General features: G+C 38.6%; 1 protein-coding gene and 1 pseudogene across 2 annotated transcripts; one reads left to right on the top strand and one right to left on the bottom strand.

The window, feature by feature from the left end:
• Nucleotides 1-3,831: 3,831 nt before the first annotated feature.
• On the bottom strand, nucleotides 3,832-70,102 carry LOC104613172 (branched-chain amino acid aminotransferase 2, chloroplastic-like). The gene is made up of 10 exons (XM_010280923.2): nucleotides 69,827-70,102; nucleotides 69,586-69,665; nucleotides 64,850-65,024; nucleotides 45,000-45,176; nucleotides 44,779-44,910; nucleotides 42,138-42,236; nucleotides 41,663-41,779; nucleotides 25,940-26,035; nucleotides 5,860-5,972; nucleotides 3,832-4,154 (listed from the first exon to the last, which is right to left on the bottom strand). Exons 1-10 carry the CDS (start codon nucleotides 69,959-69,961, stop codon nucleotides 4,037-4,039), a joined length of 1,242 nt encoding a protein of 413 aa, XP_010279225.1. The 5' UTR covers nucleotides 69,962-70,102; the 3' UTR covers nucleotides 3,832-4,036.
• A 17,634-nt stretch (nucleotides 70,103-87,736) lies between these two features.
• LOC104613093 (U-box domain-containing protein 21 pseudogene) lies at nucleotides 87,737-89,308 on the top strand (annotated as a pseudogene). Its single transcript, XR_016083523.1, has one exon. The product of XR_016083523.1 is annotated as a U-box domain-containing protein 21 pseudogene (transcript).
• Nucleotides 89,309-103,616: the final 14,308 nt, after the last annotated feature.

Below are 103,616 nucleotides of genomic sequence, written 5' to 3'. Positions count from 1 at the left end.
ATATAACTGATGGTTCCAAAATAGGCAATAAATGCTTGAACATTGCTCTTATATAGATCATAGTTGATACATAAGCTCCGATGCAATGCTCGGGATTGGAGTTGGGGATGTTAATAAAGATGCATGGCTCTCCTTAGGAGATGGCTTTAGAGATATGGACTTTGACCATTAGGCTCAGTTTGGAAAGAATATAAATACAAACATGTATAATATAAATATATACAAAATAATGTAAAATATAATGTTTTGCACTCCATATATTTGTATTTGTATTCCTTTTAAACTGAACCTAAGGCTGTGTTTGGTTGCAATGCAAATAAATTTGTACTGATGCAAAATTATGACAGTGCAAATGATTTGAGTGTAAATTCTGATCTATTTTTCTTTCAAATTTCAACTTATTTTGTTTGATTGTAGCACAAATGAAGTAAGTTAAGATATGAAGCAGAATAAAGTAAAACCCAAATCAAAGCGAAACCATAATTTGCATTTTTTTTCATTTGCACTCCCATGCATTTGTGCTAGTGCAAATAAAATTGCACTGCAACCAAACACAGCCTAAGGAGTACAAATACAAACATGTACACTGCAAAGCCTTGTATTTTGTATTTTAAGGTTTGGTTTAGAAAGAGTACAAATACAAATATACATAGAGCAAGTGCATACAAAATAACACAAAGTACAAGGTTTTTCACTCCACATATTTGTATTTGTACTCGTTCCAAACTTAACACTAGCATGAAATATGGGAGAGATGTGAATGGTTGGAATGGTAATCGCCGTTTAGAACATTTTTAAGTCCTCTAATCCTTGGAAAAGTGGGAAATGGATTAAGTTCTGAATTGACCTCTAGTGGGAAGACTGAATAGGCCTCTCACTAAATCCTTTCCCCATTTTTTGTGCCTCTTTTTAAAACAAGAACACCCCAATTTTCTCTTGTCTCATCTTACCCTCTCACTATAAGGGATCACATGGAGTTTGTTTCTTAAAAGACCTCTAAAGGAATCTAAGATTTCTAAAGTTGTACCATATTGGGTTCTATTAGGGGGGTTTATGTGTTCCTTCCGGCTTGTAACCATAGAATATGGAAAATCCACTCATCAGGTAGGGGTGCAAGTCGGGCGGGTTGGGCCGTGTTTATGGTTAACCGAGGCCCAACACTAAAATTTGTGCTTAAGGCCCAAGCCCGAGGTCAAGCCCGATTTTTTCCAACCCGAGCCCAACCTGGACTGTAATTTGATGCACTCGGGTTGGGCTCAGGCCTGGGCTGGGCTTGGGTTGGTCAATTAACCCACTCTAAAATTATACATATATAATTGTATTTATGCAAATATATATACATATATTTATGTATGTATGTAAATATGTATGCAAAATATCTATAAAAATGTTATATATACAAATATGTATGTATATATTATACATATATATGCATGTAAATATGTATGCAACATTTACATATATACACATATATATGTATAAATGTATATAATTGGGCCGGGCTCGGGCTACCTAAGGGCTAGGCCCGAGCCCGGCCTAAAAAATAAAAAAACCCAACTTCTTGAGCCCGAGCCCAGCCCGAGGAACAAAAATCCAAGCCCAGCCCGTGTAAAATTCCGGGTTGGGCCGGTTCGGACTCGGGTTGGGCCTGCCCAAGTTGCACCCCTACCGTCAGGTAGGTTTTTTACTAATTCTTTCTTTAAGGCCCTTGTTTTAGAGCCCTAAAACAACAAATTTCTAGCTAAGAAGGTGTGGAATCCCATCATTAGTTTCTCCTTTTGTATGGAAGGTGCGTTTGGCTAGAATCAACACATGGTATTTTGCAAAGGAAGAAAGATGGAAGATTGTGGATTTCTCTCCATATGTGTATTATGTGCCTTCGAGAGGGAGAATCAGCCGACCACCTCTTACTCCATTGTCCATGAGCAAAGAAGTTTGTGGTATTCTTTTTAAAACTTGGTTATAGTTGAGTTGTTCTAGAGCATATTCAAGATTAGCTATATCAGTGGAATGCATAATGTTTAAGTGGTACAGAGAAAATTTACTAAGGCTGCATTTGGTTGCAATGCAAATTTATTTGCACTGATGCAAAATTATGATAGTGCAAATGGCTTGGGTTCAAATTCTGACTTATTTTTGTTTCAAATTTTACCTTATTTTGTTTGATTTCAATATAAATGAAGTAAAATAAGACCTGAAGCTGAGTAAAGTAAAACCCAAACACAGCCTGAAGTACAAATACACATGCAACTATGTTGACTATGTCCAACATAGGAGGTATATGATCTTGAAGAGGGATGGTAGCATTTGCTAGACCTTTAGTGGGGCTAATTGGGGTTGGTAATTCTACAAAAGCTTTAGTATTACCTACGTTAACAGGTTGTGAATAGCCAAACAGCTGGATTTGTCTGTCTTTATCTGTTGAAGGTGGCTTGGGAAACACTATACATAGCAACATTTTTTGATTGCAGCCAAGGATATATCAGCGTTGATGCAATTTAGGCTAAGATGTATCCTTAAGCAGATTAACATGGCTGATAAAAAAACATAAAAAAAAAGCAGATTAACATGGCTGATGGGTTGGCTAAGACGGGTGTACAAAGGGAAAATCTTTATAGTGATGGTATTCTACCTGTATAAACATTTTTTGGGAGGGCTCATTTATTTATTTTTTGTTTTATATATCTATTTGTACAATTTGCCTTTCGTTAGTATAATTATATTATAATTATAAAAAAACTAGATATCATGTACATAGAACAAATTGATCCAATAATCATTATTATTTTTAATATTTTTATTATTATTTGCAAAATTTTAATATAATAAGAGTTTGTTACTAATAAATAATGAATAAAATGTGTGAAAGGCATTTTGGAGACAAAAAATAAAGAACAGTTTGTTAGTCTGAAAAAGTTTTGCTTTTAAAACATCAGAGGTTGAAAATAGACCCAAAAAAATAAGGCCTTAATGTCGGTATTTTCCTGTTTTTTGGAAGAAAATGCTGTATTCATATGTTGATATTATTGTATATGATGATGTTTATCATTCTTTGGAGAAGCCATACGGTGCTGTCTCATTGTCTTGGTTCAATTCTTTTGCTATCTTATTCTTTGTCACCGACCGTGGTGCTCATGCAGTTTTCTCTACGGCTTAGGGTTACAGTGTGTTCCACCACAACATGATTGGTTTGTTTTTTGTAAGCAAAATTATATTGTTTTTGCTGTGACAGTAGTTTTTGTTTTCAAAAACAAAACCAACCATATTGTCAAACACCCCCTCAGTTTCTACTTCTGGTTTCTTGGTTTTATGGTGGATGAACACTTATTGTGATAGGCAAATAATTATATTAACAAAAATCTGAAACAAACGGTTCAATACAAGATGGAGAACTGCCCTACCAAATACAGTCCAAATCAAATAGCTTTCGGAATTATAGTATGGGCAGCCATATTAGAAGTTCTAGAGGTATATTTACATGAATCAGAAACCAAAAAAGCTCTTAGTAGTCTGAATTTTGTCTATCCAAATATGATATTTCCAGGGAAGAACTGATTGATCTTCCAAAGCAGCAGTAACATTCTTAGCATCAGATAGGACAAGGACTGAATTCCACCGACTATCCTTAGCAAAACAAACTTACTACAGCAACCTTAGGCTGTGTTTGGAATGTCACAACAAAGCAACATTTTTTGTTGCCTTGGAGGTATTAAAAAAAAATACACCGATATCAACAGCTTAAGCCACTTTGGTAACCACTAGAGAAGAGCGGTTTGATGTCCTACATGTATGTGGCTGTCAGCTCATTTGACTAAGGTATAAAGACATGTAACTGAGAATAACGAATCAATCTGAGGATCCATGTCCTTTCCATTCACTATTTTATTCATGTTTTAGTAACAGAAATACTGTTTTGGGAACAAGGGTATATTCACACATGGGAGGAGAAAGGCCAACTGGAAAATCTTTACCATCCATGAAAGATAGCTTGAGATTACATGACACACTTCACATAAGTTAGAATGCAATACTGTGACTACATTAGCTCTACAGTCCAGCCCATCTTGTCCTCTGAAAGCCCCATCTGTAGACTTGTAAGTGAAGAATAGAGTTGCTGTGACACAGCACCAACGCCAGTCTTCCCATAGGACACCCTGACAAAACCAAAAAAAAAAGTGTCAATTAAACTATCAATCCGTGGTTCAGATCCTATCTTGTCCTCACGTACAAGGAAAAGATTTCCTACTCATGTCAAGAAGGGAATCTTGCTAGACATCCCCACCTATTGCTGCCACATGATTCTTCTTAAGATCCTCACCTGAAATTTATCTCTTAGAAGAAGAATCATGTCAAATTGAATATACCTTCTCCAACTTACGGATTTTATACGCCCATCTTTAAAGACTTGATGGAAGTTAAGAAGGATCAATATAATCAGAAGGAATTTCTCTATGGAGCCATGGAACACAAAAAGATAATCTCATCAATCAGAGGACAATACACATATCAATGGAGGGGATCGGATTTAGATATATTGACCATAAGGAATTTGTGTCTTCTTAGAAAGTAGGTCTTCACTCCCCTTTCAGAGACTGCAATCAGTTAATCATTAAAGTATGTTTAATACTCCAATGTATGGGAATGCTGCAAAACTCTTGTGTACCTTTTTTTGACCTCAGTAATCTATTAGAGGTATCTTTCCTCTCTTTTCCTATCAGGTTCCAAGTTAGTCTAGTGAAAGAACATGCCTTCCTTGCTTGTCACCGATTCCTTGAAGATGGTGTAAATTTCTCTCATGACTGTGAAAGCTGAAATCCCTTGGCTTCCATTTGCAGTTTTTCCACCCAATCATTATTTCTGGCTCTATGAATTCCTATGAAATGCTGAACTTTTTTCCCTTCCAAAGTTAATTCAAAATCCCTTGGTCACGTCTCAATTTAAAGCCTTCCGATGGGAGGTTGCCCACAGGAAGGTCAATTTTGACTTGCTTTGCGGAAGGCAAAATGATTAGTGGCTTTCTCATTCATGCACGATTTATGAAGCAATGTGGAATGTAAAACCACCATACATTCATTGAATGGTTGCCTCACCATTTGATGCCATTTCAAGGAGCTTTTTGTTGTCTACTGGGTATCACCAATGAAAATTCCAATAATGGAGGTGGCATCTAACTCTATTGTGATGGAAGGATAAGTTGTGGAGATGCAATCTCCTGGTTTCCTTTCAAGGAATCTGAACCCAAGGTCTCCTTTCCCAAGACAAGAAAACTAATAAGGCATTGTTAATTGGATTTCAATGCATTTCAACATAGGCAGGCATCTCTTCAAAAAGACATCTGTATGGGTGGGAGTTGTTCTCATTCTCCAAGCCTGAAATAATTAAGTTCTGTGTTGATGGATGCCCATTGGGAACCAATAGACCTATTGGCATCAGAGAGTTACTCAAAGACAATCATGATATGTTCATCCTTGGGTTCCAGCAGTGTAGGCTAGGTGACTCTATCAACATAGGTTTTCCACTTTTTTTAATTCTTTTGTGGTCAATAATAGGTGAAATTTCATCAAGAGGGAGAATTAAATACAAGGGCCTCATTTCTGAAAAATAAAGAAAGCAGCCAGGATTTTTTCAGTTTCTTGTGTAGCATTGAAGTTATTATCTTTTTGAAGTAAAATAGTAAATTTATTTTGCTACAGTTTCCTCATTTAGAATATTAAGTTTCAATAAAGTTTCAAAAACTCAGCTAATGGCTGCCAGTTCACCAATAAACAAATTTCTAAATCATGTTAGAATTAACTAGTAGACCATCAGATCTTAAAAAAGAAAAAGAAAAAAAAAACAACAAAGATAGAAGGAAATTACCTTTCACCTAGGTAAGTTATGCTTCCTACAGGCGACACAACCACTGCTGTTCCTGTACAGAAAACTTCATCAGCATCAAGCAACTCTTCTACTGATACAAGGCGCTCCTCAACCTGCATATTATCATCGAGTGTCAAGAAAGGAAATAAAAGATTAGAGGAGGAGAAAATGTGAGAAAGAGGACACACTTGAAGAAAGGAAGATCTTGGGTTGTCTTTGACCCCCTTCACTACTATTAATATGAATCTCAAAAATACACAGAATTACAATTTTTTTTGATAGATAATACACAGAATTACAATTCTACTCCTGCCTACCAATAATAGAAAACAAGCAACAAATAATAACTGAAATTAGTTTAAACCATCTCTACTTTAAATCTCTCTAACACTCCACCTTAATTTGAGCATAGAAATCTTTTTTTTTTTATCAATAACAGTGAATTTTATTAAATATTGAGAAATTACATAGCTAAGGAGCTAAAAAATCTTAACTCCCTAATACATCAATGTACACCCAAACCGTAAATCAATTACAAAACAGCCCACAAAATAGAGTTTCTGTTCACCCCTTGCCTAGCTAAACCATCTGCAGATCTGCCAATGAGTTTGCACTTCTCTTTACCCATGTACAACTAACTTCAATGTCCTAGTCAGCCACTTCTATGCCAATGAGCATAGAAATCTGTTGAGATGTTAAAGTTGCCACGTTAAGGACAATGTCTTATTTGGTTTATAGGGTTAAATGTAATTTACCTGTATTAGTATAAATCTCAATGAAAAATACACACACCAAATACTTTTTGCTCTTCTTTCAATCTCTTCTCCTTTTTCTTTCTTTCTTTCTTTTTTCTCTTCTTTTTTTTTTTTTTTTTGATAAAGTCTTCTTTCTTCTCTTTTCCATGACAAAACAATCTTGTACACTGCTTCAATCAACTACTTGCTATTAGAGCAACTCTCCAATCAGGGACTTATTGCTGCATGGATGTTCGGGCTGCTGATGTCAGCAGGACATACAGTTTGCATAACCTCCCTATAATGAAAACCCTAGTTCCTAACCAAACATGATTCTATACAGTTTTCAATACGAGTATCAAACTATATGGTTGCTGTGTTGGCATTCTAAAGGTTTTTTCTTTGAGAAAATCAGGAAAAAAAAACAGAACTAAAGGTTGAATTGGTTTTGCAATGTTTAGGTGTTTTGGGGTGACTGACTGACTGATGAGTTGACTCAAGTTGGACTGATATTTGTGAACTACCTAAAACTTGTTGATGGGGATCTGTTTTGGATAAGTAATGATGTTTTTGCTACAAAATATTTACCACCGGGCCTGATATATGTTTGCTTCATTGCCAGTATGAGATGAATAAATTATACCTGCTAGTGATGTTTGGTTGACCTTGTTTACATCTATATCTGCTTTGATTAATATTTGGAGTGTTGCTTCTGTTCAGGACTCTGTTTTGAGGTTCGTAGTTTGTTGGTTCCAATGGTAAGTGGTTAGGAACTGAAGAAGGGGACTGCTGGATATTATTTGAGGGCAAGTGATAGCCCAAATATCCAAATTACTGTAGTGAAATTTGAAGGTAGCAACTTCCTAAATGGTCTTAGTTCACGAAGATGTACATTCGAGGTCATGGAAAGAAAGAATACATTACAAGAATGGAGGAGAAACCCAAACCAATGATCCTAGTTATTGTAGATGGGAGCAGAACCTGATAATTATATCATGGCTGACTGCTAAGGACATTTAGGATAGGGGGAGAAAACTCCAGCTATGTACTTTTCTTCCCTATAATACCTGTAGGAAGAAATAGATCATTGGAATTTGGAAGGCCCTAGAGTAGAAGGATCCATTGGAATATGGTGAGCAGTACAAGAAGCATATGGAGAAACTCAGTCTGAGTTTTTGGATAGGCTTGGAGTTTACGAGGCAACGTATATTGAGTAACAAGCTGTGAGTTTCTCGTTCTCCACTGTATATTCCCTTGTTCAAGGGGAAGAGTCACCACGCTGTTTTGGTGCCTACAGCCTACTCATATGACTAAGCACTCCGCTATGATATCTACTAAACCTAAGTAAAGCAGTGGTTTTGGAGAAACTTAGGTGGTAGAAGGGGAAGATATAGTGTGTGACTATTATAAGAAACCAAAGCACACAAGAGACAAGTTTTGCAAGCTGCACCAAACTTAAAATTATCAAATCAAGGTTTAAGAGAATAAAGAAGAGTAATATGCTTATGGCTACTACTTTTGAGACTCTCACACCTCAAGGTTCTAGCAATGAGAAAACGGTTTCCAAGGCTGAAATTAACAAACTTAGCTAGAAATCAATATTAATATGAGTGATCTTGGGTCTTCGTGGTCCATCTATATCCTTTGTTACGTCAAGTAATCCCATAGCTATCATGCTTCTCTACCCACCTTTTGGCTTATTAGTAAGTGTGCATGTGCTTTGCACGTGGCAATTCTAGATGATGATAATTATAGTAATAATATATCCAAAATTTTCTATAAACTTTATGTATTTTTTATTTTTTTATTTTTTTTATTGTTAATCAAATGCAGATTGCAAAATCCCAATCTGATTACATAAACACCTCATCCAAATATGTGATAATCATATTGAATTGTGAAGTTTTTAGTATCATTGACAGGCTTACCTACTTGGCTAAACTCTTCTTTTTGTAGTGTTTTATCTTTTTGGTGTATCTTTTTTCTTTTGCTCATTTATTAAAAAAAATGTAAGATTTAAATAGAGGGAATTGAATGAGGTGAAAAGTAGTAGTTCAATTTACATACAGACTAGACTAGACGATCGAACCATTTGGCCCGGGAACCAATCAGGTCACTGGTTCCATTTTGGTCCCAAACTGCTATTTTACAAAAAAAAATATTGAAATGGTCAGAGAATCATTGACCCAGATGGTTTAATCGTTAAAATGTTCAACCTGTTAACGGTTCTCAGGTTGCTTTCGAACTAATTCCAATTTTTTTATTTATTTTAAAATGGAAATTAGAAAATAAAAAATTGAAAAAATAAACTTTCATATCTCATAATCTTGTCCAGTTATTCCCAATGGCCAAATTTAGTTAGGGTTTTTAGTTTTTCCATTTTGGTTTTGAGCTTCTCATTTTTGTGATTCTTTTGAAATTGTATCAGCAAAAATAATTGCAACTCCAATGAAGAAATTAAAAAATTGATGCAAGAGATGAGAGATTAAACGATGATCATATATTAAAAATCTGAGATACACCAATGAAGCAAACGATTTTGGGATCTAAGAGAGATTTAGAGAGATGTAAGAAGAGGGAAAACACCAAAACGGTGTTGTAGTGACGGTGATTATGAACATGGACATAGCTGCCGGTAGCTCCTTTCATTTTTCTCACTTCTCAACTTTAACTAGCCACCTCCTTTTCGAAGTTTCACACTCCCCTCTCATAATAATGTATATATATGGTGGACTTTGACCTAATCCAAATCTAATGGTCAAAATAAAAAGTTAGATTATATTTTACATCTTACCAGTTTGACCCACTCAAACTAGACAGTTGAACTACAGACTCGAAAACCGAAAGCCAAAAGCGATTCCGTTTCCAGGTCGGTTTTTAAAACCTTGATTTTAGTCAAAAGAAAGTTCTACAATCTTATTCATATTTTTAATAGTATTGTAAATATAGAATTATAGATGTGTCCAATTTTTTCTATAATTTTTTTTTTGTATTTTTGTGTAAAAATAATTCTGATATGTCACACTTACTTTTTGTTTAATATGATAAACATATGATATTATACATGTGCCTGAATGCTTTTTTTGCAAAATTTATGTATTTTTATATTTTATTAATTTTTATTATTCATTTATGACATTAAAGGTTAACACATTTAACCCAAAATATGAACTATTTATTATTAATTTTTATATTTCATTTGTTGTCAGTTCTAAATTGTGTATTTCATTTTCATTATCAGTAAAAATAATTCTTGTTTATTACACTTTTTTTTTTTAATTTGATTGATAAAAATATCAAAAATGTGCCTAATGTTTTCTACATTTTTACAACTTTCTATATTTATTTCCATTTTAAAAATTTTACTACTTAACCATGACTTCATAGGCTAATCAATTTGATTCAGATGGTTGAATTGCTTAGCCACCACTTGGATAAAGAATGGTTTTGTTTTTTAGTCAACTTTAAAATATATGGGTTAATACTATAAAAATATTGACATAGATCTAATTAGTAGCATTTATTAGTGAAAAATAACTTAAAAATATAGGACTTAATAAGAGAAAATGGGATTTAATACCTTAAGATAAGACTTAATGAGAGGGGATTAAATGAGGTGGCAAGTAATAATTGAAATTACATTTTCAATCCTTACAATTAGAGATGGATTAAATAAACAAATATGGCCGTTTTAGTAGCCATTAAAGCAGACATTAAATCTATAATAAAATGACTTTTATACCCTTTTTCAAACAAAGAAATAGAGGATAATTTTAGTCCAAAAAAAGTTTCAAACTGCATCCATATATATTATATATGAACTCAAATACCTCTTATCACATGATAGGTATGTTGTCTTGTATCATTTCATATCGTCTATCCTTGAGAAGAGATTAAATTGCTATAGATGATGGACCCATACTCCTATACAATGAAGTTCAATTAAGTAATAAAATTTCTCTAGAGTTTGTTCTACATGTTCCTCAATAATATACTAGCCTATCATCTATGAGTTCCTTCACAATGTCCTTGGAAGTGAAAGCGAAGTATGTAGGAAAGAAGGAAAGTCTATTTATGAGTTGAAATAGTTTCAATATGCTTGATTTGACAGATTCAAAGGAGCAATATAGAAGGTCGGGTTTGCTCGGTCCCATATTGACCAACTCTCTTCATTAAGAGGGATGGTATCTTAGTAACTATTCTGCTTGTCTACATGGGTTACATTGTTATCACATGGAGCAATATGGCAGAAATCTCCAAATAGAAATAGTATTTGGCTATATAATTTAAGATCAAGGACGTGAACTTAAGTGCTTTTTGGGGATAGAAGTTGCTAGATCAATGGGCATTTTCATTTCTCAAAGGGAAGTACACTCTTGATTTATTGAAAGAGAAGCAAATTTAGTGTTAAACTACTTGATATTTCCATAGATCTTAATCACAAGATCTGTATCAACGATGGTTGTATGCTGCTTGACAAGGGGATGTATCAACGATTGGTTGGCAGATTTGTACACCTTTGTCTGACTCAACCAAACATCTCTTATGCTATTAGTGTGGTTAATCAGCTAGGTGATAAACAAGGATCAAAATACATCCATAAGCAAGATAAAAACATCTAAGAAATATACAAGAGCAAAATACACATCATGGCAGCTAAATATGATACACAGACATCAAGAGCAGGTAATCTTGTCCAACAAATCATTTTGCAAATGTCATATCCATCTGGCTTCTAATACCAAACAAGCCATATATCACACAAAATAATAGACCTGAAAACTTGTACTTCAAAGTAGTTATTCTTGTAAAGTTTGTAGAGATGTAGAGCAATAATGTGTGCTGTTATATTGCTATCAGTTATTTATTGTGGTCCCCACTCCTGCTGTTACTTCTTCTTCTTCTTTTTCTTCTTCTTTTCTGTTACTTTTTCTCATTAAATTCACATCAAGAATTGGACTGATTACAGTCCTCATTAGGCAACTTGGTATCAGAGCCAATCTAGGGTTTCTCATGTGTGTCTGACCCAGCAGACTGCATGAGAACTTCCTAGGGTTGGAAATTTAGCAAGATCTACCCATCGGCTGATTCTTGGAGGTTACTGGAAGGGTTTAGCAGTTGTCCAAGGATTTGTAGAGTCTTGGAGAGTGTCTGGTAATCAGGAAGAATCAGAGAAGAACAGGAAAGTTCAAGATTAGGGTTCAGACTGGGATTGGAAGTGGCGATCAGGTTTTTCTGGGTAAGTTTTTATTTTTCCTTGAGATCAATACCAATCAGAGATAGATCAGACCTATTTGGAAGGAGCGGATGAGAGTTTTTTGTTTTCTTAGAGAGTTTTTATTTTTGTTTTCTTAACCCTACGACCAGACCTGACTGTTAACAATTTTCTGGGTGATTTCTAGACTAGTTTCAGCATTCCAAACTGTTTTTTCTAGGGAACATAACCTTTTCTGGGTGATTACCAGATTTGTTCCAGCATAAAAGTTTCTCTTTGGGGGCGGGGGGTCTTGCAGAGAACTGGTTTCTTCTGACAAACCTCTTATAGAAATGGCAGGAACTGAGTTTAAGACTCAAGGGGAAGGTCTTTTGGGGGCTGGAAACATGGCATAAAACAATTTTCAGATTACAACTATTAAATTTGATGGTTCTAATTACTTGGAATGGGCTCAGTCCGCCATGATGGCAATTGGGGGGCAGAGGGAAGTTAGGCTATGTGAATGGGGATGCAAGGAAACTAGCCAAGGAGGACCCTCATATGTCAAATGGGTTCAGGAGAACTATTTGGTCATGACTTGGCTGTGTAACTTTATGCCGCCTCATATTAAGTGAAATTACTTGTGGGCAAAAATAGCTAAGGAGATTTGGGAAGTGATGAAGGAGACCTACTCTCATCCACTCAATGTTGCTAGGGCCTATGAACTAAAATGTTTAGTAAATAATCATAAGCAAGGGGAGAAGCCAATCTCAGTTTGCTTCTCCACTTTGAAATCTTTATTGCATGAAATTGATCACTTAGAAACCATTGAGTGGGAAAGTTAGAAAGATTCAAAAACCTATAGAAAACAAGTTGAGACCAATAGGGTTTTTGAATTCCTAGCTGGTTTGAATTCAGAGTATGATATTGTGAGACAACAACTACTCACCAGGGAGAGTGTTACCTTATCTCAGGCCTATTCTGAAGGGATGGGAGATCCATCATATGGATGGCCGAACCCTGCAGGAAGGTTGGGCGAAATTTCAAAAATTTCTTTACTCCCACCTGGGAATCCTATTCCCAATTTAGAAAACTGCATTTTCAAGGTTTGTTCTTGTAACCAAACCAGACCAAATCTGAAACCAAAATAAGGGAGGGATATACCTGATATGGAATCCACGCAAGAATGCTCCTCCCAATGTAGGTGTTCACACCCAAAGACGGTACCAAATCCTCCCTCCGCTGAAGATGACACAACTTAGGGTGAGGCAGGATCAGCAGGTAGTTCTTCACCAAGAACTAGTGATTCTTCAACAAGAATCGAATAGGACAGTGAGCACATCTTCTAGATTGTTTCTTCTGGCAAGAAACAATATCGAGATCCAATCTTGATCAAATCCAAGAACTAGAGATCAAATAGGGTGGGGCGGCAAGAGTAGGAAGAAATAGAGCAGAAGGCAATAAAAGTCTAATTGTGTTATCTTCCCTTTGTATTCAGTGAATGTGTCTTTGGAGGTTCGCCCTGCTCTCTTATTTATAGACTTAAAGAGAAAATTTCTTAATCCCATTAGGAGTTTCCTAATCCAAATCTTTTATTTGGATCTGGACTCTTTAAGTGATAAGGATAATCCCTTATCTTATATGCAGATAAAGATCAGCCTTCCTAATCAAATTAGGAGTTCCTTTGATCCAAATCTTTATTTGGATCTGGACTCTTTAAGTGGATAAGGATAATCCCTTATCTTATCCGCTGATCCAGATCCCAGATCCACCCCTATTTAATTAATCTAATTAACCTAGTTCGAAATGGGCTTTTAGGCCCATTAAGCTTTCAGGCTCACTTCCACTTTAATGCTGGCTAGCTTGGCTCTCTTTGTATGGTGTGGGATCCTATCATTGATCTACACATCAGCCACATGGGTTCAGCCTAGCCTCTGTTACAAGGCCTGACCGAATTCACTGTTGAATGCAGTGAACCCCTGAGTCCATCACTATGGGCTCTTAATGGGCCCAACATTTACACTAAATGGTCCTTGGGTCCAGCCATCTTATGAAGGCCCAAGGACTGTGGGCAGATGCAAGATTAGCCCATTAGGTATAATCCTCAATGGTCTTACACTTAACCTCTTAGCCCATAATGATCAAACACTGCCCGACAAGAGAGGACCTCTCCCTCGGCTGCAAGGTGCAGTGCTGCACTCTCTACTCACATGGATCCCGGGAATTAAAACCTTTTGTAAACATTTTGAAACCATAATATATATATGTATATCTCTATATAAATATATTTTGCAAAACAAATTTCAACGGTTGAAATCAACTACCGGCAGTTTAGGTTTCCATCAGAGAGAGTGCATCCCCGATCATTCACTTTGTCCAATAAAGGGGCTGATCCTGTCACTATGATCACCCACTTAGGTGAACTCTCGGACTGTCCCAACACACCCAAGTTTTGACCCCCTCTAAGGATCTCACTAATTGGCATATCAAAGACAGCCCGATCCGACACCTACTGTAGTACCATAATCGAGTCTAGGGGTCAGGTGTAACATTCTAGTTTTGCCCATCTATCTCCAAGGTCCAGGGCAATACTGGAATTTGGTCCGATTCAGGGTTTCAAGAAAACCCACACTGCATGTACCTCAGGTATCACCCTGGCAGTTGAGACAAGCCACCCCAACCAACTTGGCGGCACACCAGTGTTAGCCTTGGGAGGATAAATCTCCGCAGATCTATCCAATGGCTGTGAAGATTCTAAACTAACACGAGTCTCATATGTGTCCAGTTTAAGGGTATTACATAAAAACACACCATAACAACATGAATCAAATATGTACTTTATTCATTTACAATAAATGTCATAATGTACATCATGCTGATTGAAGCTAAGGGCATACACTGTGTAACATATTCTCTAGTGCACAGTGAAGAAAGTAGGAGAAAGGTTATGTTGCGGTTTCAGCCTATGGAATCAGCTCTAGTAGTAGTGAAACAAAAAGCCAAAGCATACAAGGAAAGGGGCATAAAGAAGGAGGATAAGAGCGAGTTAGTTTGTGGCCATTGTAAGAAGCCGAAGCACACCAGTGACACTTGTTGGAAGTTATATCCACATCTAATTCTAGCAAAGCTCAAAAACAAAAAGGGGAATGCCAACATGACTATCACTACTGATGGTGCATTCTCAGCCAGCACAAGAGCCACATCCCTAGACACTTTAGTTGCTGTCCTAGCTGCCTTGACTCAATTGGATAGTGAAATTGGCACTTCAGCCCCCTCATCTCAGCCACTGTTACATCTTCTACTCCTACTTCAGCATTTGCTCATTCGGGTACAAGAGCATCAACATATCATGTTTTAGGCCCAGGTAACAATGGACCTTGTTGGGTCATAGATTCATGTGCATCTGACCATATGACAAGCTGATCTTCTTTATTTACCACTTATTGTTTATCCTCTGGCAAAGATAGAGTATCCACTGCTAATGGATCCTTTGTTCCCATCTTTGGGAAGAAAGACATTAGACTGTTTGATGCCATCTCCTTGTCCTCAGTTTTGCATGTTCTGTTCCTAAACTTAGTACTAATATGTTGTCAGTTAGTAGCATCACTAAAAATCAAAACTGTTCAGTGACTTTTTTCCCTAATCGGTGTGTTTTTCAGGATCTGGAGACAAGAAAGGTGATTGGGATCGGCCATCAGACGAATGGAATCTACCTAATTGGAGGGTATCTACATGGGGAAGATAAAGAAGTTGGAAGGTCTCTTGTTTCTTAGTCTGTGAGTCAGATTATGCTTTGGCGTAATCGGTTAGGTCATTTGTCTTTAAGTCTTTAAGGAGTTTGTTTCCCAATTTGTTTGAGTTAGTTTAAAAGGAATAAAAGAAGTACTATTCCTTTTGAAATTGTGCATACTGATGTTTGGAGACCATATCATATCACTACTATGGGGGGATACAGATACTTTCTGTTGTTTGTTGACGACTATACTCATTTCTCATGGGTTTATCTTATGCACTATTGAGATGAGGTCCTTACCTTGATTTGGAATTTCCATCAAATGGTTCTGACCTAGTTTGGAGTCAAAATCAAAATTTTTAGATCAGATAATGCCAAAGAGTATTTTGCAAAACCTTTGGCCTCATATTTCCTTGACCATGGGGTTATTCATCAGAGCACTTGTCCCTGTACACCTCAACAAAATGGAGTTGTTGAGAGGAAAAACAGGCATATATTGGAGGTAGCTATAAGCATTATGCTAAACTTTAATTCTCCTATACAGTTTTTGGGGGATGCTATCCATATAGCTATGTATCTCATCAACCGGGTTCCTTCATGGGTCCTAGATATGAAAATTCCATTCAACCTTTTATATCTCGATAAGGACATGTTCACTATTCCCCTTAAAACTTTTGGATGTGCTTGTTTTGTTATATTCTTGAGCCTCATCGTTCCAAGTTTGATCCTAAAGCTTTCAAATGTGTTTTTCTTGGGTATGCACAAAATCAAAAGGGATATTGTTGTTTTGAACCTATTTCTGAGAAACGGTTCATTTCTATAGATGTCACATTCTTTGAGGATGTTCCCTATTATCATAGAGTTTCTTCTCAGGGGGAGAGTAGTGAGATGGGTTCACCAACATAAAAAATTCCATTATCCGTCCCAATCACTAAAGGGGAGTGTAGTGACGAGTGTTGTCAAAAGTGTAGGGATTTGAGGGTGTTTCACAAGCGGTGGAAACAAGTTGATTTCGGTCCTCAGCAGTCTAGGCCAACTCCAGTTTCCTCTGCGGCTCTAGATCCATGTACCACAGCTCCTTTGCATGCCACTACATATGAGATACCTCCCATTCACAGTTGTCAAGGTGACACCTAGGCGGGCGCCTAGGCAACTAGGCGGTTTTCCAGTTTCGCCTCGCCCAAACGCCCATAGTTTTGTATACTAGGCGACACCCAGAGACTTAGGCAGGTGCCTAAATCCAGCTTCAGTGCTTTTTTTTTTTGAAAAAACAGGGGCTCCGCCCCTATACACCTCCTCCTTCTTCCAGGCCAGATTCAATGCTTTTTTTTTTTCGAAAAAACAGGGGCTCCGCTCCTATTCTCCTCCCTTCTTCTTCTTCTTCTTCTTCTCCTTCCTAGCTTCAGTTCTTTTTTTCTTCAAAAAAACAGGGGCTCCGCACCTATACTCCTCCCTTCTTCTTCTTCTTCTTCTTCGAAAAAAATAGGGGCTACAGATATCAGGTATGTATGTTTTTCTGCAGCAGTGTGGCTAAGAAAACAGGGGCTCCACCCCATTTTTTTGAGCAGTTACAACAACTCAGAAAATAGGGGCTCCACCCCATTCTTCTTCTTCTTCTTCTTCTTCTTCCTCCTCCTCCCTTCCTAGTTCCTGGCTTCCTGCACTTATTATTTTTAACAGCCGAACCAACTCCCTTCCTAGTTCCTAAACTTATAAAATAGTTTAGGTCAAAGTATAGAAATCTATAGATTCCATCGCCTAGGAGCCTAGGCACCTAGATGCCTGGGCGCCCCATGGTTGCCTAGCCTAGCCTAGTCGCCTTGATAGCTATGCTCCCATTACTGAGCTTAATGAGATGCCTTCCATTATTGAGCCTTCTCCTTTGGATGATCTTGATCTTCCAATTGCAGTCCGCAAAGGGAAGCACCATTGTACTTCATCTATAACACATTCTATTTCTCAATTTTTGACTTATGATCATTTGTCTCCATCCTATAAGTTCTTTTTGGCATCTATTTCTACTATTCCCATTCCCAGGATAGTGCAAGGGGCCTTGTCAATACTTGAGTGGAAGGATTCTATGAAGGTAGAAATGGATGCCCTTCTCAAAAACAAACATGGGAGTTAGTTAATCAACCAAAAGGGAAGAAACCGGTTGGGTGTAGATGGGTGTTTACAATGAAACATAATGCTAATGGCTCTGTTGAGAGGTATAAGGACAGATTAGTTGCAAAGGGGTTTACAAGACTTGTGACATAGACCATTGGGAGAATTTTGCACCGGTAGCCAAGATGAACACTATCAAAGTCTTATTGTCTATTGCAGCAAATTTCTCGTGGCCATTGTTCCAAATGGATGTTAAAAATGCCTTCCTCAATGGTGATTTGCAAGAAGAGGTGTACATTGAATTACCTCTTGGGTTCTACAGTACAAAAGCAAGGAAGAAAGTTTGTCGGTTGTATAAAGCCTTATATGGATTGAAACAATCTCCAAGAGCCTGGTTTGATAAATTTAGATTGGCTCTTGGAAAATTTGGCTATGTTGAAGCCCAATCAGATCACACTCTTTTCATTAAGAAAATAAACTCCTCTTTGACTCTACTTGTTGTATATGTAGATGATATTGTGGTGACAAGGAGTGGTACTCGTGAGATTGACTCTCTTAAGCAACTGCTTCACTAAGAATTTGAAGTCAAAGACTTGGGAGAACTATGTTATTTCTTGGGTATTGAAGTAGCTTGGTCCAAACATGGGATTTTTGTCTCCCAAAGGAAGTATGTTCTTAATCTTTTGGAAGAAATTGGGAAGCTAGGTGTTAAACCTACTAATACACCCATTGAACAAAACCACAAGATAAGGGCCGAAGGTGGAGAGCTCCTTGAAGACAAGGTTATGTTTCAACAGTTGGTTGGAAAACTTCTTTATCTTTGCCTCACATGACTAGACATTTCTTATGCAGTCATTGTAGTTGGCCAGTATATGCATTCCCCCAGAACCACTCACCTTCTTGCAATCGAGAGGATTCTTGCTTACCTGAAGAGGTGTCCAGGTAGAGGCATACTCTTCAGAAATAATGGTGACTTGAAAATAGAAGTTTACAACAAATGCTGATTGGGCTGAGTGTATTGATGACAAGAGGTCTACTTTTAGGTATTGTGCTTTTGTAGGAGGAAACCTTGTCTCTTGGAGGAGTAAGAAATAAAATGTTGTAACTTGTTCCAGTGCTGAAGCAGAATAAAGATCTATGGCACATGGTGTGGCTGAAGTATTATGGTTGAGGTCCTTGTTTGAGGAATTGGGAATTGCTTATGAGAAGCCCCTGATGCTGTATTGTGATAATCAAGTTGCAATTAACATTGCCCATAATCCGGCACAATATGACATAACTAAACATATTGAGGCGGATCAACACTTTATCAGAGAGAGAGAGAGAGTTACCTCTCAAGAAATGTTCTTCCATATATTGCCTCTGATATGCAACATCACTCTTCACCAAGGCAGTTACAAGGACCAAGTTGGAAATAGATTTATGCAAGTTGGGAATGATAAATATCTATTCCCAACTTGAGGGGGAGTGTAGAGATGTAGAGCAATAATGTGTGTTGTTATATTGATGTCAGTTATTTATTGTGGTCCCCACTGCTGTTGCTACTTGTTTGTTGTTTCATATTTTCTGTTAGGTTGCTGTTAGTGATGTTAGTTATTTGCTTATGTAAGCAGTAGGGGCATTAGTGTAATTGTTGCCTTATTTATGATGTTACTATAAATAGTTGAGTGGAGCGTCAACTGTATTCTCTTCTTCTTTTCTGTTATTTTTTCTCATTAAATTCACATCAAGAATTGGACTGATTACAGTCATTATCCAACTAAGTTATATGGATACCTCCTTTATAGCTGAATTAAATAACTACATGTAGAAATATAAATGAAATCCCTATGTGGGGAAAAATAAAACTGAATTTAAGCACAATGAACTTGGTTACTTAAGGAAAAAAGAAAAGGAATACACAACCACTACTTTCAAATCTATACTACAAAAATAACCAAAGAGAAATATTTGTTAGGATATGAGAACAGAAGAAGGCTGTTACTTCTGTCTTTGCATGTAGCACAATAAGGGCTAGGATGCTATCTGTTAACTGTTGCATTGCATTTTGGAGATTGAAGATATGAAATGGACCTGACCTAAGGATCTGTAGAGGAGATGGGCCGAATGGCCCATAGACTGTCATTTCATGTTATGTTATGTTTCTCTTTGTTATGGGCCTTATTATGGGCCCATACTCTGTAATGTTCTGTTTTTTGTATTTTTCTGCCCATTCAAGGGCCTCTCTGTAATTTATCAAAGATTAACACCTTAATAAAATGTTTAGAGTGTTAGAGTGAGGTTAAGTTCAAAACTCTCACTCTCTAACACTCATTGCCGCCAGCTCTCTCTCTTCCCTTCCTCTCTTGTTTGTTTAGTTTCTGTTTTGCATCTAATCTCAAACAGTTCCATACATCAAGTGAACTGTTTTCAACTTGGTATCAGAGCGGGTCATTGCTTGGCGTGTCCCTCATGAGGTTCTAGTTCAGCCAACTGCATGAGGAGGTTCTAGGGCTGAATGTTTACAGTCATTCGCCTGGTTCTTGGAGGTCATTGGAGTGTGCCCAAGTTTCTATACACTTGGAGAAGGGTTCGGTGACCAGGAAGAATCAGAGAGCAAGTTTTCCAGCCTGATTTGAAATCAGAAAAAGGGGATTTCGAAGCTAGCTCAGAGAGCAAAGTGTTCGGCCTGGTTTGAAGTTCAAACCAGAGATATTGTAAGTTGTTTTCTCAGTTCTTTGCTGAGTTATTTTGTTATTTGGGAGGACTGTTAAAGCATTCAAAGCACACCTCCATTCGGCCCATTGTTGCTGGACTGATTCTACTCAGAAATTTCTGGGTTATTCTGGAAGTGTGGTTCGGCTGTTATTGGACTTCCAAAACTGCTGAAAACTGAGTGTTCTTGAAGTGATTTCTGCTGGGTTAACAGTGAAGTGTTGACTGTTGCATACATAGTGTTTGTAAAAAGTCCTCTTAGGTACTGTGGACTGTATTTTTTGTTCTCCTTGGGAAATTATTGTTGGGAACCAAGGATACATATTGTTTGGAGGCCGGCTGGTTGTTCCTTGAAGGCTGAATCAGGGTTTCTTCTCCTTGAAAGTGCTGCCACTGAACTTGGTTCTCACGGCTGTCAGATCTGAACTGAGTTTGTGTGTTGCTGTGTTTGCTATTGTTTAAACCCAATCTGAGTTCTTTGAAATCAGGTCACTTTTGGAAGGCTTGCCGAAACCCTAATTGAAGCTGTTACATAATGGACTTCTCAGAATTTGAGAACAAGAGCACTGTTGAATATGGACATAATTTGGGAACTACAACTGATTCCTTGTTGGCTGTAACAACAGTTAAATTGGATGGAACCAATTATTTGGCCTGGTCACAATCCGTAAAAATTCATATTTGCAGTAGAGGAAAGTGGGGGTTTATCTCTAGGAGCAAGAAAGCTCCCCCAGAGGAGGATCCCTCTTATGAGAAATGGGTGCAGGAGAATTACACAGTGATTGGGTGGCTTGTGAACTCAATGCAGCCACAGATTAGCCAACATTATCTGTGGATGAACTCGGCTAAAGAAATCTAGGATAGTGTTGCAGAAACTTACTCCCAGAAGTTGAATGTTGCCAGAGCCTACAAATTGAGAAGTGATGTGAAGAATCTAAGGCAGGGGGAGAAGTCACTTGCAACATACTTCTCAGCCCTGAAATCTCTATGGCAAGAGATTGATTTGATAGAGGCTGTGACATGGGATACCCTCAAGGATGCTGAAACATACAGGAAATTGGTTGAAAGGAATAGGGTCTTTGGGTTCTTGACAGGGCTGAACTCTGAATATGACATTACAAAGCAAAACATCTTGTCCAAGGAAGATGTTTCATTGTCACAAGCATATGCTTTGGTCAGCAGTGAAGAAAGTAGGAGGCAAGTGCAGGTTCAAGGAGTCGGTATCAATGATCATTTTGCAAATATGGGAATTAAACCCAAAGGGGTTACAGGAGCTCACAGTGGCACAGGAAAGAAGGAGGTGGTGTGTGAATATTGTAAGAAGCCGAAACACACAAAGGACAAGTGCTGGAAATTGCATCCCAATCTTGTTCCTATCAGATTTCAGAAGAAGAATGATAGTAGAAAGACAGGAAGTGCACATGCAGCCATAAGCACAGATACAGAGGTTGAGTCTACCAGTGCACAGTTGGCAGCCATGAAAGTTGAATATGAGAAGTTTGGAAAGATGATCAGCCAGCTTGAAGGTGTAACTTCATCATCCAACCCTTCTGGAAGTCCAGCCACCACCGCATTTGCTCACTCAGGTAATCTCAAAACCCCATGGATCATAAACTCAGGTGCTTCTGATCACATGACCAACCTTTCCACTTTGTTTGTTTCATATGATTTACTTCCTGGTCGTGACAAAATCACCTTAGCTGATGGTTCTCTTGCCCCTATTTCTGGCAAGGGAACTGTCAAGGCTATAGACTCCTTACTCTTATCTTCCACTCTTCATGTACCTAAATTAAATACCAACTTATTATCTGTAAGTAGCTTGACCAAGTCATTGAATTGTTGTGTAACCTTTTTCCCTTCTCACTGTGTGTTTCAGGACCTGAAGTCTCAGAAGGTGATTGGGAGTGGCCATGAAGCGAATGGAATATACTTGCTCGACACCCCTGGCCAATGCTTTGATCATCCCAAGAATGTTGCTTTTGGTTCTACTTTTCCAGAGTCTGTCAGTCAAATTATGTTGAGTCATTGTCGGTTGGGTCATTTACCTTTTTCTGCTTTAAGTCATTTGTTTCCCAAACTGTTTAAGGGAGTCAGTGTGTCCAGTCTCAATTGTGAGTCCTATCAGTTGTCAAAGCATTGTAGAAAAAATTATCCTGTGAGCAATAAAAGATCATCTTTTCCTTTTCATATTGTGCACTCTGATGTGTGGGGGCCTTACCACTTATCCTCTATGGGGGGTTACAGATATTTTATCCTGTTTATTGATGACTTTTCTAGATTCACTTGGATATATTTAATGAAATCCCGGGATGAAGTCCCAAGACTTGTGAGGCAATTTCATGAGCTTGTTTTAACTCAATTTGATACCAGAATTAAGGTTTTCAGATCTAACAATGCAAAAGAGTATTTTGAGAAGAGTTTATCCTTGTATCTCTCTGACATGGGGGTTATTCATCAAAGCTCCTGTGTTAGAACCCCTGAACAAAATGGAGTTGCTGAGAGGAAAAATAGACATATTGTTGAAGTTGCAAGGAGCCTTTTGTTTGCCTCACATGTTCCCACAAGATTTTGGGGTGATGCTGTACTTACTGCTACCTATCTCATAAACCGTATGCCATCCAAGGTTTTAGGGTTTAAATCCCCCTTCTGTCTTCTTCATCCAGACAAGGATCTCTTCCCAATTCCTCTTCGTGTGTTTGGCTGTACCTGCTATGTTCACATTCCAAGTGTGCAGAGACATAAGTTTGAATCGAAAGCCCACAAATGTATCTTCCTTGGTTACTCCCCCACACAAAAGGGTTATTGTTGTTTTGATCCAAAGACTGGCACCCGACATGTTTCTATGGATGTTACCTTTGATGAACTTTCTCCTTTTTATGGTTCCTCTCAGGAAGGACATTGTCCACAGGGGGAGAGTCTGTCACAAATTTTTGCTCTTCCTCTTCCTGTCCTAGTTGACCCTCTTGACAAACCTGTATCCTCACCAAATGAATCAAAGGATGATCAATCACTTCATACCTCTTGTCCTAGTGCCCCTATTTCTTTACCTCATCGTCCTACCCATAATCCCAAAGTGTATCAAAGGCAGAGATACAGGAATTAGCAAGTAGTTTCCCTTACAACAGATGAGGCTCATACATTCCCAATCACAGATGAGATAACAGGTACTGCTTCAGCTCCTTTGGAATCATCCTTCCCAGACCTTGATGTCCCCATTGCTGTTAGGAAAGGGAAGCGGAAGTGTACTGCACACTGCATTTCCAAACACCTTTCTTATGACCTGCTTTCTCCTTCATACTTTGCCTACCTCTTTTCTGTTGCTTCTAACCCCATTCCTAGGTCTGTCTCAGAAGCTCTTGGGATTCCAGAATGGAGAGATGCCATGAAGACTGAAATGGATGCTCTACATGCAAATGGTACTTGGGAGGTGGTGGATTTGCCTGAAGGGAAGGATCCAGTTGGGTGTAAGTGGGTCTTTACCATTAAATACAGGGCTGATGGAACTATTGAGAGGTACAAGGCCAGACTTGTTGCAAAAGGCTACACATAGACATATGGGATTGACTACCTGGAGACTTTTGCCCCTGTTGCCAAGATGACATCTGTGAGGGTTCTTTTATCTCTGGCAGTTCACTTTGATTGGCCTCTCTATCAGTTAGATGTAAAGAATGCATTTCTGAATGGTGACTTACATGAGGAGGTCTACATGTGTCTTCCTCTAGGAATGTATGGGAAAGATATGCAAGGAAAGGTATGTAAATTGAAGAAATCACTTTATGGTCTCAAACAATCTCCTAGAGCCTGGTTTGAGAGATTTAGAGCTGCACTTGTTAAATTCGGCTATGTTCAGACACAGTCAGATCATACTCTGTTTGTAAAGAAAAGTGGATCTCTAGTAGTGTATCTCATTGTGCATGTTGATGACATTATAGTGACTGGTGATGATGCCTCAGGCATTCTGGCTCTTAAGTCTTTCCTCCGTACAGAATTTGAGATTAAGGATCTGGGGGAGTTGAGATACTTCCTTGGCATAGAAGTTGCCAGATCCAAGGATGGGATTCTTATTTCCCAAAGGAAATATGTTCTTGATTTGTTGTCTGAAACTGGAAAACTGGGTGCAAGACCAGCTGCAACTCCCATTGATATGAGTTACAAACTTTCAGCTTCGGATGGAACTTTGTTGGAAGACAAAGGGGTCTTTCAGAGACTTCTTGGGAAGCTTCTGTATCTGTGCATGACTAGGCCAGATATTGCGTATGTTGTCAGTTGCACTAGCCAGTTCATGCGAGCTCCTAGAGATACTCATATGGCAGTAGCAGAACGGATTTTGTGCTATCTGAAAGGCTCTCCAGGAAAAGGAATTCTATTTACCAAGCATGGTCATCTGAAACTTGAAGCCTATACTGATGCTGATTGGGCTGAAAATATTGATGATAGAAGATCTACTTTAGGGTATTGCAGTCTGGTGGCTGGTAATGTTGTCTCTTGGAGGAGTAAGAAACAATCTGTTGTGGCCCGATCCTCCGCAAAAGCAGAGTATAGAGCCATGGCACATGGAGTCTCGGAATTGTTGTGGCTAAGGTCCTTAATGAAAGAACTTGGGATTGATCACGACAAACCCATGATGTTGTACTATGATAATCAGGCTGCCATCAACATTGCTCACAACCCGGTACAACATGATCGAACCAAACATATTGAGGTTGATCGACACTTTATTCGAGAAAGAGTCTCCTCCGGTGAAGTGTGTCTTCCATTCATTACTTCTGAAGGACAATTGGCAGATTTTCTCATCAAGGGCATTTCCAAGGCAAGGCTTCAACATGATACTGGCAAGCTGGGCATGATTAACATCTATGCTCAGCTTGAGGGGGAGTGTAGAGAAGATGGGCCATTTCATGTTATGTTATGTTTCTCTTTGTTATGGGCCTTATTCTGGGCCCATACTCTGTAATGTTCTATTTTTTTGTATTTTTCTGCCCACTCAAGGGCTTCTCTGTAATTTATCAAAGATTAACACCTTAATAAAATGTTTAGAGTGTTAGAGTGAGGTTAAGTTCGAAACTCTCACTCTCTAACACTCATTGCCGCCAGCTCTCTCTCTTCCCTTCCTCTCTTGTTTGTTTAGTTTCTGTTTTGCATCTAATCTCAAACAGTTCCATACATCAAGTGAACTGTTTTCAACTGGATCCTACCCACTTAAAGTATTACATTTGTTTTGGAGAACCAGGAAGGAGGAAAGAACCACTGATCCAAAATACTTCCAAAGTTTTTGAATTAATTCAACCTTTTTGTGTAAAATTCTGAAGACAAAGGATTCAATCCAGCTGGTACAAGTACTGTTCTTGATCAAATCCCATTGGATGTAAATGATAATAAGAAAGTTGCTATCGAAAGATATCAAAGGATAATACATCCTTGAATTTGTCTTCAAGAGTATATATTCAGTTTCAAGGGGAATTAAAACATAAGCCAAACAACAAGCAGCATAAAAGGCCTACATCCCATCATTTTTGCAAAATCACTGAATGAAATAAAAAAAAAATACCATGATTTGGTAGAACACCTAGGACTATAGTTCAACCACAGAGAATAATACTATGGCTACAAAATAAATACCTGGAACCCTAGACTATGAGCAACATCAATTATACTTTTTCGGGTAATGCCAGGCAGAATGGTTCCCTTAATTGCTGGAGTAGAAATAGTTGTACGCTGGGAAAGTACAAGCAATGAAAAGAAATCAGCAATAGATGCAGCAATGTTCATAATAAGCATTTCAATGTTTGATTAAGAACCTTACTCCAGAAACATGTACTTTTATTTTATTGTTTATTTATTTATTTGGAGAACCTCAGCCCAATGATCATATTAAAAATGCTGTTTTAGGGCAGTACATATCAACACAAAAAAAGAAAGGGATTTTTTTTATCAATAACAATAAAAAAGGAATTCATTCGTTAAATAATTAAAACAGTTACGACACGAGGTTGTGAATTCATTCATAATCACTTGCTGTCTATTGACCCCTTCTTTAGCCAGACAATCAGCCAAACAGTTTGCAGACCCCCATACCTGCCTAATTTGTATCTGCATGTCTTTTGAAAACCATTTGAACCATCTTAATTCATTTATGAAGCTCCACACCACATTCTTTACCTTCATTAACCAACTACCACCTTCTAATCATGTTGAATCATCAATCCCAAAACTGCCATTACTTCAGCTTTCTCACCCCAGATACTACTGCCAAAATTTCTGCCCTTACCAAATCTCCTCCTTTTGGACTAGAATACATTGCACATGTGGTTTTGTTCTTGTTAGAGTTGGTCGAGTAAGGGTAATTTAGTCTTTTCATTATAGTTTAAGTAGTGTAGTGATGTGGCAATTCTGTTTTGTTTTTTATTTTTCTTGTCCCATACTTAAGTAGGGGTATATTTGACTTTGTACCCTTATTTTAATATAATAGAAATTATGGTCGACTAGGATGTTTCAGACTCTCTAGTTCGACAGCTTTCTTCCTTCTTCTTTTTCTTCTTTCTCTTTGAACAGGACTTATCTGAACCACTAAAACATGGTATCAGAGCACTAAATAAAAGAGAGGAAGGCTGTGATCTCAAGTTCCTGGACCTGCGATCTCTTCTCTTCTTCTTTTCTCCTTTTCTCTGAGGTGCGATCTCAGTTACACAGGTAGAAGGCTGCGGCACACCCAGTAGAATGCTGCAGCAACCCTTTTTTGGTGATCCAGGACTGCCTCAATCCCATTACAGGTTTTAGGAAGGTGTGGCAGCCCTAGGTGAGTAGCTCTCAGATTGCTGTCACCATGAGTGACAGCCCTAGTGGTTGTATGGTGGTGTTTGTTGTGTTACAGACCCTCTACTGAGCAGTTTCAAGAGGGGTATTTTCTTTATTTGTGTTTGAATGGTGATGTGAGAAATAATGTGGTTAACAGTAGTGGTGTGAGAAATCAGATTTTTTTTTTTTTTTTTTTTTATGGTGGCTGGTGGAGAAAGTGCCATAAGGTGATGTGCAAATTGCAGCAGTGTTGATTGAATAGCAGAAATCCTTTTTGTTGGTTGATAATTCAGAACTAGGAGAAATCTAGTGTATTGAGAACATAATTGCAGCAACCAGAGATGGTGGTGGTGATCAGAAATCTAATGTGGTGGTCCCCTCAGACTATTTAGGTGTGCAAATAACATCAATTAAACTTAATGGTGAAAATTATGTGCCATGGGCCAAGTTGCTGGAGGTTTTTCTCAAGGCCAAGAGGAAGGTGGAACATGTGAAGGAGGATAAACCATCAGTTGACTCCCCAAGGTTTGATGATTGGGAACAAGAGGATGCCCAAATCATGACATGGCTATGGATCACAGTATGAAACCCAAGATAAGTGTAAACTTTATGTTCTTAGATATAGCCAAGGAAATATGGGAACATGCCAAAAAGCTCTATTCAAGACAGGATAATACTACGAGAGTTTATCAGTTCTATCAAGAGTATTTTAATTTGCAGCAAGGAAATCAAACCCTTGAAGAGTATTATGCAAGTATGAGGAACCTCAGAAATGAACTCAGTGTCTATCATCCCCTAACTTCAGATGTTAAAATTCAGCAACAGCAAATGGAGAAACTTGAGGTAACCAGGTTCTTAGTGGGGCTGAAATCAGAATACGAACTAGTTAGAGCAAAAATATTGGGAGATTCTGCTCTTCCTACACTTGAGGAGGTCATTCCTCGGCTTCATAGGATTTCCTTGGGACCCACAGAGAGTAGCACAACGTCTGACAGATCAGTGTTTGTTGTAGCAAGAGGAGGTGGACGTGGCAATAGAGGGGGAGGACATACATTTCGAGGAGAAGGCCGTGGTAGTCCCATGTTTGGTCGTGGTGGTGGAAGTGGTGGGGGTCGTGATTCAAGGGGAGGTCATGGTAGAGGAAGAGGGCACACTACTAGAAAGTGTACATATTGTGGCAAAGACGGACATACGATTAATTTTTGTTATGATCTACATGGCCCACCCTCTACATGGGCTAATCATGTAGTTGCTGGTGGTGGTGATGTGAGTGTACCACGAGATGAGTATGAGAGGTTCCTTCAGGCCACTTCACAACATAACTGCTACTCTTGCACACTTAGGTCTATCTGGCATCCAAACCTTCTCACTGGATTATTGATTCTGGAGCCTCTGATCACATGACCGGGACTCCAGGTGTGTTTTCTTCCCTCTCTAAAACTTCCACATCACAAACTGTTACCTAGGCCAATGGTTCTTCTTCACCCATGTGTGGTTGGTAATGTTGACACTACATCATTTTCTTTATCATCTGTTCTATATGTGCCTAAATTTCCATTCAACCTAATGTTTGTTAGTAAATTAACCAAGGCCCTTAATTGCTCTATCACTTTTTACCCTTCATCTTGTGTTTTTCAGGATCTCAAGATGGGGAAGATTGGTGGAGGGCATGAAACCGGTGGATTGTATTATCTTGACGGTGGTGGATCTTTAGTTGCACTTCAAACTTCCTTGACTCCACTTCAATGGCATTGTCAGCTGGGACATCCATCTTTCAAGGCTCTCAAGCTACTAGTTCCTTCTTTGAGTCATTTGTCTTCTTTCTAGTGTGAGTCGTGTCAGTATCGGAAACACCATCGGGTTTCCTTCAATCCTAGGGTTGATAGCCGTATGTTGAGTCCTTTTTCTTTAGTCCATTCAGATGTTTAGGGTCCGATAATGGTCACAAGTATTTTGTCATTTTTATTGATGATTGTTCAAGGATTACATTGATTTATTTAATGAAAGAAAGGAGTGAATTGTTTTCTATTTTTCAAAAATTCCATGCAGAAATGCATACGCAATTTGGTGTTCCAATAAAAGTTCTTCGTTCCGATAATGGTTGTGCATACTTTCGTCCTTTCAACAATATTTGGATCAACATGGCATCATTTATCAGACTTCGTGTGCATCCACCAATCAACAAAATGGGGTGGTTGAACGAAAGAACCGTCATCTTCTTGAGACTGCTTGGTCTATCCTTCATCAGATGAATGTCCCTAAACATTTTTGGAGTGACGCAATGCTTACGACTTGTTTTCTCATTAATTGAATGCCCTCCTTCATTCTTCATGGTCGATCTCCCTTTTCTATTTTGTTTCCCACTTTGTCTTCCTTTCCATTAACTCCCCAGTCTTTGGGTGTATGTGCTTTGTTCATAATCTGGGCCCTGGTTTAGACAAGCTGGATACATTCTCTATTAAGTGTATCTTTCTTGGCTATTCTCGAACCCAGAATAGGGGTGTCAACGGTATTCGAAAATCCAATTTCGAATTCAAGATTCGATATAATTGAATCGAATTTAGATAATTCGAATATCTAACCGATCGAATTCGGATATCCTATTCATACCGAATAGCTAATCGGATTCGAATTCGGATATGACCTTATTCGATTCGATAAATATCCGAATTCGACTGATTATTTAATTCTTATATATAGTATATAAAATTTTTAAATGTTTTATATAATTTATATATATAATAATAAAGTTATATAAATAATTTATATATTGATATACTTTATATAAATAAAATATTTATTTTATATATTTATTAATTACCTAAAATAATTAATTAGCCAAATTCGAATCGAATATTTAAATATTTAATCAGATTCGAATTAAAATATTAATTTTCAATATTCGTCGGATATCGAATCGAATTCGAATATTGCCTGATCCGTTTCAAATTCGATCCGTTTACACCCCTACCTAGAAAGGGTATAAGTGTTACAGTCCTATCACTCAGAAATCATTTGTTTGCCCTGATGTCACATTTTTGGAGTCCGTGCTGTTGTTCTTAGGTCTCGATGTACCGCCCTCTTGACCATTGATCCCTTTTTCTCTTCTAGTTGGTGATCTCATTCTGGTTGTTCCTGTTATGTCTGACCCTTCACCTCCTCTAGTGCAGATTCCTACTGAACGACCACCGACCCGACACGTGTATACTCATCGGTAGGCATCGGCACCTCCTCCGACTTCTACCTCGTTTACGGATCCTGTAGTTGCTTCTGTCCCAAAGTTGCCTACCTCTTCTGAACTTGATCCTCCCATTGCATTACGAAAAGGTAAAACATAGTTGTACCTTACATCCCACTTCCAATTATGTTTCTGTCCCTCATCTTTCCACTTCACATTGCCAGTTTGTTTCTTTGTTGTCCTCTATATTTATACCCAAGGATGTCCAGGAGGCTCATACTTCACCATGGTGGCATCAAGATATGGAGGAGGAACTCTCTGCTCTTCAACACAATCACATGTTGGAGCTCACCACTCTTCCTCCTGGTAAGCATGCTATAGGTTGTAAATGGGTGTATACTGTTAAATATTTACTAGATCGCAGTATGGAACTGTTAAAGGCCTGATTGGTTGCTAAAGGTTATTCTCAGTTATATGGGGTGGATTATATGGAAACCTTCTCCCCTGTGGCTAAGATTGGTTCAATTTGTGTCTTGATTTCCTTGGCAGTTATGTATGATTGGCCTTTGTTTCAGCTTGACATTAAAAATGTCTTCCTCCATGGTGACCTTTTGGAAGAGATCTATATGGAGCAACCACCAAGGTTTGTTGCTCAAGGAGAGGATGGTAAAGTGTGTAGGCTTAAGAAGGCAATTTATGGGCTAAAACAATCTCCTTGTGCTTGGTTTGGGAAGTATAGTGAAGTGGTGAAAAATTTTGAAATGAAACAATGTCAGGTCGACCACTCAGTGTTCAGTTATGATTCTAAAGCCGGGAAGATTTTATTAGTGGTTTATATGGATGATATAGTCATAACTCGTAGTGACAGATTAGGGATTGACAAACTAAAGGCCTTCTTATAAGAACATTTCCAAACAAAAGATCTTGGGAAGTTGAAGTACTTCTTGGGTATAGAAGTTGCCAGGTCGAAACAAGATATAAATTTGTGCCAAAGAAACGGGATTGTTAGGTATGAAACCAACTAAAATACCCATAGAACCAAATGCTAAATTGAGCAGTGATGCAAGTGAAATATTTGATGATCCTAGAATATAATAAACAATTAGTGGGGAAGTTGAACTACCTAACCATTACAAGACCAGACATCTCCTTTGTTGTTAGTGTGGTGAGCCAATTTATGCAAAACCCTCGAGTACCTCACTGAGATGTAGCTCTTAGAATTGTACAATACTTGAAGGGAGCTCCAAGTCGCGGGTTGTTGTACAAACCAGGGGGAAGACTTGAGATAGTTGGGTATACAAATGCAAATTGGGCAGGCTCGGTGTCTGACAGGAGATCTGCTACAGGTTATTGCACGTTTCTTGGAGGAAATCTGGTGACGTGGAAGAGTAAGAAGCAAACTATTGTGGCAAGGAGTAGTGCTGAAGCTGAATACAGGGTCATGGCACACACCACATGTGAGATTATACTGTCCCTAAACTATTCTACAAGAAGTTGGATTCTCAATGAGCAAACCTATGAGATTATACTGTGACAACCAAGCTGCAATCCACATCTCACCTAATCCGGTTTTCCATGAAAGGACAAAACACATAGAGGTTGATTGCCATTTTGTAAGGGAGAAAGTCCTTACTGGAGAGATAAGGACAGAACACGTGAGCTCAGGTGATCAATGGGCAGACTTATTCACAAAATGTTTGAGTTGAGGAAGAGTGAACTATATATGTAACAAGCTGGGATTATATGACATATATTCTCTAGCTTGAGGGGGAGTGTTAGAGTTGGTCGAGTAAGGGTAACTTAGTCTTTTCATTATAGTTTAAGTAGTGTAGTCATGTGGCAATTCTGTTTTGTTTTTTATTTTTCTTGTCCCATACTTAAGTAGGGGTATACTTGACTTTGTACCCCTATTTTAATATAATAGAGATTATGGTCGACTAGGAGGTTTTAAGACTCTCTAGTTCGACGGCTTTCTTCCTTCTTCTTTCTCTTTCTCTTTGAACCGGACTTATCTGAACCACTAAAACAGTTCTCATACCTTACCACTCACCCAATTCTAAAAGGCCCACTATTACCCATGCCACTTCCATCAAAGTTCAGATTCAATCACCTCTATCTAGAGGTGTCCAATCCTTTGCTATTAGTTTTTTAGAAGAAGACCCTGGTACTGCCCCCCAATTCCTAAAAATATCATCCACTATGAAGTCCAAAAATAGTACAAATGTTTTCACCCAATGTGCTACACTTAGAGTGATGATTTCAATTAATACCTCCCTACTTCTCTCTTTCTCCTAAAAAATTATTGCATTTGTTTCTTCCCAAAGTGCCCAAATCACAATTGTCCTTGCACATTTCCACATAATTCTGACCCTTTTTGAACATTTCATCACAAACATATCAAACAATTTGTCCAAGATAACAGGGTTGTTCCATCTGCACCCGAAAAGAGCAAAAATTCATTCCCAAATAAATCAAAAAAATGGACAAAGGATTAAGAGGTGGTAAGCAGTTTCACCATTCAATCTACACATGATACACCAGCTAGGGGACACACTGCAACATATCACAAGTATTACTGCTTCCATGGAAGACTTTCCAACAAAAACCATTGACTTTTGGAGAAGAGGGATTGTTCAACAAGGAATTAAAGAAGGATTTACAAGAGAAGCTACCATCAGGATTAGGAATGCACCAACAGACATCTCCAGCAAATTCATCAAGGACCACCCCATCCAACAAGTTCAAAAGGTTAGACACAAGGGAAATTTCAGATTCAGATTCTCTAAGATTCCTAAGGCCCAAGTTCCAGTTCAACCCAGTGAAGAGATGGGAGATCCATCATATGGATGGCCGAACCCTGCAGGAAGGTTGGGCGAAATTTCAAAAATTTCTTTTCTCCCATCTGGGAATCGCATTCCCTAATTTAGAAAACTGCATTTTCAAGGTTCGTTCTTGAATCCAAAACCAGACCAGATCTGAAACCAAAAGGAAGGAGAGGGATATACTTGATACGAAGTAGCAGTAACTCCCAATGAAGGTGTTCACGCCCAAGGAGAAGACCAAAACCCGCTTCCACTGAAGATGACACATTGTGTGATGAAGCAAGATCAGCAGGATGGCTCTTTAACAAGAACCAGGATTCTAAGGCAAGAATTGAACAGGGGCTGGTGAGCACGACTTTAGATTGTTTCTTCAACCAAGAAACAATATCAAGAACCTTTTTTTATCAATTCCACAAGTGGAAATCGAACTAGGTAGGGATGGCAAGAATATAGGAGAATTCTACAGATTGCTGTGTGTAAAACTGAGGAATTCGCCCCTATTTATAGTCTTCTTTGGATTAGCCGCCTCCTAATCTAATTAGGAGAGCGTTTCTTGATCCAAATCTGATATTTGGATCTGGACTCTTAAATGGATAAGACTTATCTTATCCTTCAGCTAATCCTAATCAGATTATAAATCAGATCTTGCCCTTTTTAATTAACTAACTTAAGCCCAGTTCGAATTGGGCTTTAGGCCCATTAAGCTTATGTGCTCACTTACTCCTTAACCTGTTGCCCAGTTGGTTCTCTTTGTATGGCGTGGGACCCTTACATCGATCTACACATCAGCCACATGGGTTCAACCCAGCCTTTGTTACAAGGCTTGGCCGAATTCACTCTAGGAGACAGTGAACCCCTGAGTCCATCACCATGGGCTCTTAATGGGCCCAACATTTTACACTAAATGGTTCTTGGATCCAGCCACCTTATAAAAACCCAAGAACTGTGGGCAGATGCAAGATTAGCCCATCATTTATTACCCTCAATGTTCTTACACTTAACCCCTTAGCCCATAATGATCAAACACCGCCCGACAAGAGAGGACCTCTCCCTCGGCTACAAGGTACAATTCTGCACTCTCTACTCACATGGATCCCGAGAATTAAAACCTTTTGCAAACATTTTTGAAACCATAATATATATATATATATATTTTGCAAAAAACAAATTTCAACGTTTGAAATCAACTGCCGACAGTTTGAGTTTCCATTAGAGAGTGCATTCCCCGATCATTCACTTTGTTCGACAAAGGGGCTGATCCTGTCACTATGATCACCCACTTAGGTGAACTCTCGGACTGTCCCAACACACCTAGGTTTAGACCCCCTCTAAGGATCTCACTGATTGGCATATCAAAGACAGCCCAATCCGACACCTAGTGCAGTACCATAATCGAGTCTAGGGGTCAGGTGTAACATTCCAGTTTTGCCCATCTATCTCCAAGGTCCAAGGCAATACTAGAATTTGGTCCGGTTCAGGGTTTCAAGAAAACCCACACTACATGTACCTCAGGTCTCACCCTAGCAGCTAAGACAAGCCACCCCAACCAACTTGGTGACGCATCAGTGTCAGCCTTGGTAGGATAAATCTCCGCAAATCTATCCAACGGCTGTGAAGATTCTAAACTAATACGAGTCTCATAAGTGTTCAGTTTAAGGGTATTACATAGAAACACACCACAATGACATGAATCAATTATGTACTTTATTCATTTACAATAAATGTCAAAAGATACATCAATCTGATTGGAGCTAAGGGCATAATTGTCTAACACCCAAAGGGTGAAGAATGTAGAAGAAAATTAGATAGTTCCCACAATGAAGACTACCAGCACTATGTGGAGTACAAGATAGTTTCCACAACATATTTCCATTTCCAGTTCCATGGGTAGTGACATGAAATTTTATTGGAGCCAACATATTCCCTAGTGAGCACTATTAGTAATATACAGAGTACAAGATATAGTATTATAAGATAAGTTGATGACAATATTGTAGATGCGTTGAGTTATAGTGTTATTGCCTGCCTAATTTACATGATTACCACTTTGAGCTATCTCAATATTCATTTCAAACATGAAGTTAAATATTAGTTTTTTGTGTAATAGATTATTTGATTCTATTACAACCATTTACATTTTTTATGAGTCCACGGTTTGCTTTAACTCATTCTATCATGAAGTTTTGGATCTTAAGGTTTAGAGGACAACTTCAAAGTGTATTCTTTTGTTACAACCTTAGTTTCTTAGCTTTGTTTACTGATTTGAAACAAGATAACAATTTAAAAAGATGTTTCTATGCTTCTTTTATCATTTCATAAAACATCATTCTATTTTTTGCATCTTTTACAATGTTTCCACCATTCTATAATTTTCACAATATTTCTGACATTTCTGACATGTTTCCTATATTTGGATGACCAACATTTCCACCAACACCAACATTTTAAACTTTTCTTTGAGAAGATTATTGTGCTTTTTTATCAATAAAATTCCTCCCTTATTTATCTTCAAAAAAAAGAGAACAATTCTTACAGAGGTTTGGGTGGACTTTGAAGGCCCTATTAAGCTCTTTTGTGACAAGCAAGTCATAATAAGCATAACAAATAATCCTATTTAGTATGATTGTAAAGCATATAGAAGTCAATCGACACTTTATACATGAAAAGTTTGCTAGTAGAGAGGTTTGTCTACCTTTTCTCAAGTTGGGTGATCAACTGACTGATTACTTAATAACCAAAGGAGTCTCTCGGTTTGAAATTAGAAGGCGACTTATGCAAGCTAGGGGTGTCAGATGTAAATCAGTCCTCTAATATCAAAGTTTAAATTCAGTGATTAGCAGAATAAAACAGATCTGAATAACTATATAAGAGAAGAAGATGGCGAAGAGAAGAGGTAAGAGAAGGAGTCGAATTAATTCTCCATTCTCCTCTAACCCTATTTTATTAAGATCTAAAAAATTAATGATAAGTATGCCCTTAAGTGGGCGGCCAGCTTGGTAGTTACATAAAGGAAATAAACAAGAATAAATAATAGGCCCATTAAGTGTGGCCCATCAACATAAAATAAAAGATATTACAAGAGAGGCTGTTAGGGCCCATTCGGCCCAGTCTCTTTACACTCCCCCTCAAGCTAAAGCATAGATGTCAATCATGCCCAGCTTGCTTATATAGTGTGTCAATTTCCCCCTTGAAACTCCCTTGGTCAAGATATCAGCCAGTTGCTCTTCTGATGTGATGAATGGTAAACAAACTTCTCCTGAAAAGACTCTTTCTCTTATGAAATGCCTATCAACCTCAATGTGCTTAGTTCTATCATGTTGAACAGGATTATGTGCAATGTTGATAGCAGCTTGGTTGTCACAATAGAGCATCATTGGTTTCTCATAGTCCATCCCCAATTCCTCTAGAAGGGATCGTAGCCATAGTAATTCTGACACACCATGAGCCATTGCCCTGTATTCTTCTTCAGCTGAGGATCTAGCAACTACTGATTGTTTCTTACTCCTCCAAAACACAATATTCCCAGCAACCAGAGCACAATAACCAGAGGTGGATCTTCTGTCATCAATACATCCTGCCCAATCTACATCAGTAAAGGCTTCCAGCTTCATGTGACCATGCTTAGCAAACAAAATACCTTTCCCTGGAGTACCTTTCAAGTAGCACAAAACCCTTTCTACAGCAGCTAGATGAGTATCTCTAGGAGAATGCATAAACTGACTAATAACACTTACTGCATAGGAAATATCTGGCCGAGTCATGCAAAGGTATAACAACTTCCCAAGCAGTCTCTGAAACACTCCCTTATCAGGCAAAGGTTCACCATCTGTGGCAGAAAGCTTATGATTAGGATCAATGGGAGTGGAGATGGGTTTAGCGCCAAGTTTACCAGTTTTAGCGAGAAGATCAAGGACATATTTGCGCTGAGATATGAAGATACCATCCTTAGATCGAGCAACTTCAATGCCCAAGAAATACCGAAGATCTCCCAAGTCTTTGATTTCAAATTCAGAGTTGAGAAATCCTTTTAGTTTGCTGGCCTCTTCAATGTCATTACCCGTGACCACAATGCCATCAACATAAACAATCAAGAAGGTCACCAGAGAGTCATTTTTCTTCAAGAATAGTGTATGATCAGATTGTGTTTGAATGTAGCCAAATGAGACAAGAGCAGCCCGAAATCTCTCAAACCAAGCCCGAGGAGATTGTTTGAGACCATAAATAGATCTGTGTAGTTTACACACTTTGCCTTTCATTTCTTTCCCGTACACTCCTGAAGGTAGAGACATATAGACCTCTTCATGTAGGTCTCCATTCAGGAAGGCATTTTTAACATCAAACTGGTGTAGGGGCCAGTCAAAAGTAGCTGCTAGAGAAAGTAAAACCCTGACTGAAGTCATCTTAGCAATAGGAGCAAATGTCTCAAGATAGTCAATGCCATACATTTGGGTGTAACCCTTAGCAACCAACCGAGCCGTAAATCTCTCAACAGAGCCATCAGAGTGATACTTAATGGTAAACACCCATTTACAACCCACTGGTTCCTTCTCTTCTGGCAAGTCCACAATATCCCAGGTATGGTTCTTATGCAATGCATCAAGTTCAGTTATCATAGCATCCCTCCATTCAGCTTGAGATAATGCTTTCGGTACAGACCTGGGTATCACATGGGAAGACACAGAGGCAAGAAAGGAGTAGTAGGAAGGGGAGAGAAGACTGTAAGATAAGTGTTTGGAGATACAATGGGCTGTACACTTCCTCTTGCCCTTGCGAAGAGCAATAGGAAGGTCAAGGTCTGGGACAGTCACAGATGGGTCAGTAGAGGGCTGACCTGTTTCCTCAGGAATGATGGGAGTGGCAAGACGCTCTTCTGAAGGAGTGGAAACAACCTGTACATGTCTGAATCTCTGCCTTTGGTACCACCTTTGGAGAGCAGGAGCAAAAGGAGGAGATGGGATATCAGAGGTAGGTCCAGTGGAAGAGGTGGACACCCCATGATCGGACTCACAAGGGATGGGAAAATGAACGGTTGGAGACACAGCAAAGGGCTCATCAGATTTCTCCCCCTTAGGAGGAATACTAAAGAAGGGAGTCAACTTGGCAAAGGTGACATCCGAGATACAAAGCGGGTGCCACGAACTGGATCAAAACAACAATAACCCTTCTGTGTGGAGGCATATCCCAGAAACACACACTTATGAGCCTTAGGTTCAAACTTGTGCCTTTGGTGACTATGAATATGCACATAGCAAGTACACCCAAACACACGGAGATGAAGAGAAAAGAGATCATCATCCGGGAAGAGAAGACTAAAAGGAGTTTTAAAGCCAAGGACCCGGGAAGGCATACGGTTGATCAGAAAGGTAGCAGTAAGAACAATATCTCCCCAAAACTTTACAAGAACATGGGATGCAAACAAGAGGGATCTGGCAACCTCAACCACATGCCTGTTCTTTCTTTCTACCACCCCGTTTTGTTGTGTAGTGTAGGAACAAGAACTTTGATGAATAACCCCAAAAGTTTCAAGATAGGTGGAGAGGGTTCTCTCAAAATACTCCTTAGCATTGTCAGAGCGGAATATTTTGATACGAGTATTAAACTGGGTGAGGATGAGTTCATGAAAATTTTTCACAATAGCTGGTACTTCATCCCTGGATTTCATGAGATAAATCCAAGTGTAACGTGAATAATCATCAATAAAAAGGATAAAGTACCTGTAACCCCCCATGGTTGGCATGTGATATGGCCCCCACACATCAGAGTGAACAATATGGAAAGGAAAAAGTGATCTTTTATTGCTAATTGAATAGGAATGTCTACAATGCTTTGCCAGCTCACATGATTCACAATGAAGACTCAATAAAGACACTCCTTTAAACATATCTGGGAACAGATGACTCAAAGCAGAAAAAGACAAGTGACCAAACCGAAAATGACATAATAAAATTTTGTTAACAGACTCTGACACGACTGATTCTAAGGCAACTTCATGAGGTGGTCCCAAAGCTTGATCTGGTGTGTCCAACAAGTATATTCCGTTCGCCTCATGGCCACTCCCAATCATCCTTTGAGACTGCAGGTCCTGAAAAACACAATGAGTGGGAAAGAAAGTTATGCTGCAATTCATTGACTTTGTTAAGCTACTAACAGATAAGAGGTTTGTGTTAAGCTTAGGGACATGAAAAACAAAAGATAAGAACAGGGTGTCAGAGGTCTTTATATCACCTTTACCAGAGATGGGGGCAAGGGACCCATCGGCAAGGGATATTTTCTCTTTCCCAGAGAGAAGGTAATATGAGCAAAATAGGTTAGATAGACTGGTCATATGGTCTGATGCACCGAAATCGATAATCCAAGGGATTTTATGATTACCTTAAGCTGAAGCATGATTTGCAGAAGCACGAGTACCTGAGTGAGCAAAAGCCGATGAGGATGATATATTGTTGGAAGGGTGAGTTGAAGAAACTGTAGCTTCCAGGTGATTTAGGAGTCTTCCATACTTCTCAAAATCCAGCTTCATTGCAACCAACTGTTCAATGGTTGATTTCTCTTCACTCTCCTTGCTTCCCTCTTCAGGTACTATAGCAGCATTAGCAGTCTTGGGTTTTCCCACCTGACTGCCCTTCTTAGGGTTATTATTGTTCTTAAACCTATCAGGGAGAAGTCCAGGATGAAGCTTCCAGCAGGTGTCCTTTGTATGTCGTGGTTTCTTGCAATATTCACACACCTGTTCTCTCTTCTCAGTAGGGCCCTTTGGTTTCATTCCCGCATGTGCAAAATGTTCTGTAGGTGGACTCTGCAACTGAACCTGCCGCCTACTCTCCTCACTACTTATCATAGCATATGCCTGTGAAAGAGTAACCTCATCCCTGGTCAAAATATTCTGTCTGATAATATCAAACTCAGGGTTGAGTCTAGTGAGATACTCAAACACCCTATTTCTCTCCACCAGCTTTCTATACATTTCAGCATCCTTTTTACTCTCCCATACCACTGTCTCCATAACATCAATTTCCTGCCATAGGGATTTTAGTATAGAGTAGTAGATTGCCACACTCTTCTCCCCCTATCTCAGGTTTTTCACATCACTTTTCAATTTGTACGCTCTGGCTACATTCAATTTCTGTGAGTAGGTCTCAGTTACATTGTCCCATATCTCCTTGGCCGAAGACATCCAGAGATAGTGCTGGCTTATATGGGGTTGCATAGAGTTAACCAACCATCCTATAACAGTGTAGTTCTCTTGCATCCATTTTTCAAATTCAGGGTCTATCTCTTCGAGTTTCACCTTACTGCCTGTGAGATACCCGAGTTAACATAGATTTTTATAGACTGTGCCCAAGCAAGATAGTTCGTCCCATCTAGCTTAATTGTGGTCATACCAGTCAAAACGGAATCTACTGAGGCAGGTCCAGAAACCGGCACCTGCTTGAACTCACTTCCGTATGTCTCCATTAATCAAACGGAAATCAAAGAACAAAAAATTTTGACTATGTAAACTTACTTGAAGCCAAACCAGAACTTGGGTGCTTGAAAAACTAGGGTTTTGCTCCGTCCAGCAGATGGGAGGAAGAGAGAAGAGGCTGCCGCACCTACCAAACTCTTCCAAACCTGAACCGCCCTCCTTTAGCAGTCACAAGACACCTTCCAAGCATAGAGCGCCACACCCGAGCTTCACCTTTCCTGGTAACCTCGAAAATCTCTAGTCGGCTAGGGTTTCGGGCAACAACAGAACAACACTTATTGGCAAAATCTAGCCAGAACTAAACTCTCCAAACCCTTCTACCAACTAGGCAAGTGATTCTCTATACTATAGAGAACCTATCTCTCCATACACTCTCTTGATTTTAGAGTGTACAGGAACGAAGAGAAAGAAGGAAGAGGTACTAAACCTGCTCTGATACAAAGATGTAAATCAGTCCTCTAATATCAAGTTTAAATTCAGTGATTAGCAAAATAAAACAGATTTGAATAACTGTATAAGAGAAGAAGATGGCGAAGAGAAGAGGTAAGAGAAGAAGGAGTCGAATTAATTCTCCATTCTCCTCAAACCCTATTTTATTAAGATCTAAAAAATTAATGATGACAAGTATGCCCTTAAGTGGGCGGCCAGCTTGGCAGTTACATAAAGGAAATAAACAAGAATAAATAACAGGCCCATTAAGTGTGGCCCATCAACATAAAATAAAAGATATTACAAGAGAGGCTGTTAGGGCCCATTCGGCCCAGTCTCTTTACAGTGTCGAACAATTTCACCTAGCTTGAAGGATAGTGTTAAGAAGCGCTTGGCTATGGGCATTTTTGTCTATTTTATGCTTTATACTAATCAGGGGTATTTACGTAATCTTCTACATTAGAAATAAAAACAAATGAAGTAAGTAGTACTTCAATTTCTTTCCCAAATTCCAACAGTTTATAACACTTTCAATTCCCCTAATTTGAAAGGGTTCTCAGATATGAATTCAAGTGAATCATCAATATCACAAACTTGCATGCATCTCAATAATAAACAGAGAAAATGAACAGCTGACCCATAATCTAGTATACCTTCACAACAAAAACGTTACAGGAGGAAACCTCCTCCAAATATTTTTTGTGGACGGAATCAAGGTACAAAACATCAGAAAAGCCTTTGGCCTTGGCCAAACTTTGTGCCTTCAAAACCTATATACAACAAAAACTAAAGTATCAAAAAACATGAATATACTAGAAACAGATGCAAACATGGACATGAAAAGAACTGAATGTCTGCAAGCAGTATTTGCTTTTGAGTCAAGGACTTTTCATGGTTCTAAAGGAGACACCTATGCATTAAGGGGCTTTCTGGATGCACCTTATTGTCATACCTTTTGTTGTATATACATGTTTGGTGCCTTCTTAGTCAAGTGAAAAAGGCAAGATTGAAAAGGCCATTACCCAAAGTTGGTCCCAGCTATCTGGGGTCTTGGGAGGGATAGGCTGGGTAAGATCCTAAAATAGTTGTTTACTTGGTTGGGAAGACAACCTGTAAGTAAGAGCTTACCGAAGCATAGTTTCCTATAGTCTTTACACCTCCAGTTCCACCAGGAGTTGCACGATGAAATTCATTCTCAACCACCAAATTTATTGGTGCCAAACCTTCCTGTCAGCAATTACATACACATTGTTCATAATGACCAAGAAATGAGTATATGTCAGGCAAAATTATATGATGAAACTATGAAAATGAAAACAAAATGAAAAAGAAATAAAAGAAAACAAGTGTCAAATGTCAAGGAAGGAAAAGCATTCCAAGAAAAATGCTAAAAACATAAGAGTGATAATACCTATAGACTTGGGTTAGACTGTATAGTCCTAAAAAATAAATTTGCAGAACTATGGGTCCATTTGGTTCGCAGTTGGAATCGGAATCAGAACCAAAATCCTTCGTAATTGGAACTGGAATGGTCTATACCAATATAGTCTGTTTGGTTCAGACAGGAATCTGGAATTGGAATTGAAATCAGCTGGAATGGGATTTCATTCCCAAGGGAGGGGGAGGGAATGGCCCAATGTTTTAAAAGCACAAGGCGCAAAAAAAGCGCAAGGACCGATTTGCACATGAGGCACTAGGCACAAGGTGAGGCATGCGCCTTTTTGAAGCAAGGCGCAAAATTACAAAAAAATGCTAAAAATTAAAAAAATGTCAGAAAATTCAAAAAAGATGCCAAAAAATCGAAAATATTAAACATAATGTTAATAAAAAATACAAACTTAAATTTTAAAATAAATGTTTTAAAAAACCTATTATCTAAAATTAAAATATATAAACATAACATGTAAAGTGTAATCAAATGAAAATTTAAAAATAAAAGCAAACATATAAAGAATTTTCAATCATGTGAAACCCACAATCTCTTTTTTCCTCAATTGCATTACTTCAAGTAGCTAATGTGATGTAAAACATATTGCATTCTTGATTTTGTGAGTTACCTTTGTACCACACCCCTCGAGGCAAGCCCGAACAAGTCCATGTTAGGGTCTTAAATTCTTATTTCTCACATAAAAATAATGATTTTATAACTTTAATTGCCTTTTAAGAAGATATTTTATTGGAATGAATGAATGAACAACATTAGAAAATAGGGGGGTCTCGAAGCTATGGTGAGCGAGCGAAGCGAGCGAAAAGGCCTTCCCCTGATGCCTTTTGGCTGGTTGCAGCTACAAGCTTACACCTCAGATCAGTGTTTTAAAAGGCATGGGAGGCGTACGCGTGGAGGCGCGCCTCCAGGCGGCGCTCCCAAAATGCCCTGAGGCGTATGCCAGAGGCGCTGACACCTCTGAGGCGTACGCCTCTTGCGCTTTTTTCATGAGGCATGCTAGAGGCGTATGCCTCATGCGCCTCATGCACCTCATGCACATCTAATATAAAAAGACAGAAAAAAAAAGAAAAAAAAAGAAAAAAGGAAAGGAAAGGAAAGGAAAAGAAAGGGAAGGGAAAGAAAAAGAAAGAGAAGAAAAAAAAAGAGAAAAGTAAAGGAAAGGGAAGGGAAGAAAAGATAAGGGGAAAGAAAGTGGTTTGCCCCTTTCCCCTTCGACTAGGGGGCTTCGCCCCCCAGACCCCCCGCTCCCTTTTCAATGCAGCCCTATTTGTTTTTTTTTTTGAGTTAGGGGGGTCTTGCTCCGCTTTGGTGAGTGATCGAAGTGAGCTTGCCTCCACTTTGACAAGACCCCCCCTTTGAACTAATGTTATGCATCTTTATTCTTCTTAATATAAAGGACTTTTATTAAAAATAAAGAAAAAATGAGATCCCCCCTTCCTCTTCATCCTCCTCCTAACCGCCCCCCCCCCCCCCCCCCCTCCTCTCAAGGACGCTATGCCTCCTTGTGTTCGGGAGGCTTACGCCTCTTGCGTTCTGAACTACGCCTCACGCCTCTAGGTAGTGGAACGCCTCGCAGTCACGCCTCCACGTTTTAAAACATTGCCTCAGATTTGGTAAGGTGTATACCTCATCTAGACATCACTAAAATTCTGAAAAAGAAATTAAAAATAAAAAATATATATTGGTATGTGATATTCCTTATTGTTCAAAAAGAATGTTTTTGGTTGGTTACGATTAAAAAATTATAATTTAAATTAAACAATCTCTCATAGTCGTAATATCTTTTTTAACCCATAACAATCTATAATTTGCTTTTCATTTACCAAATATAATAATCCTAATGTGACAGTCTATGTTATAATGTACCATATGTTAGAATACCATCTTCATTTATATATACACCCATTATAATTCAATGTCTTAAATATCTCATAATATCTATTTTTTTAATTACCAAACTTCCATTGTACAGATTTGCTGGCTTGCTGGAGCGAAAGCTCCCACACCCCTGACCAGGGGTAAATGCCCCTTAGAAGACCATAATAGAAAAATATGGTAAATGCACCCAGCCACATAAGACCATAATAGCAAAATACAATATTCTACACAGTAGTTATAAATGTAAAATAAAATATAAAATAATTTGTTTATGAAAGGCATAAATTGTATCCTGAAATGTATAAACACTATAAGTATATACTTAAATATATGTATTGTATATTGTATATACACACATTATTTCTGAAAGGAAATGAAGGCATCCTGAACTTAATCTACATTTTGATAACAGGCAAGCAAAAGAAAGCAAGTTAATCAGCAAACCTTGAAATAGTTCCCAACAGGAGAAACATAAATTAGAAAGGTGTATTCAGGAGCAGGCGCCAAACCAAGAACAGCTCCACTTCCCATGAGCAGTGGCCGGATATACAAGGAGCCTTTACCCGGAGGAGGAACCTGTAGCAAAGTATTCAAGCTTGTAAGATGACCAATGCAATACAAGTTGTGACGAATATCTTGAACTACCAAAAGAAATGGCAAGTTACCCAACGTTTATTTGCCAACACAGTCATCTTTGTGGCCTCCACAAACTGTTCAGTGGTTGGAGCAGGCATGCACATTCGCTCTGCACCCATCCTCATCCGTAATGCATTTTCATCCGGACGAAATAGTAAAATAGAACCATCTAGTTTCCTGTATGCTTTCAAACCTTCAAATAATCCCTAAAGGCAAATAAAAAACTAATACTCTTAGAGATTTCACTGAACTCTGAAGTAATGCTACTTGACGAAGCTAATATATGTAGTATTAACATAGATACAAAGTAAACATTGTGTGGATACCAAAGTTACTCAGGAAAAGCCACTAGAGGGTGTTGTTCCTGGTCAATACGTGGGCTTTGACATAGTTCAAAGGAACATCCATAAACACCACCCTGAGGAATCTTTTTGAGGTGTTACATTCATCCCCCTTAAACCCCCAGCCAAAGGGACCCTATTGTGTGGGTTGCTGAACAGATTTTTCTAGATTTTGATGGAAGTGCACATGGAAACCAAGGACCAGCAGGCATCAGAGGTGTTTTTACTGACCATAAAGGTCCAACTCAGGATTTCAGGGGGCCAATTGCTGACATTGATGCCTCTAAAGTTGGAGTGGTAGCCTTCCTCACAATTTCAAGAATTTCCATGCAAATAAGACTGCAGTCCTTGTTAGTTTTTGGAGATTTGACAAAAGCCATCATGTGGTCCAAAAAGAGCTGGGGTGGGTTCATGGAGATTGAAATATCACCTAAATGAGGTAAGAAATATCCTAAGTTCCCAACTAAGCTCCAGAGGAACACATTGATGATGAATCTGGTTGCTGATGGGCTAGCTTGGGCAAGGGTACAAAGGTTCTTTCTGTACAGCGACAGCTCTATTGTCCAACTTTTTATTTCAGGATGCAGCTGCCATAGTACATCTTGTATAATCCTCCAGAACACTTTCTCTTTTCAACTAATTAGATATTATAGTTACCTTCCTATAAAGTGGATTCTTATAAGATATGGCATCCCAACAATATTTTATCATAAGCACATAGCAATTGACATCCTAATAATCAGAAGCCATTGTTAGTAAAAATACATGACAGTCTGAAATCACCTACAGTAGAAGAAACAATGGAGAATTCTGACCTTCTCCATATCTACTTTACACAGCAAACCAGCCCTTCAACTTCTTTTCCTTGAATCGATTAGTTCATTAGCAATGAGAACCCCATCTACAATCAATTAGTTCAACTCAGGCCTTCTAATGTACTTGTCTCATGTCATAACCATAGTTGTCAAGGCGCCCTGAGGATCACCTTGTCCAAACATCTACATATTTATATATAAGACACCACATAATATTTTTATATTTTTATTTTGTGTTATAATAATTTTTTTTTGTTGATAAGCAACAAGGAATTTTATTAAATGATATAAATAGCAATATACAAAGAGTGACAATCCCTTTACACTTACAAGTACAAAAGAGCCCATGAGAGCATAGCCCCTGCTATCTCTCACCAATTACATTATAAAATTGTTGCATCACATCGTACCCAAAAAAAAACATGATTCCTGTTAACTCCTTGCTTTGCAACAAAATCAGCCAAGGAGTTTGCAGACCTCTATATTCATCTAATTTTCAATTGCATGTTTCTTTACAGCCATTTGAATTGTTTAATCTCATTCTTAAAGATCCAAAAATTTTCTCCTTATTCACAACCAACTTATCACCACCTTTGAGTCCCATTCAATGATTAGTTTCTCCCCTTTCGTATCAACAGCTTTTTGCACTCCATAATCCCTAAAGGTCCCTCCTATCCCTTAAGGCCCTTTCTTATTTTGATAAATACCTGAAGGCCCAGGGCCCCATATTCCCAAAACTGATGCCATCAAAATTACGTTTAACAAATGCCCTTTCTGGAACAACCCAATTTCTCATATATATCAAAAAAAAAAAAAAACAACCCAATTTCTCATCACCATTGCCTTCTTCATACTAGAGCACCCACTTTATCCCACTTCCTAATCACTTCAGCAAAAGAGAAATGTGAAAACAACTCCATAGTCTTCACCCAATTAACCACCTTGAACAGAATGCTCTGTATAATATTCTCTTACTCCTCTCCTTTCTTCAAATACTCTAGCATTCCTCCCCTCCCAAATAGTCCAAATCAAGGCAGCCTATGTACACTTCCACATTATTCACCCCCTTCTTTCAGAACATCTAAAAGTAGTTGGATGAAACGACCTGCCCATGAATGACAGAAAATTCCACCTACACTCAGAGAGAGAGAGAGAGAACCTTTCCTAAATGTGTAGGACAAATGGACAAGAGATTAGTTAGTGAAAGAAAAGACTTGATATAGTAGATATTAGTACACTAAATTGTTCATTTTGTGGGTTTATAGTTTGTTTTTATTATTTCATTCTTTATTTGTCTTCAATTGATACACAAGCAATGATATAGTCTTGAACCCTTTAAGACTTTAAAACCTGAACTGATAAGAAAGAATGAATTTGAAGAATGAAGATTTTATCCCCTCCAGGGGCTAAGATGGGCCAAGCAATTGGGTTTTCAACAGTTAGAAGTGGAGGGAGATTCAAATTTAGTAGTAGGTTGGCTGCAATTAGACCTGTTCATGGGCCGGGTGGCCCGACGGGCCGGGCCGGGCCGGGCTGGCCCCCGGACGGGCTTGAACAGGTATATGGGCCCGCGGGCTTGACCTCGGGCCAAAAAGCCCGGCCCGCAATAAATTCGAGCCGGGCTCAGGATTTGCCAAAATAGCCCGGCCCGAGCCCGGCCCGGCCCGATTTATAACTGAACCTAAGTAAAAACCCTAGTCCCTAGTTGAGTACCCTCTTTTTTTCTCCTCTTTGCCTCTTTCTCTTCTCTTTTCCAGCCGAACCCTTCTTCTCCAATCTCCACATCCTCCACAGTCCACACTCCACAGTTCTCAGGCAGCCACAACCGGCGAGGCGGCGAACGATCACCGGCGCAACAACTCCGGCGGCGGCGGTGAGCTCTCTTTCTCTCTCTCTCTCTCTCTCTCTCTCTCTTTCTCAGACACGAACTAATCATTGTCAAAATCACAGGTCAGGCTCGCAGCTCACAGACCACAGTCATCGATTCACTGCGAACTCTCCGACGAATACAATCACCGGCGGCGGCGGTGAGTCCTCTTTACCATTTTATTCTATTACAATATTTAGTGTTTACTGTTTACAATGTTTAGTGTTTACTCTTTACCATTTTATGCTATTGTTTGTCTTACTGTTTACAATGCTATTGTTCTATTACTGTTTACAAATTACAACAGAATTTGCGACAACAATAGAATCTTAACTATTTGCTCAAGATACAAGCATTAACAGGTGCTTCTTCCAAACAATTTTCACATAGTACCATCACTGACCATTCCAATTGTCACCTTCCACACTTGACACTTCCTCGTGTGGTGTATAAATATATACCGGATTAAATAACTTGTTGCCAACCGTCCAAGTATAAATGGTGAAGGTTGATCATTTCAATAAGTAATACACTATAACACTAATACGTAGACAAAACAACTTGATATAAGATAGAGAAACTCACTGTCAAGTGTCAAAGTGTCAAGCAACATCACCCATGATCATCATATATCATTCTCACTGTGCAAACAACTAGCCATCCTTTATATTAGAATTAGAAGGTCTTCCAATGTTGAATTGCCGGTTGCCACTCCAGTTCTTTCAGCAGATCATCAATAGCCATTCGGTCTTGATGAATCAACGCCTCCTCCCACCAACTTTCTTTTCTTGCAAACCTTCACTTTATTTATTTAGAAGTTAGGACGAACGAGAAGAACTTCAGCAATGCAATTAATATCCAACTGTGCTATATGTTGTCACAACTTCTATTAGAACTCTGAGAGTTGGGAACTCGGGTTTCTCCAGTTTTGGATCCATTCATAATTTCATCTTTCCCATCATCTTTTGGGTCCAGATCTTGAGTGGTAGGAGAAGACAGCAACTCATGGTATGGTGCTGCTAACATGGAAAGTTACTCGATTAATCTGATGGAAATCATGATAGGAGGGTTTCCGGATACACAGGTGACAGGACAATTCAGTGGACATTGGAAAGAGGGTTTGCATGTGGAACCCATTCTCACTCTGCCAAGGGTGCCTCTTTCCTTGTCAGTGGATAAAGTTTTCTGTAGATTTTCAGTGGGGTTTTGAAAGTAAGCCTACAGTTCTGTTTTCCAAATTTACTTACTGCTGAAAATAAGGCAATGGCGGCAAGATACGCTTGGAGATCATGCACGAGGTGGAAGTGTCTGAAGACATCATTGCGTCTAGTGTTTCATGTAGCTAAAGTTGGTCTGTTGGTGCTGCTTGAAGAATTGGTGGGTATTAGCATCAATCTAATCTTGATAGAGACTCTTTTGGCGGTGCAGTCAGAGGGTTCATCTTTTCTTTTCTTTTCATTCATTCATTTTTTTTTTTTTTTTGCTATTTTTTGAGGGAGGTTGCATTGAGGTTGTTGGGGGTTGGGGTCCATGTGTGCTGTATCTGACTGTAACCTGAATCTGGGCCACAGGGAGTTATCACTTCAGAGAGCTAACTTACTTTTGGTGCTACAAGTCCTAGAGGCTCCATGGAAGAGTGTGGCTTATGCAGCTGTGAAATGTCACATTCTCAGAAGGTGGATTTGTTTCAGGTTTTGATGGGCAGATGGTTGTAGCAAAGGAAGGGGAGTTGTTTAGGTAAGAAGGCCCTCTGTTGGTTGATGTGCTTTTCTGATGCTGATAACGATCTAAGCATCAATACAAGGCTTCTTCTTTAGAAGAAGAGGGGAGATTCTTAGATTATTGGAGGTGGTGTCACTGATGAATCTGAAATTGGGGTTGCTAGAGGAAGCGAAAGAACCACAAGTACATCAAGCATTCAAGGTTGAAAAACTATTACCAATTAAGGGAATCATTACATAAATGAATGTTGTAAAGTCATTGGGTTTTTTCTTTTTAGGTGGCAAAGAACTACTAAAGTTATGTTCAGAAGGTTGGGACTTGGGAGATGAAGAAGATAGAATAAGTGAAACTAGGGAGGCTGGCTTAGCTAAGGAAAGGACAAGTACAGAGGCTTTGGAACCTGAAAATGTTGATGAAGTTGAGGGGCTACTCAAGGTTGTTGGGGGTTGGGTCCTTGGTACATGTTGTAACCGAGATCATTTTTCCCCCAAGCATTAAGGTTGAACTCAGCTCTTTTATATTGAATTTATATTCTTTTTTAATGTAAATAAATTATGATTTATATTGATTACTGAATTTAGAATTTATATTCCTTTTTTAATGTAAATAAATTTTGATTTATATTGATTATTGAATTTAGAATTTATACTGAATTTATATTCTTTTTTAATGTAAATAAATTCTGAATTATTATTGATTATTGAATTTAGAATTTATACTGAATTTATATTCATTTTTAATGTAAATAAATTCTTATTTATATTGATTATTGAATTCAGAATTTATATTGGATAATCTGCAATTGTTTTTTTTTTGCAGATTCAGAAATTATATTCTTTTTTAATGTAAACAAATGATTATTTTTCTTTTAGTTTTTTATTTAATATATGCTTGTCTTATTGATAAAATTAGAATTCATTATGCAGGTTATTTCATATTTAATAATTACTATCATGTCAATGGCAAGTGAAAATGCGGCTGTTGGAGTAGATATAGTTGATGATGACTATCAAGAGTTTGACCAGACTTCCACTAAGAAAAGATTGACATCTAAGGTGTGGGAAGAAATGGAAAAGATTAATCGGAGAAGGCACGATGTAAGCACTGCATGAAAATATTACAAGGTAAGTCAAGTAAGGGAACTATTCACTTGAAGCGTCATTTAGAGCGTTGCCCTAGACGTAGAATTCAGGACATTAGATAGTACAAAGTAATTACTCAATCAAACACTGATGGGAGTACTTCTTTGAAAAACTACAAGTTTGATCAACAAGAATCTCGTAGGGCATTATCAATTTTTCTTGTATGTGGAAAACACCCTTTTACTACTGTTAAAGAACCTGGATTTAGATTCTTTATTCAATCTATAAATCCTGAATTTAAAAATGTGAGTAGGCATACTGCTAAAAGAGATATCATGTCTAGTTATGTGAAAGAGAGAGAGGGTGTGAAAAGTGATTTGTCTAATATACTTGGTCGGATTTGTTTAACTTCTGATAATTGGAGATCTGAGCACACTGATGATGAATTCATGTGTATAACTGCTCATTGGATTGACAACAATTGGAAGTTACAGAAAAGAATTATTCGCTTTAAAGCTTTGGCACCTCCTTTTGATGGACTATCTTTAGTAGATGAGGTGGCCATGTGCTTAAGCGAATGGAATATCGATCAGAAAATTTTTAGCATCACATTAGATAATGCCAGTTACAATGATGTGATAGCTAACTCTTTGAAATTGAGATCTTCAATACATAAATCTTTGGTGTGTGGTGGTGATTTTTTCAAAGTTCGTTGTTGTAGCCATATTTTGAATCTTATTGTGCAAGCTGGTTTGAATATTGTTGATGATGTTGTTTCTAAGATTCGGGATGGTGTGAAAAATATAAAGAAATCAGCTGCCCGGAAGCATAGATTTTATGAACTTGCTGAAAAAAGTTTTCACTTAAACACAACTAGAAGATTGAGGTTAGATATGTGTGTGAGATGGAATTCAACTTATTTGATGCTTGAACATGCCATTTATTATAAGCAAGTCTTACAACATTGGGGGCAAAGGGATAATATTTTTAAAATGTTTATGCTTTCGGAAGAAGAATGGGGAAAAGTGGATAAACTTCACAAGTTCTTAAAGGTTTTTTATGATGTTACTTGCATGTTTTCTGCCACTAAGTACCCTACTTCAAACATTTACTTCAAGGGAGTGTGGATGATTCATAGACATTTGATGTTAGTGAGTAAGGAACCTCAGAATTTTATGACTGACATGGTTAGAAAAATGAAGGAGAAATTTGATAAATATTGGGCTGAATATAGTATGATTTTGTCTTGTGCTGCTGTGTTGGATCCTCGTTGCAAGATTAGGTTAGTGGAGTATTGTTTTGATAAACTTTATGGGGATGAAGCTGAGGAGCATGTTAATGCTATAATTAAAATTCTCCATGATTTGTTTAATGAATACAAAGAAAATTTTTCCTCCACCTCCTTTGTTGGATCTTCTAGTCAATTTGACATGAGTGAGAGAAATGATGATGGTGATGGGTTTGAGGATTATGAACAATTTTTGAATTCAAAAAGAAAGATTCAAAGTGAAAAAACTCAGTTAGACCTTTACTTGGAGGAACAAAACCTTGATATCAAAGCAGATGTTGATGTTTTGGAGTATTGGAATAAGAGTTCACTTAGGTATCCTGAATTGGCATCAATGGCTCGAGATATTTTGGCTATTCCTATTTCCACAGTTGCATCCGAATCTGCATTTAGCATTGGAAAGAAGGTGATCAATCCTTGGAGAAGTTCACTTAAGTCCAAGACAATTCAAGCTTTGGTTTGTCTTGAAGATTGGCTTCGTAAACAAGGCCTTGTATTAGGTAATTTTTTTTATTTATTGTTTATTAAAATATATGATTCATTGAATTTTTTCTAATAGATTTTCCAATTGTATGCAGGGGGATCAAGCTTGTTAAGGGCTTCTTCAAGATCAAGCTTGTTAGAAGAGGATGGAGAATCAAATAGTAGTGATGATGATGATGAAAATGTTGAACTTGATGATATGTTTTAGGTATTATAATAACATATATTTCCATTATTTATTTGTCATTTGACATGATAACAAATTACATATGTGACATGGGTACTGAATTTATCTCTTATTTTCTTTTGTAGGATGGCTTGGAACTTGGAAGTTGGAATGTTCAATCTTGTTGGTGAATTCAAGAATGAATGGAGATGGCTAGAAGCCTAGAACATGTTTTATTTGATATGGTCATATGGGCAATGAAGTCTTTTATTTTATTTTTTAGAATAGCTTAGAACTTGAGAGTTGGAATATTCCATCTTGTTGGTGAATTCAAGAATGGATGGAGAATATGTTTTATGGATTTTGTTTGTTTTATTCAGATTATTTTTTTATGACTTTGGAGGAACATGAACTTGAAGTTATATGAATTTAGTTTTAGTGTGTGATGCTATTTGTAGGAAATATGAACCTATATGATTTTCTCTTATGTGTTTTATTTCAGGTTTGCCTTGGTTGTATAGAAACAACCAAACAACAGGGAGGATATTAAACAACCTTAAAGAAGGTTGTTGATTGAATTGATTCACTTGATTGTAAGAAAAAAATAATGAAATTAAAATGGGTTATGTGATGCCCATTTGAATAAATTTTTTGATTTAAGAATGTAAAACTGTGTCTATTTAAATAGGGGAAAAATATCTGAATTAAAATAGATAATGTAGGAAAAAATTTAAATTTCTTTTATTAGGTTGGGCCCGGGCTCGGGCTTGGGCTTCGGGCTTTTTGTCAGGGCCGGGCTCGGGCCCAAGTTCTAGGCCCGTTGGTCGGGCCGGGCTCAGGCTCGGGCCTATCATTTTTTCGTTAATGAAGACTAAAAGCCCGGCCCGAGCCCGGCCCATGAACAGGTCTAGCTGCAATCAAATTGTTTGGGAACATGGTCCCTTAGACAACCTGTAAGGGAATTATTGAGCCTCACAAGGGAGCTGGGTGCACAAGTTTATTGGTCTAGGAGGTCAGCAAATGCTTTAGCTGACAACCTAGCAAAACAAGGGGTGAATCGGGAGGCTTTGTTTTGGGCAGTGTTGTAAGTTATTTTTTAGGGTAAATTACAAAGACCCCCTGTACCATGGGGTTTTATGACAAAGACCCCCCTGTACTATGACCGTGAGACAAAGACCCCCTTCTGTTAGCCTTCCATTGAAGTCCGCCATTGCAATATTTTTTAACCCCCATACTACCCTTGTAATAAACAATTGGGAGAAAAACACTGTTCATCTTCCCCAACCTCACAATACACGAACAGCAGTGGCTGTAATCCCCTCTACCTCCCCTCTACTTCAGATTCCTTCACATTTTTCTCTCTCTCCCCCGATCTCTCTTCTTCCCCTTCCCCTTTCTCTCCTACCCTTTTTTCTTCCCACTTTCCTCTGTTTTTCGTTCCTCTCGACCATAGCCACAACTCGTTGCAGAACCAACCAAATAGCTAGGCAAGATGGAAGGATGCAAATTGAAAATTAGTGGGGGATGCGGCATGAAAACATGTCTCTGGGGAGTGAGTGATGGAATACTACTACAAATTGGATTTTCATGAAATGGTTTCTGTGTTTCTGTAAGGGTATTTTAGACCAAACAAGAGTTGAAAATTAGAGGGGGATGCGGCAATACTGAATGAATGAATGATCAATGATGATACATGAAGAGACAGCGTATAGTGGCCTGACCTCCTCCCTTTCACTCTTCCCTAACCAGAGAAGAAGAATTCAAACAAAATTCCCATTTTAAGAATTGCTTAGATGATGGTTGGTAGTTGGTACAACTCCCTTCCCATGAATCAACGAATGAAACAGATTCCATAAAATTGGTTGAAGGAAGCTCTCTCTCTCTCTCTCTCTCTCTCTCTCTCTAAATCCATCCCAAAGCTCAAAAAGAGTTCCGCTTTATTGCCTTCTATTCCTGGAACTACAGCTGAAGAAACGTACTTGCATACCCTGTATCAATATTGCTAATCAGATCAAGTACGGAACAAAGTCCCATCCTTTTTTTCTCCCTGGGAGAAGTGTTAATTCATGATCCATACTCACGAACAAAACAGAAAGGAATTAATAAAGGGATGAAATGCTGTTCCGTGTTGATATTTACAGAGTTCCATTCCAAACCCAAAGAAAAGAGAGGAAATGAAACAAACCCACATGGTACAGAGCACACCGAACACAGTGAAACAGAGGATCTAACCCAGTTTCGTAAGGGGGAGGGAAAAAAGAAACAAGAAAGTAGAGTGACAGGACTCAGGAGATCATCAAAATGGCACAGAGATATATTAAACTGTCTTATTTGATAGATTTTTCTACCGAAAAGGTGTAGATCTCTTGCAGGACGACAGGCTAATTTGGGGGACTGTAAAACCACCGTCGTCTCTCCACCGTTTGTTTGCAGCAGTCTTTTGATTGCTTGCCTCCTTTAGCTCCTTAAATCCATTTTCAAATCTGATTTCGTTGGGTAGGCAGTAAGGAGTGGTTGAGGCTTGTGGCACTTGACGTACCCAGATCATCATATCTTGAGCAGCAAAGCTCCAATTGTTTTCAAGATCCATATCCTGAATTTGAAATGGAGATAGATCATCACCCTGAAATGAAACTGACAGTAGATTTCATTTATTTTCTCTTTTACCCAGTTGGGTCTTCTGGAGGTAGAGGGGATTACAGCCGCTGCTGTTCGTGAGGTTGGGAAGATGAACAGTGTTTTTTCCCAATTGTTTATTACAAGGGTAGTATGGAGATTAAAAAATATTGCAACGATGGACTTCAACGGAAGGCTAACAGAAGGGGGTCTTTGTCTCACAGTCATAGTACAGGGGGGTCTTTGTCACAGACCCCATAGTACAGGGGGGGGTCTTTGTAATTTACCCTATTCTTTATTCAGGGGTCACCTTTCACTTTAGAAGGTGACAGTTCTTCTGGTTTTATCTAATGAAAGTTACCGTTTCCTATCAAAAAAAAATGGATGAAGATTTTATCCAATTGACACATAAGAGCAACCAATAAGACTTCTACAGATTATTACTATGAAACCTAGGGAACTACCCTAGGATTTATATTTTTTTATAATAAGATAAGAAACTCGTCAATGCCTAGGCAGTAAGCACTCACCTAGGTGACTAGGCAACAAGGTCCCCCCCTTTCACTTAGCTTCTCCATGAAACAATGTCAGATAATGACATATAAAAATAGAAAAAAGGCATAAAAAATAAGGTACTAGAGGACTTATGTAGTTCTGTAAAGTTTTCTTCCAGTTAGTGGTTAGTGGTATGCTGGTACAGTGTTGCCACAAACAAAAAGCATATCTTGCACTCTGTTTTTGGAAAACAATGGCTGTGATTTTTTTTTAATAAGTAACAATAAAAATTTATTAAAAATAAAAACAGGATACAATCCTAAAGGCAGGTGTTAAGAGAACACCCCCAAGCCCAATAACGATCCAACTACTCTCCTAAACCAACACAAAAAATAAAAACAGAAAGAGAAGCCACACATGCACAGCCAATACACCATCACCAAGCAATGACTACTGGGAGCAGATCAATCCTCCTCCTAACCGAATTCTTCTACACCTCCCTCCTCATCCCAGATTTCTCCCCCTAAGGCTTCAGGAAACTTTCTCATATTCTCCTCCTTTCTCTTTCTTTCGAGCTGTTCACAAGCTCTCCTGGCAAAACATTCACCTCCTAGGAAGAACAGGCCCAAAGTCTTGCTGACTTCCACCTCCCTATCAACAAGAGTCTTCAAGTCTACACTTCCTATCTTCATTTCCTTTTCCTCTGGTACCAGCTTACCAGAGGCCTTGTCTACATCAGCTTCAACCCTGCAAATAGTCCCTGAACAATCATCCTTTTTCAACTTCTCCCGTTTAGGAGCCCCCAGATAAATCAAATTATCATCCCTTCTGGATGACAGAGGAAGCTCCAAGCTAGGATTCACAGGACTCTGGATTTTAATTTTTTTTTTTTTGATAAATACTCTGGATTTTAAATTTTACTCCCCTTCTTTTATAGATTCTTTTATACTTGTTGGTCGGCCCTGCTCCCCCACTAGACCATCTTTCAGCCTTGAAAAAACCTTTGTAACATGAATTACATTGAGCTTGCTTGACACTATAGGTTTCTTAGGAAACCCCAGGGCATCACCACTGTTGGCCAAATTAGGCTCTTTTCCCTTTCTGCCCAGGTCAACTCCCAATCTTCCAACAATCACTTCGGAAACCAAATAATTGGAACCATTCACCTTCTCACCCTCACCTTCTTCAAAGCTGCCTCCTTTTTCCTCATCACCTTTTACCTCCCAATTCTTGATCTCTTTGTTTGTCTCCTTTTCCTCTGCCTCCACCCTAATCTCACTTTCATTCTCTTCTTCTGGCTCCCTTATCGAAGGTCTGTCCGGGTACTCAACAGCGGTGACCCTGTTCTCCTGTCCCAACTCTGAGAAAGTAAAACCAAGATTTCGGTCTTGCATAGCATATCCAGCCTTTTTTTTTTTTGCTTGCAAAACAAAGGCTGTAAACTATTTTTATTGGTAATTGATAAATTGTATTAAATCAGAGAAAAATATTTAAATATTTAATTAGTAATAAACAGCTCTCACCCAGAGCGAAGACCAAGAAACAGCTTATGATTACAATATAGCCCCAAATAAATGTTCCCTTGACACCCATTGCATTGCTAAAGCATCTGCCAATGCATTTGCTGATTAGTTGATCCACCCAAATGTAGCTTCAACTTCTCTTGTTAACTTTCTAGTTTCCCTCAGTACTTGTCTTTACACGGTTACACCCACGAATCCTCATTGTTATTCATCATCCAACAAAGACTGTAAACTTAATATTCAATATCATTATTTTCTTCCATAGTTGTGGCATATACTAACTTATGAGATCACATCAATATCTTATATTTAGAATTTGTTTTTTATCTAGTCAGTAGTCATTGCATCGACTAGTGAAGTCAAAATGACTAGTCATCGCTTCATCACATTGTTAACACTGATCCCTATTAGTTCTCAACAATGCTTTAAATAACTGCTTGGGACCCTCCACACAACCTAAGTTCTAACTTTTTTTTTTTGATAAATGAACCTAAGTTCTAACTTTTCTTTGCCCATTTTCTTAGTTTCAATTTTTCTTGACCCTTTTCTCCTTGAAACATTTTCCTCTTTTGTGCAAGATCAATTCAGCTCCTTACCAATTTAGTCCTCCCTTATTTTTGTCCATTATTATTCACCCTACCAAGTTTCAATCCAAAATTCCAAGCAAAATCCTAATTTTCAGAATTTTTTGGGTTCTCTCTGATGAAGACTTTCATGTGCTTGAACTACCTAGAACCTCTTTTTTTGAAGAATAAATAAATAGCTTTCCTTAAAATAGAAAGAGAAACATTACAGATTGATTGGTTGTCAAGATGACACACCCATACATATCAAATACAAGTAGTCAAACTGAAAATGGCTCTACATTGCACAGTTAAAATTCAAGGCTACTCTAAAAATTTTCTAGCAAATCAGATCTGTTGACTTGGTTGAAATCTGGAGTGACTAACACCCAATCTATGACCAGTTTACCCACAAAGCTACAATTACTTCCAAGCACCCGACCATAATCCCTTAGAGCCCCAACACTTTAAGATCCACCCACTCTCCCTCTTCTTCCCCCCAAATTTCAATTTTTATTCTTAACTCAAAAATTCTCCAAACTTTGTTTTGCAGAACTACTTCTGTTTTAAGATTTCTGATCAGGTTCCTTATCTGGACCCTTCTTTTTCCTTCCCTCAGTCCTCTTACAATCTGGCCTAATAACTTCATGCTTATTTTTTTTTATCAATAACACAATGCATTAGATAATCTCAATAATAATTACAAAGAGGAAGACAAACTTTCTTATCTCCCAACTACAGTTTGAGCCCCAAGAAAGGAAAAAAAGAGAAAAAAGAGAAAGAGAAGGAGAAATAGAAAAATAAAATTACAACTGTGCCCAAAACATTGACTCCCTCTCCACCCCTTGTTTAGCTAACCCATCAGCAAAAGAATTAGACGATCTTTTTACCCAACTTATTTTAACTTCCCTTTCTCGAACCATCCATCTAAATTTCCTCCTCACATTGCTGTAATTCCATAAGCCACTGTTGTCTTTATTCAGCCATCCTACCACCACCTCCGAATCCCCTTCAATTATGAGTTTTTTGATATTCATCTCCCTAGCTTTCTGGATTCCTTTCATAACTGCATGGATCTCGGCTCTGAGAGAGTCACCCACTCCAATTGGGCCTGAGAACATGGCAAAAACAACCCCATTCTCATCCCTGAAAACACCCCCAATCCCTGATTGTCCAGGATTCCCTCTACAACTCCCATCAAAGTTTAGTTTTATGAAACCCGCAGGTGGGGGGTCCAAGACATACTCATCATTGTTTTGGTCTGGGTATAGTTAGCAATCTCATCCACTGTATAATCTGTGAATAGCTATAGGGATTTCATCCACTGTACGACCCTTATAAGGATCAGAGCCCTCAGTTCTTCAGCACCTCTTTCTACTTCAGAGAATATCCTGGAGTTTCTTTCTTCCCATAACGACCAACATACCACAGCCCTTAGTCCTCTCCACATAGTCCTTCCCCTTTTCATACACCACTTGAAAAAATAAGGGGAAAAAAGATTTTGCAAATTTGATGGAGGGTTCCAACTACACCCAAAGAGGGAGAAAGCCCACTCCCAAATAGACTTTGCAAATTGGCAAAACACCAGTAGATGAAAACCAACCTCCCCATCAGCTTTACAAAGAACACACCAGTGAGGGGACAAACAAGCATTGGGCCTCTTCTTTTGGAACGGATCACCAATGTTGATTCTTTCCAGAAAGGCTTCCCAGCAAAAAATGCCAACCCTAGGAGGAATTGGTCTGCACCGAACCTCATTAGCACGAAAAGGGAGGGCTATAGGACTGGTGGACTGGCTTAAAACTTTGAAGAAAGAGGCACAGGAGAATGAACCAAATTTTCATTGAAATTGAATCACTCGATATAACTCTATATTTTAAGTCTTTACACAAATTTTCATTGAAAAATTCCATTTTTAGACCCACTTAACCCTATTGAATCATTCCTTCGAATCTTCAAACTACCTAGCTCCCATAAGACTATTTGTATTACATCAGGTCTTTAGACAAAAGTGACTTGAAAAAAATAGAGAAAAAAGAAATGACAAGATATTGGATTGGGATCTAGTCAATTTGTTCCAAATCATGTGAATCATGTAGATCATACGACTAATAAATTGAACATTAGGATCAAAACAAATAATATATTGATTTCCTCATAAAAGGATTTATGGTAAAAATTCATTTGGATTCATGATCCAAACCATAAATCTAATCATAAGTTTTTTTAAGATAAATGAAAAACAAAATTTATTAATGATAGAAAGGTACAGATGTCTTAGGTGACAAGATGTCACCACCCAGCAATACAAGACAGAAATTCCAACAAAAACATACTACACTCAAATCCCATACAAAATTAAACCAACAAAGTAGACCAAAAAGTCAAACCAAAATTGTTTTTTTACTGCCTTCAAATTCAAGGAGAATTAAAGTCCAAAATCTTTTTTTTGCAGATAAAAAAAGGTAAGCCCTGGAGTTAATGCTACTTTCTTAGCCCTAATCCCAAAGAAGATAGATGCAAAGGACCCTAAGGATTATAGGCCGATTAGTCTGGTGACAAGCATCTATAAAATCCTAGCTAAAGTGTTGCCTATGAGAATTCGAGTAGTACTACCATCCATCATTAGTCAAGCACAAGGTGCTTTCGTGCAAGGAAAGCAAATAACAGATCGGATCTTAATAGCAAATGAGTGTGTGGAGGACATGAGAAAGTCGGGGAATCAAGGTTTTGCATGTAAGCTAGACTTAGAGAAGGCTTATGATCTTGTGGATTGGAGTTTTTTACTAGAGGTCCTTGGGTGTTGTGGTTTTGGAGATTGATGGTGCAACTGGGTAAAGGGCTGTATTAGCTCCTGCCATTACTCAGTCTTGGTTAATGGGGTGGTTAAAGACTTTTTCCTAGCTTGTAGAGACCCTAGACAAGGTGACTCGCTCTCTCCGTTTCTTTTCACCTTTAGTTGCAGATGTTTTTAGTAGATTAATCTCTAAGGAAGATAAGGAAGAGGAAGTGAGTGGTTAGAAGATAGGAAGGAACAATGTCCAGGTAACCCATCTACAGTTTGCTGACGATATCATAATATTTTGTGAAGGGGGTGGCAGGCAAAAAGTGAGGAACCTTAGAGCATTGTTACAACACTTTGAGAAGGTCTCCAATTTGAAGATAAACCTAGATAAGAGTTGTGTGGTAGGTGTCTATATGAATGAGGGGATTATTCATTCTGTGGCAGACTGTCTAGGTTGTCCTGTTTCTTCTTGGCCCTTGTAGTACCAAGGTCTCCCTCTGGGGGCTAACCCAAAAGAGAGTAGTTTTTGGACCCCAATTTTGGAAAAGTTTGAGAAAAGATTAGCTTCCTGGAAAAGAAACTATATCTCTATAGGGGGTAGAGTGACATTATTGAGAGCCACCCTAGCAAACCTACCGATCTATTTTTTATCCATTTTTAGGATTCCTAAGAGGAAGGCTAAGAAGCTAGAGAGATTAATGAGAACTTTTCTTGCTAGCGAGTTTCATGTCGACTAGTTCACATATGATAAAGAGATAGGGGAGGAAAAGAAAGATCATCTAATCAAATGGAAATAGTTTGTAGGAGCAAAGAGGAAGGTGGATTGGGGTTAGGAAGGTTAACTCTCAAGAATAAAACCCTCTTAGGAAAATGGTTGTGGAGGTGGCCTAGAGAAAGGGAGAGGTTGTGGCATGAAGTGATAGCTAGTATACATGGCAGACTGGAAAATGGTTGGGATGCGGGTGTATCACGTCAAGCAACGTTGGCATCTCCTTGGAAAGCAATCCAGATTATCCTCCCTCAATTTCTCAACTTTGTTAGGTATGATGTCAATTCTGATAACTCTTTTATTTTGGGAAGACACTTGGGTGGGTATTGTTGCTTTTAAGGACCAATTCCCGTCTCTTTATTCTATTTCCCTTTACAAGAGAAAAGCTATTCTCATTTTTTCTCATCTCCTAATTCACCCTCGACCTTAAGTTGGGACTTTGGCTTTCAGAGAGGTTTGAGGGATGATGAACTTAACAGTGTTTCCCGTCTCTTTATTCTATTTCCCTTTACAAGAGAAAAGCTATCTCTTATTTTCTCTCATCTCCTAATTCACCCTCGTCCTTAAGTTGGGACTTTGGCTTTCAGAGAGGTTTGAGGGATGATGAACTTAACAGTGTTTCAGATCTGTTGTCTCTTCTTGGCAGTGTCTTTATTCTCAACTTTGTGAGGTATGATGTCAATTCTAATAACTCTGTTTTATTTTGGGAAGACACTTGGGTGGGTATTGTTGCTCTTAAGGACCAATTCCCGTCTCTTTATTCTATTTCCCTTTACAAGAAAAAAGCTATCTCTCATTTTCTCCCATCTCCTAATTCACCCTCGTCCTTAAGTTGGGACTTTGGCTTTCGGAGAGGTTTGAGGGATGATGAACTTAACAGTGTTTCAGATATGTAGTCTCTTCTTGGCAGTGTCTTTTTGGACCCTCTTAGTGTGGATGTGAGATTATGGTCCCCTCATCCAAAAGGTTTCTTCTCTTGTGCTTCCTTTTTTAAGTCCCTTTGCTCTTCCCTGAGATAGTGGGGTTTTCCAACCAAGGAGATTTGGTCTAGACCTGTTCCACCTAAAATTGTTATTTTCTGCTGGGAAGTATTTTATAGAAAGATTAACACCTTGGATTGCTTGCAGAAGAAAAGGTCTTTCATGTGTTTGTCCCCTAACTGGTGTGTACTTTGCAGGGCTAGTGGTGAGGATTTTTCCCACTTTCTTGTATCTTGTTCCTTTTCTAGTGTTATTTGGAATTGGATTTTTTCTTTGTTTGGGTGCAAGTGGAATCTATCCACAGACTTAAGTCAGCTATTCGATCCTTCCTTTTTTGTGTGGCCTATAAAAAAAGGAAAATTGATGTGGAGATGTATTAGAGCAGCCGAGGAAGAAAGGAATGCAACGATATTCAAGGAAAAGGAAAGAAGCATTCAGGCTGTTGAGGATTGTATCTTGACTAGGGCCATTCATTGGTTGAGAATTATGGACTTCTTTCGTACTTTTTCCTTTGATGATATTTGGAGAAATTGGATAGTAGTGGCTAACAGCCATACAAGGAAGGACAAGGAATCTGCAGTGTGGATCCCTCCACCTGAAGGATGGGTAAAGCTGAACTTTGATGGCAGCAGCCAAGGAAACCCAGGCCCATCGGGGATAGGAAGGGTGCTGAGAGATATGGAGAGCAACATCTTAGCCTTGTTTTCAGGCCCCGTGGGAATAGGAGACTCTAATAGAGCTGAGATTTTAGCGGCGGTACAAGGTATTCAGATTGCAGAACAATTAGGAGTTCAGCACTTGGTAGTTGAAGGAAACTCTCAGATTGTTGTGGGATGGCTGACAGACCCAGCTTCAGCCATGTGGCAACACAGAGACTTATTGAGGAAAGTCAACTGGCTTACAAGAAACATGGCTGTTACCTCTCTTTGGGTGGGAAAATCAAAAAATACCTTAGCGGATGGGTTAGCTAAGCAGGGAGCTTCAAGGGAACATTTATTTTGGGCTGCTCTGTAATTTTACTTATGGCTATTTCTGTTTTTAATTTGATGTAATACTTTTTTGAAGAGGTAACAGTTCGTGCCTCTTTTTGGGTTTCCTATATTGCCTTATTTTTTTCTGAATTAATAAATTATCTTCATTCATCAAAAAAAAAATTAAAGCCCAATCATAAATCTAATCACAATCTACATTAAAAGAAAAAAAAAAAGAACCACCAGGTTAGACTTCTGGGATTTTGGTGTTTCTTGGGGAGGGTCGGCTACTTTAGTTCAGCCCATCCTCTTAAGGAGGTATCCTTCGCATCACTTGCCTTTTCTTTTATTCATCATTAGTAATATTTTCTCTAGATCTGGTCCCTTGCTGATCAAAAAAAGGTTAAAGAAAAGATAGAGGAACATATAGAAGGATTATATGGGAAGATTCCACAAGAAAGATCATAAAAACAACTGCCAACAAACTTGTGCCCTCAAACTTCCTTTTCAGCCTTCCACACACACACACACACACACACACATATATAGGCTATCAGATAATAAACCTAAAAGAATCCTTATGTTGTACATTTTCCCAAGTTAGCAGATTTTAGAGAAAAAATTCATAAGTACCTACCAAAATTTCACTTATGTATATTTGTAGAACCTTGTGGCAGTTGAGCTCAAACCAAGTTTCTTGGATTTCAAGATTCTTAAGCTTGGAGACTGAGTTAAATAATCATATTGCAGAACAAACATAAACTACAAAGAATTTGAGTTCAAGGTCCCTCATCCCTGTGACTGGAAGAGAATATATAGTTAAGCATATGATTGTAAGAATATTGGCGAACTCCCTTACATGTTTCACTTCTAGAGTCCACAAGAATATACAAATGAAATTATGTTACTCAGATATGGCAAGCACACAGCTGGACACATAGGTAATGTTTGGCGTCAATGATGATTTCTTGAAAATCACAGCCATGTTGGAGCCACGTCAGCGTTAGAGGAATCGGCATTGAAATTTCTGTTTGGTTCACCGATTTTGGTGATTTTCAGGAAATCGACCAAAAATCGATTCTTGAAATCATCCCTTTCCAGGGATCACCTTTTTTTTGGTGATTTCCTGATTTCTAGCTGATTCCGATTTTTTGAGGATGACATGGCATCCAACATGGCACTGAATAATAACTCATACAAAAATATCCAGCCCTAGAGAATCAGTACCAAATAGACTCAAAGCCGATTTCTCAATAATCAGCTGACATAGCAGAAGTGATACCAAATAGCAAAATTTATCGATTTTTGAAAATCAATAGGGAAGAATCATCAGCGATGCCAAACATCACCATAGTCTAGAAGTTGAAAATAAAGAAGCAAATACATAACAATAAAAAGACTCAGATAACTAACCTGCCCATAGTTTAAGACACCAGATGATGGGTTCATTTCGATGTTCCCAAAACATTGTAAATCACCTTTTGAAAAATTCCCATCTTTGGAACATTTTGCTACATACATATAATCAGTTGGCACGAGACCAAATCCGAGGTCATCCCAATCTATATCATCCAATTCGAATGTTTCACTGTTTTTTGATGAACAAAAGTTAATGTTTGCAAAAAGTAAACATGTAAGCATAAGAGGCATCACTTTTGGAATTCAAGTATCACAAGCTTTGAAACTCATTTAACCATTTAAATGCTTTTGACAAAATAACCAGTTCATGTTATATGACTAATGTCCTTGAACCCCAACAATAATTGAAGGAGTGGTTTAAAAGGTGCCCCTAGGCACAAAGGTGAGGTGCATATTATAAGTGCTGGCCCTAGGTGTGGCACTTTCAAAAGACATGCCCCTTGCACTTCAGCCCAGACATGCGCATTTTTCTGTTTTTTTATGCCTAGCAGCTGGCCCAGGGGCTCTGCCCCCAAACCCCCAGGCCCCAACCAAGCCCCTTGAGGCAAACCCAAACAAGTTCATATTAAGGTCTTAAATTCTTAACCCCTACAAAAACAAGAATTTATAATTTTAATTGTCTTTTAAAAACTATATTTTATTAGGATGAATGAATGAATTCTACATGCCTACATTCAACCCTCCATTGTCCCCTTGATAACCTACACAACCACCAACAAGACCATCAAGATCTCCCAACATCAATGCCCAATTAATAAGCTTTTCTGGAATCTTGAATGCAAACCTCTCTACTTCTCTTATTCATTTTCTTCACTTTGTTAATGGGCCTGACCCAACATAACCCCATCTTCAATCTGGAAAAAACTTTCAACACGAAAGTGCATTGATTTCTTTGAGATCTGAACCTTCTTATGGCATTAGGAATCTTCTCAATATTCTTCAGGTCCAAAGTACCACATTCTTTTCAAAGATCTGATCTGTTACCATCTCACCATTCCTTTCAGGCCCATCCCCTTCAACTCCAGTTGCTCTCGTTCTATCTTGGATCTCATTATTCCTTTCATTACTGCAAGCCACCTCATGAACCAACCAATTCTTTTTCTTTACCATTTAAAGGTCCACAAATTTTTTCTTCCAATTCCATAAAAGCTTTCCTTGCAAGTCCCCCCCCCCTCCTATAAAGAACAAGCCCAAAGATTTACTAACCTCCACTTCAGTATTCACCATTGTTGGTAGTGTGATTATTCTCTTTCTTCTACCTCCAAAAATACCTTTCTAGAGAAATCCTCTCACCCAAGAAAGAGCAAACCCAATTTTTTTACCAACTTGTACCTCTCTATCAAGTCTCAACCAAATTGATTAGTCCATTTTCTCCTTCTCGTTCCTTGCTTGGAAAGCTACACATTTATGAGTATTCTCTGTCCTATCACCCTTTTCCTCTTCTGAGTAATCTTTATCTTCAAAATTCTTCACTTCTGAATTTTCAATAGTTGGCTGACCTACATTCCAAGTTCCATCTCTCATCTCTTACCACGTTTTCAAGTTCAAGCATCAGCATCTTTCCTTCACAACCCATAGGATCTGACCCTTTGCAATCAAAGAGCAAGAACCATCCAATTAGGTCCACCCCTTCTGTATTGTCCTTTAAGTTGGTATAGTCAAGATTTTATCACATATATGCTCCCTTGTTTCATCTCCTTCGCATCTTTGGATGTATGCGTTTTGTTCATTAATTATCACCAAACAAAGATTAACTTGATCCCAAAGCTGTCAAATGTGTATTGTTGGACTACTCTTGTACACAAAAAAGGTTATAAACATTGCTGCATTGTCATTTTATCTTTGTTGATATAACTTTCTTTGAATCCGTTCCATACTTTTCTGATGAAGGTTCAGTTGTTGCTGATGTGTTGACAGATAATCCAACTTCTTATGGGCCCTATTGTCTGTTAGTTTGTTTTATTTTTTAGGGTAAATCCCTTAAACCTCCCCTCAACTTTGACCTGCCCTTAAACCTCCCCTGACTTTAGGGGATCAAGGGACTTACAAACCCCTTCTGTTACTTTTTAAGTGGACAGAGACATTAAATATCCATTATGCCCATACTAATTCCTCCTATCAAGTTAATAGATTTTTCCTAATTCCAACTTTGCCCTTCAACTGTTAATACAAGTAAATATGTTTTAGTATTTCATTTTTTATGGCATAAATAAACCTGCTTTTGGGTGAAGAGAGTCTTAAAGGTATTTTATTTTTTATTAAAGATTAAGGGTATTTTTTGTTAAAGGTTTAAGGGTACTTCAGCCATCAAACATTTGATGATTTGACATAAGGGCAAAATTGGCATTATGATATGTTTATATCCATGACATCAACAATTGCTGTTAGACTTCTAATGGCAAAGTAACAGAAGGGAGTATAAGTCCCTTAATCCCCAAAGGTCAGGGGATGTTTAAGGGCAGGTCAAAGTTGAGCCATTGAGGGGAGGTTTAAGACCTTTTCAGAAGACCCAAGGAGGTTAAAGGGATTTACACTATTTCTTTTTATATTCTTTATGTTTGTTTATTGTTTGGTTTTCTTTTGTAGTGTAGTGGTCCATGAGCCTTACTTAAGTTTTATGGCTTTCTTATTGCATGCCGCCCAAGCAGGGGTATAATTGTATTATTCTTATTCGGTTATACCTGTTAATGACAAAACATGTGAGGACTCACATTGGCTCCCACAATTGGGTGTTTGTTCTTGTCATTCTCTTGCTCTCTCTCTCTCTCTCTTATCCTGTTATCCTCTTTTCGTCTACTTTCTCCTTCTTTCTCTATCAATTTTCTGTTTTAGTTAATGTTTTTCATTGCTGCAAGAGACAAGTTGGTACCAATGCAGGGTTTCCTACTCTTTTTTCCAGATGTGAAGCCCATACACAACTAGGATTAGCAGTGTGCATGGAGAATTGAAGTGGCTGATCACTTCTAATGTTCTTACCTGATTTTTTTTTTTTTTGAAGATTTAAGGAGAACAAGTCAATCAGTTTGATGCCTAGAAGTGATCCCTAGATAGTGCAGCCTAAAAATCAAGAAAAAAGAATCAGAGATTTTGAAGCTTGTATGATTGAAGGCTATAGAGCTAACCAGAAATTGGTACTCAGATATTAATCAATCAACATTTTGTTATTGTTGAGATCAATAGCCATTTGAGTGGATGAAAGCTATGCAAGATGAAATAGAGGCCTTGATAAAAATTGGACATAGGACATAGTGAATTTTACTAACAGGAAGGAAACAATGGGTTGTCAGTGGATGTTCATAATAAAGTACAGAGCAGATGGATTACTTGAGAGCTACAAGGTGAGAGTCGTGAGACCAGTGACTAAAGGTTATACACAAACTTATGGAGTTGACTGTTTGGAGACTTTTGCACTGGTAGCTAAATGAACTTAGTGTAAGCTCTTTTATCTTTGGCAGCATCATATTCTTGGCTATTATATCAGCTAGACATGAAGAATGCATTTCTGAATGGAGATTTACATGAGGAGGAATATATGGAACTTCCTCTTATGGTGGTTAGAAGCATGATCAAGTTTGTAAGCTTAGAAAGTCCTTGAGCAATTTCCTAGAGCCTAGTTTGACAAATTTTTCAATGCATTAGTCAAGGACGGTTTCTTGTAGGTCCAATCAGATCATAATTTATTTATTAAAATAAAATGTTCCTTTCTAAGGACATAGGAGAGTTAAGATACTAGGTATTGAAGTGGTTGGATCCAAACAGGGTATATTCATCTCTCAAGGTAAGCATGTTTTGAACTTATTGGAAAATATAGGGAAGCTAGAAATTAAGCCTGCAAATACACCTATTGATCCTAACCACAGGCTAGGGTCAATAGCCTGTCGTTATTGATCCTCCCCATCCTACAGTATTCTTCTTTGTTTCCCTTAGTTGATTGGATCAAATAAGAATACTTGAAATCCTTCCTTCTCATTGGCACATTACAAGAATTGGATATTTGGATTTATCAAGAAAGAAAACAGATAAATTTTCATAAATAAGCACAATAATATAGATGTAAATGTTTAAGCATGAAACAGAGAAACCCGTTTCACGGAAATTCTTTTAATGCAATGTGAAGCTAACCTAAACATGGAATTATTCTGAGTGTGTTACACAGGACAACCCATTTCATGGAAATGCTTACACTCAATTCGGTTAATATGCAATGTTTTCTTGAAGCCAATCCAAGCACATCATTATTATGGCCATTTCCTGCTTTAATGCAATGTGAAGCTAACCTAAACATGGAACTGGCAAACATTTCATGAAAATGCTTACACTCAATTTGATTAATATGCAGTTCTTTCTTGAAGCCAATCCAAACACATCATTATTATGACTATTTCCTGCTTGTTGACACCTTACATGTTAGCTGATGAATTTAAACTAGCTACCTAAAAGAAAACTCCAAATACATGAATAGAATTTGTTATGCATCCAAAAAAGGGTACAATGTCACGTAATCATGTAGAAGTATATTCTCATGCACACGTTTGATAAGCATTGTTCCAGCACAAACATGGCCAAGCAAGAACCGAAGAAATACATCGATAATGTATTCCATATTTGAAAGAAACAAGTAATCAAAAGCCAAAAGAAATCTAGACAGGGACGATGCACTTGATGTCTTAAGTGCAAAGAGATAGAATAGTTTCTAGATTGTCGAAGAAATACAGACCCACAGCAGTTACCTGTTAGATACTGCAGTTCCTCGACATATAGTACAAGCCACTTGAGGGCGAGATGAGATGAGAGAGCGTTGGTTCTGGAGCTGCAAAGGTGGACAAATTAATAAGCCAAAGTCACAATGAGAGAGAAGAACATGACCAAAACAAGACTACCCTCCATGAAATTGGCCTTTTACTCAAACCCACTTCGTCAATCATGACCAATAATCAGAAAATGAGAAAAAAAAAAGTAAGAAAGAGGAACCTTGAGATATGAGAGCGGCAAGTGTCGCCTGTCTGTGAAGAAGTTAGCGGGGAGGAGAGTAGAGGCCCTGCGTGACGGGCAGGGGAGATAGCTCGGTTGAAGTTGAAGTCCTACGAGAGCGAGGCTGGTCTCCATTGAAAACCGTTTCTGAGTTTCTGCGTGAGCTAAGGGAGAAATGGGGAACTCGAAAGAAGCGTGGAAATTGAGCTTTGCCGGATCTGCTCCGAGACGAATTCGAAGGCGACAGACTGAACGTCCAGGGGATTTAGTCAAAAACCTCTGTATGACCTTATATCTAAGATCAATACCGTTGGATTGGCATATCTTCTCTTTATATAAAAGCTAAGGTGACTTCATCGTTCCACGTCAGTGGGCCGTTATTTTTATCAAAAAGTGAGAACAGAGAACACATCCTACCAACTCAACGCTCCCAACTTCTGACAAAACTGCAGCCGCACATAACGCTCACATGTGAATGGGAGGCACACTGCGTGGGGCGCACATGTGAATTCCTGTATTGGTAATGGCATATTGGGACAGTATTTAGAAGCATATCTGAACTTTAGACTGCATTTGTATTTTGGTTGCGGTTGCGATACATATATATAATTTGCATAAATACCCTCTTTTGGGTTCAAGAATGCAAAGTGAGTTTACAGTGTAATCCGTTTTTATACTGTTCTTGTTTGAAATCTGTACAAATTGTGGGAACAAACACTAAATGCTCCAACTACCTAACGCTTCACTACCTTGAACTTTTGGTCAAACATGCCAATCTAGTTGTTTGCATTGATTATCAAAAGAGCACAGGTTTATATCCAAAAAAAGCGGGTAAAGTAATGTGCTCTCCTCACCGTACAAAGAAGTCAGAAAAAACATTTTTGGCCTCTTAATTATTGCATTTTTGTATGGAAACAAATGCAGCCTTAATTCCTTGGGCCAAATTCAACTCGGTGCCTATAGAGTGCACCCCATAATGCATCCCAATTATGTAATGGTACATCTCCACATGATAAGTATAAGAGATGTTCCCAATGCATGATAAATGTGCATGTGGGGTGCGTTAGGGTGGCAATTGGATTAGATTTGGTCTAATCTGATCCAGTCCAATGTGATTCCAATATAATCCAATGAATATTTTGGATCATTTTGGACCAGTCTAATTCAATGCCTGGACTGTCAAATCTATTCAAATTCGTTTTGTTTTAGATTGGTTTCAACCCAAACCTGATCCATTGACACCTATATTCTTATCTTATATCAATGGACCAGACATTGGCTTAATCCAACCCAATCCAATATAAATTTATTATGGATGGACCAGGTCCAATCTAATCTAATAAATATTTTGAACCGAATTAGTCCAATCCAATATGTCTTGTTGGTTTATCCAATCCGTCCAAATTGATTTTGGATTGGATAGGGTCCAATCCAAACCGGTCCATTGACACCCTTAGGCGCATGTGGGGTGCCAATTTGAATTCTCATGGGCCCCGATTATGAAATAAATCCCCATCCCTGACCCTAATCTCCGTTGGGGTTAAAAGTTGTCCTCTATCCTTGATCCCCGACGAACATATGGGGACTCAAATCCCCAAATTTTTAATTAACAACATTTTTTGAAAAATAAATTTATTTAAAACAAAAATAATATATATATATATATATATATATATATAGGATTGGGTGGGGTTGGGACTTCATTCCCCATCCCCAACCCGATGGGGTCAGGGAAGTCAAGTGGAAGGCTTTTTATTGATAATTAGGATTTGCTCCTCAAAAAAGCGTGCCTCACATCAACTTCACGGAATATCTCCCCATGAATGGCAATGTACAAATGTTGGAGATATTCCCAAACAGTATTTGGATTTGCTCCTCATATAGCACACCTTACACTGACCTTACAGCTCTATCCCATTGTGTATTGAAACATCTCCCCATGGAGTTCAGATCTGCTCCTCACAAAGCACACCTCACACCATCCTCTTAGTGCATTGCAAACGTGCATTGGGAACACCTTCCCATGAATGATAACATGATGAACGGGAGATGTTCTCAATGCACAGTTGTGATGCACTATGAAATACGCTCTATGAGGTGCAAATCCAATCTCCTCCCTATGAATAACACGGAATGGGATCTGCTCCTCAAACATGGGCGCTTCACAGGCACATCCACCATGCATTGGGAACATCTCTTGTGAATAATAATTTATAAGTACAGGAGATGTTCCCAATGCATGGTAGGATGTGCGTGTGAGGCCAGCGTGAGGCGCCTTGTGTGAGGAGCAGATCTGGTCTCAAATAACACTACAAAGTATGGGAGATGTTTTAGATATATGGATGAGAGGCATTGTGATGTTGGTGTGAGGAGAGTTGGTAGATCCGAACTCTCCCAAACATGGGAAGATTTTCCCAATGTATAGCTAGATGCCATATTCGTAGCGTGTTCCACGTTTTTTTTTTATTTGCCATGTTTTATAAGATGGTACTTTTTAAGTAAAGAACTTTTCTTTTGCACATGGTGCTTTTGTTTTTAAGGGAAAATTCTTATTAGTACCTATACTTTGGGCCTAGTTTTATTTTGATCCCCGAATTTTAAAATGTGATAATTTAATACCCAAATTTTTAAAAACGTGTCAATTTAGTACTTGTCGTTAACCAGTTGTTAAGTCAAGGTTTTTAAAATCGACCCGGACACCGAACTGGTTAGGGGTTTGGTTCCTAGGTCGAACGGTCCAACCGTTCGAACCAAACAGACGACCCATTTTGACAAAAAATAAAAAATAAATAAAAAATAAAAACCAACCAAACCATTGAACGGTTTGAATAGTCCGACCGCCCGGGTCAACGGTTTGCTGACCAAATCAACGGTTTTGGGGAAATAACGGTTCTAGGGTAAAACAAAACTGGTCACCTGACCGGTTCCTGGTTTTTTCGGACCGACCGTCCGATCCGGTCCAGTTTTGAAAACGATGCATTAAGTGGCATTTGAAAAGATACGAATGCCCTTCGATCAAGTGTCATCTAATTCTCTTTATGAACCATCCAAACATTGATAAAAAATGAACAGTCCCAAATTCTTGCCTTTTGTATTTAATAAAGTTGAGGTCATGTTTTGTGGGTATTCAAGAAGAGGCAAGAATTTGGGATTGTTCATCTTTTATCAATGTTTGGATGGTTCATAAAGAGAATTAGATGACACTTGAAGAACATTTGTCTTTTCAAATGCCACTTAACAGCTGATTAACAGATTGATTAAGGACATGTACTAAATTGATACGATTTAAAAGTTTAGATACTGAATTACAGCATTTTAAAGTTTGGGGACCAAAATGATACTAAGCCCCAAAGTACAGTCACTAATTAGGAGTTTTCCTTGTTTTTAATTGCTACTTTAATTATAAAACTAATTAATTAAGGAATAAGATGGCGTTATAAGTGGGTAACTTTTCTTTTGCTTAACTAAGCATATTGAAGCAAACAAAAAAACTAAGCAAAGAATATTTCCATATTTAATGCATAATCTCCTCGTTTAAAAATTAAAAAATTAAACTAAGCAAAGAATATTCCCATATTTAATGCAATCTCTTTGTATAAAAGTTAAAAAACTAAGCAAAGAATATTGATGCTGCTCAATCTGAGGTAGTGCACGAACCGAGGATGGCAATCAGATAGTCATTGCTGGCAGGTCAGGTTGAGCTTTAAGGATGAGGCCGCGCTTCAAGATCTGCAATCAAGGAAGAAGTCAAAGGCCCGAGGAATTACCCCCGTGTAAGTACTCCGACGCTCAAGTCAGTAAGAGGTGGTGGATGGCCGAGCCGAGCTATAGGGATGCTGGTCTGGGCTAATTAGCAGTGTGGGTGTTAGAAGTCAAGAGTTCCTTACCTTGAGCATGGAGTACCTTTTTATAGTCAAAGGGTCCATATCCTGATTGGAGTAGGTTTCCAGGGAAGTTGGGGAAGAGATCCCCGCCGAGGTTACAGGGGGTAGAGTCCTATTCCTCGGCGGAGTTGTCTTCCCATCCCTATCCGCTAGGCGGGCTTATCCGTGAGGGGTGTAGCTGACGTGGTCGACGGGATCATGGCGATGTCGTAGCCCAGCCGGGCTGTGCTGACGTAGCCGAGCTGTGATAGATGGCCAAGGGCCTCATGGCCAGCTCAGCCATGTCCCCAACACCACTCCCCCAGTTCCGAAGCCAAGGGATGAGGTTTTCTAGGTTCGTTGCCCGGTTGAGGAACTTCCGAGCATGCGTATCGTCCGCGTCGTGTTGGTCATTTCTGAGGAGTCCTTTGATCGTCGGCTGTAGAACTTAAATAAGAACCGAAATTTCTAGGTTCGTTGCCCGGTTGAGGAACTTCCGAGCATGCATATCGTCCGCGTCGTGTTGGTCATTTCTGAGGAGTCCTCTGATCGTCGGCTGTAGAACTTAAATAAGAACCGAAATTTCGGTTCTTGAACCACTCCCCCAGTTCTGCTGTTGAGGAGGGGGAGTGCTCGGCCAGACTACTGCGCGACCTGGTGGTCGTAAGCTACCTAGCCGAGGATTTGAGTGGCCCATCCAAGGATCCGTGTCGAAGGCTAGACTGGTACTGCGGGTCTCCGCGTCGAAGGTTGGACTGGTACTGTAGTTGAACCGGTGCAATTAATGGGTACAACCGCTGCCTGCCAAGGGTGTCGCTTCGATTTCTGAGGCTTCCTGTCATACGTTATTGGTTGCGTTGTTTGGCCTTTCGAGGTGTTGTCAGCGGTGCTTCATCTGCACCGTTGCTCTCCTCGGTCTGTGCCCCTGATGGTTATAAAAGGGAAGAGGGGGGCCCCCCTATCCTCAGTATTGCTTGCAAGAGTGTTTGGCATTCACTGTTCGACAGATTCATCGGTCACACAGTTTGGCAGATAGCTCGGCGGATAGCTCGGTAGCTTTAACTCTTCAACTCCACAAACTGTCTGGTATGTCCTCTTCATCTCGTCGGTCCTCTTCCTCATCCGGATCCTCCAGTAGTTCTGGTTCCAGCTCTTCTCGCGGCTTGACCTACGAGCTTGAACTGAGATATTTTGTGGCTGCCGAAGTTGAGGAAGCCGAGGCTGGTCCCTCCGGAATGAAGATGGAGCTCCCTCTTCAGGCAGGTCACCAGTTCAGTACCACGCCCAGGGATATGGCTTGAATCCGAGCCACGTACACCATTCTCGCGAAATACCAAATGAGGTGTCCACTGCCCGGGGAGATGGCCACTGATGCTCAGCCTGGTGAGCTATGTGTTTATGAGCACAGCTTGGAGGCTAGGCTGAGGTTCTCATTGAGCGAGGGGTTCGCCGAGGTGCTAAATTGGTACAGGGTGTTGTCGGTGCAACTGATGCTGAACTCCTTTAGGTTTTTGCTCAGCCTTATGTCCTACTGTGTCGTCCGCGATATCAAACTAACCCTGGGGATATGAGTTTTATGCTCCAACTGAAACACCACCAGCAGGGGTACTATTACTTCTCCACCCGACAGAATATTTGATTGTTGGTCGGGGCCCCTTCTTCTGTGAAGCACTAGAAGGAGTTTTTCTTCTTTGTGCATATCCCCGGGGGTCTCCCTTTTCCTGCCGAGCTGCGAGGGCCGAGGATGACTCTGTCGCAGCCCCAATGGTCGGCGCTTACTTGGGAGGAGAGGTCGGCCCTGAGCAAGATCCACGAAATCGATGTTATCGCGTACACATGCTCAGAGATGTTGATGCTCGTCGGGCTGATGGAAAGGGTGGTCGGTTTGTTTCCTTTACTTTTGTTTGTCGATTTAAGAGTTCGACAACGAGAGGTCGAGGAGGAAGAAGTTGTCGTGGTTGACCCCGAAGGGGTCCGTCATCTCGCTGGTGTGTCGGTAACTGAAGCAGGCAACAGCTCAGGTTTGCACGTGCCGAGGTGGTCGGTTTGGTAGATGATAATCTGGAGACACCCGGGGTTCCCGAGCAATTACTGCGGGGAATCATGACAATGTCCACAGCTCAGGAATCGGTCGGGGTCGATAGCGGAACCTTGGAGTGTGTGCTGCTGCGGTCTACTGCTCAGGTAAATTCTCTTCTTCTTATTCCTTGTGTTTTTCTCTCATTTTCGGTATACTTATCATATTCGTCTGCAGAATGCTTGTGCGGCAGTCACGCTTGTTGATCATCTCTGAGACGTTCGATCATCGTACGAGCGGGAACACTTCGAGTATCTGCAACAGAAGGCCCAGTTGGCCGAGCTCCAGGCTGCTGAACCGCAGTCGACCGCGCTGGAGAGGGAGGTGGCCAAGGTGCAGCTGGCTGAGCAGGCTAGTTTTGTCCGGGAGCTGAAGTGGGAGATTTCCGAGCTTAAGGCTGAGCGAGACAGGTTGAGGCAGGAGGCCGCTGAGGAAGCCGTCAATGAGTACAAGGCACCGGAGGAGATGTAACTGCATATGGACGAGTACACCGAGGCTTCCTTCGCGGCTGGGTTCAATCTTTTCCGATGAAGGATCCTTCGTCGTCACCCAGAGTTGGCCATTGAGTCCCAAGGCTGGGATGCCTTTGATCCAAATTCTCCGCAAGGGTCCGCCGAATGAGCTGAAGATGAGGTCGAAGTCATTGCCGGTGCTGCTGATTCTGCCATCGGGGATTGTTCGGCTGCCTCCTATGTTTATTTTTTTCTGTGTTTGTTTTTTTTGGGCTTGGCATGCCGAGCCTTAAACGATGTAATGAACAGTTTAGTTAAATGTTAACGTTTCTTTATCTGATCATGTGTTGCTACACTTGTGCCTCTTTTTCCGGCCGAAGCCCATTTGGCCGGATTGTTGTGTGTGCCAGGCTGGGCTATGCCTCTATCTTGTGTGATTCTGTTGGTCGGAGTGTGGCTGGTCGTGCCATTGCGTGGGCCGGGGTCAGTTGTGCCTTGGGCGACCTCTTTGTACTTTACAATTTTAGTTCGTCAACCGAGGTATGGTTGGCCGAGGCATGGCCGGCCGGGCTATACCTCGGCATCCCCAGTCTTGTGCTGACCGAGGTGTCGTTGGCCGAGGTGTAGCTGGCCGGGCTATGCCTTGGCGTCCCCAATCTTGTGCTGACCGAGGTGTAGCCGACTGGGCTATGCCTTGGCGTCCCCAATCTTGTGCTGACTGAGGTGTCATTGGCCAAGGTGTAGCTGGCCGGGTTATGCCCCGGTGTCCCCAATCTTGTGCTAACCGAGGTGTCGTTGTTCGAGGTGTAGCCGGCCGGGCTATGCTCCGACATCCCCAATCTTGTGCTGATCGAGGTGTTGTTGTCCTTGATCTTTCGGTTCCCGAGCTCTCAGCCATGGGGCGCTCAATTTCTGGTCTCGGGAGCCTTTAGGGCCCTTCAAGGGCTAGCCATTTCCTAGCTAGCTCAGTCGTTAAGCCAGTGGTAGTGCGGAGTTCCTCGACCTCCCTTAGGCCTTGGTGGGCGGGGGCGTTCTTCCTCCACATTTAGGCTCAACCGTTGGCAGCTGAGTCGGGTAGATTGCTCGGCAATGTGTTGCGGAGCTGGGCGTAAGGGCTTAGTCGTTTGGGGATCGGTGGAGTCAGCTCAGTTGGTAGCGCGACTTAGCATGTGCGTATGTGGTGTGTGCGGTGATCATGGGTGCGCCTCTAGGTTAAAGAAGTAGTTTAAGAGGAGACTTTTATTGCTTGTAGGTCTACTGATAGTACATCCTGAGGTTTCCCGAGTTCCAACTCCTCGGTATTGGTCGGCTTTCGAGGTCTTTAAGTCTATAAGTACTTGGTCTAAGTACTTTGGTGACCCTATACGACCCTTCCCAGTTCAGCCCAAGCTTTCCTTCTCCTAGTGTGGGGACTATGACTTTGTGTAGAACGAAGTCACCTGTCTTGAATTCGCGTCTTCTTACCTTAGAATTGTAATGCCCTGCCATCTTTTGCTGTTGTGCAACCATCTTCACATGTGCTCGGTCCTGAGCTTCTTCTAGTAGGTCCAACTCCGTGCGTAGATCTTTGTCATTTTGCCCCTCGTCAAAGAGCTCGGTCCGAAGGGTTGGGGAACCTATTTCTACGGGGATCATGGCTTAGGCCCTGTAGGTCAGACTGAAAGGGGTATCTCCAGTGGCAGTTTGCGGGGTCATCCTGTAAGCCCAGAGAATGCTCGGTAGCTCCTCAACCCACCTTCCCTTGGCCTGATTTAGGCGTGTTTTTAGCCCGTGTAGTAGAATGCGGTTGGTTACCTCGGTCTACCCGTTGCTATGAAGTCGGTGTACTGCGGTAGTCCGGTGATCGATCCTTAGGTCGGCATAGAGGGCCTCAAACTTCTTATCGGTGAACTGTGTTCCGTTGTCTATGATGAGCACGCGCGGGATACCAAAGCGGTAGATGATTCCCTGCCAAAGGAAGTTTTGGGCATTGTGGACGATGATGCGTGCCAGAGCTTTGGCTTCTACCCACTTCGTGATGTAGTCCACTGCTACGAGAAGGAACTTCTTCTGCGCAACCGCGGTGGGGAAGGGGCCGAGGATGTCCCTTCCCCATTGGGCAAACGACCATGGGCTGACGATCGGCCTCAAAGGAGCTACAGGCTGGTGATGGAGATTAGAGTGATGCTGGCAAATATCGCACTTCCGGACTAACTGGGCGGCATCCTGCTTCATCGTCGGCCAGACATACCCATGTCGAAGAGCCTTATGGGCTAGTGTGCGCATGTTGGGGTGATCTTCGCAAATTCCCTCATGTATTTCCCTAAGGACGTAGTCTGCCTCGGTTGGGGGGAGGCACTTCAAGTATGGAAGCGTGTGGGAAGGGCAGTAGAGTTGACCCTGTATTAGGCAATACCTGGCTGCTCTGTGTTGGAGTCTTTTCGCTTTTGCTTGATCCACCGGGGAAGTGCCCTCTCGAAGATACTTGATTATGGGGTCCATCCAAGATGAGCCTTGTTGCACTAGAAGGATGAGGACGGCTGATGGTGCGATGCTCGGCTGGGCCAACGTGTCTAACTGGACAGTTGAGTCAAGGTCGGTCTACGGTGAGCTAATGAGCTTTGAAAGGGCGTCGGCTCGAGCGTTCTAGGCTTGAGGGATCTACTGGATGTTGAAATGCTCGAGCAACTGAATAAGCTCCTGTACCTTTTGTAGGTAGCTTGCTATAGAGGGAGTCCGAGCCTCAAACTGACTGTGGATTTGGTTGACCACGAGTTGAGAGCCGCTGAAGGCTTCGACTCATCGTGCCCCGAGGTCTAAAGCAAGGTGAAGCCCAGCAATCAGGGCCTCATACTCAAACTCATTGTTGGATGCTTTGAACTTGAACCTGAGGGCATGTTCCAACACTACATCGTCCGGGCCGAGGAGGATAAGGCTGGCGCCGCTGCTGGGGGCAGGGACGCCGGTTCCTCAACGGTAAATGTACATTCTGCGATGAAATCTGCCAAGGCCTGGGCTTTGATCGCCGACCGGGGTGCATACTCGATGTCGAATTCACTCAACTCCATGCTCCACTTGACTAGGCGGCCTGACACTTCTGGTATTTGTAGCACCTACTTAAGGGGATGGCTGGTGAGTACTTGAACGCTATGGGCTTGAAAGTAGGGTCTGAGTTTTCTGGCTGCGGTGATGAGGGCCAGAGCCAACTTTTCAAGATTGGAGTATCGGGTCTCTACGCCGCTGAGGACCTTGCTAGTGTAGTAGATCGGCCTCTGTACCTGGTCCTCTTCTTTGACCAGTACTGAGATGACGACCTCATCCCCGACCAAAAGATAGAGCAATAGCTCGTCTCTTGCGGACTCAACTCGAAACTCCGAGCTCTTAGATAATATATGCTTAAGTTGTTAATGTTCCACGCACGGGGAACTTTCCTCCCCTCTAGCGTTTCGAACTTGTACGTACCACCATCAATCACCTTAATAATTTTGTAGGGGCCTTCCTAGTTTGGACCTAACTTTCCCATGCCATAACCTTCCTGAGTACCAAGTTGCCAAGTCGAAATTAGCGTTTCTTAACTCGAGCGTTATAACATCAAGCTACTCATTGCTAGTATGTCATGGTCCGAATATAGGTTAAGTCACAAACTTCTTCTAGCAGGTCAAGGCTAGTCTGCAACTCATCCTCGTTAGCCTCCTCATCGTACGTCTTAGACTGCAAGGTTGGCACATCGATCTCGGTTGGGATGACAACCTCTACCCTGTATGTTAGGTTGAAAGGAGTCTCGCCGGTCGTTGTCTTGATTGTAGTTCGGTAAGCCCAAAGGACATTGAGCAACTCGTCCATCCACAAACCCTTAGATTGGGAGAGTCGAGCTTCGAGTCCGCGGAGTATCGCCTTGTTTGCCACTTTGGCCTGACCGTTTGCCTGAGGGTGATCCACCGTAGTGAAATTTTGTTGGATTTCCATCTCAATGTACCAATTTTGAAATTTTATGTCTTTGAACTTCTTCCCGTTGTCCGATATCAGCACCTTGGGGAGTTTGAATCTTCAGACAATGTTCTTCCAAAAAAAGTTCTGCATGTTTTAAGTTGTGATGGACACCAGTGGCTCGGCTTCCACCCACTTCGTAAAATAGTCAACCGCAATGACCAAGAACCTCCTCTACCCGGTTAGAGGTGGGAAATGACCGAGGATATCTATCCCCACTATGCGAATGGCCACGACTTGGTAAGGTAGCTCAAGTTGGCAACGGGCTGGTGTGGTATGTAGCATGCCGCTAGCACTTGTCGTACTTCCGAACTAATTTCAGTGCATCCGCCTTCATCGTAGGCAGTAGTAGCTCTATCGTAGCGCTTTCTAGGCGAGCGCCCTGCCCCCAAGTGTCCTCCGTAGAGACCTTCGTGGATCTTGCATAGCACCTGGCTTGCTAGTTGGGCGCAAGAAACACATGAAGGGGAGCATGAATGACCTGCGATACAGTTGCTCGTCAATGATTACATAGCAAGCTGACTGTTGCTCTACCCTCTAAGCTACATCGTGTTCTGCAGGTAGGGTCAACAAGCGGATCCATCTAGCTCGGCTTTGCAGCCAAAACAAGAACAACCTCTTTTGCCACCTTCTTTATGCTAGGTTGTGATAGGTCTTCATTGTAGACTATCCTCTTTGTAGTATTCGTCACACCAGCCAACTTCGAGAGCACATCAGCTTCGGTGTTTTTGGACCTTGGCACTTGCTGGATGTACCAAGAGTGGAAGTTGGGTAGGAGCTCTCTAACCTTAGCCAAATAGGCCAACATGGTGGGCTCCCGGGCCTTATATTGCCCATTCACTTGGTTCAACACTAGCTGCGAGTTGCTCGACACCACGAGGTGTTTTGTGCCAACCACCTTAGCTAGCGATAGCCCAACTATCAGTGCCTCATACTCAGCTTCATTATCCGGCGCTCGGAATGCGAACCAGAGAGCGTACTCCAGTTTCACCTCGCTAGGTCCATAGAGGATCAGTCCAACTCCGCTTCCGTGTTGGTTGGATGAGTCGTCCACATGGAGGATCCAAGACTCGTCGTCCCATGTTGGGGCGGGTGTCTCATTGGTTGATGCCTACGAGGTGGTCATGGGCTCAACAACTTCAAGGGTCGGCGTGAACGTGCACTCGACGATGAAGTCAGCTAGGACCTGCGTCTTGATTGTTGGGTGTGACTCAAACTGGATGTTGTATTCACTGAGCTTAATGACCCATTTTGTCAGCCTACCCGAGACCTTAGGCTTTTGGAGGACTTGCCTCAGGGGTCGATCAGTTAAGACCACGATGGTATGGACCTAAAAGTAAGAGTGCAACTTACGGGCTGTTAGCACTAGCAAGAAGACCAACTTTTCGATGTTCGGGTACCTAGTCTCCTCACCATGCAGGACTTTACTCACGTAGTAGACAAGTTGTTACACTCTGTCCACCTCACAAATTAAGACCGAGATGACTACCTCGTCACTCGCAGAGAGGTACAGTTTGAGCTCGTCCTCGAGTTGCAGCCTAGTTAACAAATGTGGCGAACTGAGGTATCTCTTGAGCTCATCAAACGCAAGCTGGAACTCTTCAGTCCACTCAAAGTCTTGGTTCTTTTTTTTGGCCTTAAAGAATGGAAGACATTGCCCAGCCGACTTAGACATAAACCAGTTCAGGGCGGCTATCCAATTTGTTAGCCTTTGAACTTTTCTAATCGTCCTAGGGGGTCTCATATCTAGGACGGCCTAGATTTTATCCGGGTTGGCTTCGATGCCACATCGGTTCACTATGTACCCAAGGAACTTGTTCGACGTGACCCCGAAGACGCACTTGTTTTGGTTGAGTTTCATGTTTTATTTTCTTAGAATGTCAAAATCACACTTGTTCGGGTTGAGTTTCCCATAGACAATGCCAAGTGATGGTGCACAATCTGGTGTTCCTTGTTGGCAGATAGCTTGGACATTAGACTGAGTAGGTCACCTGGTTGAGTTGCAAGAAAGTGATGATTAGAGTGTTTGGGTTGCTTCACTTTGGGTGGGCACTCCGATGCTTAAGTCAGCGAAGAGCTATGAGAGAGCTAAAAGCGAGAGAACTAGAGAACTAGTGAATTGTGAGAGCTAAATTGGGCGTACCTTTCTGTGAATGGGGATGCCTTTATATAGGCTAGCTACCGTGAGGCTCACGAAACGTGGCTGAGATCTCTGGCTCGTCTGGTTCAGAGATAGTTTCACAACCAGATATGGACTCCTCATAAGTGGATAGTGTCTATTCAGTTGCGTCTAAAGTGGGCAAGGTGATAACCGACTCTTCCGACATGGCGTCGTGATCCCAAGGAAGTCATAGATGATAATCTACTGAATGAGGAGGTCACTCGGCACGTCAGGCAGGTCGCTAGCTGAACTCGGGCCAACTTGGCGAAAGTAGGTCACCTCTTACACGGACCTAAAATCTTGCTGAGCCATTCACAGTTCGATCTATCAAGATGGTGCCGAGGTCATCAGGATGGATACGAAGTGTTCAAAACGCTCCCAAAGTCTGCTTACGTGATACTAAGATGTCATCTGACTTTTTTGAGGTACCACATACACGTCATTGGAGGGCCAAATTAATCGCCTCTCATCAGATTTCATGCCTCTAGAATTGCTAGATCTCCATATGTTAATCTATGTATAATAATGAGCCAATCATAAAAAATATTTATTTTTAAATCTGACCATTGGATGAGAAATGGTGGTGTCAAATTGAATATAAACATTTCATTTAAAGGCACTAACTAACATAATATTGCTCAAACCACTTATTCAATGCCTATTAAACAAAAATAAATAACTTTCATGCTGGTGCTTTGACGTGAAATGCCATTGGGTCTCTAAATGTTTTAGCCTCAAATGACAATATGGTACCAAATACTATCTTAATTCCGAAAAAAAATCATAAAAAGAGTGCATCACAATGGTACCAAAGTGAAGGCGGCAAGCAGGGGTTTAGGAATCAAAGGCGAACCGAATGCTGAAAGTAGCTTGAATGGGTTTTATTCGAGAGATGGTCAAGATGGTCAAGATGGTCATACATGACCATCCATTTGCAAAAGAGATGGTCATATGTGCTTTTAGTGTTTTTTTGTATTTCATAAGGCTCCATTCGGAAGGAGTACAAATATAAATTTGTAGAGTGCAAAATCTTATATTATATTTTATTTTGTATGTATTTGCGCTATACATATTTGTATTTGTATTCTTTCTAAACTGAGCCAGAGGAAGTAAGTGGCACAAGAAATTGGGCTGTGTTGGGCCTAGGCTATGGAGGGGACTGAGTCGCCAAGGCACAACCCAATCACTCAGCATGGCATGACCTGGATACTGGCTTGGCATACAAAATTATAGCCATTAGTAGGAATGGCAATGGGGCAGGGTGGGGACGGGGAGCCTCTCCCCATCCCTGTCCCCGTGAAAATCCCCATCTCCATCCCTGTTAACGGGGACCAGGTTATCTCCATCTCCATCCCCATGGAGATCGCCATTCCCTCTAATTTGTTATAATGTCAACCATTTTGTTTTTGTTTTTTGTTTTATTTAAAAAATAAAAATAAAATAATTAAAATTTATAATCTCATTAAAAAGATTCAAACATATTCAACCATATTTTTAAAATATTATCATATAGACATGTGTGTACATATATACATATATAAACGTATTCGTACATATATACATATATAAAAGCGGGTATCCCATTGGCGTGGATCAGGGTCCTCACAGTGTAGGGAGTGCTCTCCCCGTCCCCTCTAACGGGGACAAAAATTTCCCCACCCTCGTCCCCTGTCCTTGTGTGTGTGTGTGGGGGGGGGGGGGGATCATCCCCATCCCCGCCCAATTCGGGGCGGATCCCCACAAGGATTAGGAAAATGGGGAAAATTGCCATCCTCGTTAGGGGGGGCAATGACTATATTTGTCTTTTTAGGGTATTTTAGCTAAAATACCCTCAACAACTATAAACAACCACTAGGGAGTATTTATATATTTTGGATCATGAGGCATAAAATGACTTAAATGCCCCCAATAGCTATATAACAGTTAGTTTTGAGGGTATATAAGTCAAATAACATGTAACCCCTAAAATTGACCAAAATACACCTTCCAACAGCCATAAAACAACTGGTTTTAGAGGGTATTTTGATTAAATTAATCCCCCCAATTCCTATAAATACTCCAACCCTCCCTCATTCTCACCACAACAACTCTCATACTCTCTTACATACTCTTATACTCTATTACTCTCTACAATCTAAATACTCGCATACTCTCTTAATCTTTCAATTTTATTTTTTATTCTAATATCCAAGTTTCAATAATGCAGAGTTTGCTTCAAGTGTCTCAAGTCTACAAACCAAATATTGCAATTTGTGAGGCTTAGAAAGCTTCATAAGTTGAAATCAAGGACATTGGTAATTGAACTGAGTAGTAAGCAATAGATTAACTTTATTTTTTTCTAGATTTTAATTTTCATTACAATGGTCAGCAATTCCCAAACTCCTTTCCATTTTGTTGATGAAGCCAAATCTCAGTATGAAAAAATCGAAAATATCAATGCCAATAATGTTGCTGCTCCAAATTCCAGGTTTGGTAATTTCTAGTATTCCCAAGATAAAATGAGACAAGAATTATATAAATAGATTTTAATGCTGAATGTCACTTTATGTTTTATGAAGACCCTAGGTAAGAAAAAATTTTTGCAATATTTTGTTAATCCTCAGTTTAGGAAAGTTTATAGGAATACAATTAGAAATGATGCTTTAAAAATTACTTAGATATATAAACAAGATTTAAGTTCAACTCTTTTTAATTTAGATTCTAAAATTTCTCTTGCATCTATATATGGACATCCAAATATAACATTAGTCATATTTGTGTCACTACACATTTTGTTGATCAACATTGGAATTTGAAAACAAAGAATTTTAAGTTTTATTGGACTTAAATGGCCACATACTAGCACTACAAATTCTGGGAGTATTTTAAACACTTTATATGAATATAAGATTGAAAAAAAAAATAATCTATTACTTTTGATAATTCTAGTAATAATGATTATGCAATAAATATGTTAAAAAATCAATTAAAACCAATTTTTAATAGAAAATTATTTCATATTAGGTGTGCATGTGATGTATTAATAATTTATGTGTGATGCCTTAGAATTTATTTAACCCCATATTAATAAAGTTAGAAATTCTATTAAGTATATTAGAACTTTAAGGGGTTAGAAAACAAGAATTTAAAAATTTATATCACCAATTTGGAAAAAAAAAGTATAAACGATTTGTATTAGATGTACAACATAGGTGAAATCCAACATATTCTATGTTAAGAAGTTGTTTATCTTGTAATGATGTTTCAACAGGTTTTTTATAATGAAAAAATGCCAAATGATTACATAACTAATGAAGATTAGGAAATTGCAATTTGTATAAAAGTTTTTTTACAAACTTTTTATGATGTAACTTATTTATTTCCAGGAGTTTATTACCCACTTCATGTGTACTAGTTAATCAATTATATATAATTAGTAATATTTTTTTTTCAAAATGTAGAGAGATTCAATTTCAAGATACTGTTGAAATTATGGAAAGAAATTTTGAAAATTGAAAAAAACATTTCTCCTTTATATTGTTTAGCTGGAATTTTTGACCCTATAATTAAAAAAATTAGGTTTAGATATTTTAGTTGATCTTTATCATAAAAATATGATATCTCAAATTGGAACAAAAAAGATGAAGCTAATACTTTATTATTTTAAATGTATGAAATTTATGAATCTCAAAGTTCAGTAGGAAATAGGAGAAGTTCAACAACCACATCACATGAAAGTGGTGGTGGTGAAAACATAATTTGGTCAATAATAAGCAAAGGAATTAAAGTAACAATCAATTACCACCTCATCAAGTTTATCATTTAGTGAAATTCAATTTTATTTGCATCAATCAAGTATATTTGACTACCTAAGCTCAAAGAAAACATACAAATTTGATATTTTAGCCTGGTGGAGAGAAAATGAAAAAAAAAATCCAATTCTTTCCGCCATGGCATGTGATATGCTAACCCCTTTGGTGTCAATAGTTGCATCGAATTCTTATTTTTCTGCAAGTAATTGGGTTTTGGATGAGAAGATGAGCAGCTTGAATGATCAATCTTTGGAGATATGCGTCTTCTTAAAAGATTGACTAGATGCAGAAAATAGCCTACAATGCAAAGGAAGACACAAAACCTCAATTGAAAGTTCACCTGATGTAGATGATGGACGTGAAACTTGAAAAAGTGTTAAATACAATATATTTTATATTCTTGTAATTTTCTATTTTGAATTTTATTTGAGAAATATTTGTAATATTTTTCAATAATCCAATTCCATTGTAATCTTTATCTCCAAATTTATCGTTTTATTAATTCAACTCCATTGTATTATTTTTTCAATGTATATATATTTTTTAATTTTTTTGTAAACACTAAATTTGGAATGAAATAAAGTTTTCACAATTTTCTCCGACTTATTGTCTATTATTCATCATGTTAATTTTCTGTTGTTATATGTTATTTTTTATTTTTTTTTCTAATTTTTATTAGTTTAGGAATATTCAAAACAAAAATAGGCCTAACCTACCACAGCCCGGTTCCTCAGGTCCGGCATGGCCCGACTGGGAACTAGGCCACGGGAGGCCTAGCATAGCATGGGACGACACGAATGGCATTTGGGCCGCCTTTAATTTGTGTTGTGCCGGTATGATACGACCTACATTATCAAATGGAATTGGATAGGGATGGATCTATATCTGATCCATGTATAAAATGGATCAAATTCATATCACCCCTCTTAATGGGATTGAATTCGAATTCAGATAATCGAATACGATGTATAGCTTAATTTTTGTTAAAAACAACTGTTTTATCAACATATAAATAGTAGTTTAGTATTTTACTGTCATTTTTTAATTAAAGTAATAATACAAAAAGATCCGATTATCCCGATTAATAATCGGTTTGGTTCTGGGTCTGTTTTATATAACCGATAAATAATAGGTTAAATAAGACAGACCACTCTGTATTAAACCAGATCCGACCCATTGACAGTGTTTAGTCAGCAAGTTCCACCTAATAAATGACTGGGTCGCCTTTTACTTTCAACCCGACCCGTTTCCATAGAGGACAGAACGAACATAGTCCCACCCAAGACTCAAAACCAAGGCCAGCATGAAGAAAACCGGGTCAGTCTAGTCATACCACCGCCCCGTTGACGGGCAACGGTCAGGGTCAGCACGTCAAACATTCAAATCCTTATAATTTCAATTAGGAGCCAACAGCCAGGAGCCATCTCTCTTTTATCTATTACCGTTTTTTTCTTACCCTCCTCTTCACACACTCTCTGTCCTGCACTTTCAAACTTTCAACGGTCAATGTTCAAACCTCCCATCTCTCTCTCTCTCTCTCTCGTTTGAACCGCGTTCAACTGTACAGCAAAGCCAACATATATATAGACCACGGCATTCCTTCATCTTCTACACAAAGCAGTCTCTCCTCCTAATTCTGTTTGTAATTTGCATCGATCTTTGAAGCCTATATTTCTAATATTCTAATCGTACCAATGATTTCCAACTGGAGAAAGCGAAGAGCCGGTCGCCGTGCCAGTAAGAACCAGGAGCGGCCGGAAGGCAACCTCGACATGGAGGTCACTATTCCGACTCATTTCCGATGCCCCATATCGCTTGAGCTGATGAAGGATCCGGTCACGTTATCCACCGGCATCACTTATGATCGTGAGAGCATCGAGACATGGATCGAGTCTGGGAATCAAACATGCCCGGTTACCAATCAGGTGTTAAGAAGCTTGGACCAGATCCCAAATCATGCCATACGGAAGATGATACAGGACTGGTGCGTCGAGAATCGGTCTTTCGGCGTTGAAAGGATACCCACGCCTCGAATTCCTGTAACACCATTTGAGGTCTCACAGATTCTTTCGAGGATTACGGATGCAGCTCGACGTGGGGATCAGTCTGGGTGCCAGGAATTGGTGGTGAAGATCAAGAACTTGGGGAAGGAAAGCGAGCGCAATAAGCGGTGCATCGTGGGGAACGGGACGGGGCGTGTTCTGGCGGCAACATTCGAGGCTTTCGCTGCGGCCTCATTCGAGAAGAACACCGATGTGCTGGAGGAGATCTTATCTGCACTCACATGGATGCTTCCGCTGGATTTAGAAGCTCAATCTTACTTAGGATTACCAGCTCCTTTACGTTGCATGGTATGGTTTTCCAAGTCCGGAGGTCTCTCAGGAAGGCAGAATGCAGTTCTGGTATTGAAAGAGCTCTCTTCGGATCAGAGACATGTCAGTCTCCTGGCCCGGACTGAAGGAGCTAGCGAAGCATTGGTGAAACTAATCAAAGAGCCCATCTGCCCTACAGCCACAAAAGCTTCCTTGGTGGTCATCTACAGGATGGTTTCATCATCTGTTTCCAGTGACAAAATTAGATCAAGATTTGTAGATATGGATCTGATTTCGTTGCTGCTAGACATCCTGGTCGATTCAGACAAGAGCCTCTGTGAGAAGGCTCTGGGTGTTCTCGATGGTCTGTGCAGTTGCCAAGAGGCAAGGGAGAAAGCCTATGCCCATGCTCTAACCATGCCAGTCTTGGTTAAGAAGATTCTGCGCATATCAGACCTGGCTACCGAGTTCACAGTCTCCATTCTCTGGAAGCTTTGCAAGAATAAAAAGATTGATGAAGGGAGTATTCTGGTTGAGGCTCTTCAAGTGGGTGCATTTCAGAAGCTATTGCTGCTCTTACAGGTTGGCTGTGGTGAGAGAACAAAGGAGAAGGCAACTGAGCTACTGAAATTGTTGAATCTTTACAGAGGAAAGTTGGAATGTATTGATTCAATGGACTTCAAAGAACTCAGAAGGCCTTTTTGATGTATAAATCCATTGCTTAATTATTAGTATAAGAGAGGGAAATTATATTATTATTGCTTATGTTAGTCAGTACTGGTGAGTTCTATGTACAAAAAACATATTATTGCCCAATTTTTTATAGAGACAAAAAGAAAAGAAAGAACAAAGAATTATTGGAATTGAAGCTCTACCTTCTGAAGAATTTCTGGTGTTTTATTGGTTCTTCTTCTAGTTCTAGACACTCTTTTTGGGTATATTCTACAAATTAATAGCTATAGATGGGGTCACAATTTTAGTTTTTCCCCCTTTTTCTTGGGTTGGGGGGGGGGGGGGGGTTGAAATTGGATATTAAATAGTTAAAATATAGAAATTCCCAAATTTGCCTTTGATGTCTGTTTATTGAAGTATAAACCCATTGCTTATAATTAGTCTAGGTTTTAGGTCCCCCTTTTCTTGGGTGGGATTAATATTAAATAATTACAATATATAAATTCTCAAATTTGCCTTTGGTTTTCCTTGATATCATTTTATAGAGTATAAGTCCATTGTTTTTTTTTTTTTTTTTTTTATATCTTTTGAAGGGCAACACAACCATCCCCCAACCCAGGTGCGGTGCAGGGTGGGATTCAATCCTAAGTCTCCGCTATGATCACCAGCAGGAGACCTAACCAACATGCTGATTGGGATTAGATCCCAAGTCCATAGGAAGAACAAAGAATTAATGGGATTTGAAGCTAGCTCAACCTTGTGAAGAATTTCTGGGATTTTATTGGTTCCTCTTCTAGACACTCTTTTTGAGTATATTTTACAATCCCATTACTACTGTTATAGAATTAATAGCAATATATCATTTTACTCCCCCCCCCCCCCCCCGAACAAAAAAAAAAGAATTAATATATATGGGGGACAGTTTTAGTTTTTTTTTTCCTTTCTCTTGGGTTGGAAGGAGGAAATTTTGGGTATTAAATAATTAAAACATAGAAATTCCCAAATTTCCTTGATGTCTGTTTATTGAAGTCTAGCCCTTCATTCGCATTCCAGGGTACTATTTGCCCTTCAAATAGGAATTGATCATCTATTGATCATTTGAACTATTAAGCAGTACTCTCCTTTAATTTGAAACCGTGTTGGTTGTGTTATCCGACTTCTTGGTATAAGAGTAGTGTTCCCACTGATATAGTCCAAATCCCTGAACGTTCCCTTTCACACAATGAATTCCAAGTTTGAACTCTGATTCTCTAAGTACAGTTAGCTTCTTTGTCTTCAAGAGAGAATGAATCTGTCAAGGCATGTCGCGTTCTTTTTGTCTAAATGCGTGTAGGCTTAGTAAATTGGAACAGAGTTAAAGGGATACGGAAAACCGGTGCATTAGTGGGGCCAGTTCCTTCATTTGGATTTGAATTTGGGGCGTTTCTGAAGTTTTCTAAGGGTTCCCTTTTGATTGTATATGAATGAGGTCGCACTTCACGCGGACTGGATACAAATTAGATTTAATCCAATATCTGAATTGGAATCCTATTTATGAATTAATGTGTTTCCATTTGTTTACTTGTAGGTGTTAAGAACAATGTGGTTCTGATACTTATATTTTTGTATATTATGTTATTTTCCATCTCCTTTAAAAAAATTGTTCTTCAAAGAATTAGTTTGTTTGCAATTCAATTTCTGCAAAAAGTATGGGAATGTAAATGAGTTGAATGCAAATTCTGTTCTATTTTTGTTTTAAATTGATTTTATTCTTGTTTGTTTATGGTGTAAATGAAGTAAAATGAAACCAAAACCCCAGGTGGAAGTGAACTAGAATTTACCCTCTTTTGATTTGCACTCTCATCATTTGTATTAATGCAAGTGAAATTGGGTCGCAAATGTGCAAATATGAACTGGATATAAAATTTGCACCGGTTTTAGCTTTACATCCCTTTATTGTGACAATGATTTGCACTTCCTCTTGTATACTATATTTCTAAACCTTATATTATATTATACTCTTTCTAAATTGAGCCTTAATCTTCTCTTGCATTTAAAGGGGGGAGTAATATCTTTTTGCTTCGTACCTTACTCCCAAACAAACAATCTTCCTTATGCCTTCATCATCATTCACATCAAATGAGAATCACATTATTTGACTTCCTACTTTATTTCTGAGAAACAAATAAGACCAAGTCAAAAATCAAATTAATCTGTAGCAAAAGTTAAACTAGAATTTACACTCAACCCATTTACACACCCTACGTACATTTACACTAATGCAAATGAAATTCACATTGCAAACAAACAAACTGGCTAGAGTAAGCATGGCTATAAAGTATACTGATATATAGTTTGAAGATTGTTTAGAGGCCAGACAAGTTGAATAAGTATAAGAAAAATCTTCTATATCTAGAAGTTCTTTGGTAAGAACTTGACACTGATTTGTTCACATATCAGACTCAGAGCCGGATCTGTGCCCCCAATAATTCAGCCCTTGGAATGGCTATTGATCCAAATACTTCATTATCAAATTGGGGATCCACTGGATCATGAGTCACATTTTCACTTTCCCCAAAGTCTTCATAAGTTCTACACCATGGCATTTTTATTAAAAGAAGGGCCACAGTGGGTGACATAGCAAGGGTTGTTGTCCGGTTAAGCTGAAACTTGAGTCATGAAACATGGAGAGAGAACAAATGAAACCCATTTCGTCCAATTATGCTGCCCTATATTAAATTGTTAGGCTGTCTAGATCCCTTTCTAGACTGTTAATTTATTGCTCTTATTTCAATCAAAACGAGGAACATCTGCAGCCAACCTTGCCGCTCATCAGATGATAGACCTTCTAGTCTAGATCCAAATACTTCATCTGCAGCCAACCCTGTCTAGATCCTTTTCTAGACTGTTAATTTATTGCTCTTATTGAGCATAGCATTTTTGAGCTAAGGCATAGTGAGCAAGGAGAGAAGATTAACTAGTTAACAATTTAAACCCTTTGGAGCCTCCATTAAACTAGCCAACTTGCTTTCTTAAGAAACGTCAATTTGGTTCTAGAATTCCCCTTCACCCATTGTTGTTAAACTTATCTTGATTCTTCCAAACCTCCAGAGATCCTTATGTCAGAGAAATTTTATTATATAAAACTTAATTACCTTTCATGAGGTCGTCACCATTAGTGACCATTAACAGAAATTGTCTAGCTATGCCATTGATTATTTTAATTAATATTTTTAGGGAAAATCTATGATACGGGAAAGATATGATATGAAAAGAGTTTTGACTAATCAAAACCCACCCATGAATTTTGATGAATAACACCTGATTTACTAATACATTTATAATTCCAGTTTATTGGTCAATTGTTTTTTGGATATCATATCTTTTCCATATCATAGTCGAACCCATATTTTTAATTTCCAAATGACCAGATTAATTCTGATCTTAATTAAATGGTTGTTTAAAAAAGAAAACAGGTAAAAAAAACTTCTTTTATCGTCCTCCAACCCAAATATCCCAAACCCATTTGGGTGAAGAGATGAAGCCCCAAGTCTCAGATTGAGGGGTAGTATAATAAATTTCATCTTCTTAATACTTTTTGTTTATGGCAAATTCAAATAGAGGGGTAGTATAGTAAATTTACAAAGGCCATGCATCTCTAAGTGTAAATCTAAACAGTGGGGTCTGGAGGATAAATTTAAGAGAAATGAGAAAAAGTGAAGGGAAATTTTAGATAATAACCCTTATATAAATTGCGATATTAAACCTTAAAAGAATTCCAAGGGACAATTATTTCATCCTATATATATATAGGAAGATAAACAAAAAGTATTTTATATTTTGAAGACATTTTTACTTTTTATCTGTTGTTTAGTTAAATCAGTTTTTATCCTACCATTAATTTATATTTTTTTGGGTCATTAATTCTCGATATTTTGTACTTTTCTTTGTCTGTCAATGAATAGGCCAAAACAGCAAAGTCTATATTAAGTTTTTGCTTCCCCACCTTATTTTTAGCCTTTATTTGACTGTATTTCTCAATTTTAGTATTCAAAAAAAGTAAGGGGTGATTAATTTTCGTTCAATTGTAAATAGTGATGCTTCCACAAAACAAAATGTTTGGAGCTGTTTGATAACAACTGAACCTTAACTAAATCACTTTACTACTTTGTCCCTTAGTGAAGTTTGGATAGGCTTCACGATTTGTGTTTTTAAAGCTCCAAAGCGCAAAGCCCCAATTATAGGCTTTGTGCTTGGTTTCAATACTACAGTATTTTGGCTTTGGTTTAACTCTTACCTAATGTTCAAAACACTTTTTGGCTCAATTTCATTTTTCGAAGCCCAAAAACTGAAAAAACAAAAATTGATCTAAACAGAGACTAAACCATTAAGTAGGTTGTGAACTCTTTAATAGCCTAATGAGACTTTGGATTGATTACCATGCTTGTAAATATTATTATATGACTATTTTAATCCCTTAGAAGCACAAAGCAATTAAGCAATTAATAAGTCATTCAATTCAAACACATTAGGTTATCAAACTGCCCTTTAATACATCTTACCTACTAATGGAAATTGTAAATAATAACAGGGTCCATGACCACATATATTTCTTTAGAAATAGAAGCTTCCAATTGAGGTGGGAACAGCCTTCATCAACTTATTAAACTGGTACATAGTCAAAGAAAAGAACAACATGCACATGAAACCACACCAACCAATCTGAGTCTGAATTCAAACCATGCTGGCCGACTCTATCTTTAGTAATTAATGCGAGACAAATCAAGCTCTTCATCTAAGCATCCCAGCTCCATATTTCCAGTGATGGTGATAAAATCATAAAACTGAAAAAAACAATTAAAAAGTGTTTACAAGGCTAAAAGCGAGTTGTTTATGAGATTGAAGTCCCTTTTCCTAGGTTTAGTGGCCGATCTGTGTGGTAGTATCCATCAATCCTTGATCTAAGTTAAATTCAAAGCCTGATTATAACCTTAGCATTCTTTGGATAGGTCAGGGCTATCTATAGCCAATTGTTTGCTGCCATGTCGCAAAATAAAGTAATCTTTGTTGGGGTCTTCAAAATTAAGCTTTCAACTTCAAGCCCAACAACCTTACACGATGAAGTTTAAAAGCTGGAAGAACAGAGACAATCCAATAGGTCTCTATCTGATGGACGGATTGGATTGGCCACGTCATTCTTCCACGCGGCTAAAAGATGGCAAGTCTTTTAGAATTGACGTCTTATCATCCCAAGTGATCCGGATCCTCCGGAGTCTTCTATACATTCACCAAAGTAGAGAGCTGTCCAAAAAGTTTTCATATCATTAACGATGTGATGAAGATAGATGAGGAGTATCAAGGGTCCATTAGTTTTTTTTTTTTTTTTTGATTTTGAGAGGGGAATTTTAGTGATACCAATTTTTCAGGTGAGAATTGGGTAGAGCTATAATTGGATTGGATTCGGATCGGATGCAGCAAAATCCGCATCCAATCCAATTACTGATAACATATATCCGAATCTGATCCGAAATCTGGTCGGATTTAAGGACTTGGATTTGAATCCAAATCCCAATGGACTTAGATCAGATTCGGATTTAATTCGATTCTACTATAAATTTTCTAAAATATCAAAAATATTAAAAATATTAAAAATTTATTTACGTTTTTACCTTTATATATAATAAATTAATATAAATATAATGCACTAATTTTATTGTATACATAAATTCACATATAATATAATATATAGAATATATTTTTATAATTCTAAATATAATTATATAAAACTTATATACTAAAATTAATAAATATTATATTATAATTGGATTTGGATTTAAATCGGATTGGGTGAGGTCAAATAAATATTAGATTATAATATAATAAATTATATATATATATATATATATATATATATATATTATATACACACATCATCACCATCATCATCATCATCCAAATCTGAGATAATAGAATTGATAGGACAATTGCCCCTTTTAATAATAATTTTTATGACTAAAATGGTCATTATCTTATTTATTTAGAAAATAAAATAACATTATGCACTTACCCGTATAAGTATTTCATTACCGGGGTAAATAATTTCTCAAAAAAGGAAATGAGGCCTAAACATGTTGCTAGCTGAATTGTAAACCTACGTGACATGGCGGGTTTGTGATGGGGCACATCATCCCACCATTCGTCTTAATGAGAAGTCCAGCCTCCAAGTCTAGATCATCCGGTCAATGCAATGCAACTTCCATGCCACCCACCTCTTTAAAGCTATTAGAAGTAGAAGAGCCACATTTACTCCCATCCTGTCTAGGGCTGTTGTTTGGTTGGGTTTGGTCTTCCCCTACTTCACTCAGCTGAATACTTATTTATTTAGATGGTGTTTGATTAGGTGTTTCTTTAATGGAGTTTGAAATATTGTTTGGTGAAGTCCTTTATCAAAGAAATGTTCTTTTTTTTGGGTTAGAAGTAGAAGAGCCACATTTACTCCCATCCTGTCTAGGGCTGTTGTTTGGTTGGGTTTGGTCTTCCCCTACTTCACTCAGCTGAATACTTATTTATTTAGATGGTGTTTGGTTAGGTGTTTCTTTAATGGAGTTTGAAATATTGTTTGGTGAAGTCTTTTATCAAAGAAATGTTCTTTTTTTGGGTTAGAAGTAGAAGAGTCACATTTACTCCCATCCTGTCTAGGGCTGTTGTTTGGCTGGGTTTGGTCTTCCCCTACTTCACTCAGCTGAATACTTATTTATTTAGATGGTGTTTGATTAGATGTTTCTTTAATGGAGTTTGAAATATTGTTTGGTGAAGTCTTTTATCAAAGAAATGTTCTTTTTTTGGGTTAGAAGTAGAAGAGTCACATTTACTCCCATCCTGTCTAGGGCTGTTGTTTGGCTGGGTTTGGTCTTCCCCTACTTCACTCAGCTGAATACTTATTTATTTAGATGGTGTTTGGTTAGGTGTTTCTTTAATAGAGTTTGAAATATTGTTTGGTGAAGTCTTTTATCAAAGAAATGTTCTTTTTTTGCGTTATGTGAAAGTTATCTATTGGGATAAACTTCTTTTTGATATTCTTCAATTTTTAAACATTTTTTCACTATTCAACTTATGTGACGCTTAATAGCATCTGACTGTTAAAAAGCATTAAAAACATTTTTCAAAAGCTATTCTCATTTCTCAAGGGAGCTATAGTAAACTTCGTGGGCCTATTGACATTAACTGCATGGAGAGTTGAACTTGCACCTCCTCAAAAGAAGGGATGCTTGCAACAAATTGAACTACCGGGGGGGCGTTCGATAAGTCTTTTTAGGGAGATTTTCCAAAAGCTCAAGACCTTGAAAGACCAACGGGTTTTCACAGGTAGATCTTCAAAGACAAAATACTATTTGGTCATTATTTCTTTTAAAGATCTTTTCAAAAGCAAGAAAGACCGAAGACTATTAGGTGAGCATACTTGTTGGTCCCTCTTAGGGGTGAGCAATAAAAACTAACCAAAATCGAACTGAAAATTTGGTTAACCGAACCAATCGATTTGGTATTTTAAAAAATCGAAAGTACCAGTTTGGTTTCGGTTAACCAGAATAGAAAACTGGCGGTTAACTGAACTGACTGGTATACATATATTTATATATATTTTATGTATATTATTTATATATTATATTTTCTATTTTCTATAAATTATAAATTAATAAATATGCATTATATATAAATATATATTTATAATATATTATGTTATTTATTATTCAAAATGTAATATTTTATATTTCTAATTTTTTATTATATATTTATATATTTTTCTATATTGTAAATAATAAAAAGTTGAAAAATCGACAAACCGAATTGACGATTAACTAAACTGGTCAACTGATTAATCGAACTAAAAACCAGTAACCTTAGTTCAATTTAAAAAATAAGCCTACGGTTCAGTTAATCGAACCGTGAACACCCCTAGTCCCTCTTACATACATGTTAAATGTTATGTGTGGAACCCAATAACACATTTAAACATGCAAATATTACTTATGGGTCCCACAATACCTACTAACAAAATTCCAACTAAAGATTCTCTCATTTTCCTTTCGATCGTATTAAGATTCTATTTCAAAGCTCCAGATTGACCAAATCATTACTCCTCTAGATCTATGTGATCCATGTCTAGTTGGATTAATGTGACCTCACCAATCGGTTTAGAATATTCAAAAAACCCCGCCATGACAAATCTCAACCAAAGATTTCCTCATTTTTCCCTTAATCACAACAAGATTTTGTTTCAAAGCTCTAGATTGACCAAACCACTCGCCTTCTAGATTTGCCTGATCTAGGTCCAATTAGGTCAATTTGACTCCACCAATCGGTCTAGAAGATTCCCTCATTTTCCCCTTCATCGTAGCAAGATTTTGTTTTAAAGTTTTGGATTGACTAGGCCACCTATCTAAAAAGATTCAAATTTAGCTAATCTTATTAGCCCACACACAAAACTATTGTGTATGCTCAAACTCATCTCAGTCCTTCATAACTTGACCTAGAACCCCCAACATTGGATTGGAATCTCAATTTGATTCAAATTTTCTAAAATTACAAAAATGCCCCTAAACTTCCCTAGAATGACAGTAGCTAATCTTTTTCCGGTTTCCACCACCTCTGTTCTTTCCCAATCACTGTTGCAAATGACAGTAGCAGTGATCTGTTCACTCCATTTCGTTCTTTCATTCTCTCTCCCACTCTCTCTCTATTTTTATCAGCTTTATCTTCTCTCATTCTACATCATCCTCAACCTCGCCCCGGACCTCCTCCGTCGCTGTAATTCGATGCAGTGTCGAGTTTGAATCCAATGACGTGAACCAAAATTTTCAAAATGGTGGTTGCTTATACCTGAATTTGGTGAAGAATGATGGCTATCGATGAAAAATGAGAAGAACACGAAGAAGAACTTGAGCACCATCAATAGCGAGTCTAGATTATACTTGTGAAGAAGACCTGTTTTTGAATTTTTGGCAGATATCTCAGGAAGGTGAGAAGCCTGAATATACTATAATTAAGCTTCGCTCATAGGTTTTCAGATCCAAATCACCTTGGGCTTTTAGGGTCTTTTCTGGTTCATGTCTTCCCGTCTAATGAGCTTTCATGAGCCAAACAAAAAAAATATCATTTTTTGTCTATCAAACTTCTAAAAGTCTAAGAAATCTTTCAAAAGTGACTTACCAAACACGGCCTAGGACATCAACTACCTCTCAGCCAAACTCCTTGAAATTTTATTTCAAAGATGTTATGACAAGTCTGAGCTTCCTATTAATCAAATTCAAAAAGTTATTAAACACAAATCCTAACCCCAGCACCGATGCCGCAATAATTGAGAACTGGAGATGGTCACTCGATGTTCCTCCTGCACTCCTGCTTGGGACATGGAAACAGAAATAAAGATGACAATAGTGACAAGAGTTTGCTGAAACTTTTAAACAAGCCGAAGTTTTCAGATCCCAGCAATAAAATAAATTTGTCTAAAGCGGATCAGATCTTTGTTCGGATCCGGGAGTCCATATATTCCCTCCTGCTTGGTCAGTTGGTTGCTGTCCATACTATAACAATGGATGCTTTTGTTTTTGTTACTTGTTATTTGTCTACTATTTGATTTCCATGTTGGTGGGCGTAGTACTTACTACTTTCTGGGTTTCTGCGATTTTATATTCCATGAAGCATCACACTTACACCTGCCCCTAAATATTTTGATCATCACTCCTTAATGTCTGCTCTGTTGCTCTCGAAGCATTAGTCCTAGTATTACACACATCCTTAAAACAAGGGAAAGCCGTTATAACGACTCTTTAGAAAAGTTATTAATTAAAGCTGATAGGTCATAGCCAGCCAAACCCCAATCCATTATGAATGGAAGACTCAGAGTTGACTCCAGTAAAAAAAAAATTGTAAATAGCATCCATCGGCATTGTATAAATATGCTTTTTTATTATTAGTAATTAAGTACATGCGTGGCATATGAAAAATTTTTCTTCATATTAATTATTTAAATTTTATATATATCATAGTTAAGATAGAAATTGAAAATTAAAAAAAAATAACAATATGATAAAAAATAAACTTAAATAATTATTATTCAATTATGACATCATGCATTTTTTTTTGAAAAGTTAGATCATTAACCCACCATCTAGATAAGAAATAGCATATTGCTTTTGGATTAGTTTTAAATTAAGGAAAGTTATGGTCAGAGTCGGTTGTACATTTAAAATTTAGTTACAAGTTGGTCCATAAACAAAAAAAAACTCTAACAAATGGCTCTACATTTCAAGTTATAAAAACTCTCGCCATGTCATCGGAGGGTTATGTAGCTATTGCCAACATGAGACTCTTAATCCATATTGGACACAATAAAAAGCTTATATTAAAATTGCCCTTTAATGTTGGGTGATGGGAAAATAAAAAAAGGGTTTTTAGTTTCTCTCTCTCTCTCTCAATCTCCCTCACACTCTTTCACTCACAGCCATCTTTATCTGCTCAATGACTATATGATTTGAAAATAAATAAAAATGGTTTTTGGTTTATGTATTTATGTTCTCTATATCAATTTCTCTCATCCTCTCTCTCTACCTATCGTTCTCCCTCAATCTCTCTCATTCTCTTTCTCAATCGATCTTTTCTCCCTTAATTTCTATCATTCTCCCTCAGTTTCTCTCCCTCTCCCTCTCTCGTTTTTTTTTTTTTTTTAGTTTCTTATTTTCTTACACACTTATATGGTATTAGTCAGATCGTATAAAAGAACATAAGACCAACTTTGTATGGTTCAAAAATTATTATACCAAATTGATAAAATTCACAAGAAACTCTTGGCTATGAAATTTACACCAATTGGAGAACAATAGAGATTGAGGGAGAAGGAGATTTTGACCAAAAGGGAGAGTGAGGGAGAAGAATGAGAAAGATTGAGGAAGAACAATAGAGAGAGAGAGAGGTTTTGATTTGGCTACAGACCGAAGCAGAGAGAGTGGGAGAGACAAAGAGAGCGGGAAATCGAGAGATGATTATGAGAGTAAGAGAGAAGGGAGGGAGATCGAGAGACAGATGGAGTGTGAGAGAAACTGAAAACCTATTTTCGATATAGGTTTTCTGTTGTGTCCAACATGGAATAAGAGTCCCAAGTTGGCAACAACCACATAAGCCTCTGATGACATGGCGAGGGGTTTTTATAATTTGAAATGTAGAGCCAGTTTTCAAAGTTTGGTTGGTTTCAGGACCAACCTGCAACTTAATTTTAAATGTACAACCAGCGTTGACTATAATTTTCCCTTTAAATTATATATTTCATTTACATTATATAAAATATTTTTTACTTGTCACACTTAATTTTTGTTTGTCTATGGTATCATTTTTACTCAAACCACTAATCCACCATCTAAAAATAAAAATTGTTTGATTTCTAAGTTGACATTAAATTGTGTATTATATTTCCATCATTGATAAAATTATTTCTTATGAATAAAACTTGTTTTTGTTCAATATAATGAATGTACAATATAAGAGACGTACCCAATATTTTAGTTTTTATAAATATATAACATTAGATATGTGCCCAAAATTTTCTCTTATCTTTTTTTTTGTGATTCTTTGCATTTTCTATTATTAAAAATTTTATTATTTGACTATGACATCATTTAATTTTTAGGTAGATTTTGAAATTGGCTTTCCATTTTCATCATTAAAAAAATACTTCTTACATTTTATAGTTATTTATATTAATTTTTTATTATTTAATTATGACATTATTTATTAATCCATTTGATCCCAAATCGTCAAATTACTTGCCCACCACCGGGAGGGAAGAAAATGGTTTTGTTTTCAAATTACTTTTCAAAATATTTATTTTTATACTATTAAAATTAATATTGTGGATTTAATTACAAGAATTTAATGATGAGAAAAATATATTTTAAATGTAGGATTTAATGAGAGAGAATAGGAAAATATTTTTATTTTCAATTGGTTTTGAATTTTATATTCCATTTTCATCATTAAAAAAACATTTCTTATTTAACATACTTATTATTGTTTAATATATATGTTAAAAATGTTCCCAATTTTTTTTAATTTATATATATTTTTTTATTTTATCTATTTTTTAATTTTATTATTTAATCTTGGCAACTTGGATTAACCCATTTGACCTAAAATGATTTAATTTCTTACCACCACTTAGATGAAAACACTATTTTTGCTAGGTAAATTTTAAAGGTATAAGCTTTTATGTTATCGGAATTATTAATTTATTAAGTATGGATTTAATTAATAGAACTTAATGATGAGAAGAAATAAAAATGACTTAAATATATGATTCAATGAACATGAATGCAAGTTAATAACTTAAATGTTGGATTTAATGAGAGAGGATTGAATGCATTGGATATCTTTAAATTACCTATTTTCAACTCATTTGATGTTAAGAACCAATTACCCTATTTACCCTTATTTTTTATCATTAAGTTTAAATATAGAGAGGTAATATTGTCCTTAGAAAATTCCAGAAATATTCTTGAGGCCATTCGTACTTTTTGAAGTGGTATAGATCTTGAGATTTGGGCTCTCCTCTATAGAAGAGGATTTTTGGTCTTTCAAAGTCTCCTATGTAAGGTGTCAACAGTATTCAAAAATCCGATTTTGAATTGGAAATTTTACATAATTGAATCGAATTTGGATAATTAAAATATTATAATTGATCAAATTCAGATTTTCTATTCATACTATTAATCAAATCAAATTCAGATATGACCTGATTCGATTTGATCAATATTCAAATTTGATCGATTATTTAATTCTTATATAATAAATAAAAAATTTAAATATTTTATATAATTTACATATATAATAATTAAATTATATAAATAACTTATACACATGTAATTTATATAAATAAAATATTTATTAATTACCTAAAACAACTAATTAGTCGAATAGAAAATTGGAATGTTTAGTCGAATTCGAACATTGATTTTCAACATCCATTTGATATCGAATTGAATTCAGATATCAAATTTTCTAATTGAATTAAAATTCGAATATTATTAGATTCAATTTGAATTCAATCTGTTTACACACCCCTACTCCTATGATGGTTCAGAGACTCAGAGACTGCCGGTTTAGGTCGGACTAAAAGATACTCTCAATTGTTGAACATATGGGGTCCAAGGACTAAGATTTATTTAGTACTATCAAACTTGGACCAGACCAGATGGTTAAACCGGCGATCCAGTGTCAATTTTGGGTCCAATAAACTTGGCAAAACCATGATCGAGTGAGTATTGCAATTTTCTAGCCAGTCTGAGTCCTCTAGTCCGGCAACATTGCATTATGGGTCTGATTTTGACCCGTGTCATGATTCAGCATAGGATCTGTTTCAAAGGATGTTTAAACCCAATTAGATTCGTGTCATGCTTAAGTTAGAGGGATAGCAGTATGCAGTATGACTGCAAATGGCATCTATTTGTTCAAATTCGGTTTCGAATATAATCTAAGCAATCCAAATTCAATCAAATTGTAATTGGATCAAATGTGGATCCCCCAACCACATCTGCTATTCTAGTGCATTTTATTGATGATGCATAGCATTTTAATTTGACTTATTAGATAATGTTATGCGATATTTGAATCCCATCATGTCTGATCTGAATCAGGTGGTTAAGATTCAAATCGAATCCAAACTTCAATAAATCAAATTTGGATATAGGTAATATCAATGAATAAAATTTGGATATAGGTATCCGAGTACAATCCACTTGTTGCAGCTCTAGATAGTAGGTCACCTATTTGAAACAAGACTACTGAACCAGGGCTGTAATAAAATCGGATTCACATGGGATCTGATCCGATTATCAAATCTTTGTATCTGAATGCGGACCTCCAAAATATGATGTCAGATTCATATCAGATTTCGGATTTGATCCACATTCACCTCATTGTGCTTAAAACAGTAAAAATAAAAAAATTAATTACTTTTAATTTATATATGTATAATAAATATATATAAATATAAAGTTCTAAATTTATTAATTATCAAATTTATAATATTGAATTGAAAAATCCATGGTTTTTAAAATCGAACCGGTCAGGGGTCCGGTTATCGGTTTGAACGGTCTGACCATTCGGCCCATTCTGACAAAAAAAATAAAAAAATAAAAAAAATTGAAGAACGGTCAAAACCGTTCGAATGATTAACCATCCGGTTCAACGGTTTGTTGACCAAAATCAACGGTTTTGGGGAAAAAAGCGGTTTTGAGAAAAACCAGGAATCGGTCATTCCGGTCTGACCGTCTGGTCCGGTCCAATTTTGAAAACCAAGGAAACATCTATGATGCCAGAAAAAGTATGATATCCGAAGAGCTTGCACCAATCAAACCTCCCATGGTATTTTGATGAATACCACTTGATCGATTACCACTTTTATATTTCTATTTGATTGGTTATAAGTTTGTTTTAGTATATATATATATATGTTAATTTTTAATCAAA

The sequence above is a fragment of the Nelumbo nucifera genome, chromosome 3 (genome assembly GCF_055504915.1).
Source record: "Nelumbo nucifera cultivar China Antique chromosome 3, China Antique-T2T, whole genome shotgun sequence".
Taxonomy (NCBI): domain Eukaryota; kingdom Viridiplantae; phylum Streptophyta; class Magnoliopsida; order Proteales; family Nelumbonaceae; genus Nelumbo; species Nelumbo nucifera.
This window is presented reverse-complemented; position numbering and strand designations above follow the sequence as displayed.

What these genes read in the sequence shown, in the direction of transcription:
- LOC104613172 (XM_010280923.2), bottom strand. Translation starts at nt 69,961, where the DNA reads ATGGAGACCAGCCTCGCTCTCGTAGGACTTCAACTTCAACCGAGCTAT. An exon ending in GGAACTGCAGTATCTAACAG is followed by an intron (nt 65,025 to 69,585) that starts GTAACTGCTGTG and finishes ATCAAAAAACAG; the next exon opens with TGAAACATTCGAATTGGATG. An exon ending in CTATAGGAAACTATGCTTCG is followed by an intron (nt 41,780 to 42,137) that starts GTAAGCTCTTAC and finishes TGTTGTATATAG; the next exon opens with GTTTTGAAGGCACAAAGTTT.